General features: G+C 45.9%; 5 protein-coding genes across 5 annotated transcripts; all 5 read right to left on the bottom strand.

Annotated features, from left to right (window-relative positions):
* Nucleotides 1-9,420: 9,420 nt before the first annotated feature.
* LOC145338701 (putative G-protein coupled receptor 139) lies at nt 9,421-21,922 on the bottom strand. Its single transcript, XM_080183100.1, has 3 exons — nt 21,717-21,922; nt 14,179-14,363; nt 9,421-10,376 (listed from the first exon to the last, which is right to left on the bottom strand). The coding sequence occupies exons 1-3, from the start codon at nt 21,920-21,922 to the stop codon at nt 9,421-9,423; spliced, it is 1,347 nt and encodes a 448-aa protein (XP_080039226.1).
* A 24,392-nt stretch (nt 21,923-46,314) lies between these two features.
* On the bottom strand, nt 46,315-55,469 carry LOC145338700 (putative G-protein coupled receptor 139). Its single transcript, XM_080183099.1, has 2 exons — nt 55,310-55,469; nt 46,315-47,243 (listed from the first exon to the last, which is right to left on the bottom strand). The coding sequence occupies exons 1-2, from the start codon at nt 55,467-55,469 to the stop codon at nt 46,315-46,317; spliced, it is 1,089 nt and encodes a 362-aa protein (XP_080039225.1).
* Nucleotides 55,470-67,640: 12,171 nt separating this feature from the next.
* On the bottom strand, nt 67,641-78,320 carry LOC145338699 (putative G-protein coupled receptor 139). The gene is made up of 2 exons (XM_080183097.1): nt 78,119-78,320; nt 67,641-68,569 (listed from the first exon to the last, which is right to left on the bottom strand). Exons 1-2 carry the CDS (start codon nt 78,318-78,320, stop codon nt 67,641-67,643), a joined length of 1,131 nt encoding a protein of 376 aa, XP_080039223.1.
* A 12,935-nt stretch (nt 78,321-91,255) lies between these two features.
* LOC145338698 (putative G-protein coupled receptor 139) lies at nt 91,256-99,921 on the bottom strand. The gene is made up of 2 exons (XM_080183096.1): nt 99,741-99,921; nt 91,256-92,184 (listed from the first exon to the last, which is right to left on the bottom strand). Exons 1-2 carry the CDS (start codon nt 99,919-99,921, stop codon nt 91,256-91,258), a joined length of 1,110 nt encoding a protein of 369 aa, XP_080039222.1.
* Nucleotides 99,922-99,997: 76 nt separating this feature from the next.
* Nucleotides 99,998-117,122, bottom strand: LOC145338697 (putative G-protein coupled receptor 139). Its single transcript, XM_080183095.1, has 4 exons — nt 117,026-117,122; nt 112,467-112,583; nt 108,144-109,095; nt 99,998-100,193 (listed from the first exon to the last, which is right to left on the bottom strand). The coding sequence occupies exons 1-4, from the start codon at nt 117,120-117,122 to the stop codon at nt 99,998-100,000; spliced, it is 1,362 nt and encodes a 453-aa protein (XP_080039221.1).
* Between the last annotated feature and the right edge of the window lie 27,057 nt (nt 117,123-144,179).

Below are 144,179 nucleotides of genomic sequence, written 5' to 3'. Positions count from 1 at the left end.
GGGAATTTCAATATGCAGGTGGACTGGGAAAATCAGGCAGGTAGTGGATCACAAGAAAAGGAATGTGTGGAATGGATAAGAGATGATTTTTTGGAGCAGCTTGTGACAGAGCTGACTAAGAAACAAACAGTTCCTGATTTGGTGATGTGTAATGAGGCAGAATTGATAAGGGGATTTAAGATGAAGGAACCCTTAGTGAGCAGTGACTACAATACAATAGAATTTACCCTGCAGTTTGAGAAGAAGGAGCTTGGGGGGAGTGCTGCAGGAGGACTTCGGCAGGTTAGTAAAGTGGGCAAAGAGGTGACTGATGGAATATAATGTGGAAAAATGTGATGTTATGCACTTTGGAAGGAGGAATGGAGGCACAGACTATTTTCTAAATGGGGAAATAGGAAATCAGAAGCACAAAGGAATTTGGGATCTCTTGTTCAAGATTCTCTAAAGGTTAATGTGCAGGTTCAATCGGCAGTTTGGATGGCGATTGGAATGCTAGCATTCATGTCGAGAGGGCTAGAATACAAGAGTAGGGATGTACTTCTGAGACTGTATAAGGTTCTGGTCAGACCGTATTTGGAGTATTGTGTAAAGTTTTGGGCCCCGTATGTAGGGAAGGCTTTGCTGGCATTGGAAAGGGTCCAGAGGAGATTTACAACAATGATCGCCTGAATGAAGAGCTTGTCGTATGAGGAATGGGGGTTGAGAACTCTGGGACTGTACTTGTTGCAGTTTAGAAGGCTAAGGGGGGGATCTTATTGAAACTTATAGGGTACTGCGAGGCCTGGATAGAGTGGACAAAGAGACGATGTTTCCATGAGTAAGAAAGACCAGAACAAGAGGGCACACTTCCGTGTTGAGGGTAAAATCCTGGCATGGAAAGAGGGTGGGCTGACTGGCAGAATGCAGAGAGTGGCGATGAAGGGGTCTTTTTTCAGGATGGCAGCCAGTGATCAGTGGTGTGCCTGAGGGGTCGGTGCTGGGACCACAAATTTTCACAATAGACATGAATGATTTGGAACAAGGAAATGAAGGCACTGTTGCTAAGTTTGCAGATAATACAGAGATATGTAGACGGGCGTGTAGTATTCAGGAAGTGTGGGGGTGGGGGCGGTGGGGGAAGTGCTGCAGAAGGACTTGGACAGGTTAGGAGAGTGGGCAAAGAGGTGGCTGATGGAATGCAATGAGAAAAAGTGTGAGGTTATGCACTTTGGAACGAGGAAGAGAGGCATAGACTATTTTCTAAATGGGGAAATAGGAAATCAGAAGCACAATGGAATTTGGGAGCTCTTGTTCAAGATTCTCTAAAAGGTTAATGTGCAGGTTCAATCAGCAGTTAGGAAGGCAATTGGAATGCTAGCATTCATGTCAAGAGGGCTAGAATACAAGAGCAGGGATGTACCACTCAGACTGTATAAGGTTCTGGTCAGACCGCATTTGGAGTATTGTGAAAGGTTTTGGGTCCCGTGTGTAAGGAAGGATGTGTTGGCCTTGGGAAGGGCCCAGAGGAGATTTGCAACAATGATCCCTTGAATGAAGAGTCTGTCGTATGAGGAACGGGGATTGAGGGCTCTGGGACTGTACTCGCTGCAGTTTTGAAAGTTGAGGGGGGATCTTATTGAAACTTACAGGGTACAGCAAGGCCTGGATAGAGTGGACAAGGAGAGGATGTTTCCATTAGTAGGAGAGAATAGAACCAGAGAACACAACTCAGTTAAGTGCCAATGGTGTTGAGGGTAAGATCCGGGCATTGATATAGGGTTGGCTGACTGGTAGAATGCAGAGAGTGGCGATGAAGGGGTCTTTTTTCAGGATGGCAACCAGTGACCAGTGGTGTGCCACAGGGGTCGGTGCTGGGACCACAAATTTTCACGGTAGACGTTAATGATTTGGAACAATGAAATGAAGGCACTGTTGCCAAGTTTGCCGATGATACAAATACATGTAGAGGGACAGGGACTATTGAGAAAGTGGAAGGGTGTGGTGGTGGCTGCAGAAGGACTTGGACAAATTAAGAAAATGGACAAAGCGCTGAGACTAAGGGGGCGATCCATAGAACCATAGAAAATACAGCTCAGAAACAGGCCTTAAACCCTTATTGTCTGTGCCGAACCATTTTTTGCTTAGTCCCACTGACCTGCACTTGGACCATATCCCTCCACACCCCTCTCATCCATGTACTCGTCCAAGTTTTTCTTAAATGTTAAAAGTGACCCTGCATTTACCACTTTATCCGGCAGCTCATTCCACACTCCCATCAGTCTCTGCATGAAGAAGCCCCCCCACTCCCCACCCCCTTTAAGCTTTTCTCCTTTCACCCTTAACCCATGCCCTCTGGTTTTTTTTCTCCCCTAGCCTCAGTGGAAAATGCCTGCTTGCATTCACTCTATCTATACCCATCAAAATCTTAGACACCCCTACCAAATCTCCCCTTATTCTTCAACGCTCCAGGGAATAAAGTCCTAAGCTATTCAATCTTTCTCTGTAACTCAGCTTCTCAAGTCCCAGCAACATCCTTGTGAACCTTCTCTGCACTCTTTCAACCTTATTTACATCCTTCCTGTAACTAGGTGACCAAAACTGTACACAATACTCTAAATTCGGCCTCACCAATGCCTTATATATCCTTTAAAACAGAGATGAGGTGAAATTTATGCAGTTTGAGAGTGGTGAATCTGTGGAACTCTTTGCTGCAGAAGGCTGTGGAGGGCAGAGATAGATACGTTCTTGATAGGGGTTATGGGGTAAAGACAGGACAATGGGGATGAGAAAAGTATCAGCCATGATTGAATAGTGGAGCAGACTCGATGGGCCAAGTGGCCGAATTCTGCTCATCCGTTATGGACTCTTATGGTACAGGGTATAAGGGATACAGGTGCATGTATGGAGCATTAGGAATATGTTCACAGTGCAGGATTTGGGGTGGTGTTTTGAAGGCATTTTGTGGTGGTGAGGGATGGGTTGAGCTGTTTGTGGGAGGGAGTAGGGAGTGATCTCCTTGGTTTCAAATCTTCCCAGCTTTACGCAGAGCTGTCTTCCAAATATCATCAGGTGTACAGCCTCATTTGGTTCAGAACATCAGGTTCATACCCATACCAAAATCGCTCAATCAATATGTCCAAACAATTCCACAGGTTCAGGCCCACACAACGTTCAGGCTCTCACCAACTTCACAATCATAGAAACATTGAAATATAGGAAAAGTACGAACAGGCCATTCGGCCCTTTGAGCCTGCTCCGACATTCAGTTTGACTATGGCTGATCATCAAGTTCAAGATCCTGATCATCCCTTCCTCCCATATCCTGTGTTCACATTAGCCCCAAGACTATATGTAAAATTTCTTCCTGAAATCACTAAAGGTTTTGGCCTCAGCTATTTTTTTGTGTACTGAAGTCCAAAGATTACTTGGGTGTAGAAATTCCTCTGCATCCCTGTTCTAAAATGTTAATGCTTATCGTCAAAATATGAACCCTAGTCCTGAACTTCCTGAGCACCAGGAACATCCTCTCTGAATCTACCCTGTCTAAACCTGTTCTAGTACTATATATTTCACCATAATAAACTCTAATGAATAAAGCCCTAACCGACTTAGTCTCTGTTCAAATCACAGACTTGCCATCCCAGGAATCAGCCTGGTAAACATTTGCTGTTCTCCATAGATAGCAAGGACATCCTTCCTCAGCTAAGGACACCAAAACTCTACACAATACTCAAAGTGTGGCCTTAGCAATGCCCTGTACAATTGCAGTTACATGTCTCTATTCCTGTACTCAAATCTTCTCCCTATGAAGACCAGCATACCATTTGTCTTCTTTACTGTTCGTTGTACACGCGCTGTTACTTTCAGTTACTGATGCATATGGATACCAATGTCTCGCTGAGTATCCACCTCTCCCAGTTTACACCCATTCAAATAATAATCTGTCTTCCTATTGTTGCTGCCAAAGTGGATAACCTGAGATTTACCTACATTTTCCTGCAACTGTTTTGCAAATGCCTACACATTGAACCTGTTCAAATCACACCGAAGCATGTCTGCATGCTTCTCATAGCTCACCTTCGCCCACCTTTTATTATCTGCAAGTTTGGAGATAATCCATGTTGTTCCATTTTCAGAATAATTAATATAAAATGTGAACATTTGGGGTCTGTGCACACATTCCTGCAGAACCCCACTAGACACTGACTGCTAATCAGAAAAGGCCCATATATTGCCAAGTTTTTGCTTCATATCTGCTATGTAGCTTTCTATCCATCTCAAAACATTGCCTAAACCCCAATGCTTTGACTTTAAATGGCATCTGTTATGTGAGACCTTGTCGAAAGTCTTCTGAAAGTCTCAATAAACTACATCTATTAGTTACCCTACGAGTTACATCCTCCAAAAATTCCAATAGATTCTTCAACAAGATTTCCCTTCTGTAAATCCATGCTGACTTTGTCTGATTTTATCACTGCCTTCCAACCGCTGAGTTATAAAATCCTTGAGAAATCCTCGAGCTCCAACTTCCCTGTGCTGATGATAGGATATACTGATCCCAATAAAGCTATCACTTGATCAGGTGTCTGTAAAATGGTGACATGTAGATCAGTCACAGAGTAACAGCACAGAGCAGATCACTCACAGATTTAGACAACTACAATGTTAATATTCATTTTCCAGGAACACAATAGCTCCATGGGTCAGGCGGTATATTTTCTTCACCATTTGAAATTCCTGATACGTTTTCAGTGTTCTTTCACTCTGCAGGTAATCTCTGTGTTAACTCCATGGTGATACATTCCCAAAGATTTTCATATATACCCTGTGGTATCCCCTCTGGGATATTGACATTGCAAAATCGCACATCTTCGGATTTCTTCAAAACAGCAAACACGTGATGACATTGATTGAGGTTGTGGAATATATTTATCTTTGAGATTGAGTTGCTGCCATTCAAAGACGAGACAATGTTGATCACGTTAATTAATTTGTAATATTTGAGGTTATGTTACCCACCAAAGGTGCTGTCATCTAAAACACAACTCTCAAGGTTCCATGTTAGCTCAGTGTTATCTTTCACCTGGCTGTGAGCTTTCAATGATTCAATTCCAAATGTTAGAGTGTCTCTCCGGGCTGTTCCACTCTATCCTGGGATAGAGTTACCCTCTTGAATTCTTGAAATGCAGTGAATCCATTCAAGGCCTATCATAGTGACTCCAATTTCAGATTTAATCTGCAATAAATTCAAAAATGTGCACCAAAACCACTGAATCTATCCCCTCCAGCTCCATGTTTCCCAGGAGCCCAGATGTGATGTCCTGAACCGGGGCATCAGGCAGACAACACAGCCTTTGGCACTCTCAATGCTGGCCACTGAGAAAAGTGTCTATTCCCCTGATGATTCCCCATTTAGAACTAATTTCCCTTTCCTCCCCCCTCTTGAATGGCTCCCTGAACCACCATGTTATGGTTAGGTTGCTCATGCTCCTTGCAGTCCCTGCCCATGTCTGAACTAAGTTTAACAAACCCATTTGTTTAATCATTCGAAGGACATGGGTGTCCCTGGCTCGCCAGCATTTATTGGCTGCCCCGCGTTGACCTTGGAGAGCAATTGGGAGTTAAACACATTCCTGTGGTTCTGGAGCCACATGTAGGCCAGACCTGATAAGGATGACAGATTTTCTTCTCTAAACGAGAATGGTTTTACGATCAACAGTAGACTTTTGATTCCAAATATTTTTAATTGAATTCAAATTCCACCAGCTGCTATGACCGGATTCGAGCCTGGGTCTCCAGAATATTATCAATATCGAGAGCCCATCCTGGGCTAGGACATCAATAGGAATTACTCTGAAAATTCCCTCAGTGTTCCATCCAAAGACTTACTCACCAATCAGCTGCTTCTGATGGTCCCATGTCACTTTCTGAACAGTAATGTCTGGTTGACACCCACCTGCACTGGACCTGGTCGGAAGCGACCGGGCAGGAAATGGCACAAGACACAGCAATACCTCTTCACCCAGTTCCCTGAACTCCCAAACTTATCCCAACTCTCAGTTCTTCACTCCCTGCACTCTGTGGAGCTTCCTGAGTGGGCGGATTTCACAGGCCTCAGTTCGATAATTTATATTTGTGCATGTCCAACTCATGAACCAGTTTGAAGTCATTGCACCCTCCTCCCACCCCACCCCAGCTGTGAGTCACTGCCACAGACTGACCGCCTTGGAAGCCTTTTTTGGAGTTTCAATGCTGGGTGCGGTTCCTCCTGCTCAGTCTTGGAAGTGAGTGGAGTACAGCAGACTGGAGCTGACCTTTTCCACCATGAGCCTTGTGGCCCGAGTTCCCTTTAACAGGTGACAATGTGGTCTAGATGGCTAAACCCACTGTGTCCATTTCAAACACCGAGGTTCCCATTGGCGGAGATGGAGAGCAGGAGCCGCAGTGCCTGGAATTCTTTCCGAAGATCCCATTCTGCTGGGAATTGATTTTTCTTGCTTGGGGTTTCATGGCTTGTAGATAATTGAAGCATTCCCATAGGATGGTATCTCCAAAGCGGACTTGATAGGAAACTGGCCCTGTTCCGGACTCGACCGGTACCTCATAACCACGTGGATTCAATGTCACGATTCTTTACTAATAACCTATCAACTGCATTTAAGTGTCTATCCTGGCTGGTGGGATCAGCACTGGGTGTCTTGTCACCTTGCCAATCTCCCGCCCCTGGGAAGATCAGCTCAACCGTGGGTGGAGTCATCTTCCCATGTGCATCTTTGCTGGGGCTGTTCCTGTCATTGAAGGGACTGAGATTGTGGGAGGTGTAATTGAAAATGAATCCGGACACTTTGGTATACAAGGAGGTTGTGGGCTCATTTTTTTGAGCCTGCTTTTACTGTTTGTACCGCTTTTCTTGCCAGGCCATTGGGTGATGGGTAATATGACACTGTCCCAACATGTCAACTTCTGTTCAACTTCATCTAATGCAGAAATTCCTGAGTGATGAAGGGTGGAGCAATTTCAGAAAAAAAATACACCTGCGGGATCCCAGGTCAAAGAAGAGGCGTGAAGTTTCTCCACTCATGTCCTTGTGTTTGATTAACTCACCCTGTGTATGACCATCCATTTTGAAACATCATCTGCCATTGACATTGCCCCCATGTACAGACGGCATTGTCCATGTGCAGTCACATCTATGGATGTCCTGGCCATTCCCAAGTGTGAAGAGTAGTAAATGGTGATAGTTCTGCCCTTGTTGACATTGCCAATGCTGTCCCATGGGCAAATATCCTTATCCATACCTGGCCACCAGACATGGCAACTTGGAGGATCTTCAGTTTGCCACTCCTGGTTGGCCATAGTAAAGTTCAGCCAGGATGGGATGGCGAACCTGGCTCAGGATGACACTCTTGAAATCCACAGGAGTGTGCCATCTTCCACAGTCAGCTGCTCTCTGCCACTCCAATATGGGTGCAATTCAGGCTGTAATGGCCTTTTGGTTTCCCCCATCAGCACTAACTTCAATTCATTCAGGAATGGGTAATCTTACGTTCACAGCCATAATTATCAGCAGCCACTGGGAGAAAGTTGAAAAACTCCATGATTACCGTCTCTTACATTGTGGATACAACAAGTGTCTGTTAATCGTCACCAACTTGAGGCATCTGTCTTATTGGTTCGCCTCCTAGACGGTGCTCCAATCGATAATGATAGGCAGACAGTAATAAAGCCCACAGCTGGATATGGGCCGATGTCGTGGCCTGCACCACCATGCAGGTACTCCTGGAATGTCTTTGCCCAAACTATCATTGTAGACGAGGTGCAACAGTGGTTAGCACTGCTGCCTCATAACACCAGAGACCTGGGTTCAATTCCTGGCTTGGTCGTTGTCTGTAGGAAGTCTGTGCATTCTCGTTGTATCTGTATGACATTCTTCTGGTTGCTCTGCTTTCCTTCCATAGTCTGAAAGATGTGCTGGTTAGGCGTATTGGCCATGCTAAATTCTCTCCGTGTACCTGAACAGGCACCAGTCTGTGGCGACTAGCCATTTTCCGCAGTAGCTTCATTGCAATGTTAATGTAAGCCAACATTTGACACTTTATAAATGTTAAACTTCCCCTGAGAATGAATTGTTCAAAATCACTGGGAATCCTGATCTAGCTGTTAGTGAAAGTGAACGTGAATAAATTCATAGTCAGAAACAAGAATCATCCTGCCCGCTTTGAGTTTAACTCCTTGATCAGAAGGATTGGGTATCTATCCAGCTGTGAGAAACAGTTTACCGTTTGTTTAAAATTTCCCAGTACAAAGTATTTTTATTCATTCTTGGAACTTGGGTGTCACTGGCCAGCCAGCATTTATTGCCCATCTCTAGTTGTCCACGTTCAGAGGACAATTAAGTGTCAACCACTTGGAGTCACATTTAGTCCTGACCAAATAAGGGCAGCAGATTTCCTTCCCTGGGACATTGGTGAATTTTTCCAAAAATTGACGATGCTTTTATGGTCACCAGCTAATTCTGAATTCCAGATATTTTTATTAAAATTCCACCATCCCCCGTGATGGGATTCGAACCTGGGTGCCCAAAACATTAGCTGAGTTTCTCTAATACTAACATAGTGATAAATAGCCAGTCCATCACATCCACACCCTGAATATATAAACCCTGAGTTCTGGTAACATAGACAAATCATATAATATACACCTGTAGGGCTCCTGGATTGAGGCAGTTAATGCTGTCCAATCAGGGAGTTCATATTACAATAACTCCACCTGACTTATCATTAAATTCATTAAGTATGTCTCTCTGTCACTTTATGTTCCATTCTGTCTTTGTCTCTGTGTCTGTCTGCCTGTTTCTGTCTCTGTCACTCTCTCTCTCTCTCACAAACACTCTCTCTCTGTCTCCATCCCTCTCTAGGTTTCTCTCTGTTTCCTTCTATATCTCTGCCTCTCCTCTGTCTCTATCTTCTTCCTCTGCCTCTTCCGCAGCTTTTCAGTCGCACTCTCCTTCCGCTTCGCCTCAAACTTCCTTTCCCTCTCTGGGTCTGTCCCCCTTTACTTTTTTTTCTCTCTCTCTCTCCTGCTTATTCTCTACCTCGCTCTGTCTTTTGTTCTTGCTGTGTCTATTGTATTTATTCAGTCTCACTCGGAGCTCCCACTCTCTCTGTCTGTATCTCTGTTTCTCTCTGCCTCTATTTCCCTTTGCGTACTTTTCTGTGTCCCTTTCTCACTTAGTCTCCCTCTCCCTCTCTTTTTACATCCTCCCATCAGTTTTGCTCTGTTTCTCTTATTCTCTGTCCATTTCTCTCGCCATTTCCCCCTCCCTCTTCCCCTGTCTCTCTCACTCTTTGATAATCTCTCTCTGCCTCAGTCCTCTCTCTCTCTGTCTCTCTCTCTAACTATCTATCTATCTGTCACTGTTTCTGTCTCTGAGGCTGTTATTTACTGTTTGAATGTCCAACAGGAAGACTCAGGAGTCCTGTGGTTGTAGTTTCCTCGTGGGGAAATGAGTTGAAGAATTGCAGTAAGGAGATATTTCAGTAGATTTTTTAGCTGTTGTCTGAACTGAGTTTGTGTCACAGCATAAATGGCTGTATTTGTGCAGCAACTCAGGAGTTGCAGCATGAAGCCAAATTCCATAACAAAATCATCGAACCATACTAATCGGAAGCCCATATAAAACATCCGACTCCACACAGAATAAACCATTAATGTTGACCATAAGAGGATGAAATTTGCTGAAATAACAAACAGTAAAATGATGGATTTCACTCGACTCTCCATCTCTGGGTCTCTGGGATTCTCTCCACTGCTGTGAGCCCGGAGTCTCCTGCGGGCTCTGCTGCTCACTAAAATATGTCTGACGGTGAAAACGTTGAGCAGCAGAATCAGGATGAATGGGACAGTTGGGGTTAGAATGTAGTGGAGGAACTCGATTGTTCCCCAGACCGGAGAATCCAAAACATCCCATGAGACATAACAAAACCAGGGGGTGTTCCCGAGCAAGTATCTACTTAATAACATAAAATACCAGAAAATGTTCTTCAAACAGCTCAGTACTGTCACTGTTCCCAGAACCACAGCTGCTGATTTCTCAGTGCAATATTTACCTTTCAGTTTGGGGCAGCAAATGGCCACAAATCGATCAAAAGTGAAAGTGACGGTGAACCAGACAGAACAGTCAGTGGCTGCATAAAGCAGGACGGCGTGGATGTTACACAAGGGGATTGATTGCACAAAGTAAAACAGTTGCCAATAAACCATGGGGATGTGTCTCAACATCAGGTCAATGATAACAACCAGCAGATCCCCCACTGACATGGCCACCAGGTAACGAGTGACACATTTGGACAGACCACAGTTTCTCCTTGTCAGTATCACAATTGTGAGTATGTTCACTGTCAGGAAGGGAAATAAAGAATGAAATTAGATATGATTCAGGGGAAAAATTACCTTTTAGACTGAGGGTGGTTAAAATAATAAAAAGTACACGCACACACACAAAACCTCTTTTGTAAAATTCAGCACATCTTTTGCAGTGCGAGAGGAAAGTTGAATATCCGGAGGAAACCCACACAGACACGAGAAGGTCCAAACTCCACACAGAGAGTGACCTAAGCCAGGAATAGAACCCAGATCTCTGACACTGTGAGTCAGCAGTGCTCACACTTTGCCACCATGCTGCTCCATAGTAGCGGCACGATGGTGTATATTTTGGAGAGAGTTTTCCGAAGAGTCCACAACATTGATCAGCTACAAGTAAACAGCCCCTCTACCTTGTGGGAGATTTGGAGGGCACGAAAGCTGAGAAAATAAACCATGTCAGAAAATCCGCAGTGGAGTCCTGTAGATGGTAATCTGTCATCTCTGCAGATTAGTACCAAACAGTGCTGGCTCACCGTTTCCTCTGGCCAATACTAATAATTGGCAGAGGGAGATCCTGATGCCTCAACAGTTCTGACTCTATTGTACTTAACACAGAACTGTGCCCTGGAGAGGAGACCACAGCATTGTGTCCATCATTTGCACAACACAGGAAGAAACAGTAATTTCACACTCGATTGGCACAGAACACAAGTATCAGGGTTTGCTTTTAACAATGGGAGAAAGCTTCAGGGTTCAGGCAATAGCTACTGTCCATAGTACCCAGTAAGTTTGCTGCTATGCCACTATGGCCAACTGGGCCACTGAAGCTCAATGAGTCCTCTCTCAGTCGGAAAGTTGCGAATCTATGCAACAGGTAAGAAAAACTCAAACCAAGGCCAGTACCAAGGAAAAGCCAAGCAGGCTGCCTATTAAGTATTGTCTGGTGATTCTGACATTCAATATTATGAAATGTATCAAAAGGTTAGTCATGGCATGAATCAATTCCTGTCTCCCAAATTGCCTGGATCCAGGACAGTTCACCTACCTCCACAACAGATCCATGGACGCCATCTCCCGGGCCCTAGAGTGAACTCTGGAACACAGACTCATGTTTATTGTCTACAGTTCAGCCTGCAACACCATTATTCCTACAAAACTCTTGTCCAAAGTCTGTGACCTGATATTTGTTCTTGCCTCTGCAGTTTGATCCTGAACTTCCTGATGTGCAGACAGCAACAAATAAGGACGGCGAACAACATCTACTTCACAATCATCCTCAACAGCAGTGCCCCACAAGGCTGTGTCCTCGCCCCCTTACTATACTTTTTATATGTCGATGACTGGGTGGCCAAATTCCCCTTCCGCTCGATTTCTAAGTTTGTGGTGACATCATGGTCGTGGGTCAGATGTTAAATAACGATGAGATTGAGAACAGGGAAGAGATTGATAATCTGGTGAACTGGTGCGAACACAAAAATCTCTTCCTTAATGTCAGCAAAATAAAGGAGATAGTCATAGATGTCAGGAAGCAGAGTGCAGTGCATGTCTGTGTCTACATGTATGGGATGAAGTTGAAATTGTCGAGTGCATCAAGTTTTTATGGGTCCAGATCACCAACAACCCGTCCTGGTCCCTTCACAACAGCACAATAGTTAAGAAAGCCCACCAACGACTCTACTTTCTCACATGTCTAAGGATATTTGGCATGCCAGCTATGATCCTCACCAGTTTTTACAAATGCACCATGGAAAACATTCTTTCCGGTTGTATCAGTTTGCTTTGGCTCCTGTTCTGCCCAAGACCGCAAGAAATTACAAAGCTTTTTGAATGGAGCTCAGTCCATCACTCAAAAGACCCTCCCACCACTTGACAGTGTTTATGCTTCTTGCTGCATTGGAAAAGCAGCCAGCATAATTAGGGATCTCACACACCCCGAACATAAACTCATCCACCTTGTTCCGTTGGGAAAAAAAAGAAAACGTCTGAAGACATGTACCAACTGAATCATAGAGACTCTACAATGCAGAAGGAGGCCATTCGATCCATCGAGCCTGCACTGGCAACAATCCCACCCAGCCAGATCTTTGAATGGACCTACATCACATTAAGACGATCTTTTTCTTCACCCCTAACTATGATTGCAACATTACATTCTTCACTCTCTCCTGACTGTACGGTATGTTTTGTCTGTATAGCACACAAGAAAAAACACTTTGCAGTCTATAATAATGCGTGAAATTAATAGAACATAGAAAAAACCTACAGCAGAAACAGGGCCTTCGGCCCACAAGTTGTGCCGATCATGTCGCTATCTACTAGGTTTACCCTCAATCCTATTAAGACCCATGTGATCATCCCGAAGTCTCTTAAAAGACCCTAATGAATGTACCTCCACTGCCACCGATGGCAACCGATTCCGCTCACCCACCACCCTCTGAGTGAAAAACTTACTCCTGGCCCCTGACCTATCTCCTCTGTACCTGCTCCCCAGCACCTTAAACCTGTGTCCTCTTATGGCAACCATTTCAGCCCTGCGAAAAAGCCTCTGAGAGTCCTTCTGATCAATACCTCTCAACATCTTATACACCTCTATCAGGTCACCCCCTCATCCTTCGCCTCTCCAAGGAAAAACGACCAAGCTTCCTCAACCTATCCTCATTTGTTGCCTGGATTGGGAGGCATGCCTTATGAAGATAGGTTGAGGGAGCTGGGACCTTTCTCCCTGGAGAGACAAAGGTTGAGAGGTGACCTGATAGAGGTTTATAAGATGTTGAGAGGAATAGATAGGGTGGATTCTCAGAGGCTATTTCCCCGGGTTGAAATGGTCGCTACGAGAGGACACAGATTTAAGGTGCAGGGAAGCAAGTACAGAGGTGATGTTAGGGGTAAGTTTTTCACTCAGAGGGTGGTGAGTGAATGGAATCGGCTGCCGTCAGTGGTGGTAGAGGCGAACTCGCTGGGGTCTTTTAAAAGACTTCTGGATGAGTATATGGGATTTAATGGGATTGGGGGTTATAGATAGGTCTATGGATTGGTAGGTATTGATGTGATCGGCGCAACTTGTGGGCCGAAGGGCCTGTTTGTGCTGTAGTGTTCTATGTTCTATAAAACATGCCACCCAATCCAGGCAACATCCTTGCAAATCTCCTCTTCACCCTTTCAATAGCTTCCACATCCCTCCGAGAGAACTGAGCACAGTACTCCAAGTGGGGTGTGACCAGGTTCTTATAGAGCTGCAGCATTATCTCCCAACTCCGAAACTCAATCCCTCGATTAATGAAGGCCAGTACACCATATGCTTCCTTAACCACATCCTCTACCTGCAACGCCGATGTAAGAGTCCTATGGACCTGGACCCCAAGGTCTTTCTGTTCCTCTACACTGCTAAGAGTCTTACCCTTGATATTATACTCCTTCATCCCATTTGACCTGCCAAAATGGACCACTACACATTTATCTGGATTGAAGTCCATCTGCTACTTCTCCGCCCAGTGTTGCATCCTGTCTGTGTCATGCTGCAACTTCTGACATCCCTCCAAACTATCCACACCACCACCAACCTTTGTGTCGTCGGCAAACTTACCAACCCATCTCTCCACTTCCTCATCCAGGTCATTTATAAAAATCACAAAGATCAAGGGTCACAGAACAGATCCCTGGGGCCCTCCACTGGTGACTGAAATCCATGCAGAAAAAGACCCATCTACAACCACTCTCTGCCTTTTGTGGGCAAGCCAGTTCTAGATCCACAAGGCAATAAATCAACTCAAATCAAATTAAATCAGCCTTTCACACCTCAAGCCGGAACATCAGCACGATGTGTTCCAGCTTTACCAATGAACTTGTGCGGGTTGATGATGTACACACGACGGCTGTGATCGAGAACAAAGTTACAAGGCTCAATGTGGATATTGTGGAGCTGTGAGAATCTGGACTTGCTCAAAGTGAATCCTGTCCACAGAAACACCACACATTCTCGTAACAGGATAAATCCCAACAGGCAATATGTGAGAATGGAGCTGCTTTCAAAGAAAACAAAATAAAAGCTTCACTCGTGATGATGGAATTCCCTGGATTGAACCGGGGACCCTAACGCTGTGAGGCCGCAGTGATAACTACTGTGCCATACTGCCATCCTGCAAATTATACAATGAACAGTAGAGTGTCAGGAAATTCAGAGGATCAGAATGAATGTATATATGAGGATCCCTGAAGGTAGCAAGACAGGTAAATGACATGGTTAAGACAACATGTAGGATACTTGCCATTAGCAGCCACAACATAGAATTTCAAAAGCTGGGAGGTTACAGTGGAAATGTATAAAATGCTGGTTAGACCAAAGCAAGAGTACTTTGTGCAGCTCTGGTGATCACACCACAGGTAGGATGAAATTGCACTGGAGACGCTGAAGAGGCCCTTCACCAGGAAGCTGCCTGGTCTGCAGAGTTTCAGCTGTGAAGAGAGGCTGCTTAGGCTGTTTATTTTTTACCTTAGAGCAGAGACGGGTGGAGGGCGAGGGATGGAGTGGGTGGTGGTGGGCAGTGCTTTCATGGGGGGAACTGAGTGATATGTACAAAATTATATTGCACATCAGTAGGAAGAAAGTTTTTTTTCCCTATAGTAGAGGTGTCAATACCAGAGAAGCATGGATTTAAGGTAAAGGACAGATTTTTGTGTGGATTTGAGGAAAAATATTTCCATCCACAGGGTGCTGGGATCTGCAGGGCCTGAAAGGATGGTGGAAGCAGGAACAACCACAAAAGGCATTTAGATCAGCAATTCAAACACCAGAGCGTGCAAGGCTGAGGATTGAGTGTTCAAAAACGGGATTCAATTGTATAGGTGTTTGATAACCATTTCAGACATAATGCTGAAGGGACACATTTTGCTCTGTTAAAATGCGATGGCTGTTGGACCACCCTCAGCACTGGCCCCATCACTTGCAGCTCTCACAGTGCTGGCTGGAATACTGACCAGATCCCAAACCTATGTGGTTGCAAATGCGCAATTGCAGCCAGCAGTGAGCTGCCTGGTCTGAGAGACATCTGTCAGCTCTCTGAGGCTGCAGCTAACTTCAACACAGCAGCTGCTCCCAGATCGTCCAGGGCTGCAGCTCTTTGTGAGGAGCTCCAGTCTGATGTACCCACCCCCCCCCCCCCCCCCCCCCACCGACACACACACACATACACACACACACACACTCCAGTTGAATGCAAGGTGATAACAGGGCACCCCTTCCTATCCCACTGGACATGCAGAGAGGCAGCGAGGCCCTCCTACACTAATATACATGCAAAGTGGCAGAGAGTCCACCTCCCTAATCTATTGTGCATGCAGAGAGGCAGGGAGGCCTCATTCCCTCAGCCACTGTGCATGCAGAGAGGCAGCAATGTCCCCTGCCTACATCACTGTGCATGGAGAGAGGCAGCATGGTCCCCGCTCCCTATCCCACTGTGCATGCAGAGAGGCAGTGTGACCCCATCCCTACCGCACTGTGCATGCAGTGGAAGTGGCCCCCCATGCCTCACCACCAATTGCGTTCAGAGTGGCATTTGGCTGTCCTCCCTACTGGATCAGCCCGCTGCCCAATAACTAAGCTTCCTTCAGGTCCAGCCCTTCAGGCCTCACCCCTTCAGGTCGCACCCCTGCAAGCCATGGACCATAGGTCCCACCAAATTCAGACCCCGCTTCTCTAGACCCCACCATCTCATGCCCCAAACCCTGATATTGCCCTGTGGGCACTGCCCAAGGAGCACATATCTTTGCTGTCGACCTCTCCCGATGTCCTCAATGGCTTTGGTTCTACCAGCGAGGTCAGCACGACTCATCCTCGTACATGTGGGCCAGCTGTTTCCCTCACTGGACACAACCTCCCTTGGTGAGGCTACACAGGCAAGTGTACCACACAGTTAGGCTGTTGTTTTTAACCTTAGAGGAGAGATGGCTCGAGCGGGAGCAGGTGTAGTGATGGTAGTGGGGAGCGCTTTCAGGTGGGGGAACTGAGTTGTATGTACAAAATTATATTGCACATAGATAGGAAGAATCTTGTTTCCCTTTAGTAGGACTCTTAAATCGGCCTCGCAGGTGGAGGAGGTGGTCAAGAAGGCGTATGGTGTACTGGCCTTCATTAATCGAGGGATTGAGTTTAGGAGTCGGGAGGTAATGCTGGAACTTTATAAGACCCTTGTCAGGCCTCATTTGGAGTATTGTGTGCAGTTCTGGTCGCCTCACTATAGGAAAGATGTAGAAGCTATTGAAAGGGTGCAGAGGAGATTTACAAGGATGTTGCCTGGACTGGGAGGCATGCCTTATGAAGTTAGGTTGAGGGAGCTGGGACTCTTTTCCCTGGAGAGACGAAGGTTGAGAGGCGACCTGATAGAAGTTTACAAAATGTTGAGAGGAATAGATAGGGTGGACTCTCAGAGGCTATTTCCCCGGGTTGAAATGGTCGCTACGAGAGGACACAGATTTAAGGTGCGGGGAGGGAGGTTCAGAAGTGATGTTAGGGGTAAGTTTTTCACTGAGAGGGTGGTGAGTGAATGGAATCGGCTGCCGTCAGTGGTGGTGGAGGCGAACTCGCTGGGGTCTTTTAAAAGACTTCTGGATGAGTATATGGGGTTTAATGAGATTGAGGGTTATAGATAGGTCTGTAGGTTGGTAGGTGATGTGATCGGCGCAACTTGTGGGCCGAAGGGCCTGTTTGTGCTGTAGTGTTCTATGTTCTATGTTCTAGGTGTCAATAACCAGAGGGGCATGGATTTAAAGTAAAGGGCAGGTTTTTGTGTGGATTTGAGGAAAAATGTTCCCATCCAAAGGATGCTGGGATTTGCAGCTCATGGTCTGAGAGGATGGTAGAAGTGGGTACAACCACAAGAGATATTTAGATGCGCATTCCAAATGCCAGAGCATGCAAGGCTGTGGATCGAGTGCTGGAAAATGGGATTCAATTGGATAGGTGTTTCATGACCAGTTCAGATATAATGGGCCGAAGGGCCTCGTTTTGTGCTGGTAAACTGGCTGGCTGTTAGACCACACTAAGCAGTGGCTCCATCACATGCAGCTCTCACAGCGCTGGCTGGGATACTGACCATATAACAAACCTATATGGTTGCAAATGCAAAGTTGGAGCCAGCAGTGAGCTGCCTGATCTGAGAGAGATATCCATCAGCTCTCTGCTGCTGCAGCTAGCTTCAACACAGCAGAAGTTCCCAGATAGTGTGGCGGCCTGCACCTCTTTGTGATCAGCCACCGATTGATATACTACCCCACCACCCCCCCAGCCCACAAAAATTAAATGCAGCGTGGCAATAGGGCACCCCTCCCTATCCCACTGTGCATGCAGAGAGGCAGCGATACCCCCATCCCTAACCCACTGTGCATGTAGAGAGGCCCCTCCCTATCCCACTGTGCACGCAGAGAGGCAACGAGCCCCCTCCTCCCTATCCCACAGTGCATGCAGAGAGGTCCCTCCCTATCCCACTGTGCATGCAGAGAGGCAACGAGCCCCCTCCTCCCTATCTCACTGTGCATGCAGAGAGGCAGCGAGCACCCCCCGCCTTCCCTACCTCACCGTGCATACAGAGAGGCAGTGATGCCCCCTCCCTACTCTACTCTGGATGTAAAGTGGCAGATAGCCCCCCTCCCTATTCCACTGGGCATGCCGAGAAGCAGTGATACACCCATCCCTAACCCACTGTGCACACAGAGAGTCCCCACTCTATCCTACTGTGTATGCAGAGAGGAAGAGAGCAGCCTCCTCCCCCAACCCACTGTTCATGCACAGAGTTAGTGAGATCCCCTCCCCACCCCATGTGCAAGCAGAGTGGCAGTGGACCCCGTTCCCTACCGCCAGTCGCTTTCAGAGTGGCATTTGGCTGCCCTCCCTAATGCATCAGAATGCTCCCCAAGAGCCAAGCTTCCTTCAGGCCCCACCCCTTCAGGTCATGTCCTTGCATGCCATGGACCATAGGTCCTGCCAAATTCAGGCCCTGCTCCTGTAGACATAAGAATATAAGAAATAGGAGCAGAAGGAGGCCATCCAGCACTTCGATCCTGCCCCGCCATTCAGTAAGATCATGGCTGATCTGTCGTGTCTCAGTTCCACCTTCCCGCCCTCTCCCCGTAACCCTTAATCCCCTTGCCTATCAAGAACCTATCAACCCACGTCTTAAATATATTTAGCGAGGCAGCCTCCACCACTTCAACGGGCAGAGAATTCCAGAGATTCACCGCCCTTTGAGTGAAGAAGTTCCTCCTCAACTCCGTTCTAAACCGCCCCCCACTTTATCTTGAGGCTGTGCCCTCTAGTCCTACTGTCCTTTCTGAGCGGGAAGAGCCTCTCCACCTCTATCCTATCCATGCCATTCATCATCTTATACGTCTCAATGAGATCTCCCCTCATTCTTCTAAACTCTAACGAGTACAAGCCTAGTTTATTCAGCCTCTCCTCATATTTCAACCCCCTCAACTCCGGTATCAGCCTAGTAAACCTCCTCTGCACTCCCTCCAAGACCAAAATATGCTTCCATAAGTGTGGCGACCAAAACTGCAGACAGTACTCCAGCTGCAGCCTCACCAGTGCCCTGTACAGTTGCAGCAAGACCTCCCTACTTTTATATTCAATCCCCCTCTCTATGAAGGCCAGCATCCCATTTGCCTTCCTGACCACCTGCTGCACCTGCAGGCTGGGTTTTTGCGACTCATGCACAAGGACCTCGAGGTCCCTCTGCACCGTTGCATGCTGCAATTTTTTGCCATGTAAGTAATAGTCCTTCATGGAACATAGGACATAGAATACTTCCTACCACTATTCCTACCAAAGTGGACAACTTCACAGTTGCCAACATTAAATTCCATTTGCCAGTTCCTGGCCCATTCGCCCAGCCTATCTCGATCCTTCTGCAGACTTTCCACACCCTCCGCACAATTTGCTGTTCCACCAATCTTGGTGTCATCAGCAAATTTCGACACCATACACTCGGTTCCCTCCTCCAGATCATCTATATAAATGGTAAATAGCTGAGGCCCCAGCACCGACCCCGGGGCACTCCACTAGTCACCAAACGCCAATCCGAATAGCACCCATTGACCCCCACTCTCTGCTTCCTATTTGACAGCCAATCCCCTATCCATGCTAACACCCTACTCCCAACTCCATGCCCCCTGACCTTCTGTAATAACCTCTTGTACGGCACCTTATCAAACACCTTCTGAAAATCAAGAAAGACCACATCCACCGGCTCTCCTCTCTCCACCGCCCCAGACACATCCTCATAGAACTCCAATAAATTCGTCAGACACAACTTCCCCTTAACAAAACCGTGCTGCGTCTGCTCTACCAAACAATTCTCCTCAAGATGCCTCGCTATTTTCTCCTTGATCACGGATTCTAACATTTTACCTACAACAGACGTTAAACTAACCGGCCTATAATTCCCTGCCTTTTGCCTGCCGCCCTTCTTAAACAACAGCCATTTTCCAATCTTCCGGCACTTCCCCGGAATCCAGCGATGTTTAGAAAATAATCACCAAGGCATCCACTATCACCTCCGCCATTTCTTTCAGAACCCTTGGATGCATTCCATCCGGTCCTGGGGACTTGTCCACAATCAGTCCCTCCAGTCTTTCGAGCACTGCCTCTCTAGTAACAATAATGTCATTCAGGCCCTCCACTCCTACCATCTTTCCATCGCTAACACCCGGCAAATTATTCACATTCTCCTCCGTGAAGACCGAAACAAAAAAGTTATTCAAGGCCTCAGCCATTTCCCCATCCCCTACCACTAAGACCCCCCTCTCATCCTCTAAGGGTCCAACGTTCACCCTAGTCAGCCTCTTTCTTATAAAAACTCTTACTATCCTTTTTTATATTAAGCTCTCGCCCAGCTTCATAGTTTATCCTACCCTCCTTTATCAACTTCTTTGTCATTCTTTGTTGATATTTAAATCTCTCCCAATCCTCTTCTCGCCCACTACTCTTAGCTACTCTAAACACATCCGCTTTTAATTTAACACTTTCCTTCACCTCCTTCGTGATCCACGGCTGATTATCCACCAACTCATGGCCCACACCTTGATACTGCCCAATGGACATTGCCCAAGGGGCACATATCTTTGCTTTTGACCTTGCCCAGTGTCCTCAACGGCTTCAGTTCTACGGGCAAAGCCATCACGACTCATCGTCATACATGTAGGCCAGCTGTTTTCCTCACCAAACACAACTTTCCTCGGTGAGGCTACAAAGGAAAGTTTGCTGCACAGTTAGGCTGGGTTTTTTTAACCTCAGAGCAGAGTCGGCTGGAAGGGTAGTGGGTGTAGCGGGGGTTTGTAGGGAGCGCTTTCAGGTGGAGGGAAATGATGGTACGTACAAAATTATATTGCACATAGGTAGGAAGAAACTTGTTTCCCTTTTGTAGAGGTGTCAATAACCAGAGCGGTGTGGATTTAAGGTAAATAAAAGACTTTTGTGAGGATTGGAGAAAAAAAATGTTTCCATCCACAGGTGCTGGGATCTGCAACTCACGACTTGTAAGAATGGTAGAAGCTGGAACAATTGCAAGAGGCATTGAGATGTGCAATTCAAATCCCAGAGCATACAAGGCTGTGGATTGAGTGCTGACAAATGGGATTCGATTGGATAGGTGTTTGATGACCAGTTCAGACATAATGGGCCTAAGGGCCTCATTTTGTGCTGTTAAAACTCAATGGCTGTTAGATCACCCTCAGCAGTGGCCCATCACTTGCAGCTCTCACAGCGCTGGCTGGGATACCGACCACGTACCAAACCTATGTAGGTGCAAGTGCGCAGTGGCAGCCAGCAGTGAGCAGCCTGGTCTGAGAGAGATATCTATCAGCTCTCTGCTGCTGCAGCTAGCTTCAACACAGCAGCTGTTCGCAGATAGTCCAGGAGCCCGCAGATCTTTGTGAGCAGCCCCCGACTGATATACCAGCCCTCCAAATCCAATTGAATGCAGGCTGGCAACACGGCACAGCTCCGTACCCCACTGTGCGTGCAGAGAGGCGGCGAGGCCACCTTCCCTATTCCATTGTGCGTGCAGAAAAGCAGCGAGGCCCCCAACCTAACCTTCTGTGCATGCAAATTGGCAGAGTGGGCCCCTCCCTATTACACTGGGCATCCAGAGAGGCAGCGAGCCCCCCCTCCCTATCCACTGTGCATGCAGAGAGGCAGCGTGCCCCCCCCCCCCCGCAACATATTGTTCATGCAGTGAGGCAACAAGATCCCCTCCCTAACCACTGTGTATGCAGAGAGGTAGCAAGACCCCCTCCCCACCCTACTGTGCATGCAGAGTGGCAGTGGACCCCATCCCCTACCACCAGTCGCGTTCAGAGTGGCATTTGGCTGCCCTCTTTACAGGATCGTTCCGCTCCGCAAGGACCAAGCTGCCTTCAGGCCCCACCACTTCAGGGCGTGTCCCTGCAAGCTATGGACCATAGTTCCTGGCAAATTCAGGCCCTGTTCCTGTAGATCCCACCATCTCATGCGTGCCCAGTGGGCATTGCCCAAGGGGCACATATCTTTGCTCTCGATCTCTTCCACTGTCCTCAATGGCAAAGCCATCACGACTCATCCTCGTACGTGTGGGCCAGCTGTTTTCCTCACTGGACACAACCTCTCCCAGTGAGACTATATAGGCAAGTGTGCCGCACAATTCATCCTAGGCTTGCTAAATTTATTTAAACTTGTTTTAAATTTAAATAATTTATTCAGCCTCTTGCATGAAATGGGCAGGATACTGAATCCACGGCATATCCATTGCCAGTGAGGTCACAAGAGGCAAGAAATTGGGCGCAGACCTGAATTCTAGGCTGTCACTGCTCACCCCGCCATCATTCGGCAGGGAGTATTTGTAAAGCCGTCCCCCCTTCCATGTATGATTGTGTGTGAGTGTGTGTGTGTGTGTCACAGCAAAAGAGTACCGTATGAGTGTTCCATTCCTAAGCGTTGTTCTGGATGTTACAGCAACTTTGGTTACTCTTGAATTTGTGTGTGAGTGGGAGTAAGTGAATAATTCTCATTGCATTTATCATCAAATGTCTGTATTTACATATGGGTGAGTCGGTGTGTGTGTGTGTTTGTAATCCTGTTACGATCGGAGAGTTTGTGGTGGCACAGGGGACAGCAGTGTTGCCTCACAACACCAGAGGTCCTGGCTCAATTTCAGGCTTGGCTACTGTCTGTGCAGATTCTGCATGTTCTCCCTGTATCTGCATGGGTTTTCTCCGGGTGCTGTGGTTTCTTCCCACATTCTGAAAGTTGTGCTGGTTATGTGTATCGGCGATGCTAAATTCTCCCTCAGTGTACCTGAAAAGGTGTTGGAGTGTTGTGACTTGGATTTTTACATAACTTCAATGCAGTATTAAGGTAAGCCCACCTGGTACACTAATAAATACACTTCACACTTGACAAAACACATTCTCTCTTTGCGAAATCGTGCTCTGGACATATGATCATTAAACTGGATTCTGCAGCCTGCAGACTGGGTGGGAGATTAGCAGTGAACTGGTGTTTTATGTAGAGGGTAAAAAAGATTCTGTCTCAATATTTTTCTCACAAAGGAATAGCATTTCAGGTCACATTTCTGTGGAAAGTCACAGCACACAGAGGACACCCTAGCCCATAGGCCCTGAGACAACTGTCAGTGGCTGAAAGAAATAATAACTGGATACAGAGATTCAACAGAAACTAGAGCAGCAAACCGAGTACAGAAAATGACAAGAAAATCGATACGGTTTCAGAGACTTTCTAGAATTAGGAACCAAACACAGGGAATGGGATTTTACAGCCTCACCCTTCCCCAAGCCGCTAAATCCTATCCCTGTTCAACAGACCTTCCCATGTTCTATCCCTCGCCTGCTCCAATTCCCTTGGCAGTCGGCCTGATAAAATTCCAGCCAGAGACTTACCCGGAACAACAACAATTGCGAGGAGAGGATAGTAAAAATGTTGAATGGCGTAGACTAGATACCGAATCCAATCAGCTGTTGTCTTCAATGAATCATCTACAGTAAGCAGATAAATCAACTGGGAAAAACTCCTGTCCTTCGTCAGAAATTTCCAATCCGTTGTTCCCAGATTCTGATCCATTGTTGGAACATTCCAATTAATTTTTCCCAAATTCTGATCCATTGTTGGAACATTCCGGTTCATTGTACTCAGATTCTGATCTCTCCTCTCCCTCCCTCACTCTCCACAGCCGCTGATCTCTGTTAGTATCCGAGTTGTCACTCCTGCTGACTCAATGAGACAACACATTGAACGGAATTCCTTATTAATAGAAGAGGGAAAACCCTCCAGGCACACTGATTGGATCCATGGAGACTCACATCAATGACAGTCACTAAACAAACAGTTTCACTTAACCCCTTTCAATCCAAGAATTTTAAAATCCAAATTAGAAAATTTACAGCCTGGATGGTGTTTTGAGTGTCAGAAAGGTATGGAAAGTTAGGGCCCCGTATCGAAGGAAGGATGTGCTGGCCTAGGAGAAGGTTCAGAGGAGATTCACAAGAATGATCTAGGGAATGAAAGACCCGATGCATGGGGTGCATTTGAGGACTCTGGGTCTGTACTTGATGGAGTTTGGAAGGATTAGGAGAGGGATATCATTGAATCTTACAGAATAATGAAAAGCTGGATAGCGTGCACTTGGAGAAGATGTTTCTTTTAGTGGGAGAGACTCGGACACGATCGCATCTCAGAGGAAAGAGGCAGCCAATTAAAACAGTGATGTGGAAATGCCGGTGTTGGACTGGGATGGGCAAAGTAAGATGTCTCACAACATCAGGTGCCCACTCACCTGAGAAAGGAGCAGCGTTCCAAAAGCTCGTGATTCCAAATTACCCTGTGGGACTTTAATCGGCTGTTGTGAGACTTCTCACTTCAGAAATGTGATGAGAAGGAATTTATTACCCTGAATGCGTACCGACGACCTATATGTACATTTACCGTCTTCCGTTAATTCCATTGCCTGTGTGAGTGCCACTAATTCTGCCACGTGTGTGGACAGAGCTCCATCAATCCTATCTGACCTTACTGTTTCTAGTGTCTCCTTTACTACTGCCCACCCTGTCCGGGGTAATCCTTCCACATATTTGGGTGAACCGTTTACATAAAGGGTCTCCTCAGCTGTTGTTAAAGGTACATCCTTTATCCTACCTTCTTCTACGATCAAATCTACATCCCCACAATTGTGTGGCTCTCCTGTGTCCAAAATTCCTTCTGCTGGTTTATTTCATGTGTGCCTTATTATTATTATATTATTATTATTATTATTATGGGCTTGCTTGGAGGTAGAAGAACAGCTTCCCATTTAGCCCTTCTCATGAGACAGACCTTAATGTTCCCGTGTTCAGCATTTCTACAAAGGTGTGGAGCATTATATTCCCTGTCATTATTATTTGCTCACTAGCCTTTATGGCCAGGCGGCGCAGTCCAAGTGTCTATGCACATTGGCAGCCTGGTGAGCACTGGCCCTTCTGCGGTTGAAAAATAATCTATGTGTCTTCTTCTGTTGCCATGGTCCTGTGTTACCACTGCGGAATAGAACCCTCTCTCATTTCTACAGTGGATGTGGAAGTCCTTATCAGAATCTGGTAATCCTAGTCCAGGGACTGATATCATTTCTGTTTTTGGTTTGTTGAAAGCCCCTTCTTGCTCGGGTCCCCATTCTATGTGATATAAAGCTGGTTTTCTCCCCTTTGACTCGTCTTTGTATACGTTTGATTGGAAATTGGATTGGAATGCCCTGCCTGCTGCAGTTGTAAATGCGTCTAGTTTGGGGGCGTTTAAGAGATCTCTGGATAGGTTTATGGACGAAAAGGGATTGGTATAGGCTAGTGGGTCATTGTTTTTGTAACTGGTCGGCGCAACATCGTGGGCCGAAGGGCCTGTTCTGCGCTGTAATGTTCTATGTTCTATGTTCTATGTTCTGCCAATTTTGCGAATCCCGGGATAAAACTTCGGCTATAGTTTAACAGTCCTGGCACTTTTCTGACCCCTCTTATGTGTCATGTCGCGGCATTTGTTGTACTGCCTTATTTCGGTCTGTTTGCATTTCTTTAAACCCTTGGGATATAAGGTGTCCGAGGTACAGGACTTGTGTTTTCCTGATTTGTGCCGTTTTGGAACGTACCTTTAACCCTGCAGTTTTTAGTCTGTTTAATACTAGATATTGTGCTTCTTGATATCCTGATTGGATTCTGAAGCTATTAGGATATCTTCCACTCATTGTAGGATTGTGCTACCCTCTGGCAGTTCTACCCTGTTCAGGATGTCACTCGTTACTCGATGGACGATAGCGGGGCTGTTGTGGAATCCCTGTGGTAGGCGAGTCCAAGTGTACTCTTTGTCTTCCACTGGAAAGGTGAATTTTTTTCTTGGGATTCAGGATCCAAGGGTAGGGACCAGAATCCATTGGCTATATACAATACTATGAATATTTTGTGCTCCTGTGACAGTCCATTCAGGATTGTCGAGGGACTTGGTGCAATGGGGTGCAACTTGGATGTGACTTTATTGAGTCCAGTGTAATCTATTGTGAGCCTATAGCTTATGTCGGGTTTGCTGACCATCCAGGTCGGGGAGTTAGTCATGCTTGTGGTTTCTCTCAGAATTCCATTTTTCACTAACCCTTTAACTATCTCCAGTACAGCTTTCTCTACCACTGGTTTTATTGGGTATTGTCGGTGGGGCTTATGCTCTGGTCCAGGTACCTTTATTGGGTCCGTTTTAGTTAAGCCGTTATCTAGCTTTGTTTTAGCCCATACTCCAGGGACGGAAGTACAGATGGCTCCAAACCATCTTGTCACAAATTCCCAATTTCTAGTGGTGACTCTGGCCACTTTAATAGTTTTGAGGTGGCTTGTAGGTTTCCCTATTCTAGTTTTCCAACAGCCCTGTCCTGGTCAGATTAATTCTCCCTTTGCCCAGTCTATCAAAATCTCATATTGTTTCATTAAATCATTTTCCATTATTGTACCCTCATTATTTTTACACACATAAAACTTCATCAGTATATACAAATTATTTATTTCTACTAACGTGGTCTCGTTCAGATAGGTGGGTGTTTTGTTCACTCCTATCCTGGTTAGGTAATTCATTTTACTTGTAGTGGGTAAGGGTAGGTCGGTGACAGATATGGATGCTCCTGTATCCACCATTTCACATTGCCTGCCCCCTACTAATCCAGACGCATAAATCCTTCCTTTCTTCTTACCCTTGCGAATGGGGGCTGCAGACTTTCAATCTTGCTGACCTTGGAGGTTCCTTGGTTCCTGAGGTTCTGCTGTGGTCGTGGATTAGGTTGAGGTTCTTCCATGTTTATCCAAACACTCTGCTTCTGTGTGTCCATGTTATGAAAGTAGCTACAATGTTTCCCACTGCTCCCAAATCTGTTCCCTTTCTGTGGTACCCCACAATCCCTCGCAAAGTGCCCTTGTTGGCCACAATTCAGTTTGGACGTAGTTCTGTTCCCGTTACTGTAAGCGGCTTCTCTTTCTAGCCTTGTTCTTGTTTGGGATTTCTCCACTCCTCCTCTCAGTATGCCACTAGACCATTCTACCAATTCATGTTGGGACATAATCACTCCCATTTTTAAGATGGTTTGGTGAGCACTACTGAGTCCATCCTTAAAAGCCCAAATGAACTCTCGATCCGCACGATCTGGGTTTCCTTGACTTGAGCATTCCTGGTATATTTGCAAAAGCTGTTCCCTGTATTCAGAAGCTCCTTCCCCTATAGCTGCTTGGTTGTGGTAATTCTGCACGAGTTAGGAGGAACATTCTCTAAAACTGTCTGACTTTCTGCCTTAAACTGTGTGAACGGTGCCTGTTGGACATCAATTTCTGCTGTTAGGGCGACTACATGTTTCCGACGACCCCAGTATAATCCTGTGTTGGATGGGCGGCGGATCCACCCGCTACCTGCCTCCACTTATCCGCTGGACAGGCTACCCTGACCAGTTGGTGTATGTCTCTCAGGTGTAATTGGTGTCCTACCCAAATTGTATCTAATTCTTTCCAGAATTTAGTGTGTGTTTCTATATTGTAATTTACCCAGTGAAGCCCTTATCTGCTGCCTGTCACCTTGGATGAATTTGCTTTTGGCTGTGCGTCTGTTCCCCCTCGGGTTACTGACACTAAGTTATGTTCTAGCACTTCCCACTCCTCTGGGGGAGCGGTTGGTTCCTATCTTGTGGACTCATAAGGAGGTAGAGGAACAGTTTCCCTCGTCCATTGCTTCTCTTCTAACATTATTTTTGTTTCTCCAGATCCCTTATTCTGAATTCTAACTCTCTAATCTTTTCTTTATCTTCACCTCTTTTTCTCGCAGAGGCGACTACTTGCTCAATTAGTCCAGCTAACTGATGTACTAATAATGCCCCTGTCTTTTTTGTCTTGTTTCTTTCTTCCCCATCTATCCACTTTCTCTGCTGTTCTAAGGTCTGAAAAGCATCCCAGCCATCCTTTTTCATCCTCTTTATTAACATTTGCCTGTCTGTCATGTACACTTCAATAAGAGATCCTGCAGGTCCCCTCTTAACTTCTTTATCTGCCACCTCACAGACATCACAACCTCCCGGCCACCATTGCCACCTTGGGAACATGTTTTAGGCACTGTAGCCACAATTACCCCCTAGTAAATTGTGTTCTCTAACATAGGGACTTCACTACCACTGGCCACTATTACTACGCTAGCTCTGTGTTTCTCTACCACCTCAGGGTTTCAATTTCTTCTCACAGGCTTCCAGTATTACTGCCTCGGCAATGTCTTTCTCCACTGCAGTCCGGGCTCTAGGTCAGAGTTGATCATCTCTTTTTCTGCACCACTTTACAACATTGACTGTCCAGTACCCAACTGTACAAACTTTCATGCAAACAGGTGGCAACTCTGTGTTTGTTCACCACTAAAGAGTTTGATGTTAACAGACCTTTGCCACTTGTTCTTCACAATCCTAATTGCCCTTGGTGCCTCCACACCCACTTCAGGGTCCTGACCTTCACGTGGGGGATTTCTGCTCTGACCACCAGTCCAAGGCTGAATTTCTGAGGCAGGCACTTCCTTGTCCTCTAGCCGGTCAGCACGTGTAACGTTTACTTATCACTATATCTTATACAATCAATACTTAACACTATAAATACTCCTTAAATTAACCCCTTTTAAACTGTATTATTGACCTCGTCCGACTCCCACTGATTCAGTGTTCTCTACCCCGGCTTTTTCGATCGTGGCCAATCGATCGAACTTACCAGCGATGAGATCCTACCGAATACGCCAAGTATTGTGGAAAATTAGCACTTCTCAGTCAGACTTGGAGGTTTCAACATTGTAGTTTTATTTCGATCAAAGTTTCGGGAGAAAGCACTGGTACTCCACAGTACTTGGCAGCTACCTTCTCAACTGCACAATGGTAGTTGTTCATTTTTATACCTTTTGGACAGTAGGCAGTACGGGCATTACCTGTTAAGTCATTGTTACAAGTTGAGTAAACAGATACGGAGATTGATAGTTAACACATTGTTACAAGCAGACAGTTATGGACATGGACTGTTAACATATCATTGTTCATAGAATGGATACATTTATGTAGTCTATCAATGACTGGTTTCAATCTATACATTAAATGGCTGATCTTGTTGCATTTATGTATTTATGTCCCAATCTGTGGCTGACCTTATTATCCGACTTATTGTTCTGGGTCTGCTGTGATCTAACTTGCCTCAAGCTCTGACCAGCTTCCTGCAGTATTTCAGACACCACAGTCTTTAACGTTTTGTGCCGCAGTGCCTGTTCGTGGCCCTTCCCAGGTAAACATTTTGTGCGTCAGGCAACCAGTTTGTGTCCATCACTTTAATTCCACCATAACAGTACAGTCTGAGGCTCTAGATAGAACAATCTCTGCTTTATGTACAGTGCAATCTGAGGCTTCAGGCGGAAGTATTTCTCACTGCTTCATACAGTACAATCTGAGGCCTTAGATAGAACTATTTCTCAGTGTTATGTACAGTACAATCTGAGGCTTCAGATAGAACTATCTCTCAGTGTTATGTACAGAACAATCTGAGGCTTCAGATAGAACTATCTCTCAGTGTTATGTACAGAACTATCTGAGGCTTCAGATAGAACTATCTCTGCTTTATGTACAGTACAATCTGAGGCTTCAGACAGAACTCTCTCAGTGCTATGTGCAGTTCAATCTGAGCAAGAAACTTCACATCAAACTTTCTCAGCATCTTCTATTGTGAGGTTGTAAGGAGGCAAGAGTGGTTGGGGAATGTTTCAACTAATCTGCCAGAAGGATGGGAAACTATGTAAGGAGTCCGAGAAGGAGGAAGCAAGGACAAAATGTGGGGAGAATGTTCCAACTACACAAAAGAAACAGGAAACATGTTAAAAGGAAGGAGAACTCAATGGGAGTGTTAGAATTCAAAAAGGAGGTACAAAAACTAGCATAAGGCCACTTTATCTGAATGCACGCAGCAGTTGAAGGTAAATGAGTTGACAGCACAAATAATTGCGAACGAGTATGATTTCATGGCCATTTCATAGACACAGTTGCAGGATGGTCACGACTGGGAGTAAAATATCTAGGGGTATCAGACTGTTTGGAGGGACCGACAGAAAGGTAAAGGAGGTGGTGTAGTCCTGATATTTAAGGATAATATCAGGGTGGTAGTGAGAGTTGAAAATGATTCTATGGGGGAAAAAAAAGGCTGAATCCATTTTGGTGGAAATTAGAAATGATAAGAGAAAAACACTGACAGGGATAACGTATAGGCCATCAAATAATGACATCATTTTGGGGTGAGAAATAAACAAAGAAATAACTGATGCATGTAAAAATGGTACAGCAATTATCAGGAAGGATTTTAGCCTATATATCAATTGGTCAAACCAGGTTGTTCAAGGCAGCCTTTAAGAGGAGTTCATCGAATATATCTGTGGTAGCTTCCTTGAACAGTATATAATGGAACCACAAGGGAGCAAGCTATCCTCGATCTGGCCCTTTGTAATGAGACAGGTATAATTAATGGTCTTTCAGTTCGGGGTCCTCTTGGAAGAAGCGATCACAGTATGGATGAATTTAAAATACAGATGGAGCGTTGAGAAGGGAAAATCCAATCCCATTGTCTTGCGCTTAGACAGAGAAGACTATAAAGGGATGAGGGAGGTGTTGGCTAAGGTAAACTGGGAGCAAAAAAGTTCAAGGTGGGACAATTAAGGAACAATGGAGGATTTTCAAAGTGATATTCCACATTGCTCAGAAAGAGTTTATACCAGTGATAAGGATGGATTGTAGAAAAAGAGATAATCATCCATGGATATCTTAGGAAAAAAAGGAGGGTTTCAAATTGAAAGAAAGTTGCAAAGATTAGTGGAAACCCAGAGTATTCGGAAATCTTTAAAGGTCAACAGAAATCCACAACAAAAAAAGACTATAGAGAAAAATAAGATGGATTGTGAGAGTAAACTAGCTCAGACTATAAGAACAGACAGCAAAAGTTTCTACAAATATCTAAAACGAAAACGAGCGGTGAAAGTAAACGTTGGTCCTTTAGAGGGCGAGATGGGGGATGGAATAACTGGAAATGAGGAAATGCCTGAGTCATTGAACGTACTTTTTGTTGTTTTTCACAGTGGAAGACGCAAATAGCATGCCAAAAATCGATGACAGGAAGGCTATGAGAGGTGAGAACCAAGAAGCTATCATTATTCCGAAACAAGTAGCATTGGGTATGTCTATGGAGCTAAAGGTAGACAAGCCTCCTGGTCCTGATGGAATGCATCCCAGGGTACCAAAAGAAATGGGGGGAGTAATAGCAAATGAAATAGTGGTAATTTCCCATAATTCACCCGATTCTATAGTGATTCCTACAGATTGGAAAACAGCAAATGATTAAAAAAAAAGACAAAAGATGGGTAACTGTAGGCCAGTTAGCTTAACTTCTGGAGTAGGGAAAATGCTTGAATAAGAACATAAGAACATAAGAAATAGGAGCAGGAGTAGGCCAACTAGCCCTTCGAGCCTGCCCCGCCATTCAATAAGATCATGGCTAATCTGTCTTGGCTCAGTTCCACATTCCCGCCCTCTCCCCATAACCCTTAATCCCCTCTCTTATCAAAAACCCATCAACCAGCGTCTTAAAAATATTTAGCGAGGCAGCCTCCACCACTTCAACGGGCAGAGAATTCCAGAGATTCACCACCCCTTGAGTGAAGAAGTTCCTCCTCAACTCTGTTCTAAACCGCCTCCCCCTTTATCTTGAGGCTGTGTGCCCTAGTCCTACTATCCTTCCTGAGCGGGAAGAGTCTCTCCACCTCTATCCTATCCATCCCATTCATCATCTTATACGTCTCAATGAGATCTCCCCTCATTCTTCTAAACTCTAACGAGTACAAGCCTAATTTATTCAGCCTCTCCTCATAGCTCAACCCCCTCAACTCCGGCATCGGCCTAGTAAACCTCCTCTGCACTCCCTCCAAGGCCAAAATATCCTTGCGTAAGTACGGCGCCCAAAACTCCACACAGTACTCCAGCTGCGGCCTCACCAATGCCCTATACAGCCGCAGCAAGACCTCCCTACTTTTATAATCAATCCCCCTCGCGATGAAGGCCAGCATCCCATTCGCCTTCCTGACCACCTGCTGCACCTGCAAGCTGGGTTTTTGCGACTCATGCACAAGGACCCCGAGGTCCCTCTGCACCGTCGCCTGCTGCAGTTTTTCTCCACGTAAGTAATAATCCTTCCTACCATTATTCCTACCAAAGTGGACCACCTCGCACTTGCCAACGTTAAATTCCATTTGCCTTTTGCTGGCCCATTCACCCAGCCTATCTAGATCCTTCTGTAGACTCTCCCCACCCTCCGCACAGTTTGCCTTTCCACCAATTTTGGTGTCATCAGCAAATTTCGACACCCTACACTCGGTTCCCTCCTCCAGATCATCTATATAAATGGTAAATAGCTGAGGCCCCAGCACCGACCCCTGGGGCACTCCACTAGTCACCATCCGCCAATCCGAATAGCACCCATTGACCCCCACTCTCTGCCTCCTATTTGACAAACAGTCCTCTATCCACGCTAACACCCTACCCCCAACTCCATGCCCCCTTACCTTCTGCAATAACCTCTTGTAAGGTACCTTGTCAAACGCCTTCTGAAAATCAAGGAAGACCACATCCACCGGCTCTCCTCTATCCACCGCCCAAGACATATCCTCATAGAACTCCAGTAAATTTGTCAGACACGACTTCCCTTTAACAAAACCGTGCTGCGTCTGCTCTATCAAGCAGTTCCCCTCAAGATGCCTCGCTATTTCCTCCTTGATGACGGATTCTAACATTTTACCTACCATCTGTCATCAATGAAGAAATAGCGAGACTTCTGGATATAAATAGTTCCATTGCCAAGACGCAGCATGAGTTCCTGAAGGGCAGGTCATGTTTGACTAATTTGGTGGGATTCTTTGAGAACATTACATGTGCAATGGATAATGAGTAACCTGCAGATAACCTGTATCTGAGTTTCCAGAAGGGGGCATCTGACAATGTGTTGCCCCAATGACTGCTACATAAGATAAGGGTCCACGGTTTTATGGGTAATGTATTTGCACGGATAAACACTTGGTTTACTAACAGCAAGCAACGAGTGGGGGTAAATGGGTGTTTTCTAGTTTGTGATCAGCGACTAGTGATATGCCGCATGGATTAGTGTTGTGACCGCAATTGTTTACGAGTTAAATCGATGATTTGGAGTTGGGGACCAAGTGTAGTGTGTCAAAATTTGCAGATGACATTAAGATGGGTGGCAGAGTGAAGTGTGCAGAGGACGCTGAAAGTCTGCAAAGGGATATTGATTGTCTAAGTGAGTGGGCGAGGGTTTGACAGATGGAGTTGGTAATGTTGGTAAATGTGCGGTCATCCATTGTAGGAATAACAGCAGATTGGCCTATTATTTAAATGGTAACAAATTGCAGCATGCTGCTGTGCATCGGGAAATGGGTGTAATTTTACAGGAATCTCGTAGTTGGTTTGAAGGTGCAGCAGGTAATTAAGAAGGCAAATGGTTTTTAGTCCTTCATTGCTAGAGGAATGGAGTTTAAAAAACAGAGATGTTATGTTGCAGCTGTATAAGGTGCTGGTGAGGCCACAGCTGGAGTACTGTCTACAGTTTTTTTCTTCTTATTTGAGAAAGGATATACTGGGACTGGAAGGGGTGCAGAGGAGATTCACTAGGTTGATTCCGGAGTTGAGAGGATTAGCTTATGAGGAGAGACTGGGGATATATTCACTGGAATTCAGAAGAATGAGGAGAGATCATATAGAAACATATAAGATTGTGAAGGGAACAGGTAAGATAGAAGCAGGGAAGTTGTTTCCACTGGCTGGTGAAACTAGAATTAGGGGGCGTAATCTCAAAATAAGGGGGAGCAGATTTAGGCCTGAGTTGAGGAGGAGTGTCTTCACACAAAGGATTGTGAATCTGTGGAATTCTCTGCCCAGTGAAGCAGTTGAAGCTACCTCATTGAATGTATTCAAGGCAAGAATAGATACATTCTGCACAATAAAGCAATTAAGGGTTATGGTGAGCAGGCGGGTAAGTGGAGCTAAGTCCATGAAAAGATCACCATGATCTTAATGAATGGCGGATCAGGCTCTAGGGGCCAGGTGGTTTACCACTGCTCCGAGTTCTTATGTTCTTATATATTGGCACGGTCCCCAATGATAACTGTAGATTCAGACACATTCCCCAATAATCGCCATAAATACAGACATACACCACGATGATCACTGTAAATAATCGTACACTCCCTGATGATAAATGGCAATACTCACATTTTCCCCAAGTGTCACAGTTAGAACATAGAACATAGAACATAGAACATTACAGCGCAGAACAGGCCCTTCGGCCCACGATGTTGCGCCGACCAGTTAAAAAAAAAACAACAACAATGACCCACTAACCTAAACCAATCCCTTTTCGTCCATAAACCTGTCCACAGACCTCTTAAACGCCCCCAAACTAGGCGCATTTACAACTGCAGCAGGCAGGGCATTCCAATCCCTCACCACCCTCTGGGTAAAGAACCTACCCCTGACATCTGTCCTATAACTACCCCCCCTTAGTTTAAAGCCATGCCCCCTCGTGCTAGATTTTTCCATCAGAGGAAAAAGGCTATCACTATCCACCCTATCTAAACCTCTAATCATCTGATATGTTTCAATAAGATCCCCTCTTAGCCGCCTTCTTTCCAGCGAAAACAACCCCAAATCCCTCAGCCTCTCCTCATAGGATCTCCCCTCCATACCAGGCAACATCCTGGTAAACCTCCTCTGCACCCTCTCCAAAGCCTCCACATCCTTCCTGTAATGTGGGGACCAGAACTGCACACAATACTCCAAGTGCGGCCGCACCAGAGTTGTGTACAGTTGCAACATAACGCTACGACTCCTAAATTCAATCCCCCTACCAATAAACGCCAAGACACTGTATGCCTTCTTAACAACCTTATCTACTTGATTCCCAACTTTCAGGGATCTATGTACACATACACCTAGATCCCTCTGCTCCTCCACACTATTCAAAGTCTTCCCGTTAGCCCTATACTCAACACATCTGTTATTCCTACCAAAGTGAATTACCTCACATTTCTCTGCATTAAACTCCATCCGCCACCTCTCGGCCCAGCTCTGCAACCTGTCTAAGTCTTCCTGCAAACTATGACACCCTTCCTCACTATCTACCACACCTCCGACTTTGGTGTCATCAGCAAATTTACTGATCCACCCAACTATACCCTCATCCAGATCATTAATAAAAATCACAAACAGCAGTGGCCCCAACACAGATCCCTGAGGCACACCACTTGTAACCGAACTCCATGATGAATATTTACCGTCAACCACTACCCTCTGTCTCCTATCCGCTAGCCAATTCCTAATCCAGTTCCCTAGATCACCCCCAATCCCATACATCTGCATTTTGTGCAGAAGCCTACCATGGTGAACCTTATCAAACGCCTTACTAAAGTCCATATACACCACGTCCACTGCCTTACCCCCATCCACCTCTTTGGTCACTTTCTCAAAAAACTCAATAAGGTTAGTAAGGCACGACCTACCCGCCACAAAACCATGCTGACTATCTCCAATCAATTCATTACTCTCCAAATAACTATAAATCCTATCCCGAATAATTTTTTCTAAAACCTTGCCCACAACAGAAGTGAGACTCACCGGTCTATAATTCCCGGGGAAGTCTCTGTTCCCCTTCTTAAACAATGGGACAACATTCGCTAACCTCCAATCCTCCAGTACTATACTAGAGGCCAACGACGACCTGAAGATCAGAGCCAGAGGCTCTGCAATCACTTCTCTTGCCTCCCAGAGAATCCTGGGGTAAATCCCATCCGGTCCAGGGGACTTATCTATTTTCAGACCCTCCAGAATATCCAGCACATCCTCCTTATCAACTGTAACACTGTCAATTCTACTCCCCTGCAACCCAGTGTCCTCCTCAGCTATATCCATGTCCCCCTGCGTGAACACCGAAGAGAAATATTGGTTCAATGCCTCTCCAATCTCATCTGGTTCCACACATAACTTCCCTCTGCTGTCTATAACTGGCCCTAATCTTGCCCTAACCAACCTTCTGTTCTTGACATACCTATAGAACGCCTTAGGATTCTCCTTAACCCTATCAGCCAAAGTCTTCTCATGTCCTCTTTTAGCCCTTCTTAGCTCACTCTTCAACTCCCTCCTAGCCAATCTAAAGTTTTCTAGTGCACTACCCGAGCCCTCACGTCTCATCCGAACATAAGCCTCCTTTTCCCTTTTAACCAACGAATCAACTTTTTTGGTGCACCACGGTTCCCTAGCCCTACCAATTCCTCCTTGCCTGACAGGGACATACCTATCACGGACTCGCAGTAGCTGCTCCTTGAAAAAACTCCACATTTCGGACGTTCCCAGTCCCTGTAATCTCCTAGTCCCACATTTCGGACGTTCCCAGTCCCTGTAATCTCCTAGTCATGGATCAGGTCGGGGCTCTTCCATGTTCATCCCAACACAGTGCTTATTACAGTGTCTGCAATGTTTCCCACTGCTCCCAAATCTGTTTCCTTTCCATGGGACCCCACGATCCCGCGCAAAGTGCCCTTGTCGGCCACAATTGTAGGTATTCAGGTTGGAATTAGTTCTGTTCCCGTTACTGTAAGCGGGTTCTCTTTCTAGCCTTGTTCTTGTTTGGGATTTCTCTCTCCACCTCCTGGTATGCCACTAGACCATTCTACCAATTCATCGTAATCTTGGGACATAATCACTCCCATTTTTAGGATGGTTTGGTGAGCACTAGTGAATTCATCCTTAACAGCCTGGATGAATGCTCGATTCCCCACAACCTGGGTTTCTTTGCTCTGAGTTTTCCTGGTATGCTTGGAACAACTGTTCCCCGTATTCAGAAGCTCCTTCCCCTTTAGCTGCTTGGTTGTGGTACTTCTGCTCCAGTTAGTTAGGAGCATTCTCAAAAACTCTCTGAATTTCTGCCTTAAGCAGTGCGAATGGTGCCTGTTGGGCATCAATTTCTGCTTTTAGGGCGACTACATGTTTCCAATGTCCCCACTATAATTCTGGGCTTGAGGAGCAGCGGGTCCACCCGCCACCTGCCTCCACTTATCCGCTGGATAGGATGCCCTGATCAGTTTGTGTACGTCTCTCAGGTGTAATTGTTGTTCTACCCAAATTGTATCTAATTCTTCCCAGAATTTAGTGTTTGCGTTTCTAGGTTGTAATTTAAACTGGGTAGCCATGATCTGCTGCCTCTCACCTTGCATGAATGGTTTATAATTTGCTTTTAGCTGTGCATTTGCTCCCCCTCGGGTTACTGGCGCTAAGTTGTGTTCTAGCACTTTCCACTCCTCTGGAGAAGTGGTTTCTCCCTGTCGTGTGGACTCATAACGAGGTAGAGGAACAGTTTCCCCTCTCCATTGCTTGTCTTCTAACAGTTAGTTTTGTTTCTCCAGTTCCCTTACTCTAATTCTAAGGGAGACTCTGGGTTTTTGGAAGAGCTGCCAGAGGTCAGACTAGGGCTGGAAAAATGTGATGTTTCAATAAAGACATTTCGAACGCTACATGGATTTGATTGGCCTCGATGGAAATGGGCCAAACGTAGATAAATGGGACTAATTTAATGATAAAATCTGGCAGCATGGACAGATTAGGCCGAAGGACTGGTTTCTATGCTATAAACCTCTCTGACTAAGACTCTACTGACAGTCACCGCGTAGTACTCGCCAAAATGGGATACTATCGCCAAGGATTTGTCCAGAAACAGACACAAACCCCAAAGAACACTCTAAGTGGTGAGACAATCCACAAGCATCACTGTAAATAGTGACAAAATCCCCAGGGAACAAAAAGAGTGAAACAATCCCCAACCATCACTCCAAATAGTGACACAATCAACAGGGATCACGATAAATAGTGACACAAGCTCAAGGAGCACTGTAAATAATGATGCAAATCTCAAGAATAACACTAAATGGTGACACAATCCCCTGGGATCACACCAAGTAGGGACACAATCCCCAAGGATCACTCTAACTACTGACACAATGCCCATGGATCAATCTAAATAGTGACACAATCTACAAGCAATTGTTTAAATAGCGTTATAATCAGAAAGGATGACACTAAATAGTACCACAATTCCCAAGGGCCACTCTGGATAGTGGCACAACCCACTAGGATCACTCGACATAGTGACACATTCCTCTAGGATCACTCTGAAAAGTCACAATCCCCAAGGATCAGTCTGAATAGAACATGGAACATACAACAGGGAAAAGTACGAGCACACTGCAGGCCCTTCGGCCCTCAATGTTGTGCCCAGCTATGTCCAAACCCAAGATCAAGCTATCCCACTCCCGATCATTCTGGTGCTCTCCATGTGCCTATCCAATAACCGCTTGAAAACTCCTAAAGTGTCCGACTCCCCTATCACAGCAGGCAGTGCATTCCACACCCTGACCGCTCTCTGAGTAAAGAATCTACCTTGGACATCCCTCCTATATCTTCCATCATGAACATTATCGTATGCTCCTCAGTTACAGCTACATCCACCCGGGGAAATATTCTCTGCACGTTCACTCTATCTATCCCTCTCATATTCTTATAAACCTCTATTAATTTGCCTCTCATCCTCTTCTGCTCGAATGAGAAAAGCCCCAGCTCCCTCAACCTTTCCTCATAAGACCTACCCTCCAAACCAGACAGCATCCTGATACATCTCCTCTGCACTCTCTCTAATGCTTCCACATCCTTCCTGTAGTGAGGTAACCAGAACTGCACACAATATTCCAAATGCGATCTCACCAAGGTCCTGTATAGTTGCAGCATAACCCAGCAACTCTTAAACTCAAACCCCCAGTTAATAACCACTAACACACTATAAGCCTTCTTCACGTGTCTATCCACTTGAGTGGCAACCTTCAGAGATCTGTGGATATGAAACCCAAGATCGCTCTGCTCCTCCACATTCCTCAGAACCCTACCATTGACCCTATGATCTGCATTTAAGATTGTCCTACCGATGTGAATCACCTCGCACTTATCAGAATTAAACGCCATCTGTCACTTTTTGGCCCTGTTCTGCTTTCTATCGGTGTCTCTTTGCAGCCGAGAAGATCCCTCCACCTCATCCACTACTCCACCAATCAGCAAATTTCCTAACCCACCCTTCAACCCCCTCTTCCAAGGCATTGATAAAAATCACAAAAAGCAGAGGACCCAGCACTGATTCCTGTGGTACATCGCTGGTAACTGGCCTCCACCCGAAAATTTTCCCTCCACCACCACCCTCTGTCTTCTATGAAAAGTCAGTTACTTATTCAATCAGCCAATTTTCCTTCTGTCCGCATCTCCTTACTTTCTTCATGAGCCTACCATGGGGAACCTTATCAAACACCTTATTAAAATCCATGTATACGACATCAACTACTCTACTTCCATTAACTTACTGACCACCGAAGAAAGACTAAATGGCCTACAATTACCAAAATAATGACACAATCGCCAAGGATCACTCTAAATCAAGAACAGGGATGTACTTCTGAGACTGTATAAGGCTCTGGTCAGAGTGTATTTGGAGTATTGTGAAAAGTTTTGGTCCCGTATGTAGGGAAGGCTTTGCTGGCATTGGAAAGGATCCACCGGAGATTTACAGCAATGATCCCTTGAATGAAGAACCTGTTGTATGAGGAAAGGGGGTTGAGGACTCTGGGACTGTACTCGTTGTAGTTTAGAAGGCTGAGGGGGGATCTTAATGAAACTTATAGGGTACTGTGAGGCCTGGATAGAGTGGAGAAGGAGAGGATGTTTCCATTAGTAAGAACAAGAGGGCACACCTCTGTTCAATGCCAATAGTGTTGAGTTTAAAATCCTGGCATGGAAAGAGGGTGGGCTGACTGGCAGAATGCAGAGAGCAGGGATGAAGGGTTTTTTTTTTCAGGAAGGCAGCCAGTGACCAGTGGTGTGCCTCAGGGGTTGGTGCTGGGACCACAAATTTTCACAATACACATTAACGATTTGGAACAAGTAAATGAAGGTACTGTTGCAAAGTTTGCAGATGAGACACAGATATGTAGACGGGAATGTAGTATTGAGGAAGCGTGGGGTTCGCGGGGGGGGCAGTGGGGGAAGTGCTGCAGAAGGACTTGGACAGGTTAGGAGAGTGGGCAAAGAGGTGGCCGATGGAATGCAATGAGGAAAAGTGTGAGGTTATGCACTTTGGAAGGAGGAATGGAGGCATCGACTATTTTTAAATGGGGAAATGCTTAGGCAATTTGGAAGGTCATTGGAATGCTAGCATTCATGCTGAGAGGGCTGGAATACAAGAGCAGGGAGATGTACTTCTGAAACTGTATAAGGCTATGGTCAGACTGCATTTGGAGTATTGTGAAAGGTTTTGGGTCCCGTGTGTAAGGAAGGATGTGCTGGCCTTGGAAAGGGTCCAGAGGAGATTTACAACAATGATCCCTTGAATGAAGAGTCTGTCGTATGAGGAACGGGGGTTGAGGACTCTGGGACTGTACTCGTTGCAGTTTTGAAAGCTGAGGGGGGATCTTATTGAAACTTACAGGGTACAGCAAGGCCTGGATAGAGTGGACAAGGAGAGGATGTTTCCATTCGTAGGAGAGAATAGAACCAGAGAGCACAACTCAGTTAAGTGCCAATGGTGTTGAGGGTAAGATCCGGGCATGGATAGAGGGTTTGCTGACTGGTAGAATGCAGAGAGTGGGGATGAAGGGATCTTTTTTCAGGATGGCAGCCAGTGACCAGTGGTGTGCCTCAGGGGTCGGTGCTGGGACCACAAATTTTCACAATAGACATTAACGATTTGAAACAACTAAATGAAGGCACTGTTCCCAAGTTTGCAGGTGATACAAATACATGTAGAGGGACAGGGATTGTTGTTCTGCATCATCAGGCCTTTGGGTTCCTCCAATCGGCCAAGTGTGTATCGCTGATGCCTTGTTGCCTTTGTTCATTGATTGTCTTCATTCTGATACCCACCTTGACAAGGAGGGAATGAGTGTTATTATTCTTCATACCTGGTGGCACTCCTGACTATCAGAGGCAGCCCAGTCTCGTGTAGCATCATGTTTGACATGCCAGAAAAACAATGTTGGTCAAGTGGTGAGCTGCCCAACAGGAAGAATTCCCTTGCTGGGTGGACTGTTTGAATGTATTCAGCTAGATTTTATTGAATTGCTGTGTGTACATTGCTATAAGTATTGTGTGGTGATTGTTGATGTATTTAGTGGATGGGGACAGGATTTCCCAATGACAACAGCAAGGCCTTGATGGTAGTAACATTGTTATTAACTGAAGTAATACCAAGGTTTGGGATGTCTCAACAAATTAGTTCAGATAATGCTCCCCCCCTCCCACTTTGTCGGAACAGTCAATAAGGAATTGTGTGATGTGTTACCCATCCAACAACAATTCCACTGAGCCAACCACCCCCAGGCAGCAGGAATAGTGCAAAGAGCTAATGGAACTCTTAAAGTTAAATTGATTAAGTTGATGTCTGAAGCTGGCCGTAACTGGTTAAAGATTTTGCCCCTAGCTCTGTACCACACGAGAATAAGGCCCCACTCTACTACTGGACTTTCTGCGGCAGAGATCATTTACGGCCGACCAGTAGAACACCCTGGGATGCAAATACAAGCCCACCCACCCAGATAGATTTACACATTATGGCTGATGAAATGCAGAAGTATTTCTGACAGCGAACATCACCCATAAAGTTTCTTCATTCACAGCTACAGTGCGCTTTTGGTTCAACTCCACAGGCACCGGATCAAGATTCTTACCCACAGGACTACTTCCCTGGACCGCAGATAGGAGACTTTGTGCGGATTTGAGATTGAGATCGCCTCACTCCTTGGACCAAGGTGGAAAGGACCATTTCAAGAGCTTCTCCAAACTCCGATGGCAGGTAAAGTTAAAGGACAGAATTGCTGATTGCAAGTGGTGAACCCCCACAGCTACATGATTCATCATGAAGTTGTATTTCCTAACACTTGGCCTCCAGGCCCTTTTTCCCACCCTCAGAATGAGTACAGAAGAGGAGTTTGAAGGATGGACTGACTCATTAATAATTTCACTCTAACACCTTTTTGTACATGTCTTACGACTTGCTGTAAAATGTAAGTGGGCGTTGGGTCCACTCATACACACCACCAGATGCTCAAGGAAGGATTCCTCTGTTCTCTATTCCTCTCAGCCTCCAGGAAATGATGAAATGAATTTTGCATCAAACGAGACTGAAAACGGAATGGGGGCTGTGTTCAAGCCTACAGACTTCACAAAACTTAACAGATAGGACGTTCCTCTGTGGATGCCTTCGGGCAAAAATATCACTCAACTTACTCAGGTGTAGTATAATGAATTCTTTTCAGAACCATTACCAACCCAACTATGATCGATCAGATTCCCCACCCAACTTTATTGTTAAAAAATTCAACAAAGAGGATTTATCAGCCTGATAAGAAATGGAACCATGCCCGTTGGCCACAACTACTGCATTCAGCAGTTTAATATTACCTATCCCAGTCAGAGAAAAAAACGTTTCTTATTCCACTACACAAACTGGGATGTTCATCCAGAACTTCTTCCTCTTATCAAAAGAATGTGAAGGTTGGGGCTGGGAAGGGAGAAAAATTACATGCCCCAATGACAGCAATTCCCCAGACAATCCCAGCCCATTAGACGAAATGGTAGTGTATAATGGCACCTATTTTGTCTGTGGAGATAACACCTATCCTTGGCTTCCCTGGGACTGGTCCGGAGCTTGCTATCTAGGGTATGTGAACCCCTATGTCCGACATTATGACTCGCTGCATCTCCACCCCAAGATGGATCTGTTGAGATCTAAACAGTTCATCACTGAAACTCAATGGTTTTTGACGGTTGCCTTTCCTTCCTATGGGACAGCAAAGGCAGCAAAGCAGCTGATCAATATGGCATCAGCTCTTGAGAAAATAGCTGATGATACTGCGGATGGAATAGAGAATGTGACCACTGCAATCTCTGAAGTTTCAGCTGAAGTCGTAGCTTTACGGACACTGGCACTCCAAAATCGAATGGCTTTAGATTATTTATTGGCAGCAACAGGAGGCACCAGCACCCTAATAGGCTCTGTGTGCTATACATACATTCCATCCTCCGACAATATCACTGATTTAGCTGAGCACATTAAAAAGATGGCTGACAAAGTTAGGGCTGAGGGGCAACTCTTTAAGAGCGACAATCCTCCTGGCTGGTGGCCTTTTGGTAACTTCTTTGGAGACTGGGGAGGGACGCTGATGCACCTGAGAGTTATTATCATGGCAGTTTGCTTACTGCTAGGATTACTGAAGGGTGTCTGCCAATGCTTAGCATATCACAGAGCACAAGTTCCCCTGTAAAGAGGCTAGTGTTATCATGGAATGATAAAAAGAGGGAATGAGATGTTAAGGGATTTACATCCCATGAATCTCCTATGATCTTGGCCACTTGTAAAGAGAAAGGTTTTGCAAGCTGAGATCCTGCAAAATTGCAAACACAGCCGGATGCTTTAAGATAAAGTGAAAGGTCTCCATGAGCTTAAAGCTGTGATGAACTGCATCTTGTTTAAAACAATCTGTGCTGATATCAGTACATATTCCTATTCTGAACTGCCACCCTGGCCTTGTAAATAACAAAAGCCTTGCTGTATTAAATCAGTCGAGACTGGACTTGGCTGAATGCTGTCCTTGTTTGAAGGAGATAACATTCACTTCATGGGCAAAAAAAGTCCCAAGATATATGAGAACGCTTGCTATTCTCACACTGGAGCAATGGTGCATGTACAGTTTCGATGGCAACTGGGGTGGGGAGGGGAGGGTTTCACATATTTTTACAAACAAGCTGTATTTGTACTTTTGCTGTTGCTAAGTACATATTCTGGGTGAGGTTATATTGTGTGTATGTGACTAATTGCTGTAAAAAGAGTATAAGGGGGAGATTCCCCCCTCCCCCCGGCTGTTCGAGGTAGTATTGCTCGGCTACGCTCAGAACATGCATAGTAAAGCGATCCTCCGAAAAAGCTTGTACATGTTTGGAAATGAAGGACTGGGTTTTCTTATACAGATCAGTGACTTGCTCTGGCATCAAGTGCGTCAGTATCACTGAAAAACAAACCTGACATATCCAGCTGTGAGAAACAGTTTACCGTTTGTTTAAAATTTCCCAGTACAAAGCATTTTTATTCATTCTTGGGACTTGGGTGTTGCTTGCTGGCCAGCACTTATTGCCCATTCCTAGTTGCCCATGTTCAGAGGATAATTAAGCGTCAACCACTTGGAATCATATTCAGTCCTGACCAAATAAGGACGACAGATTTCCTTCCCTGGGACACTGGTGAACCCGATGTGTTTTTTCCAAAAATCGACAATGTTTTTATGGTCACCAACTGATTCTGAATTCCAGATATGTTTATTCAACTTCCACCATCTCCCATGACGGGATTCGATCCCGGGTGCCCAGAACATTAGCTGAGTTTCTGTAATTCTAACATAATGATAAAACCACAAATCCATCACACCCACACGCTGAGTGTACATACCCTGAGTTCCAGTAACATAGACAAACCATATAATAGACATCTGCAGGGCTCTTGGACTGGACAGCATTAACTGCCTCAATCAGGGAGCTCATATTCCAATAACTCCACCTGATTGTTATCATTAAATTCATTAAGTATGTCTCTCTGTCACTATGTGTTTCTCTCTCTCTGTCTCTTCTGTCCTTCTCTGTCTTTGTCTCTGTCTGTCTGCCTGTCTGCCTGTCTCTCTCTGTCTCCATCCCTCTCTAGGTTTTTCTCTGTTGCCTTCTGTCTCTCTCCGTCTCACCTCTGTCTCTCTCTCTCTACCCTCTTCCTCTGCCAATTCTGCGGCTTCTCAGTCTCACTCTCCTCTCCCGCATTGTCTCAATCTCCCTTTCCTAGTCCGTCTCTGTCTCCCTTTACTGCTTTGTCTTTCTCTTTCTCTCTTTCCCTGTCTCCTTCTCATTCTCTCTCTCTACCTCACTCTGTCTTTTGTTCTTGCTGTGTCTATCGTATTTGTTCAGTCTCACTCTTTCCTATTCACTCCCGCTCTCTGTATCTCCGTTTCACTCTACCTCTGACTAATTCCCTCTACCTACCTTTCTGTCTCCCTTTCTCACTTACTCTCCTCTCCCTCTCTTCTTACACCCTCCCATCTGTCTTGCTCTGTTTCTCTTTCTCATTCCCTGTCCATCTCTCTCGCCATTTTCCCCTCCCTCTTCCCCTGTCTCTCTCGCTCTTTGAGAATCTCTCTCTGCTTCAGTCCTCTCTCTCTCTCCCCCTCTCTCTCTCTCTCTCAGCCTCTCTTTTTTTTCCTGTGTCTGTTAAAAACTCTTTCAATCTCTGCCACTTTCCATGTCTTTGTGCCTTTTCCTCCCTCTGACAATCTCTTTCTCTCTATCACTGAATTGGAGATGCTGGCGTTGGACTGGGGTAAACACAGTAAAAAGTCTCACAACACCAGGTTAAAGTCCAACCAGTTTATTTAATGGTAAACCCACAAGCTTTAAGAAACACTGTCCCTTTGTCAGGTGTGTGGAATTTTCTGATCAGTGAAGGGCATATAGAGGCACACACAGTTTACAGAATACTGATTAGAATGCGAGTCTTTACAGCTAATCTGCTATTCAAGTCTTAAAGATGAAGACAATGTGAGTGAAGATAACATTACGCATCGGTTAAAGAGATGTATAATTGTTTCCAGATAGGACTGTGCAGAGTCACTGAGCGGAGAGTGATAGCCAAGTTCTGTACACATGAGGATGGCCTCAACCGGGATCTTGGGTTCATGTCACATTATCTGTAACCCCCATGACTTGCCTGAAATTGCAACATCTCACTTACTGTCCTGTCTGGAAGCAATACACATCTCTTTAACCTGTGCCTAATGTTATCTTCACTCACATTGTATGTATCTTGAAGACTTGAACAGCAGATTAACTGTAAAGCCTCGTATTCTAATCAGTATTCTGTAAACTGTGTGCGCCTCTATATGCCCTTCTCTGATCAGAATCTTCCACACACCTGATGAAGGAACAGTGTTTCTGAAAACTTGTGGGTTTACTATCAAATAAACTGGTTGGACTTTAACCTGGTGTTGTGACACTTTTTACTCTCTGTGTCACACTCATTGTTGCTATCACTGCCCTCTCTCTGTCTCTCACTGTCTCTGATACTGTCTCTGTTCCTGTCCCTCTCTCTCTCTCTGACACACACACACACACACAGACACACACACACACACTCTCTCTCTCTCTATCTGTTGCACTTCCTGTCTCTGAGAGGCTGTTTGCTAATTACAGTTTGAATTTCCAATAGAAAGAGTCAGGGGGCCTTGTGATTGTAGTTTCCTAGTGGAGAAATGAGTTGAAGAATTGCAGTAAGGGGATATTTCAATAGATTTTTTAGCTGCTGTCTGAACTGAGTTTGTGTCACAGCATAAATGGCAGTGTTTGTACAGCAACTCAGGAGTTGCATCATGAAGCCCAATTCCATAACAAAATTATCTAACCATACCGACTGGAAGCCCAAATAAAACATCCGAGTCCACATAGAATAAAACATTAATATCGACAATAAAAGGATGAAATTGGCTGAGATAACAAACAGTAAAATGATGGATTTCACTCGACTCTCCATCTCTGGGTCTCTGGGATTCTCTCCACTGCTGTGAGCCCGGAGTCTCCTGCGGGCTCTGCTGCTAACTAATATGTGTCTGACAGTGAAAACATTGAGCAGCACAATCAGGATGAATGGGACAGTCGGTGTTAGAATGTGGTGGAGGAACTCGATTGTTCCCCAGACCGGAGAATCCAAAACATACGTTGAGACATAACAAAACCAGGGGGCGTTCCCCAGCAAATATCCATTTAATAACATAAAATACCAGAAAATGTTCTTTAAGCAGCTCACCACTGTCACTATTCCCAGAACCACAGCTGCCGATTTCTCAGTGCAATATTTACCTTTCAGTTTGGGGCAGCAAATGGCCACAAATCGATCAAAGGTGAAAGTGACGGTGAACCAGACAGAACAGTCAGTGGCTGCATAGAGCAGAACGGCGTGGATGTTACACAAGGGGATTGATTTCACAAAATAAAACTGTTCCCAATAAACCATGGGAATGTGTCTCAATATCAGGTCGAAGATAATGACCAGCAGATCCCCAACTGACATGGCCACCAGGTAACGAGTGACACATTTAGACAGACCACAGTTTCTGCGCAACAGTATCACAATTGTGATTATGTTCACTGTCAGGAAGGAAAATAAAGAACAAAATTAGATATGATTCACATTTCGACTGAGGATGCTTAAAAAATGTACACACACAGAAGAATTAAATCTCTTTTTGATAAATCCAGCACATCCTTTGCAGTGTGACAGGAAAGTTGAACATCCGAGGGAAACCCACACAGACACGGGGAGAAGATCCAAACTCCACACAGAGAGTGACCTAAGCCAGGAATGGAACCCAGATCTCTGACGCTGTGAGCCAGCAGTGCTCACACTGTGCCACCATGCTGTTCCATGGCAGTGACACAATGGTGTTTATTTTGGAGAGAGTTTTCTGGAAAGCCCGCAACATTGACCTTCAATCAGCTACAAGTAAACCACCCCTCTACCTTGTGGGAGATTTGGAGGGTATGAAAGCTGAGGGGGTAAACCATGTCAGAAAATCCACAGTGGAGTCCTGTAGGTGGTAATCTGTCATCCCTCAGACAGCTTACTGACAACCACTGCAGCAGAGCTGGTACCAAACCGTGCTGGCTCACCCTTACTCTGGCCAATACTAATAGTTGGCAGAGGGAGATCCTGATGCCTCAACAGTTCTGACTCTATTATATTTACACAGAAGTGTACCCTGGAGAGGATTCCACAGCCCTGTGGCCACGATTCACACAACACAGAACACAAATATCAGGCTTTTCTTTTAACAATGGGAGAAAGCTTCAGGGTTCTGTGAATAGCTACCGTCCATAGTACCCAGTAGGTTTGCTGCTGTCACACGATGGCCAACTGGGCCACTGAAGCTCAATGAGTCCTCTCTCAGTGGGAAAGTTGCTAATCTATCCACCAGGTAAGAAAATCTCAAATCAAGGCGGGTACCGGGAAAAGCCAAGCAGGCTGCCTTATTAAGTATTGTCTGGAGATTCTGACATTCAAGATTATAGAATGTATCAAAAGGTTAGTCATGGCATGAATCATTCCTGTCTCCCAAATCGCCTGGATCCACGACAGTTCAGCTACCTCCACAACAGATCCATGGATGCCATCTCCTGGACCCGAGAGTGAACCCTGGAACACAGACTCATATTTATTGTCTACAGTTCAGCCTGCAACACCATTATTCCTGCACAACTCTTGTCCAAAGTCTGTGACCTGATATTTGGTTCCTGCCTCTGCAGTTTCAACCTCAACTTCCTGACGTACAGACAGCAATAAATAAGGACATCAACAACACCTCCTCCACAAACATCCTCAACAGCAGTGCCCCACAAGGCTGTGTCCTTGCCCCCTTACTATACGCCAATGACTGGGTGGCCAAATTCCCCTTCCACTCGATTTCTAAGTTTGTGATGACAGCACGGTAGTGGGTCAGATGATAAACAACGCTGAGATCGAGAACAGGGAAGAGAAAGAGAATCTGTGAACTGGTGTGACTCCAAAAATCTCTTCCTTAATGTCAACAAAATAAAGGAGATTGTCATCGATTTCAGGAAGCAGAGTGCAGTGCATGTCTGTGTCTACATGTATGGGATGAAGTTGAAATTGTTGACAGCATCAAGTTTTTATGGGTCCAGATCACCAACAACCCGTCCTGGTCCCTTCATGACAACACAATAGTTAAGAAAGCCCACCAACGCCTCTATTTTCTCACCTGTCTAAGGATATTTGCCATGTCAGCTAAGATTCTCACCAATTTTTACAAACGCACCATGGAAAACATTCTTTCTGGTTGTATCAGTTTGCTATGGCTCCTGCTCTGCCCAAGACCGCAAGAAATTACAAAGCTTTTTGAATGGAGCTCAGTCCATCACTCAAAAGACCCTCCCACCAATTGACAGTGTTTATGCTTCTCGCTGCATTGGAAAACCAGCCAGCATAATTCAGGATCTCGCACACCCCAGACATAAACTCATCCACCTTGTTCCGTTGGAAAAAAAAAGAAAACGTCTGAGGACATGTACCAACTGAATCATAGAGACTCTACAATGCAGAAGGAGGCCATTCGATCCATCGAGTCTGCACTGGCAACAATCTCAGCCAGCCAGATCTTTGAATGGACCTACATCACATTAAGATGATCTTTCTCTTCACCCCTAACTATGATTGCAATATTACATTCTTCACTCTCTCCTTCTCTATGTATGGTATGTTTTGTCTGTATAGCACACAAGAAAAAACACTTTTCACTCCATAATAACACATGTGAAAATAATAAAACATAGAAAAAAACTGCAGCACAAACAGGCCCTTCGGCCCACAAGTTGTGCCGATCATATCGTTACCTACTAGGCTTACCTATAACCCTCAATCCTATTAAGACCCATGTACTCATCCAGAAGTCTTAAAAGACCCTAATGATTTTGCCTCCACTTCCACCAACGCAGCTGATTCCACTCACCCGCCACCCTCTGAGTAAAAAATTTACCCCTGACATCTCCTCTGTAGCTGCTCCCCAGCACCTTAAACCTGTGTCCTCTCATAGTGACCATTTCAGCCCTGGGAAATAGCCTCCGAGAATCCACCCGATCAATACCTCTCAACATCTTATACACCTCTATCAGGTCACCCCTCATCCTTTGTCTCTCCAAGGAGAAAAGACCGAGCTCCCTCAACCTATCCTCGTAAGGCATGCTACCCAATCCAGGCAACATCCTTGTAAATCTCCCCTGCGCCCTTTCAATAGCTTCCACATCCCTCCTGTAATGAAGTGACCAGAACTGAGCACAGTACTCCAAGTTGGGTCTGACCAGGTTCTTAGAAAGCTGCAGCATTATCTTTCGACTCCTAAACTCAATCCCTCGATTAATGAAGGCCAGCACACCATATGCCTTCTTAACTACATCCTCTACCTGCGAGGCCGATTTAAGAATCCTCTGGACCCAGACCCCAAGGTCTTTCTGATCCTCTACACTGCTTAGAGTCTTACCCTTGATATTATACTCCTTCATCCCATTTGACCTGCCAAAATGGACCACTATGCATTTATTCACGTTGAAGTCCATCTGCCACATCTCTGCGCAGTCTTGCATTCTATCTATGTCACGCTGCAACTTCTGACATCCCTCCAAACTATCCACAACACCACCAACCTTCGTATCGTCGGCAAACTTACCAACCCATCTCTCCACTTCCTCATCGAGGTCATTTATAAAAATCACAAAGATCAAGGGTCCCAGAACAGATCCCTGGGGCACTCCACTGGTGACTGACTTCCATGCAGAAAAAGACCTATCTACAACAACTCCCTGCCTCCTGCAGGCAAGCCAGTTCTGGATCCACAAGGCAATAAATCAAATTAAATCAGCCTTTCACACCTCAAGCCGGAACATCAGCACGATGTGTTCCAGCTTTACCAATGAACTTGTGCGGGTTGATGATGTACACACGACGGCTGTGATCGAGAACAAAGTTACAAGGCTCAATGTGGATATTGTGGAGCTGCGAGAATCTGGACTTGCTCAAAGTGAATCCTGTCCACAGAAACACCAGACATTCTCGTAACAGGATAAATCCCAACAGGCAATATGTGAGAATGGAGCTGCTTTCAAAGAAAACAAAATAAAAGCTTCACTCGTGATGATGGAATTCCCTGGATTGAACCGGGGACCCTAACGCTGTGAGGCCGCAGTGATAACTACTGTGCCATACTGCCATCCTGTAAATTATACAATGAACAGTAGAGTGTCAGGAAATTCAGAGGATCAGAATGAATGTATATATGAGGATCCCTGAAGGTAGCACAACAGGTAAATGACATGGTTAAGACAACATGTAGGATACTTGCCATTAGCAGCCACAGCATAGAATTCCAAAAGCTGGGAGGTTATTGTGGAAATGTATAAAATGCTGGTTAGACCAAAGCAAGAGTACTGTGTGCAGCTCTGGTGATCACACTAGGCTGTTTTTTTTACCTTAGAGCAGAGACGGGTGGAGGGCGAGGGGTGTAGTGGGTGGTGGTGGGCAGTGCTTTCATGTGGGGAACTGAGTGATATGTACAAAATTATATTGCACATCGGTAGGAAGAAAGTTTTTTTTCCTATAGTAGAGGTGTCAATACCAGAGAAGCATGGATTTAAGGTAAAGGACAGATTTTTGTGTGGATTTGAGGGAAATTGTTCCCATCCACAGGGTGCTGGGATCTGCAGGGCCTGAAAGGATGGTAGAAGCAGGAACAACCACAAAAGGCATTTAGATCAGCAATTCAAACACCAGAGCGTGCAAGGCTTTGGATTGAGTGTTCGAAAATGGGATTCAATTGTATAGGTGTTTGATAACCATTTCAGACATAATGCTGAAGGGACACATTTTGCGCTGTTAAAATGCGACGGCTGTTGGACCACCCTCAGCATTGGCCCCATCACTTGCAGCTCTCACAGTGCTGGCTGGAATACTGACCAGATCCCAAACCTATGTGGTTGCAAACTCACAATTGCAGCCAGCAGTGAGCTGCCTGGTCTGAGGGACATCTGTTCAACACAGCAGCTGCTCCCAGATAGTCCACTGGCCCGCAGCTCTTTGTGAGCAGCCCCTGACTGATAATCTCCGCCACACCACAGACCCCCCCCACAACCGCCACCCCCCCCCCCCCCCCACACACACAGAAAAACACACACACCAATTGAAAGGGTGGCAACTGGACACCCACTCCGTACCTCATTGTGAATGTGGAGAGGCAGCGAGGCCCCCTCCCTATCCCACTGTACATGCAGAGAGGCAGCAAAGCCCTCCTACCCTCATATACATGCAAAGTGGCAGAGTGTCCACCTCCCTAATCTACTGGGAGACAGGGAGGCCTCATTCCATCACCCACTGTGCATGCAGAGAGGCAGCGAGGTCTCCTGCCTACAGCACTGTGCATGCAGAGAAGCAGTGTGGTCCCCGCTCCCTATCCCACTGTGCATGCAGAGAGGCAGTGTGAGCCCATCCCTACCGCACTGTGCATGCAGTGGAAGTGGCCCCCATCCCTCACCACCAATTCCTTTCAGAGTAGCATTTGACCACCCTCCCTATTGGATCAGCTCTCTCCCCAAGGACCAAGCTGCCTTCAGGTCCAGCCCCTTCAGTCCCCACCCTTTCAGGTTGCGCCCCTGGAAGCCATGGACCATAGGTCCCACCAAATTCAGGTCCCGCGTCTCTAGACCGCACTGTCTCATGCCCCAAAACCTGATATTGCCAAGGAGCACATATCTTTGTTGTCGACCTCTCCCGCTGTCCTCAATGGCTTTGGTTCTACCAACTCATCCTCATATGTGTTTCCCTCACTGGACACAACCTCCCTCGGTGAGGCTACACAGGCAAGTGTACCACACAGTTAGGCTGTTGTTTTTAACCTTAGAGGAGAGATGGCTGGAGGGGGAGCAGGTGTAGTGATGGTAGTGGGGAGCGCTTTCAGGTGGGGGAACTGAGTTGTATGTACAAAATTATATTGCACATAGATAGGAAGAAACTTGTTTCCCTTTAGTAGAGGTGTCAATAACCAGAGGGACGTGGATTTAAAGTAAAGGGCAGATTTTTGTGTGGATTTGAGGAAAAATGTTTCCATCCAAAGGATGCTGGGATTTGCAGCTCATGGTCTGAGAGGATGGTAGAAGCGGGTACAACCACAAGAGACATTTAGTCCAGCAATTCAATGCCGGAGCATGCAAGGCTGTGGATCGAGTGCTGGAAAATGGGATTCAATTGGATAGGTGTTTCATGACCAGTTCAGATATAATGGGCCGAAGGGCCTCATTATGTGCTGGTAAAACTCGATGGCTGTTACAGCACCCTGAGCAGTGACCCCATCACTTGCAGCTCTCACAGTGCTGGCTGGGATACTGACCACGTACAACACCTTTGTGGTCGCAAATGCACAGTTGCAGCCAGCAGTGAGCTGTCTGGTCTGAGAGAGACATCTATCAGCCCTCTGCTGCTGCAGCTAGCTTCAACACAGCAGCTGCCCCAGATAGTCCGGGGGCTGCACCTCTCCGTGATCAGCCACCGATTGATATACCACATCACCCCCCCACCCCCACCGACAACAATTAAATGCAGCGCGGCAGTAGGGCAGCCCTCTAGATATCACTGTGCATGCAGGGAGACAATGAGCCTCCCCCTTCCCGATCCCATTGTTCATGCAGAGAGGCAGTGACACCCCCTCCCTACTCTACTCTGTATGCAAAATGGCAGATAGCCCCCCCTCCCTATTCCACTGGGCAGAGAGGCAGCGATACCCCCATCCCTAACCCACTGTGCATGCATTGAGGCAGAGAGGCCCCTCTCTGTCCCACTGTGTATGAGAGAGGAAGAGAGCAGCCTCCCCTCCACCCCAACCCACTGTTCATGAATAGATCCCCTCCCTATCCCACTGTGCATGCAGAGAGGCAGCGAGACCCCCTCCCTACCCCACTGTGGAAGCAGAGAGGCAGCGAGACCCCTCCCTACCCCACTGTGCAAGCAGAGAGGCAGTGGACCCCTTCCCCTATGACCAGTCGCATTCAGAGTGGCATTTGGCTGCCCGCCCTAATGGATCAGACTGCTCCCCAAGAGCCAAGCTTCCTTCAGGCTCCACCCCTTCAGGTCATGCCCCTGCACACCATGGACCATAGGTCCCACCAAATTCAGGCCCCGTTCCTGTAGATCCCACCACCTCATGGCCCACACCTTGATACTGCCCAGTGGGCATTGCCCAAGGGGCACGTATCTTTGCTGTCGACCTCTCCCGCTGTCCTCAATGGCTTCAACTCTACCGGCAAAGCCATCACGACTCATCCTCGTACGTGTGGGCCAGCTGTTTTCCTCACCGGACACAACCTCTCCCGGTGAGGCTTTAAAGGCAAGTGTGCCGCACAATTTACCCCAGGCTCACTAAATTTATTTAAACTTGTTTTAAATTAAATTTAAATAATTTATTCAGCCTCTTGCCTGAAATGGACAGGATACTGAATCCACGGCATATCCATTGCCAGTGAGGTCACAAGAGGCAAGAAATTGGGCGCAGACCTGAATTCTAGGCTGTCACTGCTCACCCCACCATCATTGGGCAGGGAGTATTTGTAAACCCGCCCCCCCTCCCATATGTGTGTGTGTGTGTGTGTGTGTGTGTGTCACAGCAAGAGAGTACCGTATGAGTGTTCCATTCCTAAGCGTTGTTCTGGATGTTACAGCAACTTTGGTTACTCTTGAATTTGTGTGTGAGTGGGAGTAAGTGAATAATTCTGATTGCATTTATCATCAAATGCCTGTATTTACATATGGGTGAGTCGGTGTGCTTGTGTGTTTGTAATCCTGTTACTATCAGAGAGTTTGTGGTGGCACAGGGGACAGCATTGTTGCCTCACAGCACCAGAGGTCCTGGCTCAATTTCAGGCTTGGCTACTGTCTGTGCAGATTCTGCATGTTCTCCCTGTATCTGCATGGGTTTTCTCCAGGTGCTGTGGTTTCTTCCAATATTCTGAAAGTTGTGCTGGTTATGTGTATCGGCGATGCTAAATTCTCCCTCAGTGTACCTGAAAAGATGTTGGAGTGTTGTGACTGTGGGATTTTTACATAGCTTCAATGCAGTATTAAGGTAAGCTCACTTGGTACACTAATAAATACACTTCACACTTGACAAAATACATTCTCTCTGTGCGAAACCGTGCTCAACATATGATCATTAAACTGGATTCTGCAGCCTGCAGACTGGGTGGGAGATTAGCAGTGAATTGGTGTTATATGTAAAGGGTAAAAAAGATTCTGTCTGAATACTCTTCTCATGAAGGAACAGCGTTTGAGGTCACATTTCTGTGGAAAGTCAGAGCACACAGAGGACTCCCTAGCCCATAGGCCCTGAAACAACTGTCAGTGGCTGAAAGAAATAATAACTGGACACAGAGACTCAACAGGAACTAGAGCAGCAAACCGAGAACAGAAAATGACAAGAAAATCGACACGGTTTCAGAGACTTTCTAGAATTAGGAACCAAACACAGGGGACGGGACTTTACAGCCTCACTCTTCCCCAAGCGGCAAAATCCTATCCGTGTTCAACAGACCTTCCCATGTTCTGCCCCTCGCCTGCTCCGATTCCCGTGGCAGTCGGGCCGTTAAAATTCCAGCCAGAGACTTACCCGGAACACCAACAATCGCCAGGAGGGGATAGTAAAAATGTTGAATGGCATAGAGTAGGTACCGAATCCGATCAGCTGTTGTTATCCACGAACCATCTACAGTAACCAGATAAATCAACTGGGAAAAACTCCTGTCCTTGGTCGGAAATTTCCAATCCATTGTTCCCAGATTCTGATCCATTGTTGGAACATTCCAATCCATTGTTCCCAGATTCTGATCCATCATTGGAACATTCCAATCCATTGTTCCCAGATTCTGATCCATTGTTGGAAGATTCCAATCCATTGTTCCCAGATTCTGATCCATCGTTGGAACATTCCAATCCATTGTTCCCAGATTCTGATCCATTGTTGGAAGATTCCAATCCATTGTGCTCAGATTATGATCGTTCCTCCCCCTCCCTCTGTCTCCACAGCCGCTGATCTCTGTTAGTGTCCGAGTTGTCTCTCCTGCTGACTCAATGAGACAACACATTGAACAGAATCCCTTATTAATAGAAGAGGGGAAATCCCTCCAGGTACACTAATTGGATCCATGGAGACTCACATCAATGACAGTCACTAAACAAACAGTTTCACTTAACCCTTTTCAATCCAAGACTATTTTTTAATCCAAATTAGAAAATTTACAGCCGAGATGGGGTTTTGAGTGCCAGGGAGGTATGGAAAGTTAGGGCCCCGTATCAAAGGAAGGATGTACTAGCCTTGGAGAAGGTCCAGAGGAGATTCACAAGAATGATCCAGGGAATGTAAGACTCGACACATGGGGCACATTTGAGGACTCTGGGTCTGTACTTGATGGAGTTTGGAAGGATTAGGAGAGGGATATCATTGAATCTTACAGAATAATGAAAGGCTGGATAGCGTCCACTTGGAGAAGATGTTTCTTTTTATGGGAGAGACTCGGACATGAAGGCACATCTCAGAGGAAAGAGGCAGCCCAATTAAACAGTGATGTGGAAATGTTGGTGTTGGACTGGGATGGGCAAAGTAAGATGTCTCACAACATCAGGTGCCCACTCACCTGAGGAAGGAGCAGCGTTCCAAAAGCTGATGATTACAAATCACCCTGCGGGGCTTTAACTGGCTTTTGTGAGACTTCTTACTTTAGAAATGTGATGAGAAGGAATTTATTACCCTGAATGCGTACCACGACCTGTATGTATGTTCACCGTCTTCTGTTAATTCCAGTACCTGTGTGAGTGCCACTAATTCTGCCACGTGTGTGGACAGAGCTCCATCAATCCTATCTGACCTTACTGTTTCTAATGTTTCCTTTACTACTGCCCACCCTGTCCGGGTTAATCCTTCCACATATTTGGGTGAACCGTTTACATAAAGGGTCTCCTCAGCTGTTGTTAAAGGTACATCCTTTATCCTACCTTCTTCTACGATCAAATCTACATCCCCACAATTGTGTGGCTCTCCTGTGTCCAAAATCCCTTCTGCTGGGTTATTTCATGTGTCCCATATTATTATTATTATTATTATTATTATTGTTATTATTATGGGCTTGCTTGGAGGTAGGAGAACAGCTTCCCATTTAGCCCTTCTCATGAGATGGACCTTAATTTTCTTGTGTTCAGCATTTCTACAAAGGTGTGTTTGTTGTGAAGCATTATATTCCCTGTCATTATTATTGGCTCACTCGCCTTTAAGGCCCAGGCAGCGCAATACAAGATGTCTATGCACATTGGCAGCCCAGAGAGTACTGGCCCTTGTGCGGTTGAATAATAACCTATGTGACTCCTTCTGTCGCCATGGTCCTGTGTTACCACTGCGGAATAGAACCCTCCCTCATTTCTACAGTGGATGTGGAAGTCCTTATTAGAATCTGGTTATCCTAGTCCAGGGACTGATATCATTTATGTTTTTGGTTTGTTGGAAGCCTCTTCCTATTCAGGTCCCCATTCTATGTGATTTAAAGCTGGTTTCCTCCCTTTGACTGGTCTTTGTATACGTTCTGCCAATTTTGCGAATCCCGGGATAAAACTTCGGTTATAGTTCAACAGTCCTGGCACTTTTCCGACCCCTCTTACGGGGACAAGTTGTGGCATGTGTTGTACTGCCTTATTTCGGTCTGTTTGCATTTCTTTAAACCCTTGGGATATAAGGTGTCCGAGGTACAGGACTTGTATGTTCCTGATTTGTGCCTTTTTTGGGGCGTACCTTTAATCCTGCAGTTTTTAGTTTGTTTAATACTAGATATCATGTTTCTTGATGTCCTGACTTGGATTCTGATGCTATTAAGAAATCGTCTACATGTTGTAGGATCGTGCTACCCTCTGGCAGTTATACCCTGATGTGGGTATGCCGGCGTTGGACTGGCGTAAACACAGTAAAAAGTCTGACAACACCAGGTTTTAGTCCAACCTATTTATTTGATAATATACTCACAAGCTTTCGAGGGGACTGCCTCTTCGTCAGGTGAATGGAGAGTTCTGGCCTCAGACAGAGCATATAAAGCACAGACAGTTTAGAGATTACTGATTAGAATGCGAATCCTTACACCTAACCTGCTGTTCAAGACCTGAAGTGGCTGACAATGTGAGTGGAAGGAGCGCTGATCACAGGTTACAGAGATGTGTATTGTCTCCAGACAGTACAGTAAGTGAGGTTTTGCAAACCCAGGCAAGTCACGGGGGTTATTGATAGCCAAGTTCCGCACACATGAGGACGGTCTCAACAGGGATCTTGGGTTCATGTCGCACTATCTGTAACCCCCGTGACTTGCCTGGGTTTGCAAAACCTCACTTACTGTACTGTCTGGAGACAATACACATCTCTTTAAACTGTGATCAGTGCTCCTTCCACTCACATTATCAGCCACTTCAGGTCTTGAACAGCAGGTTAGGTGTAAGGATTCGCATTTTAATCAGTAATCTCTAAACTGTCTGTGCTTTATATGCTCTGTCTGAGGCCAGAACTCTCCATTCACCTGACGAAGAGGCAGTCCCCTCGAAAGCTTGTGAGTATATTATCAAATAAATCGGTTGGACTAAAACCTGGTGTTGTCAGACTTTTTACTGAGTTACACCCTGTTCAGGATAGAACATAGAACATAGAACATAGAACATTACAGCGCAGAACAGGCCCTTCGGCCCACGGTGTTGCGCCGACCAGCTTTTAAAAAAAACAACACTAACCCACTAATCTAAACCAATCCCATTTCGTCCATAAACCTATCCACAGATCTCTTAAACACCCCCAAACTAGGCGCATTTACAACTGCAGCTGGCAGGGCATTCCAGTCCCTCACCACCCTCTGGGTAAAGAACCTACCCCTGACATCCGTCCTATAACTACCCCCCCTTAATTTAAAGCCGTGCCCCCTCGTGCTAGCTTTCTCCATCCTAGGAAAAAGGCTATCACTATCCACCCTGTCTAAACCTCTAATCATCTTATATGTTTCAATAAGGTCCCCTCTTAGCCGCCTTCTTTCCAGCGAAAACAACCCCAAATCACTCATTACTCATGTAACTCATGTCACTCATTACTCGATGGAAGATAGCGGGGCTGTTGTAGAATCCCTGTGGTAGGCGAGTCCAAGTATATTGTTTGTCTCCCACTGTAAAGGCAAATTTTTTCTTGGGATTTGGAATCCAAGGGTAGGAACCAGAATCCGTTCACTATAGCGGGTACTGTGAATGTTTTGTGCTTCTGTGACAGTCCATTCAGGATTGTCGAGGGGTTTGCTACAATGGGGTGCAACTTGGATGTGACTTTATTGAGTCCAGTGTAATCTATTGTGAGCCTGTAGCTTATGTCGGGTTTGCTGACCATCCAGGTCGGGGAGTTAGCCATGCTCGTGCTTTCTCTCAGAATTCCATTTTTCACTAACCCTTTAACTATCTCCAGTACAGCTTTCTCTGCCACTGGTTTTATTGGGTATTGTTGGTGGGGCTTATGCTCTGGTCCAGGTACCTTTATTGGGTCCGTTTTAGTTAAGCCGTTATCCAGCTTTGTTTTAGCCCATACTCCGGGGATGGAAGTACAGATGGCTCCAAACTATCCTGTCTCTAATTCCCAACTTCTGGTGGTGACTCTGGCCACCTTAATAGTTTCAAGGTGGCTTTTGGGTTTCCCTATTCTAGTTTTCCAACAGCCTTGTCCTGGCCAGATTAATTCTCCCTTTGCCCAGTCTACCAAAATCTCATATTGTTTCATTAAATCATTTCCCGTTATTGTATTTTTATTGTTATTTTAAACACATAAAACCTCATCGGTATATACAAATTACTTATTTCTACTAACATTGGTCTCGCTCAGGTAGATGGGTGTTTTGTTCACTCCTATCCTGGTTAGGTAATTCATTTTACTTGTAGTGGGTAAGGGTAGGTCGGAGAGAGATATGGATGCTCCTGTGTCCACCAGCATTTCACATTGCCTGCCCCCGACTAATCCAGACGCATAAATCCTTCCTTCCTTCTTACCCTTGTGAATGGGGTCTGCAGACTGTCAATCTTGCTGACCTCGGAGATTCCTTGTTTCCTGCAGTTCTGCTGTGGTCATGGATCAGGTCGGTGTTCTTCCATGTTCATCCCAACACAGTGCTTATTACAGTGTCTGCAATGTTTCCCACTGCTCCCAAATCTGTTTCCTTTCCGTGGGACCCCACGATCACTGCAAAGTGCTCTTGTCGGCCACAATTGTAGGTATTCAGGTTGGACTTAGTTCTGTTCCCGTTACTGTAAGCAGGTTCTCTTTCTAGCCTTGTTCTTGTTTGGGATTTCTCTCTCCACCTCCTGGTATGCCACTTGACCATTCTACCAATTCATCGTAACCTTGGGACATAAACACTCCCATTTTTAGGATGGTTTGGTGAGCACTAGTGAATTCATCCTTAACAGCCTGGATGAATGCTCGCTTCCCCACAACCTGGGTTCCTTTGCTTCGAGTTTTCCTGGTATGCTTGGAACAACTATTCCCCGTATTCAGAAGCTCCTTCCCCTTTAGCTGCTTGATTGTGATAGCTCTGCTCCAGTTAGTAGGAGCATTCTGAAAAGCTCTCTGAATTTCTGCCTTTAACTTGGGGAACGGTGCCTGTTGGGCATCAATTTCTGCTTTTAGGGCGACTGCATGTTTCCAACGTCCCCACTATAATTCTGGGCTGGAGGAGCGGAGGATCCACCCGCCACCTGCCTCCACTTATCCGCTGGATAGGCTACCCTGACTAGTTGGTGTACGTCTCTCAGGTGTAATTGGTGTCCTACCCAAATTGTATCTAATTCTTCCCAGAATTTAGTGTTTGCGTTTCTAGGTTATAATTAACCCATGATCTGCTGCCTCTCAACTTGCATGAATGATTTATCATTTGCTTTTAGCTGTGCATCTGCTCCCCCTCGGGTTACTGGCGCTAAGTTGTGTTCTAGCACTTCCCACTCCTCTGGAGGAGAGGTTGGTCCCTGTCGTGTGGACTCATAAAGAAGTAGAGGAATAGTTTCCCTTCGCCATTGCTTCTCTTCCAGCACTTAGTTTCGTTTCTCCAGTTCCCTTACTCTGAATTCTAAGGGAGACTCTAGGTTTTTGGAAGAGCTGGCAGAGGTCAGACTAGGGCTGGAAAAATGTGATGTTTCAATAAAAACATTTCAAACGTCACATGGATTTGATTGGCCTCGATGGAAATGGGACATACGTAGGTAATTGGGACTAATTTAATGATAAAATCTGGCAGCATGGACAGATTAGGCTGAAGGACCAGTTTCCATGCTATAAACCTCTCTGACTAAGACTCTACTGACAATCACCGCGTAGTACTCGCCAAAATGGGATACTATCTCCAAGGATTAGTCCAGAAACAGACACAAACCCCAAAGAACACTCTAAGTAGTGAGACAATCCACAAGCATCACTGTAAATAGTGACAAAATCCCCAGGGAACAAAAAGAGTGAAACAATCCCCAACCATCACTCCAAATAGTGACACAATCAACAGGGATCACGATAAATAGTGACAAAATGCCCAGGGAACACACTAAATAGTGACACAAGCTCAAGGAGCACTGTAAATAGTGATACAAATCCCAAGAATAACACTAAATTGCTTTGGCAATTTGGAAGGTCATTGGAATGCTAGCATTCATGCTGAGAGGGCTGGAATACAAGAGCAGGGAGATGTACTTCTGAGACTGTATAAGGCTATGGTCAGACTGCATTTGGAGTATTGTGAAAGGTTTTGGGTCCCGTGTGTAAGGAAGGATGTGCTGGCCTTGGAAAAGGTCCAGAGGAGATTTACAACAATGATCCCTTGAATGAAGAGCCTGTCGTATGAGGAACAGGGATTGAGGACTCTGGGACTGTACTCGTTGCAGTTTTGAAAGCTGAGGGGGGATCTTATTGAAACTTACAGGTTACAGCGAGGTCTGGAGAGAGTGGACAAGGAGAGGATGTTTCCACTAGTAGGAGAGAATAGAACCAGAGAATAGAATAGAACAACTCAGTTAAGTGCCAATGGTGTTGAGGGTAAGATCCGGGCATGGATAGAGGGTTTGCTGACTGGTAGGATGCAGAGAGTGGGGATGAAGGGATCTTTTTTCAGGATGGCAGCCAGTGACCAGTGGTGTGCCTCAGGGGTTGGTGCTGGGACCACAAATTTTCACAATATACATTAACGATTTGAAACAACTAAATGAAGGTACTGTTCCCAAGTTTGCAGGTGATACAAATACATGTAGAGGGACAGGGACTGTTGTTCTGCATCATCAGGCCTTTGGGTTCCTCCAATCGGCCAAGTGTGTATCGCTGATGCCTTGTTGCCTTTGTTCATTGATTGTCTTCATTCTGATACCCACCTTGACAAGGAGGGAATGAGTGTTATTATTCTTCATACCTGGTGGCACTCCTGACTATCAGAGACAGCCCAGTCTCGTATAGCATCATGTTTGACATGCCAGAAAAACAATGTTGGTCAAGGGGTGAGCTGCCCAACAGGAAGAATTCCCTTGCTGGGTGGACTGTTTGAATGTATTCAGCTAGATTTTATTGAATTGCTGTGTGTACATTGCTATAAGTATTGTGTGGTGATTGTTGATCTATTTAGTAGATGGAAACAGGAGTCCCCAATGACAACAGCAAGGCCTTGATGGTAGTAACATTGTTATTAACTGAAGTAATACCAAGGTTTGGGATGTCTCAACAAATTAGTTCAGATAATGCTCCCCGCCTCCCACTTTGTTGGAACAGTCAATAAGGAATTGTGTGATGTGTTACCCATCCAACAACAATTCCACTGAGCCAACCACCCCCAGGCAGCAGGAATAGTGCAAAGAGCTAATGGAACTCTTAAAGTTAAATTGATTAAGTTGATGTCTGAAGCTGGCCTTAACTGGTGAAAGATTTTGCCCCGAGCTCTGTACCACACGAGAATAAGGCCCCACTCTACTACTGGACTTTCTGCGGCAGAGATCATTTACGGCCAACCCAGTAGAACACCCTGGGATGCAAATACAAGCCCACCCACCCAGATAGATTTACACATTATGGGTGATGAAATGCAGAAGTATTTCTGACAGCGAACATCACCCATAAAGTTTCTTCATTCACAGCTACAGTGCGCTTTTGGTTCAACTCCACAGGCACCGGATCAAGATTCTTACCCACAGGACTACTTCCCTGGACCACAGATAGGAGACTTTGTGCTGATTTGAGTTTGGGATCGCCCCACTCCTTGGACCAAGGTGGAAAGGATCGTTTCAAGAGCTTCTCCAAACTCCGATGGCAGTTAAAGTTAAAGGACAGAATTGCTGATTGCAAGTGGTGAACCCCCACAGCTACATGATTCATCATGCAGGTGTATTTCCTAACACTTGGCCTCCAGGCCCTTTTTCCCACCCTTCGAATGAGTACAGAAGAGGAGTTTGAAGGATGGACTGACTAATTAATAATTTCACTCTAACACCTTTTTGTACATGTCTTACGACTTGCTGTAAAATGTAAGTGGGCGTTGGGTCCACTCATACACACCACCAGATGCTCAAGGAAGGATTCCTCTGTTCTCTATTCCTCTCAGCCTCCAGGAAATGATGAAATGAATTTTGCATCAAACGAGACTGAAAACGGAATGGGGGCTGTGTTCAAGCCTACAGACTTCACAAAACTTAACAGCTAGGACGTTCCTCTGTGGATGCCTTCGGGCAAAAATATCACTCAACTTACTCAGGTGTAGTATAATGAATTCTTTTAAGAACCATTACCAACCCAACTATGATCGATCAGATTCCCCACCCAACTTTATTGTTAAAAAATTCAACAAAGAGGATTTATCTGCCTGATAAGAAATGGAACCATGCCCGTTGGCCATAGCTACTGCATTCAGCAGTTTAATATTACCTATCCCAGTCGGAGAAAAAAACGTTTCTTATTCCACTACACAAACTAGGATGTTCATCCAGAACTTCTTCCTCTTATCAAAGGAATGTGAAGGTTGGGGCTGGGAAGGGAGAAAAATTACATGCCCCACTTCCCCAGACAATCCCAGCCCATGAGACGATATGGTAGTGTATAATGGCACCTATTTTGTCTGTGGAGATAACACCTATCCTTGGCTTCCCTGGGACTGGTCCGGAGCTTGCTATCTAGGGTATGTGAACCCCTATGTCTGACATTATGACTCGCTGCATCTCCACCCCAAGATGGATCTGTTGAGATCTAAACAGTCCATCACTGAAACTCAATGGTTTTTGACGGTAGCCTTTCCTTCCTATGGGACAGCAAAGGCAGAAAAGCAGCTGATCAATATGGCATCAGCTCTTGAGAAAATAGCTAATGATACTGCGGATGGAATAGAGAATGTGAGCACTGCATTCTCTGAAGTTTCAGCTGAAGTCGTAGCTTTACGGACACTGGCACTCCAAAATCGAATGGCTTTAGGTTGTTTATTGGCAGCAACAGGAGGCACCAGCACCCTAATAGGCTCTGTGTGCTATACATACATTCCATCCTCCGACAATATCACTGATTTAGCTGAGCACATTAAAAAGATGGCTGACAAAGTTAGGGCTGAGGGGCAACTCTTTAAGAGCGACAATCCTCCTGGCTGGTGGCCTTTTGGTAACTTCTTTGGAGACTGGGGAGGGACGCTGATGCACCTGAGAGTTATTATCATGGCAGTTTGCTTACTGCTAGGATTACTGAAGGGTGTCTGCCAATGCTTAGCATATCACAGAGCACAAGTTCCCCTGTAAAGAGGCTAGTGTTATCATGGAATGATAAAAAGAGGGAATGAGATGTTAAGGGATTTACATCCCATGAGTCTCCTATGATCTTGGCCACTTGTAAAGAGAAAGGTTTTGCAAGCTGAGATCCTGCAAAATTGCAAACACAACCGGTTGCTTTAAGATAAAGTGAAAGGTCTCCATGAGCTTAAAGCTGTGATGAACTGCATCTTGTTTAAAACAATCTGTGCTGATATCAGTATATATTCCTATTCTGAACTGTCACCCTGGCCTTGTAAATAACAAAAGCCTTGCTGTATTAAATCAGTCGAGACTGGACTTGGCTGAATGCTGTCCTTGTTTGAAGGAGATAACATTCACTTCATGGGCAAAAAAAAGTCCCAAGATATATGAGAACGCTTGCTATTCTCACACTGGAGCAATGGTGCATGTACAGTTTCGATGGCAACTGGGGTGGGGAGGGAGGGTTTGACATATTTTTACAAACAAGCTGTATTTGTACTTTTGCAGTTGCTAAGCACACATTCTGGGTGAAGTTATATTGTGTGTATGTGACTAATTGCTGTAAAAAGAGTATAAAGGGGGAGATTCCCCCTCCCCCCAGCTGTTCAAAGTAGTATTGCTCGGCTACGCTCAGAACATGCATAGTAAAGCGATCCTCCAAAAAAGCTTGTACGTGCTTGGAAATGAAGGACTGGGTTTTCTTATACAGATCAGTGACTTGCTCTGGCATCAAGTCCGTCAGTATCACTGAAAAACAAACCTGACATATCCAGCTGTGAGAAACAGTTTACTGTTTGTTTAAAATTTCCCAGTACAAAGCATTTTTATTCATTCTTGGGACTTGGGTGTTGCTGGCTGGCCAGCATTTATTGTCCATCCCTAGTTGCCCATGTTCAGATGATAATTAAGCGTCAACCACTTGGAGTCATATTCAGTCCTGACCAAATAAGAACAAAGAACAAAGAACAACCCAGCACGGGAAACAGGCCCTTCGGCCCAACAAGCCCGCGCCGCCGCATCACCCTACACCTATTCTACCCTGCGTATCTACAAATAGAACCCCTGACTTAGCCAGATTCAGTGGAGAATAGTGTCAATTTGGTAAAACCCAATCAGCCTAACAGCACATCTTTGGGTGACAGATTTCCTTCCCTGGGACACTGGTGAACCCGATGTGTTTTTTTCCAAAAATCGACAATGTTTTTATGGTCATCATCTGATTCTGAATTCCAGATATGTTTATTCAACTTCCACCATCTCCCATGATGGGATTCGATCCCGTGTGCCCAGAACATTTGCTGAGTTTCTGTAATTCTAACATAATGATAAAACCACAGATCCATCACATCCACACCCTGAGTGTACATACCCTGAGTTACGGTAACATAGACAAACCATATAATATACATCTGCAGGGCTCCCGGATTGGAGAGCATTAACTGCCTCAATCAGGGAGCTCATATTCCAATAACTCCACCTGATTGTTATCATTAAATTCATTAAGTATATCTCTCTGTCACTATGTGTTTCTCTCTCTCTGTCTCTTCTGTCCTTCTCTGTCTTTGTCTCTGTCTGTCTGCCTGTCTGTCTGTCTCTCTCTGTCTCCATCCCTCTCTAGGTTTTTCTCTGTTGCCTTCTGTCTCTCTCTGTCTCACCTCTGTCTCTCTCTCTCTACCCTCTTCCTCTGCCAATTCTGCGGCTTCTCAGTCTCACTCTCCTCTCCCGCATTGTCTCAATCTCCCTTTCCTAGTCCGTCTCTGCCTCCCTTTACTGCTTTGTCTTTCTCTTTCTCTCTTTCCCTGTCTCCTTCTCATTCTCTCTCTCTACCTCACTCTGTCTTTTGTTCTTGCTGTGTCTATCGTATTTGTTCAGTCTCACTCTTTCCTATTCACTCCCGCTCTCTGTATCTCCGTTTCACTCTACCTCTGACTAATTCCCTCTACCTACCTTTCTGTCTCCCTTTCTCACTTACTCTCCTCTCCCTCTCTTATTACACCCTCCCATCTGTCTTGCTCTGTTTCTCTTTCTCATTCCCTGTCCATTTCTCTCGCCATTTTCCCCTCCCTCTTCCCCTGTCTCTCTCGCTCTTTGAGAATCTCTCTCTGCTTCAGTCCTCTCTCTCTCTCCCCCTCTCTCTCTCTCTCGGCCTCTCTTTTTTTTCCCGTGTCTGTTAAAAACTCTTTCAATCTCTGCCACTTTCCATGTCTTTGTGCCTTTTCCTCCCTCTGACAATCTCTGTCTCTCTATCACTGAATTGGAGATGCTGGCGTTGGACTGGGGTAAACACAGTAAAAAGTCTCACAACACCAGGTTAAAGTCCAACCAGTTTATTTAATAGTAAACCCACAAGCTTTAAGAAACACTGTCCCTTTGTCAGGTGTGTGGAATTTTCTGATCAGCGAAGGGCATATAGAGGCACACACAGTTGACAGAATACTGATTAGAATGCGAGTCTTTACAGCTAATCTGCTATTCAAGTCTTAAAGATGAAGAGAATGTGAGTGACGATAACATTAGGCATAGGTTAAAGAGATGTATATTGTTTCCAGACAGGACTGTGCAGAGTCACTGAGCGGAGAGTGATAGCCAAGTTCTGTACACATGAGGATGGCCTCAACCGGGATCTTGGGTTCATGTCACATTATCTGTAACCCCCATGACTTGCCTGAAATTGAAACATCTCACTTACTGTCCTGTCTGGAAGCAATACACATCTCTTTAACCTGTGCCTAATGTTATCTTCACTCACATTGTATGTATCTTGAAGACTTGAATAGCAGATTAGCTGTAAAGCCTCATACGCTAATCAGTATTCTGTAAACTGTGTGCGCCTCTATATGCCCTTCTCTGATCGGAATCTTCCACACACCTGATGAAGGAACAGTGTTTCTGAAAACTTGTGGGTTTACTATCAAATAAACTGGTTGGACTTTAACCTGGTGTTGTGACACATTTTACTCTCTGTATCACTCTCATTGTTGCTATCACTGCCCTCTCTCTGTCTCTCACTGTCTCTGATACTGTCTCTGTTTCTGTCCCTCTCTCTCTCTCTGACACACACACACACACACACACTCTCTCTCTCTCTATCTGTTGCACTTCCTGTCTCTGAGAGGCTGTTTGCTAATTACAGTTTGAATTTCCAATAGAAAGAGTCAGGGGGCCTTGTGATTGTAGTTTCCTAGCGGAGAAATGAGTTGAAGAATTGCAGTAAGGGGATATTTCAGTAGATTTTTTAGCTGCTGTCTGAACTGAGTTTGTGTCACAGCATAAATGGCAGTGTTTGTACAGCAACTCAGGAGTTGCATCATGAAGCCCAATTCCATAACAAAATTATCTAACCATACCGACTGGAAGCCCAAATAAAACATCCGACTCCACATAGAATAAAACATTAATATCGACCATAAAAGGATGAAATTGGCTGAGATAACAAACAGTAAAATGATGGATTTCACTCGACTCTCCATCTCTGGGTCTCTGGGATTCTCTCCACTGCTGTGAGTGCGGAGTCTCCTGCGGGCTCTGCTGCTAACTAATATGTGTCTGACAGTGAAAACATTGAGCAGCACAATCAGGATGAATGGGACAGTCGGTGTTAGAATGTGGTGGAGGAACTCGATTGTTCCCCAGACTGAAGAATCCAAAACATCCCCTGAGACATCACAAAACCAGGGGGCATTCCCCAGCAAATATCCATTTAATAACATAAAGTACCAGAAAATGTTCTTTAAACAGCTCACCACTGTCACTGTTCCCAGAACCACAGTCGCCGATTTCTCAGTGCAATATTTACTTTTCAGTTTGGGGCAGCAAATGGCCACAAATCGATCAAAGGTGAAAGTGACGGTGAACCAGACAGAACAGTCAGTGGCTGCATAAAGCAGGACAGCGTGGATGTTACACAAGGGGATTGATTGCACAAAATAAAACTGTTCCCAATAAACCATGGGAATGTGTCTCAATATCAGGTCGAAGATAATGACCAGCAGATCCCCCACTGACATGGCCACCAGGTAACGATTGACACATTTGGACAGGCCACAGTTTCTGCGCGTCAGTATCACAACTGTGATTATGTTCACTGTCAGAAAGGAAAATAAAGAACAAAATTAGATATGATTCAGGGGAAGAAGTTATCATTTAGACTGAAGATGCTTAAAAGATGTACACACACAGAAGAATTAAATCTCTTTTTGGCAAATCCAGCACATCCTTTGCAGTGTGACAGGAAAGTTGAACATCCGGGGGAAACCCACACAGACACGGGGAGAAGGTTCAAACTCCGCACAGAGAGTGACCTAAGCCAGGAATGGAACCCAGATCTCTGACGCTGTGAGCCAGCAGTGCTCACACTTTGCCATCATGCTTCTCCATGGTAGTGACACAATGGTGTATATTTTGCAGAGAGTTTTCCGGAAAGCCCGCAACATTGACCTTCAATCAGCTACAAGTAAACCACCCCTCTACCTTGTGGGAGATTTGGAGGGTACGAAAGCTGAGGGGGTAAACCATGTCAGAAAATCCACAGTGGAGTCCTGTAGGTGGTAATCTGTTGTCTCTCAGACAGGTTACTGACAACCACTGCAACAGAGCTGGTACTAAACCGTGCTGGCTCACCCTTTCCTCTGGCCAATACTAATAGTTGGCAGAGGGAGATCCTGATGCCTCAACAGTTCTGACTCTGTTATACTTAACACAGAACTGTGCCCTGGAGAGGAGACCACAGCATTGTGTCCATCATTTGCACAACACAGGAATAAACAGTAATATCACACTCAATTGGTACAGAACACAAGTATCAGGGTTTGCTTTTAACAATGGGAGAAAGCTTCAGGGTTCTGTGAATAGCTACTGTGCGTAGTACCCAGTAAGTTTGCTGCTGTCCCCCTATGGCCAACTGGGCCACTGAAGCTCAATGAGTCCTCTCTCAGTAGGAAAGTTGCGAATCAATCCACCAGGTAAGAAAAACTCAAACCAAGGCAGGTACCGGGAAAAGCCAAGCAGGCTGCCTTGTTAAATATTGTTCAGTAACTCTGACATTCAATATTACAGAATGTGTCAAATGGATAGTCATGGCATGAATCAATTCCTGTCTCCCAAATTGCCTGGATCCACGACAGTTCACCTACCTCCACAACAGATCCATGGACGCTATCTCCTGGGCCCGAGAGTGAACCCTGGAGCACAGACTCATGTTTATTGTCTACAGTTCAGCCTGCAACACCATTATTCCTACAAAACTCTTGTCCAAAGCCTGTGACCTGATATTTGATTCCTGCCTCTGCAGTTTGATCCTGAACTTCCTGACGTGCAGACAGCAACAAATAAGGACATCAACAACTCCTCCTCCACAATCATCCTCAACAGCAGTGCCCCACAAGGCTGTGTCCTCGCCCCCTCACTATACGCCAATGACTGGGTGGCCAAATTCCCCTTCCACTCGATTTCTAAGTTTGTGATGACATCATGGTCGTGGGTCAGATGTTAAACAACGATGAGATCGAGAACAGGGAAGAGAAAGAGAACCTGTGAACTGGTGTGACTTCAAAAATCTCTTCCTTAATGTCAACAAAATAAAGGAGTTAGTAATCGATTTCAGGAAGCAGAGTGCAGTGCATGTCTGTGTCTACATGTATGGGATGAAGTTGAAATTGTTGAGAGCATCAAGTTTTTATGGGTTGAGATCACCAACAACCCGTCCTGGTCCCTTCACGACAACACAATAGTTAAGAAAGCCCACCAACGCCTCTACTTTCTCACACGTGTAAAGATATTTGGCATGCCAGCTATGATTCTCACCAATTTTTACAAATGCACCATGGAAAACATTCTTTCTGGTTGTATCAGTTTGCTATGGCTCCTGCTCTGCCCAAGACCGCAAGAAATTACAAAGCTTTTTGAATGGAGCCCAGTCCATCACTCAAAAGACCCTCCTACCAGTTGACAGTGTTTATGCTTCTCGCTGCATTGAAAAGCAGCCAGCATAATTAAGGATCCCGCACACCCTGGACATAAACTCATCCACCTTGTTCCTTTGGAATAAAAAGAAAACGTCTGAGGACATGCACCAACTGAATCATAGAGACTCTACAATGCAGAAGGAGGCCATTCGATCCATCGAGTCTGCACTGGCAACAATCTCAGCCAGCCAGATGTTTGAATGGACCTACATCACATTAAGATGATCTTTTTCTTCACCCCGAACTATGATTGCAATATTACATTCTTCACTCTCTCCTTTTCTATGTACGATATGCTTTGTCTGTATAGCACACAAGGAAAAACACTTTTCACTCCATAATAATACATGTGAAAATAATAGACCATAGAAAAAAACTGCAGCACAAACAGGCCCTTCGGCCCACAAGTTGTGCCGATCATATCGTTACCTACTAGGCTTACCTATAACCCTTAATCCTATTAAGACAAATGTGATCATCCAGAAGTCTCAAAAGACCCTAATGAATTTGCCTCCACCACCACCGACGGCAGCCGATTCCACTCACCCACCACCCTCTGAGTAAAAAATTTACCCTGACATCTCCTCTGTACCTACTCCCCAGCACCTTAGACTTGTGTCCTCTCATAGCGACCATTTCAGCCCTGGGAAATAGCCTCCGAGAATCCACCCGATCAATACCTCTCAACATCTTATTCACCTCTATCAGGTCACCCCTCATCCTTCGTCTCTCCATGGAGAAAAGACCGAGCTCCCTCAACCTATCCTCATAAGGCATGCTACCCAATCCAGGCAACATCCTTGTAAATCTCCTCTGCACCCTTTCAATAGCTTCCACATCCCTCCTGTAATGAAGCGACCAGAACTGAGCAGAACTGACCCCACCAAGTTGGGTCTGACCAGGTTCTTATAAAGCTGCAGCATTATCTCCCGACTCCTAAACTCAGTCCCTCGATTAATGAAGGCCAGTACACCATATGCCTCCTTAACCACATCCTCTACCTGCAAGGTCGATTTAAGAATCCTATGGACCCGGACCCCAAGGTCTTTCTGACCCTCTACACTGCTAAGGGTCTTACCCTTGATATTATACTTTTTCATCCCATTTGACCTGCCCAAATGTAGCACTACACATTTATCCAGGTTGAAGTCCATCTGCCACTTCTCCGCGCAGCCTTGCATCCTATCTATGTCACGCTGCAACTTCTGATATCCCTCCAAACTATCCACAACACCACCAACCTTTGTGTCATCGGCAAACTTACCAACCCATCTCTCCACTTCCTCATCCAGGTCATTTATAAAAATCACAAACATTAAGGGTCACAGAACAGATCCCTGGGGCACTCCACTGGTGACTGACTTCCATGCGGAAAAAGACCCATCTACAACCACTCCCAGCCTCCTGCGGGCAAGCCAGTCTTGGATCCACAAGGCAATAAATCAAATTAAATCAGCCTTTCACACCTCAAGCCAGAACATCAGCACGATGTGTTCCAGCTTTACCAATGAACTTGTGCGGGTTGATGATGTACACACGACGGCTGTGATCGAGAACAAAGTTACAAGGCTCAATGTGGATATTGTGGAGCTGCGAGAATCTGGACTTGCTCAAAGTGAATCCTGTCCACAGAAACACCACACATTCTCGTAACAGGATAAATCCCAACAGGCAATATGTGAGAATGGAGCTGCTTTCAAAGAAAACAAAATAAAAGCTTCACTCGTGATGATGGAATTCCCTGGATTGAACCGGGGACCCTAATGCTGTGAGGCCGCAGTGATAACTACTGTGCCATACTGCCATCCTGCAAATTATACAATGAACAGTAGAGTGTCAGGAAATTCAGAGGATCAGAATGAATGTATATATGAGGATCCCTGAAGGTAGCAAGACAGGTAAATGACATGGTTAAGACAACATGTAGGATACTTGTCATTAGCAGCCACAACATAGAATTCCAAAAGCTGGGAGGTTACAGTGGAAATGTATAAAATGCTGGTTAGACCAAAGCAAGAGTACTGTGTGCAGCTCTGGTGATCACACTAGGCTTTTTTTTTACCTTAGAGCAGAGACAGCTGGAGGGCGAGGGGTGTAGTGGGTGGTGGTGGGCAGTGCTTTCATGGGGGGAACTGAGTGATATGTACAAAATTATATTGCACATCGGCAGGAAGAAAGTTTTTTTTCCCTATAGTAGAGGTGTCAATACCAGAGAAGCATGGATTTAAGGTAAAGGACAGATTTTTGTGTGGATTTGAGGAAAAATATTTCCATCCACAGGGTGCTGGGATCTGCAGGGCCTGAAAGGATGGTGGAAGCAGGAACAACCACAAAAGGCATTTAGATCAGCAATTCAAACACCAGAATGTGCAAGGCTGTGGATCGAGTGTTCGAAAACGGGATTCAATTGTATAGGTGTTTGATAACCATTTCAGGCATAATGCTGAAGGGACACATTTTGCACTGTTAAAATGCGACGGCTGTTGGACCACCCTCATCATTGGCCCCATCACTTGCAGCTCTCACAGTGCGAGCTGGAATACCGACCAGATCCCAAACCTATGTGGTTGCAAATGCGCAATTGCAGCCAGCAGTGAGCTGCCTGGTCTGAGAAACATCTGTTCAACACAGCAGCTGCTCCCAAATAGTCCACTGGCCCGCAGCTCTTTGTGAGCAGCCCCTGACTGATAATCTCCGCCAAACCGCACCCCCCCCACCCCCTCCCCCCCCCCCCACACACACACACACACACACACACAAACACACACACACCATTTGAAAGGGTGGCAACTGGACACCCACTCCGTACCTCATTGTGAATGCGGAGAGACAGTGAGGCTCCCTCCCTATCCCACTGTACATGCAGAGAGGCAGCAAAGCCCTCCTACCCAAATATACATGCGAAGTGGCAGAGTGTCCACCTCCCTAATCTACTGGGAGACAGGGAGGCCTCATTCCCTCACCCACTGTGCATGCAGAGAGGCAGCAATGTCCCCTGCCTACACCACTGTGCATGGAGAGAGGCAGCGTGGTCCCCGCTCCCTGTCCCACTGTGCATGCAGAGAGGCAGTGTGACCCCATCCCTACCGCACTGTGCATGCAGTGGAAGTGGCCCCCATCCCTCACCACCAATTCCTTTCAGAGTAGCATTTGACCACCCTCCCTATTGGATCAGCTCTCTCCCCAAGGACCAAGCTGCCTTCAGGTCCAGCCCCTTCAGTCCCCACCCTTTCAGGTCGCGCCCCTGGAAGCCATGGACAATAGGTCCCACCAAATTCAGGCCCTGCTTCCCTAGACCGCACTGTCTTATGCCCCAAACCCTCATATTGCCCAGTGGGCATTTCCCAAGGAGCACATATCTTTACTGCTGACCGCTCCCGATGTCCTCAATCGCTTTGGTTCTACCAGCGAGGTCAACACGACTCATCCTCATATGTGTTTCCCTCACCGGACACAACCTCCCTCGGTGAGGCTACACAGGCAAGTGTACCACACAGTTAGGCTGTTGTTTTTAACCTTAGAGGAGAGATGGCTGGAGGGGGAGCAGGTGTAGTGATGGTAGTGGGGAGCGCTTTCAGGTGGGGGAACTGAGTTGTATGTACAAAATTATATTGCACATAGATAGGAAGAAACTTGTTTCCCTTTAGTAGAGGTGTCAGTAACCAGAGGGACGTGGATTTAAAGTAAAGGGCAGATTTTTGTGTGGATTTGAGGAAAAATGTTTCCATCCAAAGGATGTTGGGATCTGCAGCTCATGGCCTGAGAGGGTGGTAGAAGCGGGTACAACCACAAGAGACATTTAGTCCAGCAATTCAATGCCGGAGCATGCAAGGCTGTGGATCGATTGCTGGAAAATGAGATTCAATTGGATAGGTGTTTCATGACCAGTTCAGATATAATGGGCCGAAGGGCCTCATTATGTGCTGGTAAAACTCGATGGCTGTTACACCACCCTGAGCAGTGGCCCCATCACTTGCAGCTCTCAGTGCTGGCTGGGATACTGATCACGTACAACACCTTTGTGGTCACAAATGCACAGTTGCAGCCAGCAGTGAGCTGTCTGGTCTGAGAGAGACATCTATCAGCCCTCTGCTGCTGCAGCTAGCTTCAACACAGCAGCTGCCCCAGATAGTCCGGGGGCTGCACCTCTTTGTGATCAGCCACTGATTGATATACCACCGCACCCCCCACAACAATTAAATGCAGCGCGGCAGTAGGGCACCCCTCCAGATATCACTGTGCATGCAGGGAGACAATGAGCCTCCCCACTTCCCTATCCCATTGTGCATGCGGAGAGGCAGCGATAACCCCTCCCTACTCTACTCTGTATGCAAAGTGGCAGATAGCCCCCCTCCCTATTCCACTGGGCAGAGAGGCAGCGATACCCCCATCCCTAACCCACTGTGCATGCATAGAGGCAGAGAGGCCCCTCTCTGTCCCACTGTGTATGAGAGAGGAAGAGAGCAGCCTCCCCTCCACCCCAACCCACTGTTCATGAATAGAGTTAGCGAGATCCCCTCCCTATCCCACTGTGCATGCAGAGAGGCAGCGAGACCCCCCTCCCTATCCCATTGTGCATGCAGAGAGGCAGCGAGACCCCCCTCCCTGTCCCATTGTGCATGCAGAGAGGCAGCGAGACCCCCTCCCTATCCCATTGTGCATGCAGAGATGCAGCGAGACCCCTCCCCTCCCCACTGTGCATGCAGAGAGGCAGCGAGACCCCTCCCCACCCCACTGTGCAAGCAGAGTGGCAGTAGACCCCTTCCCCTATGACCAGTCACGTTCAGAGTGGCATTTGGCTGCCCTCCCTAATGGATCAGACTGCTCCCCAAGAGCCAAGCTTCCTTCAGGCTCCACCCCTTCAGGTCGCACCCCTGCACACCATGGACCATAGGTCCCACCAAATTCAGGCCCCGTTCCTGTAGATCCCGCCACCTCATGGCCCACACCTTGATACTGCCCAGTGGGCATTGCCCAAGGGGCACGTATCTTTGCTGTCGACCTTGCCTGGCATTCTCAATGGCTTCAGTTGTACCGAAGAAGCCATCACGACTAGCCATCACAGGACCCTAGTCCGGGAGCCCGCAGATCTTTGTGAGCAGCCCCCTGACTGATATACCACCCCCCAAATCCAATTGAATGCAGGCTGGCAACACGGCGCACCTCCCTACCCCATTGTGTATGTAGAAAAGCAGCGAGGCCCCCAACCTAACCTTCTGTGCATGCAAATTGGCAGAGTGGGCCCCTCCCTATTACACTGGGCATCCAGAGAGGCAGCGAGCCCCCTTCCCTATTCCATTGTGCTTGCAGAGAGGCAGCATGCCACACCCCCCGCACTTACATACTGTGTATGAAAAGAGGCAATGAGGTCCCCTCCCTATCCTATTGTGCATGTAGAGAGGCAGTGTGCCCCCCCTCCCCCACTTACATACTGTGTATGCAGAGAGGCAATGAGATCCCCTCCCTTCCCCACTGTGCATGCAGAGACACAGCGAAGCCCCCCTCTCTACCCTACTGTGCATGCAGAGAGGCAGCGAGACCCCATCCCCCACCACCAATCGCACTCAGAGTGGCATTTGGCCGCCCTCCTTACAGGATTGTCCCGCTCCTCAAGGGCCAAGCTGCCTTCAGGTCTGCTCCTGCAGGCCCCACCACTTCAGGTCACGTCCCTGCAAGCCATGGACCATAGTTCCTGCCAAATTCAGGCCCCGTTCCTGTAGATCCCACCACCTCATGCTCCACACCTTGATACTGCCCAGTGGGCATTGCCCAAGGGGCACATATCTTTGCTGTCGACCTCTCCCGCTGTCCTCAATGGCTTCAACTCGACCGGCAAAGCCATCACGACTCATCCTCGTACGTGTGGGCCAGCTGTTTTCCTCACCGGACACAACCTCTCCCGGTGAGGCTTTAAAGGCAAGTGTGCCGCACAATTTACCCCAGGCTCACTAAATTTATTTAAACTTGTTTTAAATTAAATTTAAATAATTTATTCAGCCTCTTGCCTGAAATGGGCAGGATACTGAATCCACGGCATATCCATTGCCAGTGAGGTCACAAGAGGCAAGAAATCGGGCACAGACCTGAATTCTAGGCTGTCACTGCTCACCCCACCATCATTGGGCAGGGAGTATTTGTAAACCCGTCCCCCCTCCCGTGTGTGTGTGTGAGATAGCAAGAGAGTACCGTATGAATGTTCCATTCCTAAACGTTGTTCTGGATGTTACAAAACTTTGAGTTTGTGTGTGAGTGGGAGTAAGTGAATAATTCTCATTGCATTTATCATCAAATGTCTGTATTTACATATGGGCGAGTAGGTGTGCTTGTGTGTTTGTAATCCTGTTACTATCGGAGAGTTTGTGGTGGCACAGGGGACAGCATTCTTGCCCCACAGCACCAGAGGTCCTGGCTCAATTCCAGGCTTGGCTACTGTCTGTGCAGATTCTGCATGTTCTCCCTGTATCTTCTTGGGTTTTCTCCAGGTGCTGTGGTTTCTTCCCACATTCTGAAAGTTGTGCTGGTTATGTGTATCGGCAATGCTAAATTCTCCCTCAGTGTACCTGAAAAGGTGTTGGAGTGTTGTGACTGTTGGATTTTTACATAACTTCAATGCAGTATTAAGGTAAGCTGAATTGGTACACTAATAAATACACTTCACACTTGACAAAATATGTCCTCGTTGTGCGCAACCGTGCTCTGGACATATGATCATTAAACTGGATTCTGCAGCCTGCAGACTGGGTTGGAGATTAGCAGTGAATTGGTGTTCCATATATGGAAAGGGTAAAAAATATTCTGTCTCAATACTCTTCTCATGAAGGAACAGCGTTTGAGGTCACATTTCTGTGGAAAGTCACAGCACACAGAGGACACCCTAGCCCATTGGCCCTGAGACAATTGTCAGCGGCACTTGGAGTATTGCGCACAGTTCTGGTCGCTGCATTATAAGAAAGATGTGGAGGCATTGGAAAGGGTGCAGAGGAGGTTTACCAGGATGTTGCCTGGTATGGTGGGAAGGTCTTATGAGGAAAGGCTGAGGGACTTGAGGTTATTTTCATTAGAGAGAAGAAGGTTACGAGGTGACCTAATTGAGGCATACAGGGTCATCAAGGGATTGGATAGGGGAAACAGTGAGAGCCTTTTACCTTGGATGGTGATGGCTCACACAAGGGGACATAGCTTTAAATTAAGGGGTGGTAATTATAGGACAGATGTCAGAGGTAGGTTCTTTACTCAGAGGGTAGTAAGGTCGTGGAATGCCCTGCCTGCAGCAGTTTAAGGGTATTCAAATGGTCAGTGGATAGGCATATGGATAACATTGGAATAGTTTAGGTTCGAGGGTCATTAGATTGGTTCCACTGGTCGACGCAACATCGAGGGCCGAAGGGCCTGTACTGCGCTGTAATGTTCTATGTTCTATAGTAACTGGATACAGAGATTCAACAGAAACTAGAGCAGCAAACCGAGAACAGAAAATGACAAGAAAATTGATCCGGTTCAAGAGACTTTCTAGAATTCGAAACCAAACACAGGGGACGGGACTTTACAGCCTCACTCTTCCCCAAGCTGAAAAATCCTATCTGTGTTCAACAGACCTTCCCATGTTCTGCCCCTCGCCTGCTCTGATTCCCGTGGCGGTCGGGCCGTTACAATTCCAGCCAGAGACTTACCCAGAACACCAACAATCGCTAGGAGGGGATAGTAAAAATGTTGAATGGCGTAGAGTAGATACCGAATCCGATCAGCTGTTGTTATCCACGAACCATCTACAGTAACCAGATAAATCAACTGGGAAAAACTCCTGTCCTTGGTCGGAAATTTCCAATCCATTGTTCCCAGATTCTGATCCATTGTTGGAAGATTCCAATCCATTGTTCCCAGAATCTGATCTGTCCTCCCCCTCCCTCTCTCTCCACAGCCACTGATCTCTGTTAATTGTCCGAGTTGTCTCTCCTGCTGACTCAATGAGACAACACATTGAACAGAATCCCTTATTAATAGAAGAGGGAAAACCCTCCAGGCACACTAATTGGATCCATGGAGACTCACATCAATTACAGTCACTAAACAAACAGTTTCACCTAACCCCTTTCAATCCAAGACTTTTTTTTTAATCCAAATTAGAAAATTTACAGCCTCAATGGGGTTTTGAGTGCCAGGGAGGTATGGAAAGTTAGGGCCCCGTATCGAAGGAAGGATGTGCTGGCCTTGGAGATGTTCCAGAGGAGATTCACAAGAATGATCCAGGGAACGTAAGACTCGACACATGGGGCACATTTGAGGACTCTGGGTCTGTACTCGATGGAGTTTGGAAGGATTAGGAGAGGGATATCATTGAATCTTACAGAATATTGAAAGGCTGGATAGCGTCCACTTGGAGAAGATGTTGCTTTTAGTGGGAGAGACTCGGACACAATCACATCTCAGAAGAAAGAGGCAGCCAATTAAAACAGTGATGTGGAAATGCTGGTGTTGGACTGGGATGGGCAAAGTAAGATGTCTCACAACATCAGGTGCCCACTCACCTGAGGAAGGAGCAGCGTTCCAAAAGCTGATGATTACAAATCACTCTGCGGGGCTTTAACCTGCTGTTGTGAGACTTCTTACTTTAGAAATGTGATGAGAAGGAATTTATTACCCTGAAAGCGTACCGATGATCTATATGTACGTTTACCGTCTTCCGTTAATTCCATTGCCTGTGTGAGTGCCACTAATTCTGCCATGTGTGTGGACAGAGCTCCATCAATCCTATCTGACCTTACTGTTTCTAATGTCTCCTTTACTACTGCCCACCCTGTCCGGGGTAATCCTTCCACATATTTGGGTGAACCGTTTACATAAAGGGTCTCCTCAGCTGTTGTTAAAGGTACATCCTTTATCCTACCTTCTTCTACGATCAAATCTACATCCCCACAATTGTGTGGCTCTCCTGTGTCCAAAATCCCTTCTGCTGGGTTATTTCGTGTGTCCCTTATTATTATTATTATTGTTATTATTATGGGTTTGCTTGGAGGTAGGAGAACAGCTTCCCATTTAGCCCTTCTCATGAGATGGACCTTAATTTTCTTGTGTTCAGCATTTCTACAAAGGTGTGTTTGGTGTGAAGCATTATATTCCCTGTCATTATTATTGGCTCACTCGCCTGTAAGGCCCAGGCAGCGCAATACAAGATGTCCATGCACATTGGCAGCCCAGAGAGTACTGGCCCTTGTGCGGTTGAATAATAACCTATGTGACTCCTTCTGTCGCCATGGTCCTGTGTTACCACTGCGGAATAGAACCCTCTCTCATTTCTACAGTGGATGTGGAAGTCCTTATTAGAATCTGGTTATCCTAGTCCAGGGACTGATATCATTTATGTTTTTGGTTTGTTGGAAGCCTCTTCCTACTCGGGTCCCCATTCTATGTGATTTAAAGCTGGTTTCCTCCCTTTGACTGGTCTTTGTATATGTTCTGCCAATTTTGCGAATCCCGGGATAAAACTTCGGCTATAGTTTAACAGTCCTGGCACTTTTCTGACCCCTCTTACGGGGACAAGTTGTGGCATTTGATTTACTGCCTTATTTCGGTCTGTCTGCATTTCTTTAAACCCTTGGGATATAAGGTGTCCGAGGTACAGGACTTGTATGTTCCTGATTTGTGCCTTTTTTGGGGCACCTTTAACCTTTAACCCTGCAGTTTTTAGTCTGTTTAATACTAGATATCATGTTTCTTGATGTCCTGACTGGATTCTGATGCTATTAAGAAATCGTCTACATGTTGTAGGATCGTGCTACCCTCTGGCAGTTATACCCTGATGTGGGTATGCCGGCGTTGGACTGGCGTAAACACAGTAAAAAGTCTGACAACGCCAGGTTTTAGTCCAACCTATTTATTTGATAATATACTCACAAGCTTTCGAGGGGACTGCCTCTTCGTCAGGTGAATGGAGAGTTCTGGCCTCAGACAGAGCATATAAAGCACAGACAGTTTAGAGATTACTGATTAGAATGCGAATCTTTACACCTAACCTGCTGTTCAAGACCTGAAGTGGCTGACAATGTGAGTGGAAGGAGCGCTGATCACAGGTTACAGAGATGTGTATTGTCTCCAGACAGTACAGTAAGTGAGGTTTTGCAAACCCAGGCAAGTCACGGGGGTTATTGATAGCCAAGTTCCGCACACATGAGGACAGTCTCAACAGGGATCTTGGGTTCATGTCGCACTATCTGTAACCCCCGTGACTTGCCTGGGTTTGCAAAACCTCACTTACTGTACTGTCTGGAGACAATACACATCTCTTTAAACTGTGATCAGCGCTCCTTCCACTCACATTATCAGCCACTTCAGGTCTTGAACAGCAGGTTAGGTGTAAGGATTCGCATTTTAATCAGTAATCTCTAAACTGTCTGTGCTTTATATGCTCTGTCTGAGGCCAGAACTCTCCATTCACCTGACGAAGAGGCAGTCCCCTCGAAAGCTTGTGAGTATATTATCAAATAAATCGGTTGGACTAAAACCTGGTGTTGTCAGACTTTTTACTGAGTTACATCCTGTTCAGGATAGAACATAGAACATAGAACATAGAACATTACAGCGCAGAACAGGCCCTTCGGCCCACGATGTTGCGCCGACCAGCTTTTAAAAAAAACAACACTAACCCACTAATCTAAACCAATCCCATTTCGTCCATAAACCTATCCACAGATCTCTTAAACGCCCCCAAACTAGGCGCATTTACAACTGCAGCTGGCAGGGCATTCCAGTCCCTCACCACCCTCTGGGTAAAGAACCTACCCCTGACATCAGTCCTATAACTACCCCCCCTTAATTTAAAGCCGTGCCCCCTCGTGCTAGCTTTCTCCATCCTAGGAAAAAGGCTATCACTATCCACCCTGTCTAAACCTCTAATCATCTTATATGTTTCAATAAGGTCCCCTCTTAGCCGCCTTCTTTCCAGCGAAAACAACCCCAAATCACTCATTACTCATGTAACTCATGTCACTCATTACTCGATGGAAGATAGCGGGGCTGTTGTAGAATCCCTGTGGTAGGCGAGTCCAAGTATATTGTTTGTCTCCCACTGTAAAGGCAAATTTTTTCTTGGGATTTGGAATCCAAGGGTAGGGACCAGAATCAGTTCACTATAGCGGGTACTGTGAATATTTTGTGCTTCTGTGACAGTCCATTCAGGATTGTCGAGGGGTTTGCTACAATGGGGTGCAACTTGGATGTGACTTTATTGAGTCCAGTGTAATCTATTGTGAGCCGATAGCTTATGTCAGGTTTGCTGACCATCCAGGTCGGGGAGTTAGTCATGCTCGTGCTTTCTCTCAGAATTCCATTTTTCACTAACCCTTTAACTATCTCCAGTACAGCTTTCTCTGCCACTGGTTTTATTGGGTATTGTTGGTGGGGCTTATGCTCTGGTCCAGGTACCTTTATTGGGTCCGTTTTAGTTAAGCCGGTATCGAGCTTTGTTTTAGCCCATACTCCAGGGATGGAAGTACAGATGGCTCCAAACTATCCTGTCTCTAATTCCCAACTTCTGGTGGTGACTGTGGCCACCTTAATAGTTTCAAGGTGGCTTTTGGGTTTCCCTATTCTAGTTTTCCAACAGCCTTGTCCTGGCCAGATTAATTCTCCCTTTGCCCAGTCTACCAATATCTCATATTGTTTCATGAAATCATTTCCCGTTATTGTATTTTTATTGTTATTTTAAACACATAAAACCTCATCGGTATATACAAATTACTTATTTCTACTAACATTGGTCTCGCTCAGGTAGATGGGTGTTTTGTTCACTCCTATCCTGGTTAGGTAATTCATTTTACTTGTAGTGGGTAAGGGTAGGTCGGAGAGAGATATGGATGCTCCTGTGTCCACCAGCATTTCACATTGCCTGCCCCCGACTAATCCAGACACATAAATCCTTCCTTCCTTCTTACCCTTGTGAATGGGGTCTGCAGACTGTCAATCTTGCTGACCTCGGAGATTCCTTGTTTCCTGCAGTTCTGCTGTGGTCATGGATCAGGTCGGTGTTCTTCCATGTTCATCCCAACACAGTGCTTATTACAGTGTCTGCAATGTTTCCCACTGCTCCCAAATCTGTTTCCTTTCCGTGGGACCCCACGATCACTCGCAAAGTGCCCTTGTCGGCCACAATTGTAGGTATTCAGGTTGGACTTAGTTCTGTTCCCGTTACTGTAAGCGGGTTCTCTTTCTAGCCTTGTTCTTGTTTGGGATTTCTCTCTCCACCTCCTGGTATGCCACTAGTCCATTCTACCAATTCATCGTAACCTTGGGACATAATCACTCCCATTTTTAGGATAGTTTGGTGAGCACTAGTGAATTCATCCTTAACAGCCTGGATGAATGCTCGATTCCCCACAACCTGGGTTTCTTTGCTCCGAGTTTTCCTGGTATGCTTGGAACAACTGTTCCCCGTATTCAGAAGCTCCTTCCCCTTTAGCTGCTTGATTGTGGTAGTTCTGCTCCAGTTAGTAGGAGCATTCTCAAAAACTCTCTGAATTTCTGCCTTTAACTTGGGGAACGGTGCCTGTTGGACATCAATTTCTGCTTTTAGGGCGACTACATGTTTCCAACGTCCCCACTATAATTCTGGGCTGGAGGAGCAGCGGATCCACCCGCCACCTGCCTCCACTTATCCGCTGGACAGGCTGCCCTGACTAGTTGGTGTACGTCTCTCAGGTGTAATTGGTGTCCTACCCAAATTGTATCTAATTCTTCCCAGAATTTAGTGTTTGCGTTTCTAGGTTATAATTTACCCTGGGTAGACATGATCTGCTGCCTCTCAACTTGCATGAATGATTTATCATTTGCTTTTAGCTGTGCATCTGTTTCCCCTCGGGTTACTGGCGTTAAGTTGTGTTCTAGCACTTCCCACTCCTCTGGAGGAGCAGTTGGTCCCTGTCGTGTGGACTCATAAAGAAGTAGAGGAACAGTTTCCCTTCGCCATTGCTTCTCTTCCAGCACTTAGTTTTGTTTCTCCAGTTCCCTTACTCTGAATTCTAAGGGAGACTCTGGGTTTTTGGAAGAGCTGGCAGAGGTCAGACTAGGGCTGGAAAAATGTGATGTTTCAATAAAAACATTTCGAACGTCACATGGATTTGATTGGCCTCGATGGAAATGGGACAAACGTAGGTAATTGGGACTAATTTAATGATAAAATCTGGCAGCATGGACAGATTAGGCCGAAGGACCGGTTTCCATGCTATAAACCTCTCTGACTAAGACTCTACTGACAGTCACCGCGTAGTACTCGCCAAAATGGGATACTATCTCCAAGGATTAGTCCAGAAACAGACACAAACCCCAAAGAACACTCTAAGTAGTGAGACAATCCACAAGCATCACTGTAAATAGTGACAAAATCCCCAGGGAACAAAAAGAGTGAAACAATCCCCAACCATCACTCCAAATAGTGACACAATCAACAGGGATCATGATAAATAGTGACACAATACCCAGGGATCACACTAAACAGTGACACAAGCTCAAGGAGCACTGTAAATAGTGATAAAATTCCAAGAATAACACTAAATTGCTTTGGCAATTTGGAAGGTCATTGGAATGCTAGCATTCATGCTGAGAGGGTTGGAATACAAGAGCAGGGATGTACTTCTGAGACTGTATAAGGCTATGGTCAGACCGCATTTGGAGTATTGTGAAAGGTTTTGGGTCCCGTGTGTAAGGAAGGATGTGCTGGCCTTGGAAAAGGTCCAGAGGAGATTTACAACAATGATCCCTTGAATGAAGAGCCTGCCGTATGAGGAACAGGGATTGAGGACTCTGGGACTGTACTCGTTGCAGTTTTGAAAGCTGAGGGGGGATCTTATTGAAACTTACAGGTTACAGCGAGGTCTGGAGAGAGTGGACAAGGAGAGGATGTTTCCACTAGTAGGAGAGAATAGAACCAGAGAATAGAGTAGAACAACTCAGTTAAGTGCCAGTGGTGTTGAGGGTAAGATCTGGGCATGGATAGAGGGTTTGCTGACTGGTAGAATGCAGAGAGTGGGGATGAAGGGATCTTTTTTCAGGATGGCAGCCAGTGACCAGTGGTGTGCCTCAGGGGTCGGCGCTGGGACCACAAATTTTCACAATATACATTAACGATTTGAAACAACTAAATGAAGGCACTGTTCCCAAGTTTGCAGGTGACACAAATACATGTAGAGGGAGAGGGACTGTTGTTCTGCATCATCAGGCCTTTGGGTTCCTCCAATTGGCCAAGTGTGTATCGCTGATGCCTTGTTGCCTTTGTTCATTGATTGTCTTCATTCTGATACCCACCTTGACAAGGAGGGAATGAGTGTTATTATTCTTCATACCTGGTGGCACTCCTGACTATCAGAGACAGCCCAGTCTCGTGTAGCATCATGTTTGACATGCCAGAAAAACAATGTTGGTCAAGGGGTGAGCTGCCCAACAGGAAGAATTCCCTTGCTGGGTGGACTGTTTGAATGTATTCAGCTAGATTTTATTGAATTGCTGTGTGTACATTGCTATAAGTATTGTGTGGTGATTGTTGATGTATTTACTGGATGGACACAGGATTTCCCAATGACAACAGCAAGGCCTTGATGGTAGTAACATTGTTATTAACTGAAGTAATACCAAGGTTTGGGATGTCTCAACAAATTAGTTCAGATAATGCTCCCCGCCTCCCACTTTGTTGGAACAGTCAATAAGGAATTGTGTGATGTGTTACCCATCCAACAACAATTCCACTGAGCAAACCACCCCCAGGCAGCAGGAATAGTGCAAAGAGCTAATGGAACTCTTAAAGTTAAATTGATTAAGTTGATGTCTGAAGCCGGCCTTAACTGGTGAAAGATTTTGCCCCGAGCTCTGTACCACACGAGAATAAGGCCCCACTCTCAGAGGACATGGAGTTGGGGGTAGGGTGTTAGCGTGGATAGAGGATTGGTTGTCAAATAGGAGGCAGAGAGTGGGGGTCAATGGGTGCTATTCGGATTGGCGGTTGGTGACTAGTGGAGTGCCCCAGGGGTCGGTGCTGGGGCCTCAGCTATTTACCATTTATATAGATTATCTGGAGGAGGGAACCGAGTGTAGGGTGTCGAAATTTGCTGATGACACCAAGATTGGGGGAAAGGCAAATTGTGCGGAGGGTGTGGAGAGTCTACAGAAGGATCTAGATAGGCTGGGCGAATGGGCCAGGAAATGGCAAATGGAATTTAATGTTGGCAAGTGTGAGGTGGTCCACTTTGGTAGGAAGAATGGTAGGAAGGACTATTACTTATGTGGCGAAAAACTGCAGCAGGCGACGGTGCAGAGGGACCTCGGGGTCCTTGTGCATGAGTCGCAAAAACCCAGCCTGCAGGTGCAGCAGGTGGTCAGGAAGGCGAATGGGATGCTGGCCTTCATAGCGAGGGGGATTGAATATAAAAGTAGGGAGGTCTTGCTGCAGCTGTATAGGGCATTGGTGAGGCCGCAGCTGGAGTACTGTGTGCAGTTTTGGGCGCCGCACCTGCGCAAGGATATTTTGGCCTTGGAGGGAGTGCAGAGGAGGTTTACTAGGCTGATACCGGAGTTGAGGGGGTTGAGCTATGAGGAGAGGCTGAATAAACTAGGCTTGTACTCGTTAGAGTTTAGAAGAATGAGGGGAGATCTCATTGAGACGTATAAGATGATGAATGGGATGGATAGGATAGAGGTGGAGAGACTCTTCCCGCTCAGAAAGGACAGTAGGACTAGGGGGCACAGCCTCAAGATAAAGGGGGGGCGGTTTAGAACGGAGTTGAGGAGGAACTACTTCACTCAAAGGGTGGTGAATCTCTGGAATTCTCTGCCCGTTGAAGTGGTGGAGGCTGCCTCGCTGAATATTTTTAAGAAGCGGGTTGATGGGTTTTTGATAAGAGAGGGGATTAAGGGTTATGGGGAGAGGGCGGGAAAGTGGAACTGAGCCACGACAGATCAGCCATGATCTTATTGAATGGCGGGGCAGGCTCGAAGGGCCAGATGGCCTACTCCTGCTCCTATTTCTTATGTTCTTATGTTCTTATGTTCTCTACTACTGGACTTTCTGCGGCAGAGATCATTTACGGCCGACCCAGTAGAACACCCTGGGATGTAAATACAAGCCCACCCACCCAGATAGATTTACACGTTATGGCTGATGAAATGCAGAAGTACATCCGACAGCTAACATCACCCATAAAGTTTCTTCATTCACAGCTACAGTGCGCTTTTGGTTCAACTCCACAGGCACCGGATCAAGATTCTTACCCACAGGACTACTTCCCTGGACCACAGATAGGAGACTTTGTGCTGATTTGAGATTGAGATCGCCCCACTCCTTGGACCAAGGTGGAAAGGACCATTTCAAGAGCTTGTCCAAACTCCGATGGCAGTTAAAGTTAAAGGACAGAATTGCTGATTGCAAGTGGTGAACCCCCACAGCTACATGATTCATCATGAAGGTGTATTTCCTAACACTTGGCCTCCAGGCCCTTTTTCCCACCCTCAGAATGAGTACAGAAGAGGAGTTTGAAGGATGGACTGACTAATTAATAATTTCACTCTAACACCTTTTTGTACATGTCTTACGACTTGCTGTAAAATGCAAGTGGGCGTTGGGTCCACTCATACACACCACCAGATGCTCAAGGAAGGATTCCTCTGTTCTCTATTCCTCTCAGCCTCCAGGAAATGATGAAATGAATTTTGCATCAAACAAGACTGAAAACGGAATGGGGGCTATGTTCAAGCCTACAGACTTCACAAAACTTAACAGATAGGACGTTCCTCTGTGGATGCCTTCGGGCAAAAATATCACTCAACTTACTCAGGTGTAGTATAATGAATTCTTTTAAGAACCATTACCAACCCAACTATGATCGATCAGATTCCCCACCCAACTTTATTGTTAAAAAATTCAACAAAGAGGATTTATCTGCCTGATAAGAAATGGAACCATGCCCGTTGGCCATAACTGCTGCATTCAGCAGTTTAATATTACCTATCCCAGTCGGAGAAAAAAACGTTTCTTATTCCACTACACAAACTGGGATGTTCATCCAGAACTTCTTCCTCTCATCAAAGGAATGTGAAGGTTGGGGCTGGGAAGGGAGAAAAATTACATGCCCCAATGACAACAATTCCCCAGACAATCCCAGCCCATTAGACGATATGGTAGTGTATAATGGCACCTATTTTGTCTGTGGAGATAACACCTATCCTTGGCTTCCCTGGGACTGGTCCGGAGCTTGCTATCTAGGGTATGTGAACCCCTATGTCCGACATTATGACTCGCTGCATCTCCACCCCAAGATGGATCTGTTGAGATCTAAACAGTCCATCACTGAAACTCAATGGCTTTTGACGGTTGCCTTTCCTTCCTATGGGACAGCAAAGGCAGAAAAGCAGCTGATCAATATGGCATCAGCTCTTGAGAAAATAGCTAATGATACTGCGGATGGAATAGAGAATGTGAGCACTGCAATCTCTGAAGTTTCAGCTGAAGTCATAGCTTTACGGACACTGCACTCCAAAATCGAATGGCTTTAGATTATTTATTGGCAGCAACAGGAGGCACCAGCACCCTAATAGGCTCTGTGTGCTATACATACATTCCATCCTCCGACAATATCACTGATTTAGCTGAGCACATTAAAAAGATGGCTGACAAAGTTAGGGCTGAGGGGCAACTCTTTAAGAGCGACAATCCTCCTGGCTGGTGGCCTTTTGGTAACCTCTTTGGAGACTGGGGAGGGACGCTGATGCTCCTGAGAGTTATTATCATGGCAGTTTGCTTACTGCTAGGATTACTGAAGGGTGTCTGCCAATGCTTAGCATATCACAGAGCACAAGTTCCCCTGTAAAGAGGCTAGTGTTATCATGGAATGATAAAAAGAGGGAATGAGATGTTAAGGGATTTACATCCCATGAGTCTCCTATGATCTTGGCCACGTGTAAAGAGAAAGGTTTTGCAAGCTGAGATCCTGCAAAATTGCAAACACAGCCGGATGCTTTAAGATAAAGTGAAAGGTCTCCATGAGCTTAAAGCTGTGATGAACTGCATCTTGTTTAAAACAATCTGTGCTGATATCAGTACATATTCCTATTCTGAACTGTCACCCTGGCCTTGTAAATAACAAAAGCCTTGCTGTATTAAATCAGTCTAGACTGGACTTGGCTGAATGCTGTCCTTGTTTGAAGGAGATAACATTCACTTCATGGGCAAAAAAAAGTCCCAAGATATATGAGAACGCTTGCTATTCTCACACTGGAGCAATGGTGCATGTACAGTTTCGATGGCAACTGGGATGGGGAGGGAGGGTTTCACATATTTTCTCTAACAAGCTGTATTTGTACTTTTGCTGTTGCTAAGCACATATTCTGTGTGAAGTTATATTGTGTGTATGTGACTAATTGCTGTAAAAAGAGTATAAGGGGGAGATTCCCCCCTCCCCCCGGCTGTTCGAGGTAGTATTGCTCGGCTAAGCTCAGAACACGCATAGTAAAGCGATCCTCCAAAAAAGCTTGTACATGCTTGAAAATGAAGGACTGGGTTTTCTTATACAGATCAGTGACTTGCTCTGGCATCAAGTCCGTCAGTATCACTGAAAAACAAACCTGACATATCCAGCTGTGAGAAACAGTTTACCGTTTGTTTAAAATTTCCCAGTACAAAGCATTTTTATTCATTCTTGGGACTTGGGTGTTGCTGGCTGGCCAGCATTTATTGCCCATCCCTAGTTGCCCATGTTCAGATGATAATTAAGCATCAACCACTTGGAGTCATATTTAGTCCTGACCAAATAAGGACGACAGATTTCCTTCCCTGGGACACTGGTGAACCCAATGTGTTTTTTTCCAAAAATCAACAATGTTTTTAGGGTCACCAACTGATTCTGAATTCCAGATATGTTTATTCAACTTCCACCATCTCCCATGACGGGATTCGATCCCGGGTGCCCAGAACATTTGCTGAGTTTCTGTAATTCTAACATAATGATAAAACCACAAATCCATCACACCCACACCCTGAGTGTACACACCCTGAGTTCCAGTAACATAAACAAACCATACAATATACATCTGCAGGGCTCCCGGATTGGAGAGCATTAACTGCCTCAATCAGGGAGTTCACATTACAATAACTCCACCTGATTGTTATCGTTAAATTCATTAAGTATGTCTGTCTGTCACTATGTGCTTCTCTCTCTCTGTCTCTCCTACGCTTCTCTGTCTGTGTCTCTGTCTGTCTGTCTGTTCATCTGTCTGTCTGTCTCTCCATCTGTCTCCATCCCTCTATAGGTTTTTCTCTGTCGCCTTCTGTCTCTCTCTGTCTCACTTCTGTCTCCCTCTCTCTACCCTCTTCCTCTGCCAATTTTGTGGCTTCTCAGTCTCACTCCCCTTCTCCCGCTTTATCTCAGTCTCCCTTTCCCATTCCGTCTCTGTCTCCCTTTACTGCTTTGTCTCTCTCTTTCTTTCTCTCTCACTGTCTCCCTCTCATTCTCTCGCTCTGTCTTTTGTTCTTGCTGTGTCTATTGTATTTGTTCAGTCTCACTCTTTCCTATTCACTCCCGCTCTCTGTCTCTGTATCTCTGTTTCTCTCTGCCTCTGACTAATTCCCCCTGCCTACTTTTCTGTCTCCCTTTCTCACTTACTCTCCTCTCCCTCTCTTATTACATCCTCCCATCTGTCTTGCTCTGTTTCTCTTTCTCATTCCCTGTGCATCTCTCTCGCCATTTTCCCCTCCCTCTTCCCCTGTCTCTCTCGCTCTTTGAGAATCTCTCTCTGCCTCAGTCCTCTCTCTCTGCCTCCCTCTCTGTCTCTCTCTCTCTCGGCCTCTCTTTTCTTTCCTGTGTTGGTTAAAAACTCTTTCAATCTCTGCCGCTTTCCATGTCTTTGTGCCCTTTCCTCCCTCTGACAATCTCTGTCTGTCTATCACTGAATTGGAGATGCTGGCGTTGGACTGGGGTAAACACAGTAAAAAGTCTCACAACATCAGGTTAAAATCCAACCAGTTTATCTAATAGTAAAATACAATCTTTAAGAAACACTGTCCCCTTGTCAGGTGTGTGGAAGTTTCTGATCAGAGAAGGGCATATAGAGGCACACACAGTTTACGAATACTGATTAGAATGCGAGTCTTTATAGCTCATCTGCTATTCAAGTTTTAAAGATGAAGGCAATGTGAGTGAAGATAACGTTCGGCATAGGTTAAAGAGATGTATATTGTTTCCAGATAGGACTGTGCAGAGTCGCTGAGCAGAGAGTGATAGCCAAGTTCTGAACACATGAGGATGGCCTCAACCGGGACCTTGGGTTAATGTCACATTATCTGTAACCCCCATGACTTGTCTGAAATTGCAACATCTCACTTACTGTCCTGTCTGGAAGCAATACACATCTCTTTAACCTGTGCCTAATGTTATCTTCACTCACATTGTCTGTATCTTTAAGACTTGAACAGCAGATTAACTGTAAAGACTTGTATTCTAATCAGTATTCTGTAAACTGTGTGCGACTCTATATGCCCTTCTCTGATCGGAACCTTCCACACACCTGATGAAGGAACAGTGTTTCTGAAAGCTTGTGCGTTTCCTATCAAATCAACTGGTTGGACTTTAACCTAGTGTTGTGATACTTCTTACTCTCTGTATCACTCTCATTGTTGCTATCACTGCCCTCTCTCTGTCTCTCTCTGTCACTTATTCTGTCTCTGTCTCTGTCCCTCTCTCTCTCTCTGACACACACACACACACTCTCTATCTGTTGCTTTTTCTGTCTCTGTGAGGCTGTTTGCTATTTACAGTTTGAATGTCCAATAGGAAGAGTCATGGGGTCTTGTGATTGTAGTTTCCTCGCAGAGAAATGAGTTGAAGAATTGCAGTAAGGGGATATTTCAATAGATTTTTTAGCTGCTGTCTGAACTGAGTTTGCGTCACAGCATAAATGGCAGTGTTTGTACAGCAACTCAGGAGTTGCATCATGAAGCCCAATTCCATGACAAAATAATCTAACCATACCGACCGGAAGCCCAAATAAAACATCCGACTCCACATAGAATAAAACATTAATATCGACCATAAAAGGATGAAATTGGCTGAGATAACAAACAGTAAAATGATGGATTTCACTCGACTCTCCATCTCTGGGTCTCTGGGATTCTCCCCACTGCTGTGAGTGCGGAGTCTCCTGCGGGCTCTGCTGCTAACTAATATGTGTCTGACAGTGAAAACATTGAGCAGCACAATCAGGATGAATGGGACAGTCGGTGTTAGAATGTGGTGGAGGAACTCGATTGTTCCCCAGACTGAAGAATCCAAAACATCCCTTGAGACATCACAGAACCAGGGGGCGTTCCCCAGCAAATATCCATTTAATAACATAAAGTACCAGAAAATGTTCTTTAAACAGCTCACCACTGTCACTGTTCCCAGAACCACAGTCGCCGATTTCTCAGTGCAATATTTACTTTTCAGCTTGGGACAGCAAATGGCCACAAATCGATCAAAGGTGAAAGTGACGGTGAACCAGACAGAACAGTCAGTGGCTGCATAGAGCAGGACGGCGTGGATGTTACACAAGGGGATTGATCGCACAAAATAAAACTGTTCCCAATAAACCATGGGAATGTGTCTCAATATCAGGTCGAAGATAATGACCAGCAGATCCCCAACTGACATGGCCACCAGGTAACGATTGACACATTTCGACAGACCACAGTTTCTGCGCATCAGTATCACAACTGTGATTATATTCACTGTCAGAAAGGAAAATAAAGAACGAAATTAGATATGATTCAGGGGAAAAAGTTATCATTTAGACTGAGGATGCTTAAAAAATGTACACACACAGAAGAATTAAGTCTCTTTTTGGAAAATCCAGCACATCCTTTGCAGTGTGACAGGAAAGTTGAACATCCGGAGGAAACCCACACAGACACGGGGAGAAGATCCAAACTCCACACAGACAGTGACCTAAGCCAGGAATGGAACCCAGATGGGTCTTTTGCTGAATGGAGGTCAGTCACCAGTGGAGTGCCCCAGGGATCTGTTCTAGGACCCTTGCTGTTTGTCATTTTCATAAATGACCTGGATGAGGAAGTGGAGGGATGGGTAAGTAAGTTCGCTGATGACACGAAGGTCGGTGGTGTTGTGGATGGTCTGGAAGGATGTCAAAAGTTGCAGCAGGACATAAATAGGATGCAGGATTGGGCGAAGAAGTGGTAGATGGACTTTAACGCGGATAAATGTGTAGTCGTCCATTTTGGCAGAACCAACAGGATGAAAGAGTACACTATCAAGGGCAGGAGTCTTAGTAGTGTTGAAGAGCAGACGGGTCTTGGGGTCCGGGTCCACAGGACTCTTAAATCAGCCTCGCAGGTGGAGGAGGTGGTCAAGAAGGTGTACTGGCCTTCATTAATCGAGGGATTGAGTTTAGGAGTTGGGAGGTAATGCTGCAACTTTATAAGACCCTTGTCAGGCCTCATTTGGAGTACTGTGCGCAGTTCTGGTCGCCTCACTATAGGAAAGACGTAGAAGCTATTGAAAGGGTACAGAGGAGATTTACAAGGATGTTGCCTGGACTGGGAATCATGCCTTATGAAGATAGATTGAGGGAGCTGGGTCTCTTTTCCCTGGAGAGACGAAGGTTGAGAGGCGACCTGATAGAGGTTTATAAAATGTTGAGAGGAATAGATAGGGTGGATTCTCAGAGGCTATTTCCCCGGGTTGAAATGGTCGCTACGAGAGGACACAGATTGAAGGTGCGGGGAAGGAAAGTACAGAAGTGATGTTAGGGGTAAGTTTTTCACTCAGAGGGTGGTGAGTGAATGGAATCGGCTGCCATCAGTGGTGGTGGAGGCGAACTCGCTGGGGTCTTTTAAAAGACTTCTGGATGAGTATATGGGATTTAATGGGATTGGGGGTTATAGATAGGTCTATAGATTGGTAGGTGTTCATGTGATCGGTGCAACTCGTGGGCCGAAGGGCCTGTTTGTGCTGTAGTGTTCTATGTTCTATGTTCTATCTCTGATGCTGTGAGCCAGCAGTGTTCACACTGTGCCATCATGCTGCTCCATGGCAGTGACACAATGGTGTATATTTTGGAGTGAGTTTTCCGAGAGCCCACAACATTGACCTTCAATCAGCTACAAGTAAACAGCCCCTCTACCTTGTGGGAGATTTGGAGGGTATGAAAGCCGAAGGGGTAAACCATGTCAGAAAATCTGCAGTGGAGTCCTGTAGGTGGTAATCTGTCGTCCCTCAGACAGTTTACTGACAACCACTGCAGCAGAGCTGGTACTAAACAGTGCTGGCTCACCGTTTCCTCTGGCCAATACTAATAGTTGGCAGAGGGAGATCCTGATGCATCAACAGTTCTGACTCTATTGTACTTAACACAGAACTGTGCCCTGGAGAGGAGACCACAGCATTGTGTCCATCATTTGCACAACACAGGAAGAAACAGTAATCTCACACTCGATTGGCACAGAACACAAGTATCAGGGTTTGCTTTTAACAATGGGAGAAAGCTTCAGGGTTCAGGCAATAGCGACCATCCATAGTACCCAGTAAGTTTGCTGCTATCCCACTGTGGCCAACTGGTCCAGTGAAGCTCAGTGAATTCTCTCTCAGTCGGAAAGTTGCTAATCTATGCAAAAGGTAAGAAAATCTCAAACCAAGGCGGGTACCAAGGAAAAGCCAAGAAGGCTGCCTTATTTAATATTGTTCAGTAACTCTGACATTCAATATTATGGAATGTATCAAAAGGTTCGTCATGGCGTGAATCAATTCCTGTTTCCCAAATTGCCTGGATCTACGACAGTTCACCTACCTCCACAACAGATCCATGGACACCATCTCCTGGGCCCGAGAGTGAACTCTGGAACACAGACTCGTGTTTATTGTCTACAGTTCAGCCTGCAACACCATTATTCCTACAAAACTCTTGTCCAAAGACCGTGACTCGATGTTTGGTTCCTGTCTCTGCCATTTTATCCTTCACTTCCTGACGCACAGATAACAATAAATAAGGACAGTCAACAATACCTCCTCTACAATCATCCTCAACAACAGTGCCCCAGAATTCTGTGTCCTTGCCCCCTTACTCCTTTCTCCTTATGCTCCTTATATGCCGATGACTGTGTGGCCAAATTCCCCTCTAACTCAACTTTTACTTTTGCTGATGACACCACAGTAACGGGTCAGATCTCAAACCACGATGAGATCGAGAAAAGGGAAGAGATTGGAAATCTGGTGAACTGGTGCGACCACAAGAATCTCTTCCTTAATGTCAACAAAGCAAAGGAGCTAGTCATCGATTTCGGGAAGTAGAGTGGAGTACATGTCTCTGTGTACACGTATGGGATGAAGTTAAAATGGTCGAGACCATCAAGTTGTTATGAGTCCAGATCACCAACAATCTGTCCCGTCCCCTCCATGAATAATTTGCCGGGTGTTAGCGATGGAAAGGTGGTAGGACTGGAGGGTCTTAATGACATTACTGTTACTAGAGAGGCGGTGCTCGACAGACTGGAGGGGCTGATTGTGGACAAGTCCCCAGGACCGGATGGAATGCACCCGAGGGTTCTAAAAGAAATGGCGGAGGTGATAGTGGATGCCTTGGTGGTTATTTTCCAGACGTCGCTGGATTCCAGGGAAGTGCTGGATGATTGGAAAACGGCTAATGTTACGCCGTTGTTTAAGAAGGGTGCCAGGCAAAAGGCGGGGAATTATAGGCCGGTTAATTTAACATCTGTGGTAGGTAAAATGTTAGAATCCGTCATTAAGGAGGAAATTGCGAGGCATCTTGAAGGGAATTGCTTGATAGAGCAGACGCAGCACGGTTTCATTAAAGGGAAGTCGTGTCTGACAAATTTACTGGAGTTCTATGAGGATGTGTCTAGGGCGGTAGATAGAGGAGAGCCGGTGGATGTGGTCTTTCTAGATTTTCAGAAGGCGTTTGACAAAGTACCTCACAATAGGTTATTGCAGAAGGTCGAGGGACATGGAGTTGGGGGTAGGGTGTTAGCGTGGATAGAGGACTGGTTGTCAAATAGGAGGCAGAGAGTGGGGGTCAACGGGTGCTATTCGGATTGGCGGATGGTGACTAGTGGAGTGCCCCAGGGGTCAGTGCTGGGGCCTCAGCTTTTTACCATTTATATAGATGATCTGGAGGAGGGAACCGAGTGTAGGGTGTCAAAATTTGCTGATGACACCAAGATTGGGGGAACGGCAAATTGTGCGGAGGGTGTGGAGAGTCTGCAGAAGGATCTAGATAGGCTGGGCGAATGGGCCAGGAAATGGCAAATGGAATTTAATGTTGGCAAGTGTGAGGTGGTCCACTTTGGTAGGAAGAATGGAAGGAAGGACTATTACTTACAGGGTGAAAAACTGCAGCATGCGACGGTGCAGAGGGACCTCGGGGTCCTTGTGCATGAGTCGCAAAACCCCAGCTTGCAGGTGCAGCAGGTGGTCAGGAAGGCGAATGGGATGCTGGCCTTCATAGCGAGCGGGATTGAATATAAAAGTAGGGAGGTCTTGCTGCAGCTGTATAGGGCATTGGTGAGGCCGCAGCTGGAGTACTATGTGCAGTTTTGGGCGCCGCACCTGCGCAAAGATATTTTGGCCTTGGCGGGAGTGCAGAGGAGGTTTACTAGGCTGATACCGGAGTTGAGGGGGTTGAGCTATGAGGAGAGGCTGAATAAACTGGGCTTGTACTCGTTAGAGTTTAGAAGAATGAGGGGAGATCTCATTGAGACGTATAAGATGATGAATGGGATGGATAGGATAGAGGTGGAGAGACTCTTCCCGCTCAAAAAAGACAGTAGGACTAGAGGGCACAGCCTCAAGATAAAAGGGGGGCGGTTTAGAACGGAGTTGAGGAGGAACTTCTTCACTCAAAGGGTGGTGAATCTCTGGAATTCTCTGCCCGTTGAAGTGGTGGAGGCTGCCTCGCTAAATATTTTTAAGATGTGGGTTGATGGGTTTTTGATAAGAGAGGGGATTGAGGGTTATGGGGAGAGGGCGGGAAAGTGGAACTGAGCAGCGACAGATCAGCCATGATCTTATTGAATGGCGGGGCAGGCTCGAAGGGCTAGATGGCCTACTCCTGCTCCTATTTCTTATGTTCTTATGATGACTCAATAGTTAAGAGAGCCCACCACGCCTCTGCTTTCTCAGACGTCTAAGGATATTTGGCATGTCAGCTATGACTCTCACCAACTTTTACAGATGCGCCATTGAAAACATTCTTTCTGCTTGTATCACAGTTTGGTATGGCTCCTGCTCTGCCCAAGACCGCATGAAATTACCAAGCTTCTTGAATGAATCCCAGTCCATCAGTCAAACCAATCTCCCACCAATTGACATTGTTTACACTTCCCGCTGCCTCGGATAAGCAGCCAACATAATTAAGGACCCCATGCACCCCGGTCATAAACTCGTCTGCCTTGTGCTGTTGGGAAAAAAAAACAAAAACAAAACGTCTGAGGACATAAACCAACTGAGTCATGGAATCTTAGAGACCCTACAATGCAGAAGGAGGCCATTCAATCCATCGAGTCTGCACTGGCAACAATCCCAGCCAGCCAGATGTTTGAATGGACCTACATCACATTAATAAGAACATAAGAACAGAAGAAATAGGAGTAGGAGTAGGCCATCTAGCCCTTCGAGCCTGCCTCGCCATTCAATAAGATCATGGCTGTTCTGTCGTGGCTCAGTTCCACATTCCCACCCTCTCCCCATAACCCTTAATCCCCTTGCCTATCAAAAACCCATCAACCCGCGTCTTAAAAATATTTAGCGAGGTAGCCTCCACCACTTCAACGGGCAGAGAATTCCAGAGATTCACCACCCTTTGAGTGAAGAAATTCCTCCTCAACTCCGTTCTGAACCGCCCCCCCCTTTATCTTGAGGCTGTGCCCCCTAGTCCTACTGTCCTTTCTGAGCGGGAAGAGCCTCTCCACCTCTATCCTATCCATCCCATTCATCATCTTATATGTCTCAATGAGATCTCCCCTCATTCTTCTAAACTCTAACGAGTACAAGCCTAGTTTATTCAGCCTCTCCTCATAGCTCAACCCCCTCAACTCCGGTATCAGCCTAGTAAACCTCCTCTGCACTCCCTCCAAGGCCAAAATATCCTTGCGGAAGTGCAGCGACCAAAACTGCACATAGTACTCCAGCTGCGGCCTCACCAATGCCCTATACAGCTGCAGCAAGACCTCCCTACTTTTATATTCAATCCCCCTCGCTATGAAGGCCAGCATCCCATTCGCCTTCCTGACCACCTGCTGCACCTGCAGGCTGGGTTTTTGCGACTCATGCACAAGGACCCCGAGGTCCCTCTGCACCGTCGCCTGCTGCAGTTTTTCGCCACGTAAGTAATAGTCCTTCCTACCATTATTCCTACCAAAGTGGACAACGTCACATTTGCCAACATTAAATTCCATTTGCCAGTTCCTGGCCCATTCGCCCAGCCTATCTAGATCCTTCTGCAGACTCTCCACACCCTCTGCGCAATTTGCCGTTCCACCAATCTTGGTGTCATCAGCAAATTTTGACACCTTACACTTGGTTCCCTCCTCCAGATCATCTATATAAATGGTAAATAGCTGAGGCCCCAGCACCGACCCCTGGGGCACTCCACTAGTCACCATCCGCCAATCCGAATAGCACCCATTGACCCCCACTCTCTGCCTCCTATTTGACAGCCAATCCTCTATCCACGCTAACACCCTACCCTCAGCTCCATGCCCCCTGACCTTCTGTAATAACCTCTTGTGAGGCACCTTGTCAAACGCCTTCTGAAAATCAAGAAAGACCACATCCATCGGCTCTCCTCTCTCCACCGCCCTAGACACATCCTCAGAGAACTCCAATAAATTCGTCAGACACGACTTCCCCTTAACGAAACCGTGCTGCGTCTGCTCTATCAATCATTCAGATGATTTTTTTTTCACTCTAACTATGATTGCAACATTACATTCTTCATTCTCTCCTTCTCTATGTACGGTATGCTTTGTCTGCGTAGGATTCAAGCAACAACACTTTTCACTCCATTATAAAACATGTGAAAATAATAAATCAATCCAAATCAAATCAGTCCTTCACACCTCAGGCCGGAACGTCAGCTCAATGTGTGCTGTTCTTACCAATGATCTTATGCAGGTTAATGATGTACACAGGACTGCTGTGATTGAGAATGAAGTTACAAGGCTCAATGTGGATATTGGGGAGCTGTGAGAATCTGGAGTTGCTCAAAGTGAGTCGTTTCCACAGAAACACCACAGGTTCTTGTAACAGGAGAAATCCAAACAGACAATATGTGAGAATGCAGCTGTTTTCAAAAAAATCAAAAGCATCATTCGCAATGATGGAATTCCTGAGATTGAACCGGGGTCCTTAACGCTGTGAGGCAGCAGTGATAACTACTTTGCCACACTGCCATCCTGCAAATTGCACAATGAACCCGAGAGTGTCAGGAAATTCAGAGGATCAGAATGAACTTGGGCTGTAAATATGAGGATCCCTGAAGGCAGCAAGAAAGGCCCCAGCTCAATTCCAGGCTTGGCTACTGTCTGTGCAGATTCTGCACATTCTCCCTGTATCTGCATGGGTTTTCTCCAGGTGCTGTGGTTGCTTCCCACACTCTGAAAGTTGTGCTGGTTATGTACATTGGCGATGCTAACTTCTCTCTCAGTGTACCTGAAAAGGTGTTGGAGTGCTGTGACTGTGGGATTTTCACATAACTTCAATGCAGTATTAAGGTAAGCCTACTTGGTACACTAATAAATACACTTCACACTTGACAAAATACGTTCTCTCTGTGCGAAATTGTGCTCTGGACATATGATCATTAAACTGGATTCTGCAGCCTGCAGACTGGGTGGGAGATTAGCAGTGAACTGGTGTTGTATGTAGAGGGTAAGAAGGATTCTGTCTCAATACTTTTCTCACCAAGGAACAGCGTTTGAGGTCACATTTCTGTGGAAGGTCACAGCCCATAGAAGACATCCTGGCCCATAGGCCCTGAGACAATTGTCAGTGGCTGAAATAATTAATAACTGGATACAGAGATTCAACAGAAATAAGAGCAACAAACTGAGAACAGTAAACTACAGGAAAATCAATACAGTTAAACAGCCTTTCTAGAATTAGGAACCAAACACAGGGGACGGGACTTTACAGCCTCACTCTTCCCCAAGCTGCAAAATGCTACCCACGTTCAACAGACCTTCCCATGCTCTGCCCCTCGCCTGCTCCGATTGCCGTGGCGGTCGGGCCTTTACAATTCCAGCCAGAGACTTACCCGGAACACCAACAATCGCCAGGAGGGGATAGTAAAAATGTTGAATAGCGTACAGTAGATACCGAATCCGATCAGCTATTTTTATCCATGAATGTTGTGCAGTAACCAGATTGATCAACTGGGAAAAACTCCTGTCGTTGGTCGGAAGTTTCCAATCCGCTGTTCCCAGATTCTGATCCATTGTTGGAACATTCCAATCCATTGTTCCCATGTTCTGATCCATTGTTGGAACATTCCAATCCATGGTTCCCAGATTCTTATACATTGTTGGAATATTCCAATCCATTGTTTGCAGATTCTGATCCGTTGTTGGAACATTCCGGTTCATCGTACTCAGATTCTGATCCATTGTTGGAAGATTCCAATTGATTATTCCCAGATTCTGATCTCTCCTTTCCACAGCCACTGATCTCTTTTTGTGTCTGAGTTGTCGCTCCCGCTGATTCAATGAGACTACACATTGAACGGAATTCCTTATTAATAGAAGAGGGAAAACCCTCCAGGCACACTAATTGGATCCATGGAGGCTCACATCATTGACAGTCACTAAACAAACAGCTTCACTTAACCCCTTTCAATCCAAGACTTTTCTAAAAACAAAATCCAAATTAGAAAATTTATAGCCTAGATGGGGTTTTGAGGGTCAGGGAGGTATGGAAAGTTTGGGTCCCATATCAAAGGAAGGATGTGCTGGCCTTGGAGACAGTCTAGAGGAGATTTACAAGAATGATCTAGGGAATGAAAGACTCAACACACGGGGCACATCTGAGGACTCTGGGTCTGTACTCAATGGAGTTTGGGAGGATGAGGAGAAAGATATCATTGAATCTTATGTTGGATAGAGTGCACTTGGAGAAGATGTTCCCATTAGTAGGGGAGACTAGGACATGAAGGCACACCTCAGAGGAAAAGGACGGCCAATTAAAACAGTGATGTGGAAATGCTGGTGTTGGACTGTGGTGGGCAAAGTAAGATGTCTCACAACATCAGGTGCCCACTCACCTGAGGAAGGAACAGCGTTCCAAAAGCTCGTGATTCCAAATAACCCTGTGGGACTTTAACTGGCTGTTGTGAGACTTCTTACTTTAGAAATGTGAGGAGGAGGAATTTATTCCCCCGAATGCGTACCCACTATCTGCATAGATGTTTCCTGTTTTGCCATCTGATAATTCCAGTGCCTGTGTGAGTGCCACTCATTCTGCCACTTGTGCGGATAGAGCTTACTATTTCTAATGTCTCCCTGAGTACTGCCCATCCCTGTCCAGGGGTGATCCTTCCACACATTTACAAAAAGGGTCTCCTCAGCTGTTAAAGGTGCATCCTTTATCCTACCTTCTTCTACGTTCATATCTACATCCCCACAATTGTGAGGCTCTGCTGTGTCCAAAATCCCTTCTGCTGGGTTATTTCATGTGCCCCTTATTGTTATTATTATTATGGGTTTTCTTGGAGGGAGGAGAACAGCTTCCCATTTAGCCCTTCTCATGAGATGGACCTTAATGTTCCCGTGTTCAGCATTTCTACAAAGGTGTGTTTGTTGTGAAGCATTATATTCCCTGTCATTATTATTGGCTCGCTCACCTTTATGGCCCAGGTGGCACAATCCAAGATGTCTATGCACCTTGGCAGCCCAGGGAGCACTGGCCCTTCTGTGGTTGAACAATAACCTATGTGTCTCCTTCTGTCGCCATGGTCCTGTGTTACCACTGCGGAATAGAACCCTCCCTCATTTCTACAGTGGATGTGGAAGTCCTTATTAGAATCTGGTAATCCTAGTCCAGGGACTGATATCATTTCTGTTTTTGGTTTGTTGAAAACCTCTTCCTACTCGGGTCCCCATTCTATGTGATTTAAAGCTGGTTTCCCCCCTTTGAGTCGTCTTTGTATACGTTCAGCCAATTGTGCGAATCCCAGGATAAATATTTGGCTGTTGTTCAGCAGTCCTAGCACTTTTCTGAACCCTATTACAGTGACGGGTCGCGGCATTTGTTGTACTGCCTTATTTCGGTCTGTTTGCATTTCTTTAAACCCTTGGGATATAAGGTGTCCGAGGTACAGGACTTGTGTTTTCCCCCTTTGTGTCTGTTTGGAGCATGCATTTAGCCCTGCGGTTTTTTTGTTTGTTTAATACTAGATATCGTGCATCTTGATGTCCTGACTTGGATTCTGAAGCTATTAGGATATCGTCTACATATTGTATTATCGTGCTACCCTCTGGCAGTTCTACCCTGTTCAGGATGTCACTCATTACTCGATGGAAGATAATGGGGCTGTTGTGGAATCCCTGTGGTAGGCAAGTCCAAGTGTACTTTGTCTCCCACTGTAAAGGTGAATTTGTCTTGGGATTCGGGATCCAAGGGTAGGGACCAGAATCCGTTCACTATATCGGGTACTGTGAATATTTTGTGCTCCTGTGACAGTCCATTCAGGATTGTCGAGGGACTTGGTGCAATGGGGTGCAACTTGGATGTGACTTTATTGAGTCCAGTGTAATCTGTTGTGAGCCTATAGCTTATGTCGGGTTTGCTGACCATCCAGGTCGGGGAGTTAGCCATGCTCGTGCTTTCTCTCGGAATTCCATTTTTCACTAACCCTTTAACTATCTCCAGTACAGCTTTCTCTGCCACTGGTTTTATTGGGTATTGTCGGTGAGGTTTATGCTCTGGTCCGGGTACCTTTATTGGGTCCGTTTTAGTTAAGCCGTTATCCAGCTTTGTTTTAGCCCATACTCCGTGGATGGAAGTACAGACGGCTCCAAACTATCCTGTCTCTAATTCCCAATTTCTGGTGGTTTCTGTGGCCACCTTAATAGTTTCAACTTGACTTGTAGGTTTCCCTATTCTAGTTTTCCAACAGCCCTGTCCTGGTCAGATCAATTCTCCCTTTGCCCAGTCTATCAAAATCTCATATTGTTTCATTGAATCATTTCCCGTTATTGTACCCTCGTTATTTTTACACACATAAAACTTCATCGGTATATACTAAATCCATGGATTTTAGTAAGGCGTTCGATAAGGTTCACCATGGTAGGCTTCTGCAGAAAATGCAGATGTATGGGATTGTGGGTAATCTAGGAAGTTGGATCAGGAATTGGCTATCAGATAGGAGACAGAGGGTGGTGGTGGATGGTAAATATTCATCATGGAGTGCAGTTACGAGTGGTGTGCCTCAGGGATCTGTTTTGGGGCCACTGTTGTTTGTAATTTTTATTAATGATCTGGATGAGGGTATAGTTGGGTGGATTAGTAAATTTGCTGATGACACCAAAGTTGGAGGTGTGGTAGATTGTGAGGAAGGGTGTCATAGTCTGCAGGGAGACTTAGATAGGTTGCAGAGCTGGGCCGAGAGGTGGCGGATGGAATTTAATGCGGAGAAGTGTGAGGTAATTCACTTTGGTAGGAGCAACAGATGTGTCGAGTATAGGGCTAACGGGAGGACTTTGAATAGTGTGGATGAACAGAGGGATCTAGGTGTGTGTGTACATAGATCCCTGAAAGTTGGGAATCAAGTAGATAAGGTTGTCAAGAAGGCGTACGGTGTCTTGGCGTTTATTGGTAGGGGGATTGAATTTAGGAGTCGCAGTGTAATGTTGCAACTGTACACTACTCTAGTGCGGCCGCACTTGGAGTACTGTGTGCAGTTCTGGTCCCCGCATTACAAGAAGGATGTGGAGGCGTTGGAGAGGGTGCAGAGGAGGTTTACTAGGATGTTGCCTGGTATGGTGGGGAGGTCCTATGAGGAGAGACTGAGGGATCTAGGGTTGTTTTCGTTGGGAAGAAGGCGGCTAAGAGGGGATCTTATTGAAACATATAAGATGATTAGGGGTTTAGATAGGGTGGATAGTGATAGCCTTTTTCCTCGGATGGAGAAAGCTAGCACGAGGGGGCATGACTTTAAATTAAGGGGGGGTAGCTACAGGACGGATGTCAGGGGTAGGTTCTTTACCCAGCGGGTGGTGAGGGATTGGAATGCCCTGCCTGCTGCAGTTGTAGATGCGTCTAGTTTGGGGGCGTTTAAGAGATCTCTGGATAGGTTTATGGACGAAAAGGGATTGGTATAGGCTAGTGGGTCATTGTTTTTGTAACTGGTCGGCGCAACATCGTGGGCCGAAGGGCCTGTTCTGCGCTGTAATGTTCTATGTTCTATGTTCTATACAAATTATTTATTTCTACTAACATGGTCTCGCTCAGGTAGATGGGTGTTTTGTTCACTCCTATCCTGGTTAGGTAATTCATTTTACTTGTAGTGGGTAAGGGTAGGTCGGAGACAGATATGGATGCTCCTGTGTCCACCAGCATTTCACATTGCCTGCCCCCTACTAATCCAGACACATAAATCCTTCCTTCCTTCTTACCCTTGTGAATGGGGGCTGCAGACCATCAAGCTCGGAGATTCCATGGTTCCTGCGGTTCTGCTGTGGTCATGGATCAGGTCGGGGCTCTTCCATGTTTATCCCAACACAGTGCTTATTACAGTGTCTGCAATGTTTCCCACTGTTCCCAAATCTGTCTCCTTTCCGTGGGACCCCACGATCACTCGCAAAGTGTCCTTGTCGGCCACAATTCTAGCAATTCAGTTTGGACTTAGTTCCATTCCCGTGTAAGCGGCTTCTCTTTCTAGCCTTGTTCTTGTTTGGGATTTCTCCTCTCCGCCTCCCAGTATGTCACCAGACCATTCTACCAATTCATCATAACCTTGGGACATAATCACTCCCATTTTTAGGATGGTTTGGTGAGCACTAGGAGGCCATCCTTAAAAGCCTGGATGAATGCTCGATTCCCCGCAACCTGGGTTTCTTTGCCCTGAGCATTCCTGGTATACTTGGAACAAATGTTCCCCGTATTCAAAAGCTCCTTCCCCTTTAGCTGCTTGGTTGTGGTAATTCTGCTCCAGTTAGTAGGAACATTCTTTAAAACTCTCTGCATTTCTGCCTTAAACTGTGTGAACGGTGCCTGTTGGACATCAATTTCTGCTTTTAGGGCGACTACATGTTTCCAACGTCCCCACTATAATCCTGTGTTGGATGGGCGGCGGATCCACCCGCTACCTGCCTCCACTTATCCGCTGGATAGGATGCCCTGATCAGTTTGTGTACGTCTCTCAGGTGTAATTGGTGTCCTACCCAAATTGTATCTAATTCTTCCCAGAATTTAGTGTTTGCGTTTCTAGGTTGTAACTTACCCAGTGAAGCCCTTATCTGCTGCCTGTCACCTTGGATGAACTTGCTTTTAGCTGTGCGTCTGTTCCCCCTCGGGTTACTGACACTAATTTGTGTTCTAGCGCTTCCCACTCCTCTGGAGGAGCGGTTGGTTCCTATCTTGTGGACTCATAAGGAGGTAGAGGAACAGTTTCCCCTCGTCCATTGCTTCTCTTCTAACATTATTTTTGTTTCTCCAGTTCCCTGACTCTGAATTCTAACTCTCTAATTCTCTCTTTATCTTCACTCCACTTTTTAGTCGAGGCGACTACTTGGTCAATTAGTCCAGCTAAATGATATATTAATAATACCCCTGTTTTTTTTGTCTTGTTTCTTTCTTCCCCATCTATCCACTTTCTCTGCTGTTCTAAGGTCTGAAAAGCATCCCAGCCATCCTTTTTCATCCTCTTTATTAACATTTGCCTGTCTGTCATGTACACTTCAATAAGAGATCCTGCAGGTCCCCTCTTAACTTCTTTATCTGCCACCTCACAGACATCACAACCTCCCGGCCACCATTGCCACCTTGGGAACATGTTTTAGGCACTGTAGCCACAATTACCCCCTAGTAAATTGTGTTCTCTAACATAGGGACTTCACTACCACTGGCCACTATTACTACGCTAGCTCTGTGTTTCTCTACCACCTCAGGGTTTCAATTTATTCTCACAGGCTTCCAGTATTACTGCCTCGGCAATGTCTTTCTCCGCTGCAGTCCGAGCTCTAGGTCAGAGTTGATCATCTCTTTTTCTGCACCACTTTACAACATTGGCTGTCCAGTACCCAACTATACAAACTTTCATGTAAACAGGTGGCAACTCTGTGTTTGTTCACCACTAAAGAGTTTGATGTTAACAGACCTTTTCCACTTGTGCTTCACAATCCTAATTGCCCTTGGTGCCTTTACACCCACTTCAGGGTCCTGACCTTCACCTGGGGGATTTCTGCTCTGACCACCAGTCCAAGGCTGCATTTCTGAGGCAGGCACTTCCTTGTCCTCTAGCCGGTCAGCACGAGTAACAGTTACTTATCACTATATCTTATACAATCAATACTTATCACTATAAATATCCCTTAATTTAACCCCCTTTAAACTGTATTATTGACCTTGTCCAAATCCCACTGATTCAGTGTTCTCCACCCCAGCTTTTTTGATCGTGGCCAATCGATCAAACTTACCGGCAGCGAGATCCTACTGAATACACCAATTGTTGTGGGAAAGTTAGCACTTCGGATTCAGACTTGAGCTTTCAACAATATTTTTATTTCAATCAAAGCTTTGGGAGAAAGCACTGGTACTCCACAGTACTTGGCAGCTACCTTCTCAACTGCACAGTGGTCGTTGATCATTTTTATACCTTTTGCACAATCGGCAGTATGGGCATTACCTGTTAACTCATCGTTACAAGTTGAATAAACAGATACAGGCATCGATAGCTAACACATAGTTACAAGCAGACAGGTACGAACATGGACAGTTAACGTATTGTTACAAGCAGACAGGTACAGTGTAACAGTGGTTAGCACTGCTGCCTCATAACACCAGAGACCGGGGTTCAATTCCTGGCTTGGCCATTGTCTGTGGGAAGTCTGCGCGTTCTCATTGTATCTTTATGAGTTTCCTCTGGTTGCTCTGCTTTCCTCTCACAGTCTGAAAGATGTTCTGGTTAGGCGTATTGGCCATGCTAAATTCTCTCTGTGTACCCAAACAGGTACCAGTCTTTGGCGACTAGCCATTTTTTGCAGTAGCTTCATTGCAATGTTAATGTAAGCCTACATTTGACACTTTGTAAATGTTAAACTTCCTCTGATGAACTGTTGAATATCACTGGGAATCCTCATCTAGCTGTTAGTGAAAGTGAATGTGAATAAATTCATAGTCAGAAACAAGAATCCTCCTGCCAGCTTTGAGTTTAACTCCTTGATCAGAAGGATTGGGTATCTATCCAGCTGTGAGAAACAGTTTACCGTTTGTTTAAAATTTCCCAGTACAAAGTATTTTTATTCATTCTTGGAACTTGGGTGTCACTGGCTGGCCAGCATTTATTGCCCATCTCTAGTTGCCCATATTCAGAGGACAATTAAGCGTCAACCACTTGGAGTCACATTTAGTCCTGACCAAATAAGGGCAACAGATTTCCTTCCCTGGGACACTGGTGAACCAGATGTGTTTTCCCAAAAATTGACGATGCTTTTATGGTCACCAGCTAATTCTGAATTCCAGATATTTTTATTCAAATTCCACCATCCCCCGTGATGGGATTCGAACCCGGGTGCCCAGAACATTAGCTGAGTTTCTCTAATACTAACATAGTGATAAAACGACAAGTCCATCACATCCACACACTGAGTGTACAAACCCTGAGCTCAGGTAACAAAGACACACCATATAGTAGACATCTGCAGGGCTCCTGGATTGGACAGCATTAACTGCCTCAATCAGGGAGCTCATATTACAATAACTCCACATGACTGTTATCGTTAAATTCATTATGTCTCTGTGTCACTTTATGTGCTTCTCTCTGTCTCTTTATATTCTTCTCTGTCTTTGTCTCTGTCTCTCTCTGTCTGTCTCTCTGTGTCTGTCTCTGTCTGTCTGTCTGTCTCTGTCTGTCTCTCTCTCTCTGTCTCTGTCTCCATCCCCCTCTAGTTTCTCTCTGTCTCCTTCTATCTCTCTGTCTTTCCTCTGTCTCCCTCTCTCTACCCTCTTCCTCTGCCTCTTCCACGGCTTTTCAGTCTCACTCTCCTTCTCCCGCTTCACCTCAAACTTCCTTTCCCTCTCCGTGTCTATCCCCCTTTAATGCTCTCTCTCTCTCTCCCCCCTTCTTACTTTCTACCTCGCTCTGTCTTTTGATCTTGCTGTGTCTATTGTATTTGTTCAGTCTCACTCAGAGAGTTCCCATTTTCTGCCTCTGTATTTCTGTTTCTCTCTACCTCTGACTATTTCCCTCTGCCTACTTTTCTGACTCCCTTTCTGACTTAGCCTCCCTATCCCTCTCTTATTACAGCCTCCCATCTGTCTTGCTCTGTTTCTGTTTCTCATTGTCTGTCCATTTCTCTCGCCATTTCCTCCTCCCTCTTCCCCTGTCTCTCTCACTCTTTGATAATCTCTCTTTGCCTCAGTCCTCTCTCTCTCTCTCTGTCTCTCTCTCTCTCTCTATCTACCTGTCGCTCTTTCTGTGTCTATGAGGCTGTTCGTTACTTACAGTTTGAATGTCGAATAGGAAGTCTCAGGCGTCTTGTGGTTGTAGTTTCCTCGTGGGGAAATGAGTTGTAGAAGTGCAGTAAGGGGATATTTCAGTAGATTTTTTAGCTGTTGCCTGAACTGAGTTTGTGTCACAGCATAAATGGCAGTATTTGTGCAGCAACTCAGGAGTTGCAGCATGAAGCCCAATTCCATGACAAAATAACCTAACCGTACCCACCGGAAGCCCAAATAAAACATCCGACTCCACATAGAATAAACCATTAATGTTGACCATAATAGGATGAAATTTGCTGAGATAACAAACAGTAAAATGATGGATTTCACTCGACTCTCCATCTCTGGGTCTCTGGGATTCTCTCCACTGCTGTGAGTCCGGAGTCTCCTGCGGGCTCTGCTGCTAACTAATATGTGTCTGACAGTGAAAACATTGAGCAGCACAATCAGGATGAATGGGACAGTTGGGGTTAGAATGTGGTGGATGAACTCGATTGTTCCCCAGACTGAAGAATCCAAAACATCCCTTGAGACATAACAAAACCAGGGGGCATTCCCCAGCAAGTATCTATTTAATAACATAAAATACCAGAAAATGTTCTTTAAACAGCTCACCACTGTCACTGTTCCCAGAACCACAGCTGCTGATTTCTCAGTGCAATATTTACTTTTCAGCTTGGGGCAGCAAATGGCCACAAATCGATCAAAGGTGAAAGTGACGGTGAACCAGACAGAACAGTCAGTGGCTGCATAAAGCAGGACGGCGTGGATGTTACACAAGGGGATTGATTGCACAAAGTAAAACTGTTCCCAATAAACCATGGGAATGTGTCTCAACATCAGGTCGAGGATAATGACCAGCAGATCCCCCACTGACATGGCCACCAGGTAACGATTGACACATTTAGACAGGCCACAGTTTCTGCGCGTCAGTGTCACAATTGTGATTATGTTCACTGTCAGGAAGGGAAATAAAGAATGAGATTAGATATGATTCAGGGAAAAAGTTAGCTTTTAGACTGAGGACAGTTAAAATAATAAAAAAAAGTACACACACACACACACACACACACACACACGCACAAAATCTCTTTTATAAAATTCAGCACATCTTTTGCAGTGCGAGAGGAAAGTTGAATATCCAGAGGAAACAGACACGAGAAGGTCCAAACTCCACACAGAGAGTGACCTAAGCCAGGAATAGAACCCAGATCTCTGACACCGTGAGTCAGCGGTGTTCACACTTTGCCACCATGCTGCTCCATGGTAGCGGCACAATGGTGTATATTTTGGAGAGAGTTTTCCGGAGAGTCCACAACATTGATCAGCTACAAGTAAACAGCCCCTCTACCTTGTGGGAGATTTGGAGGGTACGAAAGCTGAGGAAATAAACCATGTCAGAAAATCCACAGTGGAGTCCTGTAGATGGTAATCTGTCATCTCTGCAGATTAGTACCAAACAGTGCTGGCTCACCGTTTCCTCTGGCCAATACTAATAGTTGGCAGAGGGAGATCCTGATGCCTCAACAGTTCTAACTCTATTATACTTAACACAGAACTGTGCCCTGGAGAGGAGACCACAGCATTGTGTCCATCATTTGCACAACACAGGAAGAAACAGTAATCTCACACTCGATTGGCACAGAACACAAGTATCAGGGTTTGCTTTTAACAATGGGAGAAAGCTTCAGTGTTCAGGCAGTAGCTACTGTCCGTAGTACCCAGTAAGTTTGCTGCTGTCCCACTATGGCCAACTGGGCCAATGAAGCTCAATGAGTCCTCTCTCAGTAGGAAAGTTGCTAATCTATGCAACAGGTAAGAAAAACTCAAACCAAGGCCGCTACCAAGGAAAAGCCAAACAGGCTGCCTTATTAAGTATTGTCTGGTGATTCTGACATTCAATATTATGGAATGTATCAAATGGTTAGTCATGGCATGAATCAGTTCCTGTCTCCCAAATTGCCTGGATCCAGGACAGTTCTGCTACCTCCACAACAGATCCATGGACGCCATCTCCCGGGCCCTAGAGTGAACTCTGGAACACAGACTCATATTTATTGTCTACAGTTCAGCCTACAACACCGTTATTCCTACAAAACTCTTGTCCAAAGTCTGTGACCTGATATTTGATTCCTGCCTCTGCAGTTTGATCCTGAACTTCCTGACGTGCAGACAGCAACAAATAAGGACATCAACAACATCTACTTCACAATCATCCTCAACAGCTGTGCCCCACAAGGCTGTGTAAAAAATTAAAAACTATACTTTTTATATGTCGATGACTGGGTGGCCAAATTCCCCTTCCACTCGATTTCTAAGTTTGTGGTGACATCATGGTTGTGGGTCAGATGTTAAATAACGATGAGATTGAGAACAGGGAAGAGATTGATAATCTGGTGAACTGGTGCGAACACAAAAATCTCTTCCTTAATGTCAACAAAATAAAGGAGATAGTCATCGATTTCAGGAAGCAGAGTGCAGTGCATGTCTGTGTCTACATGTATGGGATGAAGTTGAAATTGTTGACAGCATCAAGTTTTTATGGGTCCAGATCACCAACAACCCGTCCTGGTCCCTTCACAACAGCACAATAGTTAAGAAAGCCCACCAACGACTCTACTTTCTCACATGTCTAAGGATATTTGGCATGCCAGCTATGATTCTCACCAGTTTTTACAAATGCACCATGGAAAACATTCTTTCTGGTTGTATCAGTTTGCTACGGCTCCTGCTCTGCCCAAGACCGCAAGAAATTACAAAGCTTTTTGAATGGAGCCCAGTCCATCACTCAAAAGACCCTCCCACCAGTTGACAGTGTTTATGCTTCTCGCTGCATTGAAAAGCAGCCAGCATAATTAAGGATCTCACACACCCCGGACATAAACTCATCCACCTTGTTCCGTTGGAAAAAAAAGAAAACGTCTGAAGACATGTACCAACTGAATCATAGAGACTCTACAATGCAGAAGGAGGCCATTCGATCCATCGAGTCTGCACTGGCAACAATCCCAGCCAGCCAGATCTTTGAATGGACCTACATCACATTAAGATGATCTTTTTCTTCACCCCTAACTATGATTGCAACATTACATTCTTCACTCTCTCCTTCTCTATGTACGGTATGTTTTGTCTGTATAGCACACAAGAAAAAACACTTTTCACTCTATAATAATACATGTGAAATTAATAGAACATAGAAAAAACTACAGCAGAAACAGGTCCTTCGGCCCACAAGTTGTGCCGATCATATAGCTACCTACTAGGCTTACCTATAACCCTCAATCCTATTAAGACCCATGTACTCATCCAGAAGTGTCTTAAAAGACCCTATTGAATTTGCCTCCACCACCACCAATGGCAGCCGATTCCACTCACCCACCACCCTCTGAGTGAAAAACTTATCCCTGATCTCTCCTCTGTACCTACTCCCCAGCACCTTAAACCTGTGTCCTCTCGTGGCAACCGTTTCAGCCCTGGGAAATAGCCTCTGAGAATCCACCCGATCAATGCCTCTCAACATCTTATTCACCTCTATCAGGTCACCTCTCGTCCTTCGTATCTCCGAGGAGAAAAGACCGAGCTCCCTCAACCTATCCTCATAAAACATGCCACCCAATCCAGGCAATGTCCTTGTAAATCTCCTCTTCACCCTTTCAATAGCTTCCACATCCCTCCTAGAGAACTGAGCACAGTACTCCAAGTGGGGTGTGACCAGGTTCTTATAAAGCTGCAGCATTATCTCCCGACTCCAAAACTCAATCCCTCGATTAATGAAGGCCAGTACACCATTTGCCTTCTTAATCACATCCTCTACCTGCAAGGCCGATTTAAGAGTCCTCTTGTCCCGGACCCCAAGGTCCTTCTGATCCTTTACACTGCTAAGAGTCTTACCCTTGATATTATACTCCTTCATCCCATTTGACCTGCCAAAATGGACCACTATACATTTATCCGTGTTGAAGTCCATCTGCCACATCTCTGCCCAGTCTTGCATCCTATCTATGTCACGCTGCAACTTCTGACATCCCTCCAAACTATCCACAACACCACCAACCTTCGTATCGTTGGCAAACTTACCAACCCATCTCTCCACTTCCTCATCCAGGTCATTTATAAAAATCACAAAGATCAAGGGTCACAGAACAGATCCCTGGGGCACTCCACTGGTGACTGAAATCCATGCAGAAAAGACCCATCTACAACAACTCCCTGCCTTTTGCAGGCAAGCCAGTTCTGGATCCACAAGGCAATAAATCAACTCAAATCAAATTAAATCAGCCTTTCACACCTCAAGCCGGAACATCAGCACGATGTGTTCTAGCTTTACCAATGAACTTGTGCGGGTTGATGATGTACACACGACGGCTGTGATCAAGAACAAAGTTACAAGGCTCAATGTGGATATTGTGGAGCTGCGAGAATCTGGACTTGCTCAAAGTGAATCCTGTCCACAGAAACACCACACATTCTCGTAACAGGATAAATCCCAACAGGCAACATGTGAGAATGGAGCTGCTTTCAAAGAAAACAAAATAAAAGCTTCACTCGTGATGATGGAATTCCCTGGATTGAACCGGGGACCCTAACGCTGTGAGGCCGCAGTGATAACTACTGTGCCATACTGCCATCCTGCAAATTATACAATGAACAGTAGAGTGTCAGGAAATTCAGAGGATCAGAATGAATGTATATATGAGGATCCCTGAAGGTAGCAAGGCAGGTATATGACGTGGTTAAGACAAGATGTGAGGAACTTGAAGTATTGATTCACTGTTAAGATACCTATAAAATATGATACCTATAAAAATACTTGTGGAACCCTAGATAGTGATAATCAATGTTGCACGTAGGTATAGCATTTATTGATAACTTAAAAACTCGAAAGAAAGAAACTGATTCCTCTAAGCCAATAATTGCATAATTGAGCTTATCTTTTTCTATCCTTTCATGGGGTGTGGATATCACTGGAAAGGCCAGTATTTATCCATCCTTGAACATTAATGACCTGCTAGGCCATTTCATGGAGCAGTTAAGGGTCCACCAGGGCCTGAGGTTACATGTAGGTCAGACTGAATAAGCATGGCAGATTTCCATTGAGCCAGAGAAAGGTCGCAGTGCAGAAAGAGGCCCTTCAGTCTGTTTTTTAGTATCTGGTTAACCACAGTGGGAGGGAAACCAAGGTTAAGGAAAAAGGCAGGCAATGTCAGAAGCACTATTTTCAAAGGTGACATCTGGTGATGTGACTGAGCTGGAGAAACTGGGAGAATGGGATGGAGTTCTTGGGGAGTGGAATATGAGTCAAGGCAGCTGTGGGAATCAGTTCCTTTTTATTATTCCATTCATAACCCTCAATACAAACACCCCATCCCCCACTCATACCTGGCCACCTGTCATTAGTTCTTAAAGTTGTTACTTTTTGATGCAGTTTCTAAAGCTCTAACACATGCTCGCTCCTTCCAGCTCTGAGAAAGAGTCAGTGCCTCCAAACGTTAACTCCATTTCTCCCCTGGTAGGTGCTGGCAGACCTGTTTTCCAGTCCTCTGTTCTTGTACCTTTTAAATAAGTTGAGCGTTTCAACCAACTTAGGCAGTGAATTACAGACACCCACCGTCCTCTGGGTGAAAAGGTTTTACCCAATGCCCCCTCTAATTTTTTACCGATCTCCTTAAATCTGATGCCCCCTGAACCAGGGTTCAGGGTAAGCACATTCCTCTTAGAGTGAAGGGCAAGACTGGTAGAAGTAGGGAACCCTGGATATTGAGACTCTCTTCAAGAAGGAGGAGGAGGCACATGACAAGCATAGGCAGCTGGGATCAAGTGGATCCCTTGAAGAGTGTAGAGGATGTAGAAGTAGAGTTGAGAGAGAAATCAGGAGGGTAAAAGGGGACACGAGGTTTTGGCAGATAAGGCAAAGAAGAATCCAAAGAGCTTCTACAAATAATAAAGGGCAAAAGAGTAACTAGAGAGAGAGTAGGGCCTCTTAAGGATCAACACGGTCATCTATGTGTGGATTCACAAGAGACAGGTGAGATCCTAAATGAATATTTGTCATCAGCATTTACTGTTGAGAAGAGTACGGTAGCAGTATGGGCGGCATGGTAGCACAGTGATTAGCACTGTTGCTTCACAGCTCCAGGGTCCTGGGTTCGATTCTCGGCTCAGGTCACTGTCTGTGTGGAGTTTGCACATTCTCCTCGTGTCTGTGTGGGCTTCCTCCAGGTACTGTGGTTTCCTCCCACAGTCCAAAGATGTGCGGGTTAGGTTAATTGACCATGCTAAGAAATTGCCCCTTAATGTCTAAGGATGCGTAGGTGAGAGGGATTAGTGGATATAATATGTAGGCATAATAGGTAGGGCCTGGGTGGGATTGTGTTTGGTGCAGACTCGATGGGCTGAAGGGCCTCTTTCTGCACTGTAGGGTTCTATGATACTTGTCATTAGCAGCCACAGCATGGAATTTCAAAAGCTGGGAGGTTACAGTGGAAATGTATAAAATGCTGGTTAGACCAAAGCAAGAGTACTGTGTGCAGCTCTGGTGATCACACCACAGGTAGGATGAAATTGCACTGGAGACGCTGAAGAGGCCCTTCACCAGGAAGCTGCCTGGTCTGCAGAGTTTCAGCTGTGAAGAGAGGCTGCTTAGGCTGTTTTTTTTTTACCTTAGAGCAGAGACGGGTGGAGGGCGAGGGGTGGAGTGGGTGGTGGTGGGCAGTGCTTTCATGGGGGGAACTGAGTGATATGTACAAAATTATATTGCACATCGGTAGGAAGAAAGTTTTTTTTCCTATAGTAGAGGTGTCAATACCAGAGAAGCATGGATTTAAGGGAAAGGACAGATTTTTGTGTGGATTTGAGGAAAAATGTTCCCATCCACAGGGTGCTGGGATCTGCAGGGCCTGAAAGGATGGTGGAAGCAGGAACAACCACAAAAGGCATTTAGATCAGCAATTCAAACGCCAGAGCGTGCAAGGCTGTGGATCGAATGTTCAAAAACGGGATTCAATTGTATAGGTGTTTGATAACCATTTCAGACATAATGCTGAAGGGACACATTTTGCACTGTTAAAATGCGACGGCTGTTGGACCACCCTCAGCATTGGCCCCATCACTTGCAGCTCTCACAGTGCTGGCTGGAATACTGACCAGATCCCAAATAGGAGGCAGAGAGTGGGGGTCAACGGGTGCTATTCGGATTGGCGGTTGGTGACTAGTGGAGTGCCCCAGGGGTCGGTGCTGGGGCCTCAGCTATTTACCATTTATATAGATGATCTGGAGGAGGGAACCGAGTGTATGGTGTCGAAATTCGCTGATGACACCAAGATTGGTGGAACGGCAAATTGCGCAGAGGGTGTGGAGAGTCTGCAGAAGGATCTAGATAGGCTGGGCGAATGGGCCAGGAACTGGCAAATGGAATTTAATGTTGGCAAGTGCGAGGTGGTCCACTTTGGCAGGTATAATGGTAGGAAGGACTATTACTTATGTGGCGAAAAACTGCAGCAGGCGGTGCAGAGGGACCTCGGGGTCCTTGCGCATGAGTCGCAAAAACCCAGCCTGCAGGTGCAGCAGGTGGTCAGAAAGGCGAATGGGATGCTGGCCTTCATAGCGAGGGGGATTGAATATAAAAGTAGGGAGGTCTTGCTGCAACTGTACAGGGCACTGGTGAGGCCGCAGCTGGAGTACTGTGTGCAGTTTTGGGCGCCGTACTTACGCAAAGATATTTTGGCCTTGGAGGGAGTGCAGAGGAGGTTTACTAGGCTGATACCGGAGTTGAGGGGGTTGAGCTATGAGGAGAGGCTGAATAAACTGGGCTTGTACTCGTTAGAGTTGAGAAGAATGAGGGGAGATCTCATTGAGACGTATAAGATGATGAATGGGATGAATAGGATAGAGGTGGAGAGGCTCTTCCCGCTCAGAAAGGACAGTAGGACTAGGGGGCACAGACTCAAGATAAAGGGGGGGCAGTTTAGAACGGAGTTGAGGAGGAACTTCTTCACTCTAAGGATGGTGAATCTCTGGAATTCTCTGCCCGTTGAAGTGGTGGAGGCTGCCTCGCTAAATATTTTTAAGACGCGGGTTGATGGGTTTTTGATAAGAGAGGGGATTAAGGGTTATGGGGAGAGGGCGGGAATGTGGAACTGAGCCATGACAGATCAGCCATGATCTTATTGAATGGCGGGGCAGGCTTGAAGGGCTAGATGGCCTACTCCTGCTCCTATTTCTTATGTTCTTGTGATCTCAAACTTACATGGTTGTAAATGCGCAATTGCAGCCAGCAGTGAGCTGCCTGGTCTGAGAGACATCTGTCAGCTCTCTGAGGCTGCAGCTAACTTCAACACAGCAGCTGCTCCCAGATAGTCCGGGGGCTGCAGCTCTTTGTGATCAGTTCCCGTCTTATATACACCCCACCCCCCCCAACATACACACACCAACTGAATGCAGGGTGACAACAGGGCACCCCTCCCTAAACCATTGTACATGCAGAGACACAGCGAGGCCCTCCTACCTGAATATGCCTGCAAAGTGGCAGAGAGTCCACCTCCCTAAATTACTGGGCATGCAGAGAGGCACTGAGGCCCCCTCCCTATCCCACTGTGCATGGAGAGAGGCAGCGTGACCCATCCTTACCACACTGTGCATGCAGAGTGGAAGTGGCCCCCATTCCCCAACACCAATCGCATTCAGTGTGCAACTTGGCCGTCCGCCCTCCCAGATCAGCCCGCTCCCCAAAGGACCAAGTGGCCTTCAGGTCCAGCCCCTTCAGGCCCCACCCCTTCAGGCCTCACCCCTTCAGGTCGCACCCCTGCAAGCCATGGACCATAGGTCCCACCAAATTCAGGCCCCGCTTCTCTAGACCCCACCATCTCATGCCCCAAACCCTGATATTACCCTGTGGGCATTGCCCAAGGAGCACATATCTTTGTTGTCGACCTCTCCCGATGTCCTCAATGGCTTTGGTTCTACCAGCGAGGTCAACACGACTCATCCTCGTATGTGTCTCCCTCACCGGACACAACCTCTCTCGGTGAGGCTACAAAGGCAAGTGTACCGCACAATTCACCCCAGGCTCGCTAAACTCATTTAAACTTGTTTTTAAGTTTAATTTAAATAATTTATTCAGCCACTTGCCTGAAATGGGCAGGATACTGAATCCACGGCATATCCATTGCCAGTGAGGTCACAAGTGGCAAGAAATTGGGCGCAGACCTGAATTCTAGGCTGTCACTGCTCACCCCACCATCATTGGGCAGGGTGTATTTGTAAACCCATCTTCCCTTCCATGTGCGTGTGTGTGTGTGTGTGTGTGTGTGTGTGTCACAGCAAGAGAGTACCGTATGAGTGTTCCATTCCTAAGCGTTGTTCTGGATGTTACAGCAACTTTGGTTACTCTTGAATTTGTGTGTGAGTGGGAGTAAGTGAATAATTCTCATTGCATTTATCATCAAATGTCTGTATTTACATATGGGCGAGTAGGTGTGCTTGTGTGTTTGTAATCCTGTTACTATCGGAGAGTTTGTGGTGGCACAGGGGACAGCATTCTTGCCTCACAACACCAGAGGTCCTGGCTCAATTTCAGGCTTGGCTACTGTCTGTGCAGATTCTGCATATTCTCCCTGTATATAGAACATAGAACATAGAACATAGAACATAGAACATTACAGCGCAGAACAGGCCCTTCGGCCCACGATGTTGCGCCGACCAGTTACAAAAACAATGACCCACTAGCCTATACCAATCCCTTTTCGTCCATAAACCTATCCAGAGATCTCTTAAACGCCCCCAAACTAGACGCATCTACAACTGCAGCAGGCAGGGCATTCCAATCCCTCACCACCCGCTGGGTAAAGAACCTACCCCTGACATCCGTCCTGTAGCTACCCCCCCTTAATTTAAAGTCATGCCCCCTCGTGCTAGCTTTCTCCATCCGAGGAAAAAGGCTATCACTATCCACCCTATCTAAACCTCTAATCATCTTATATGTTTCAATAAGATCCCCTCTTAGCCGCCTTCTTCCCAACGAAAACAACCCTAGATCCCTCAGTCTCTCCTCATAGGACCTCCCCACCATACCAGGCAACATCCTAGTAAACCTCCTCTGCACCCTCTCCAACGCCTCCACATCCTTCTTGTAATGCGGGGACCAGAACTGCACACAGTACTCCAAGTGCGGCCGCACTAGAGTAGTGTACAGTTGCAACATTACACTGCGACTCCTAAATTCAATCCCCCTACCAATAAACGCCAAGACACCGTACGCCTTCTTGACAACCTTATCTACTTGATTCCCAACTTTCAGGGATCTATGTACACACACACCTAGATCCCTCTGTTCATCCACACTATTCAAAGTCCTCCCGTTAGCCCTATACTCGACACATCTGTTGCTCCTACCAAAGTGAATTACCTCACACTTCTCCGCATTAAATTCCATCCGCCACCTCTCGGCCCAGCTCTGCAACCTATCTAAGTCTCCCTGCAGACTATGACACCCTTCCTCACAATCTACCACACCTCCAACTTTGGTGTCATCAGCAAATTTACTAATCCACCCAACTATACCCTCATCCAGATCATTAATAAAAATTACAAACAACAGTGGCCCCAAAACAGATCCCTGAGGCACACCACTCGTAACTGCACTCCATGATGAATATTTACCATCCACCACCACCCTCTGTCTCCTATCTGATAGCCAATTCCTGATCCAACTTCCTAGATTACCCACAATCCCATACATCTGCATTTTCTGCAGAAGCCTACCATGGTGAACCTTATCGAACGCCTTACTAAAATCCATGTATACCACGTCAACTGCCTTACCCCCATCCACCTCTTTGGTCACCTTCTCAAAAAACTCAATAAGGTTAGTAAGGCACGACCTACCTGCTACAAAACCATGCTGACTATTTCTAATATCTAATATTTTATAATAATTTCTAATATCTGCTTGGGTTTTCTCCGGGTGCTGTGGTTTCTTCCCACATTCTGAAAGTTGTGCTGGTTATGTGTATCGGCGATGCTAAATTCTCCCTCAGTGTACCTGAAAAGGTGTTGGAGTGTTGTGACTTGGATTTTTACATAACTTGGATGAGGAAGTGGAGGGATGGGTAAGTAAGTTCGCTGATGACACGAAGGTCGGTGGTGTTGTGGATGATCTGGAAGGATGGCAAAAGTTGCAGCAGGACATAGATAGGATGCAGGACTGGGCGGAGAAGTGGCAGATGGACTTCAACGCGGATAAATGTGTTGTCGTCCATTTTGGCAGAACCAACGGGATGAACGAGTACACTATTAAGGGCAGAAGTCTGAGTAGTGTTGAGGAGCAGAAGGATCTTGGGGTCCGGGTCCACAGGACTCTTAAATCGGCCTCGCAGGTGGAGGAGGTGGTCAAGAAGGCGTATGGTGTACTGGCCTTCATTAATCGAGGGATTGAGTTTAGGAGTCGGGAGGTAATGCTGGAACTTTATAAGACCCTTGTCAGGCCTCATTTGGAGTATTGTGCGCAGTTCTGGTCGCCTCACTATAGGAAAGATGTAGAAGCTATTGAAAGGGTGCAGAGGAGATTTACAAGGATGTTGCCTGGACTGGGAGGCATGCCTTATGAAGTTAGGTTGAGGGAGCTGGGACTCTTTTCCCTGGAGAGACGAAGGTTGAGAGGCGACCTGATAGAAGTTTACAAAATGTTGAGAGGGATAGATAGGGTGGACTCTCAGAGGCTATTTCCCCGGTTTGAAATGGTTGCTACGAGAGGACACAGATTTAAGGTGCGGGGAGGGAGGTTCAGAAGTGATGTTAGGGGTAAGTTTTTCACTCAGAGGGTGGTGAGTGAATGGAATCGGCTGCCGTCAGTGGTGGTGGAGGCGAACTCGCTGGGGTCTTTTAAAAGACTTCTGGATGAGTATATGGGGTTTAATGAGATTGAGGGTTATAGATAGGTCTGTAGGTTGGTAGGTGATGTGGTCGGCGCAACTTGTGGGCCGAAGGGCCTGTTTGTGCTGTAGTGTTCTATGTTCTATGTTCTATGTTCTATGTTCTATATTCTATGTTCTATGTTCAATGCAGTATTAAGGTAAGCCTACTTGGTGCGCTAATAAATACACTTCACACTTGACAAAACACATTCTCTCTGTGCGAAATCGTGCTCTGGACATATGATCATTAAACTGGATTCTGCAGCCTGCAGACTGGGTGGGAGATTAGCAGTGAATTGGTGTTCTATGTAAAGGGTAAAAAAGATTCTGTCTGAATACTCTTCTCATGAAGGAACAGTGTTTGAGGTCACATTTCTGTGGAAAGTCAGAGCACACAGAGGACACCCTAGCCCATAGGCCCTGAGACAACTGCCAGCAGCTGAAAGAAATAATATCTGGATACAGAGATTCAACAGAAACTAGAGGAGCAAACGGAGAACAGAAAATGACAAGAAAATCTACAGTTGAAGAGACTTCCTAGAATTAGGAACCAAACACAGGGGGACGGGATTTTACAGCTTCACCCTTCCCCAAGCTGCAAAATCCTATCCGTTCAACAGACCTTCCCATGTTCTGCCCCTCGCCTGCTCCAATTCCCATGGTGGTCAGGCCGTTAAAATTCCAGCCAGAGACTTACCCGGAACACCAACAATCGCCAGGAGGGGATAGTAAAAATGTTGAATGGCGTAGAGTAGATACCGAATCCGATCAGCTGTTTTTATCCACGAATGTTGTGCAGTAACCAGATTGATCAACTGGGAAAAACTCCTGTCGTTGGTCGGAAATTTCCAATCCGCTGTTCCCAGATTCTGATCCATTGTTGGAACATTCCAATCCATTGTTCCGATGTTCTGATCCATTGTTGGAACATTCCGTTTCATTGTTCCAATATTCTGGTCCATTGTTGGAATATTGCAACCGATTATTCCCAGATTCTGATCGCTCCTCTCCCTTCCTCTCTCTCCACAGCCGCTGATCTCTGTTAGTGTCCGAGTTGTCACTCCCACTGACTCAATGAGACAACACATTGAACGGCATTCCTTATTAATAGAAGAGGGAAAACCCTCCAGGTACACTAATTGGATCCGTGGAGGCTCACATCAATGACAGTCACTAAACAAACAGCTTCACTTAACCCCTTTCAATCCAAGACTTTTTTTTAATCCAAATTAGAAAATTTACAGCCTAGATGGGGTTTTGAGGGTCAGGGAGGTATGGAAAGTTAGGGCCCCGTATCGAAGGAAGGATGTGCTGGCCTTGGAGAGGTTCCAGAGGAGATTTACAAGAATGATCTAGGGAATGTAAGACTCAACACATGGGGCACATCTGAGGACTCTGGGTCTGTACTCAATGGAGTTTGGAAAGATTAGGAGAGGGATATCATTGAATCTTATGTTGGATAGAGTGCACTTGGAGAAGATGTTCCCATTAGTAGGGGAGACTAGGACACGAGGGCACAGTCTCAGAGGAAAAGGACGGCCAAATAGAACAGTGATGTGGAAATGCTGGCGTTGGACTGGGATGGGCAAAGTAAGATGTCTCACAACATCAGGTGCCCACTCACCTGAGGAAGGAGCAGCGTTCCAAAAGCTTGTGATTCCAAATTACCCTGTGGGACTTTAACTGGCTGTTGTGAGACTTCTTACTTTAGAAATGTGATGAGGAGGAATTTATTCCCCCGAATGCGTACCCACTATCTGCATATATGTTTCCTGTTTTGCCATCTGATAATTCCAGTGCCTGTGTGAGTGCCACTCATTCTGCCACTTGTGCGGATAGAGCTTACTATTTCTAATGTCTCCCTTAGTACTGCCCATCCCTGTCCAGGGGTGATCCTTCCACACATTTACATAAAGGGTCTCCTCAGCTGTTAAAGGTGCATCCTTTATCCTACCTTCTTCTACGTTCATATCTACATCCCTGCAATTGTGTGGCTCTCCTGTGTCCAAAATCCCTTCTGCTGGGTTATTTCATGTGTCCCTTGTTGTTGTTGTTAGTATTATTATTATTATTATTATAGGTTTGCTTGGAGGTAGGAGAACAGCTTCCCATTTAGCCCTTCTCATGAGACAGACCTTAATTTTCCCGTGTTCAGCATTTCTACAAAGGTGTGTTTGTTGTGAAGCATTATATTCCCTGTCATTATTATTGGCTCACTCGCCTTTATGGCCAGGTGGCACAATCCATGTGTCTATGCACATTGGCAGTCTGGTGAGCACTGGCCCTTCTGCGGTTGAAAAATAATCTATGTGTCTTCTTCTGTCGCCATGGTCCTGTGTTACCACTGCGGAATAGAACCCTTTCTCATTTCTACAGTGGATGTGGAAGTCCTTATTAGAATCTGGTTATCCCAGTCCAGGGACTGATATCATTTCTGTTTTTGGTTTGTTGAAAGCCCCTTCCTGCTCGGGTCCCCATTCTATGTGATATAAAGCTGGTTCTCCCCCTTTCGACTCGTCTTTGTATATGTTCTGCCAATTTTGCGAATCCCGGGATAAAACTTCGGCTACCGTTTAACAATCCGAGCACTTTTCTGACCCCTCTTACGGTGACGGGTTACGGCATTTGATTTACTGCCTTATTTCGGTCTGTCTGCATTTCTTTAAACCCTTGGGTGTCTGAGGTACAGGACTTGTGTTTTACCGATTTTTGCTTTTTTTGGTGCGTACATTTAACTCTGCGGTCTTTTAGTTCATTTAACACTAGACAAAGTGCTTCTTGATGTCCTGACTTGGATTCTGAAGCTATTCAGATATTGTCTACGTATTGTAGGATTGTGCGACCCTCTGGCAGTTATACCCTGTTCAGGATGTCACTCGTTACTTGATAGATCATAGAACATTACAGCGCAGAACAGGCCCTTCGGCCCACGATGTTGCGCCGACCAGTTAAAAAACAATGACCCTCTAACCTAAACCAAACCCTTTCCATCCATAAACCTATCTACGGATCTCGTAAACGCCCCCAAACTAGGCACATTTACAACTGCAGGAGGCAGGGCATTCCAATCCCTCGCCACCCTCTGGGTAAAGAACCTACCCCTGACATCCGTCCTATAACTACCACCCCTTAATTTAAAGCTATGCCCCCTCATGCTAGCTTTCTCCATCCGAGGAAAAAGGCTATCACTGTCCACCCTATCCAAACCTCTGATCATCTTATATGTTTCAATAAGATCCCCTCTTAGCCGCCTTCTTTCTAATGAAAACAACCTCAAATCCCTCAGTCTCTCCTCATAGGACCTCCCCTCCATACCAGGCAACATCCTGGTAAACCTCCTCTGCACCCTCTCCAAAGCCTCCACATCCTTCCTATAATGTGGGGACCAGAACTGCACACAATATCTCCATGTGCGGACGCACCAGAGTTTTGTACAGTTGCAACATGATGCTGCGGCTCTTAAATTCAATCCCCCTACCAATAAACGCCAAGACACCGTATGCCTTCCTAACAACCCTATCTACTTGATTCCCAACTTTCAGGGATCTATGTACACATACACCTAGATCCATCTGTTCATCCACACTATTCAGAGTCCTACCGTTAGCCCTATACTCTACACATCCATTATTCCTGCCAAAGTGAATTACCTCACACTTTTCCGCATTAAACTCCATCCTCCACCTCTCGGCCCAGCTCTGCAACTTGACCAAGTCTCCCTGTAGACTAAGACACCCTTCCTCACTATCTACCACACCTCCGACTTTGGTGTCATCAGCAAATTTACTCATCCAAAGATGGAAGATAGCGGGTCTGTTGTGGAATCCCTGAGGTAGGCGAGCCCAAGTGTACTCTTTGTCTCCCACTGGAAAGGTGAATTTTTTTCTTGGGATTCGGGATCCAAGGGTAGGGACCAGAATCCGTTCACTATATTGGATACTATGAATATTTTGTGGTTCTGTGACAGTCCGTTCAGGATTGTCGAGGGGTTTTCTACAATGGGGTGCAACTTGGATGTGACGTTATTGAGTCCAGTGTAATCTATTGTGAGCCTATAGCTTATGTCGGGTTTGCTGACCATCCAGGTTGGGGAGTTAGTCATGCTCGTGCTTTCTCTCGGAATTCCATTTCTCACTAACCCTTTAACTATCTCCAGTACAGCTTTCTCTGCCACTGGTTATATTGGGTATTGTTGGTGGGACTTATGCTCTGGTCCAGGTACCTTTATCAGGTCCATTTTAGTTAAGCCGTTATCTAGCTTTGTTTTAGCCCATACTCCAGGGACGGAAGTACAGATGGCTCCAAACCATCTTGTCACAAATTCCCAATTTCTGGTGGTGACTCTGGCCACCTTAATAGTTTTGAGGTGACTTGTGGGTTTCCCTATTCTAGTTTTGCAACAGCCCTGTCCTGGCCGGATTAATTCTCCCTTTCCACAGTCTATCAAAATCTCATTTTATTTCATTAAATAATTTCCAGTTGTTTTACCTTTGTTATTTTTACACACATAAAACCTCATCGGTACATACAAATTATTTATTTCTACTAACGTGGTCTCATTCAGATAGGTGGGTGTTTTGTTCACTCCTATCCTGGTTAGGTAATTCATTTTACTTGTAGTGGGTAAGGGTAGGTCGGAGACAGATGTGGATGCTCCTGTATCCACCAGCATTTCACATTGCCTGCCCCCTACTAATCCAGACACATAAATCCTTCCTTCCTTCTGACCCTTGTGAATGGGGGCTGCAGACTTTCAATCTTGCTGACCTCGGAGGTTTCTTGTTTCCTGAGGTTCTGCTGTGGTCATGGATTAGGTTGAGGTTCTTCCATGTTTATCCAAACAGTCTGCTTCTGTGTGTCCATGTTATGAAAGTAGCTACAATGTTTCCCACTGCTCCCAAATCTATTTCTTTTCTGTGGTACCCCACGATCCCTCGCAAAGTGCCCTTGTTGGCCACAATTGTAGCTATTCAGTTTGGACTTAGTTCTGTTCCCGTTACTGTAAGCGGCTTCTCTTTCTAGCCTTGTTCTTGTTTGGGATTTCTCCACTCCACCTCCCAGGATGGCACTAGACCATTCTACCAATTCATCTTGGGACATAATCACTCCCATTTTTAGGATGGTTTGGTGAGCACTAGTGATTCCATCCTTAAAAGCCTGGATGAATGCTCAATCCCCATGACCTGGGTTTCTTTGCTCTGATTTTCCTGGTATGCTTGGAACAACTGTTCCCCGTATTCAGAAGCTCCTTCCCCTTTAGCTGCTTGGTTGTGGTAGTTCTGCTCCAGTTAGTAGGAACATTCTCTGAAACTCTCTGAATTTCTGCCTTAAACTGTGTGAACGGTGCCTGTTAGACATCAATTTCTGCTGTTAGGGCGACTACATGTTTCCAACGACCCCACTATAATTCTGTGTTGGATGGGCGGCGGATCCACCCACTACCCGCTATGTTCTATGTTCTATGTTCTATGTTCTAACCCAAGATCCCTGTTGAGACCGTCCTCATGTGTGCGGAACTTGGCTATCAGTCTCTGTTCAGTGACTCTGCGCTGTCGTGTGTCGTGAAGGCCGCCTTGGAGAATGCTTACGCGAAGGTCAGAGGCCAAATGCCCATGACCGCTGAAGTGTTCGCCAACAGGAAGTCTTGCCTGGTGATTGTCGAGCGATGTTCATTCATCTGTTGTCATAGCGTCTGCATGGTCTCCCCAATTTACCATGCTTCGGGACATCCTTTCCTGCAGTTTAAACAGTTTAATAGTTTAAACCCTCCGCAACCACTCTTGCCTCCTTACAACCTCACAATAGAACATGCCTTTCAAAAAAAATCTTTGGCAAGAGCCATGTGGTAAGGCTGTTTCATAAGATGTAATCTTATTGGATTCATGGCAAGGTCACCAACTGGATACAATACTGCCTTAATGTCAGTAGACAGAGGGTCGTTGTACAGGTTTGTTTATAAAACTGGAGGCCTGTGACCAGCAGTGTGCCTGAGGGATTAGCACTGGGTTCACTGTTATTTCACATTTACATTAATGAGTTGGATGAGAAGTGGGACACATGGTTAGCAGATAACACCAAGATCGGTGCCATAGTGGACAATGAAGAGGGTTACCTGCTATTGCAACAGAATCTTGATCAATTGGAGAAGTGGGCTGACGAATGGCAGCAAAAGTTTAAGTTATATAAATACAGAGCTAAACACATTTTGGTAGGTAGAACAAAAGAATGACTTACTCAGTCAATTGTAGGGTGATGGAGAGAGTTATATGAAACAGAACTTTTTTTAAAAAGAAAGTTTTTTAACTGGTCGGCGCAACATCGTGGGCCGAAGGGCCTGTTCTGCGCTGTAATGTTCTATGTTCTATATAGAACTCGAGGGGTACAGGTTCATAGCTCCTTAAAAGTGGAGTCCTAAGTGTGTGGAGCAGGCATTCAACAGCTTGGTTTCATTGGTCTGAACATTGAATACAGGAATTGGGACGTCTAGTTCAAGTTGTACAAAACTTTCCTTACGCTATACTTGGAATACTGTCTACAGTTCTGGTCACCTTATGATAGAAATGATATTATTAAACTAGAAAGAGCGCTGAAAAAAGATTTACCAGGAGGCTAGCGGGACTTGATGATTTGAGTTGAAGGAGAGGCTGGGTAGACTTGACTTTTTTTCCCTAGAACGTAGGACACTTAAAGGTGATCTTATCGAGGTCCATTAAATAATGAGAGGAATAGTTGAGCTAAAGAGATTTTCCGAGGATTTGAAAACTACATGGCATAGGTTTAAGATGAAAGAGTAGCGATACAGCCTAATCCAGATAGATTTTTTTTTCACTGGGGTTTGTGGAAGAGCTGCCAGAGGTAGGACTAGGCCTGGAAAAATGTGATGTTTCAAAATAAAATCGAATGTCACATGGATTTGATTGGCATAGATGGACAAGGGCCAAACGTAGGCAATTGGGACTAATTTAATGACAAAATCTGGCAGCATCGACAGATTAGACAGACATGGACAGTGGACAGATGAGGCCGAAGGACCAGTGTGAATGCTGTAAACCTCTCTAACTAAGATTCGACTGACAATCACCACATGGCCCTCACCAAAATGGGATACTATCGCCAAGAATTAGTCCAGAAACAGACACAATCCCCAAGGAAAACTCTAAATAGTGCGACAATCCACAAGCATCACTATAAATAGTTACAAAATCCCCAAGGAACAAAAAAAAAAGTGGAACAATCCCCAACCATCACTCTAAATAGTGACACAATCAACAGGGATCACGATAAATAGTGACACAATACCCAGGGATCATACTAAATACTGACACAGTACACAAGGGTCTTTCTAAATAGTGACACAATCCCCAAGGATCACTCTAAATAGGGATACAATCCCCAAGAATCACTCTAAATACTGACACAATCCCCAAGGATCACTCTAAATACTGACACAATCCCCAAGTATCACTGTAAATAGTGGCACAACCCACAAGCAATTGTTTAAATAGCGTTATAATCCCAAAGGATCACAGCAAGTAGTCCTGCAATTCCCATTAGTAAGTGACACACACCGCAACGATCACTCTTGATCATTGTGGATCACTCTTGATCTTGATCCGAAGGACCACTCTGAATAGTGACACAATCCCCTAGGATCACTCTAAAAAGTCACAATCCCCAAGAATCACTCTAAATAGAACATGGAACATACAACAGAGAAAAGTACAGCACACTGCAGGCCCTTCGGCCCTCGACGTTGTGCCCAGCTATATCCAAACCCAAGGTCAAGCTATCCCACTCCCGATCATTCTGGTGTGCTTCATGTTCATATCCAATAACCGATAACAACCGCTTGAAAGTTCCTAAGAAGTGTCCGACTCCCCTATCACAGCAGGCAGTGCATTCCACACCCTGACCGCTCTCTGAGTAAAGAACCTACCTTGGACATCCCTCCTATATCTTCCATCATGACCATTATCGTATGCTCCTCGGTAACAGCTACATCCACCCGGGGAAATAGTCTCTGCACGTTCACTCTATCTATCCCCCTCATATTCTTATAAACCTCTATTAAGTTGCTCCTCCTCCTCTGCTCTAAAGAGAAAAGCCCCAGCTCCCTCAACCTTTCCTCATAAGACCTACCCTCCAAGCCAGGCAGCATCCTGGTAAATCTCCTCTGCACTCTCTCCAATGCTTCCACATCCTTCTTATAGGGAAGTAACCAGGAACTGCACACAATATTCCAAATGTGGTCTCACCAAGGTCGCGTTTAGTTGCAGCATAACCCCGTGACTCTTAAACTCAAACCCCTAGTTAATAACCATGAACACACTATAAGCCTTCTTCACAACTCTATCCACTTGAGTGGCAATCTTCAGAGATCTGTGGATATGAAGCCCAAGATCTCTCTGGTCCTCCACATTCCTCAGAACCCTGCTGTTGACCCTTAAAACTGCATTAAAGATTGTCCTACCAATACGAATCACCTCGCACTCAGAGTTAAACACCATCTGTCACTTTTTGGCCCTGTTCTGCATTCTATCGGTGTCTCTTTGCAGCTGAGAAGATCCCTCCACCTCATCCATTACTCCACCAATCTTGGTGTCATCAGCAAATTTACTAACCCACCCTTCAACCCCCTCTTCCAAGTCATTGATAAAAATAACAAATGTGAGTGGACCCTGCACTGATCCCTGTGGTACATCGCTGGTAACTGGCCTCCACTGGAAAAAAATTCCCTCCACCACCACCCTCTGTCTTCTATGAGATAGCCAGTTACTTATCCAATTGGCCAATTTTCCTTCTGCCCACACCTCCTTACTTTCTCCATGAGCCTACCATGGCGAACCTTATCAAACGCCTTACTAAAATCCGTGTATACGACATCAGCTGTTCTACCTTCATCTGCAAACTTAGTTACCTCCTCAAAGAATTCAATCAAATTTTGAGGCAAGACTTGCCCCTCACAAATCTGGGCTGACTATCCCAGATAAAGCTGCAAACTTCAAAATGGTCATAAACCCTATCAATCAGGGCAATTTCCATTAACTTGCCGACAACTGAGGAAAGACTAAATGGCCTATAATTAACCAAACAGGGACACAATCCCCAAAATTACGCTAAATAGTGATGCAGTCACCAAGGATCACTCTAAATAGTAATGCAATCCCCAAGGATCACTAAACATTGACACAATTCCCAAGGATCACTCTAAATAGTTGCACAATCCCTGAAGATTACTCTAAGTAATGACACAATCCTCAAGAGTCACTCTAAATAGTGATACAATCCGCAAGGGACAATCGGAATAGTGACACAATCCCCAAAGATCACTCCAAATAGTAACTCAATCACAAAGCATCACTCCAAATAGTGGCAGAAATTCCATTGTACACACTAAATAGTGACGCAATCCCCAAGGTTCAGTCTAATAATTGATACAATCTCCAAGGACCACCCTAAATATTAATACATTCCTCAAGGATCAATCTAAATAGTGAATCAATCCCCAAGGATCATTCCAAATAGTAACAGTCCCCAACGATCACTCTATGCAGCATCTGCATTTCCGCCTGAATCACACAACATCCACAATGGGATCTGGATCACCTTTCCGTTCCAGAGTGACAATCCTGAAAGTCTCTCTCAAACAGCTCTGTAGCTGTATGAACATTGCACGGACAGCTGCAGTAATGGGGCTTAACATCACTTTTTCAAAGACGATAGCGAATAGAGAATAAAATTGCTGCCCCAGACAACATTGCTGCGTCCCACAAACATGGTAAAAAGTCTCACTTATACAAAGACAACTGAATGGAAGTATTACCCAGAAAGTTCTCCTGAAACAGTTAACTGAACTGCAAAGCAGCAAGCAATCATTACCCAACTCCATTGCTGGATCTTATTCAGAATCATTAAATGTTGAGGTGATATGGGCTGAAATTGGAAATAGGAAAGGAGAGATCACATTGGTTGGAGTTTTCCATAGGACCCGAAATAGTGATTGAGATGTGGAGGAAGAATTTGCAAAGCAGATTATGGACAGGTATGGGGGGGTCACAGGGTAGTCGTCAGGGATGACTTTAACTTTCCAAATGTTGATTGGAATCTTAATAGGTCGAATAGTCCGGATGGGGCAGTTTTTGTACAGTGTGGACAAGAGGGTTTCCTGACACAATATGTGGAAATGCCGACAAGAGGTGGGGCCACATTGGATTGGTACTGGGTAATGAACCAGGCCAAATATTAGATTTGTTTGTGGGGGAGCACTTTGGAGATAGTGACCACAATTCAATGTCTTTTATTATTGCATTGGAGCGGGATAGGGTCATACAGCAGGGCAAGGTTTATTATTGGGGGAGGGGTAATTGTGATGCGATTAGGCAAGAATTAGGGAGCATAAGATGGGAATAAAAACTGTCAGGGAAAGGCACACATGAAAAGTAGAACTTGTTCAAGGAATAAATACTGCGTGCCCCGATAGATAAGTCCCTGTCAGGCAGGGAGGAATTGGCCAAGTGAGGGAACCACGGTTCACAAAGGAGGTTGAATGTCTTGTCAAGAGAGGAAAAAAGCGTATGCAAGGATGAGAAAACAAGCTTCAGTTGGATTGCTTGTGAGTTACAAGGTAACAAGGAGTGAGCTAAAAGAAAGGGCTAAGGAGAGCTCGGAGGGATGATGAGAAGTCCCTGGCAAGTCGGATCAAGGAAAACATAAGAACATAAGAACATAAGAAATAGGAGCAGGAGTAGGCCATCCAGCCCTTCGAGCCTGCCCCGCCATTCAATAAGATCATGGCTGATCTGTCGCTGCTCAGTTCCACTTTCCCGCCCTCTCCCCATAACCCTTAATCCCCTCTCTCATCAAAAACCCATCAACCCGCGTCTTAAAAATATTTAGCGAGGCAGCCTCCACCACTTCAACGGGCAGAGAATTCCAGAGATTCACCACCCTTTGAGTGAAGAAGTTCCTCCTCAACTCCGTTCTAAACTGCCCCCCCCCCCCTTTATCTTGAGGCTATGCCCCGTAGTCCTACTGTCCTTTCTGAGCAGGAAGAGTCTCTCCACCTCTATCCTATCCATCCCATTCATCATCTTATACGTCTCAATGAGATCTCCCCTCATTCTTCTAAACTCTAATGAGTACAAGCCTAATCTATTCAGCCTCTCCTCATAGCTCAACCCCCTCAACTCCGGCATCAGCCTAGTAAACCTCCTCTGCACTCCCTCCAAGGCTAAAATATCCTTGCGTAAGTACGGCGCCCAAAACTGCACACAGTACTCCAGCTGCGGCCTCACCAATGCCCTATACAGCCGCAGCAAGACCTCCCTACTTTTATATTCAATCCCCCTCGCGATGAAGGCCAGTATCCCATTCGCCTTCCTGACCACCTGCTGCACCTGCAAGCTGGGTTTTTGCAACTCATGCACAAGGACCCCGAGGTCCCTCTGCACCGTCGCCTGCTGCAGTTTTTCTCCAAGTAAGTAATGATCCTTCCTACCATTATTCCTACCAAAGTGGACCACCTCGTACTTGCCAACATTAAATTCCATTTGCCATTTCCTGGCCCATTCGCCCAGCCTATCTAGATCCTTCTGCAGACTCTCCACACCCTCTGCACAATTTGCCTTTCCACCAATTTTGGTGTCATCAGCAAATTTCGACACCCTACACTCGGTTCCCTCCTCCAGATCATCTATATAAATGGTAAATAGCTGAGGCCCCAGCACCGACCCCTGGGGCACTCCACTAGTCACCATCCGCCAATCCGAATAGCATCCATTGACCCCCACTCTCTGCCTCCTATTTGACAACCAGTCCTCTATCCACGCTAACACCCTACCCCCAACTCCATGCCCCCTGACCTTCTGTAATAACCTCTTGTGAGGTACCTTGTCAAACGCCTTCTGAAAATCCAGAAAGACCACATCCACCGGCTCTCCTCTATCCACCGCCCTAGACACATCCTCATAGAACTCCAGTAAATTTGTCAGACACGACTTCCCTTTAAGGAAACCGTGCTGCGTCTGCTCTATCAAGCAGTTCCCCTCAAGATGCCTCGCAATTTCCTCCTTGATGACGGATTCTAACATTTTACCTACAACAGACGTTAAACTAATAGGCCTATAATTCCCCGCCTTTTGCCTGGCACCCTTCTTAAACAACGGCGTAACATTAGCCATTTTCCAATCTTCCGGCACTTCCCCGGAATCGAGCGACGTCTGGAAAATAACCACCAAGGCATCCACTATCACCTCCGCCATTTTTTTCAGGACCCTCGGATGCATTCCATCCGGTCCTGGGGACTTGTCCACAATCAGCCCCTCCAGTCTGTCGAGCACCACCTCTCTAGTAACAGTAATGTCATCAAGACCCTCCAGTCCTACGACCTTTCCATCTCTAACATTCCTACCACTATCCGCACCTTCCAATCTAACTCCATTCAATGCATCTCCCGATAAAGGGAGTGAAAAGACAAGAATTGCCTCCACTCGGGGCCACATAGTTGCATTTTCCTCTCTCTAGGAAATGGTGGATATTCAGCTATTAACACACTGGGGACAGGGAATGCTGATGGCTTTTGTAGATGTGCTGTGTATAACAGATAGCGGGAGAATGTGGGAAAGTGGAGATGAAGTGGAGGGTTAGACATCAACGTGTTGGATGCCCTAGTATGGCCTCGTCTGCTCCAGTTTCTCACATACTTGGTGAACACGCATTAAACATAAACATGGGAAATGGAGCTGTGAGGAAGAAAACCAGAACGCAAGAAATGCGAGCAGGAGTAGACTATTCGGCCCATCGAGCCTGTTCTATTCAATCTGCTTCTGGTAGTAATTGGACTTTGACTCCATTCTCCCACCCTCACATCATATCACTGACTAAACAGAAACCTGTCTACACCAACATTAAACCTATCAAATGATTAAACATTCACAACTCCTTTGTGTACGCAGTCCTCAGATTAATTTCCATTGAGCTGAGAGGTAAAGGACTTGAGGGACAGGGATTTCGCTGTGGTAAATTTTGAGGAGTTACTGGTGGAGTTACTGGGGTTTGACACATTTATCACAGTTGTAATGGTGTAAATAAAGGGTGACAAATATTTGAATCAGTGTGTCTAACTATCAGTGAAGGTTACAGCACAGAGAGAGGCCTAGCATCCAAACACTACTGTGCTGGCTCAGGAGAATTATTCCAACTAACCTTACTCGCTTTCTCAAAAGCATCGGGCAGCATTTCTTTCCCTCCAAATATTAAGCTAACGGTCCGTGATCATTGTAACCCGGATAGAGAAAAAAAAACAGACAAATCCAATGCGGCCACTGACTGGCCCATCAGTGTAACCTCGATCATAAGTGTAAAATGATGGAAGGGACAATTGGCCGTGCTATCAAGTGGCACATCCTCAGCTTGCATCTTCACAATGGCCCAAGTTCAGGATAAGTTTGAGACAGAGATCCTGTCCTCTATTTTCAGCATGGTCAAAACAGCTGAAATATAGAGCTTCCTTAACATCAATGTAACATTGGACCAAGTCTGGTATGGAGGGATTCATTGAGTTATTGCGAATCTGGGGAAAACCCTTCAGGTTGGAGTCAAACTTTGCATTAAATAAGATAGCATCACTTCAGGAACTCCCCAGTATAGTCTCCCTCATCAGCGATCCTCAGCTGATTCATCAGTGTTGCAACTGTCGCCAAGGACCTTAAAATAACATCCTTGGATTGAGAGGGTAAGTGTGGAAGTGAGGGGGGAACGTTGAGATGAGAAGGGTAGATTACAGGTGAGGGGGGAGGGTGAATGTGAGAAGGGGAGTGTAGATACAGGAGTGCTGATGTGTGCCGGGGTGTGTTGAGTTAAGAGGGGGAGTTTTGTGAGAGAAGGGAAGTGTTGAGGGGGAGAGGTAAAGTTAATTTATTAGTCACATATAAGGCTAACATTGACACTGCAATTAAGTTAGATTTCACCTAGTTGCCACACTCCAGCAAATGTGCAGGTCAAGTCACCTAAACAGCACGTCTCTCAGACTTTGTGAGGACACTGGAGCACCAGCTGGAAACCTACGCAGACACAGGGTGTGGGGGGGTGGGGGTGTGGTGGTGAGTGGAGGGGATCACAGACAGTGACCCAAGTCCGGAATTGAACCGGGGTACCTGGCAGTGTGAGGCAGCAGTGCTAACTCTGCCACCTTTGGGAGAGTGCTGGGGGTGTGGGGGGGTTGGTTGTTGAAAGGATAGGAAGAGGAAGAGGTTTGGGGTGAGAGGGGACATATCGAGTTGAGGGTGCACATTGTAGTCCTGAGAATGTGGAGTGTTGAGTTCAGAGGGATGAGAATGTTTTGGTGAGAGGAGGAGTGTTTGCATGTGATGTGGACGACACAGAGTTATATCACCATAGACTTCTACCAGACACTCCCGTGATATTGCAGCAAGATTTAATTGCAAAGTTTGTCTATTTCCTCACTATCAGATACAAAGGGAATGGACAAGGGAGAGAGCTATGAAATGCAGAGAAATTCTCAGCTGCTGAATGCCCTCTGTAACTGAAATGCTGGCTATACAGAGATGCAGTGTCAGGTTAATGTCACCCATGCTATCCCTATAAACTGCATAACCAGGCATCCTTGTGCCTGGTAAAGAACAGGTTCAATTCAGAGTATTAAACATGATCCCATAATTCACCTTCAGACTAGCTCGCCCACAAGATTGCGCCCATCAAACACTTACAAGGGTAAGTTCCCTCTACATTGTCCACCAACTACAATGAGTGCAGAGGTAGCACAGGCTGAGAAACACAGATATTATCCTTCAGCACAGTCCAAACACTAAACTCTAGTGCAGGTGTAGTAAAGTCTCTCCGAATCTCCCTGAGTGGGCAGTGTGTACACTCCACCCCCTGAGTCTCTGACATCTTTAAATCTCTGTCTCTCCATTGAAATATTCGTGTGGGATAACTATCCATTTCCCCAGTCGCTATTTCCATTTTGTGTGTGTTCCAGATCACTTTAAAAACTGCCTTACCCCCCTGTTGGCCGTGTTCCTTTAATTCCCAAAACCGGACTTTGACAAAAGGCCCTCAAATCCTTGCAACCAGTCGCCGTAACACAGGGCTTGGAAAAAGAGAATCTTTCACGGATTTCACTGAGGTTTGGCCATATCTTTCTTTATACAAGATGATGCAACAGCGAGCTCTGAATGGAATGATTAGAATGGACAGCCCACAACAATACTTTTCACTCTATCTCGGTACATGTGACAAGGATAAATCAAATCAATGACCACTTTTCCAGCACATGTTCAGAAGTGAAGGTGTTCGCTGATACCTGTACAATCTTCAGCATCGTTTGTGAATCATTGGATGGTGAAACAAATGCAGGAAGACCTGACCAGTTTCCAGTGGCTTCAGAAACGGAATCAGTGCGAGGAAATCAACAAAGATTAAAACTCACCTCAACCAACAGATGGCTGGTTTTCCTGTCTGGACACTGAAACCTCTGAATCTCAATCTGTATGTACTACCTCAGCCGCCGGTGCACTCTCCGTTAATCTTGAAAGTCCGAGGTACGGTTTTTCAGAGTTCTGTCCATCGCCACCATCTGTGCCAAATGAAGCAGCGGCGTTTATCTGCCTGGCTGTTTGCAGAGCGATCATCATCTTCATCCTGTAGCAGGTTTGTCCTGGAAACAAATAAATGTCGACTTTCAGCACAGCGGACAGCAGGCAAGGAGCCAGCCCTATTGAAAATGGACGATGAAAACATACCAACACAGCTATGATTCAGGACAAGAACAAGTTTAAACAGAGACACACAGAAGATAGGAGCAGGAGGAGGCGTTTTGGCTCTTCCAGCCTGCTCCGCCATTCATTTCGATCATGGCTGTTCATCCAACTCAATAGTCCAAATTCTGTTTTGTGTTTATTCAGCTGGATTTAGAGAAAAGTTAACTTAATTTCTGTTGTAAGAATTGTTTCTTTTAGCTTGCAAATGTTCTTAGTAACACTAAGTTTGAAACTCCAAACAAGTCCGTGTCCTTTGTCTCATAGCAGCATCTGGGTAAATACATCTTTTCAAACTAGTCGAAAATCTGTATGTGAGTTGCTACTGACAATGCATGTTTTCAGATTTTGAACAAGTCTGGATTTTGAGTCGGCTGAAGACAGCTCTTGCCCCATTCTTTAAACAGGAATGATATCACATCACAAACAAAATAACAGAGAAAGCTGGACCTTCAAAAACAAGTCAAACCAAATCGGCCTTTATAGTAACACAGAAAGCAGTTCTATTCCAGGATCAGTCGCTGTGCGAATAAAAATAAATGCAAAAGGATGTCAGGTGGTTAAGTGGGTGTCTATGGACTGGTGAAAAGCGGTTTCAGTGGAATGAATAAACACGCACAAGATTGGAAGGCAGTTGATGGGATAGGCCAAGGCTTCACCAACACCTGAGTGACAAAACACTCCGATGAACAAGTCTTCACAAAATATCCATAATCCTCCATAACAAGAATTACATGTGCAAATGGAATGTATTCTTATTAACTGTCCTTTGGTACAATGGCAAACACATTCCTGAATGACAGGTTACTCACCTGAATAATGGACAACTTGAAATTCCACCGACTGTTTATAATAATGCTAATCATATCCGATGGGTTTAGCTGATTTTAATGATGAATTCAATAATTCTGCGTTTGAGAACTCCCTGCAAATGGAATATCAGAAAACGAGCATAACACATATTTCTGGGATACACTGTGCTGTGTTGGCGCTTTGAGAATGTCACATACAAGCTCCAGCCAAAGTGTATCTATAAAAACTCAGTGACAAATGAGTTGGTCTGGAAATACAAAAGGTTCATATGCTTGAACCTGACGCTCTGAGGTTCTGGTTTGTGACAATGTCCATCCAGCAATTTTCTCTGCGGGGATATATGACATTTCTGTAACGGTTTCAGACGGAGGGAAGAGTTACTTTTAGGAAGCTGATTTATGTCCCTCCTGGAGATACAAACGTATTAAAAAAAAATTATTAATTCAGCAAAGGACCTATAAACTGACTGCTCAGACAATACAATGGGAAACAAATGTTATTCAAACTGCCTGGGGGACTGGTCTCCAAGGAATTGGAAAGTGTCACAAACAACAGATGGAGCAAGTTAGCATCAGGTTGTGTAACCACAGAGGAGACACAACCCAGAGTGAAAATGTCCCTTTGTCAGCAATGTTAAAACTGCAATTATAAAGTGTATAATTTAGGAGCCCGTGTGGGAGACAGACATTGGGGCAGGGAGCTTCAAACACTGTTCATAAATTCACCGAGATATGAAAAAAATAATTAAACGCTCACCTCACTCAAGACAAGCGTTGAACATTCTGCCATTCCGGTCTCTCCACTGAATTTTCTGAGTCTCAGTCTGCTTGCTGTACCTCAGCCGCTAGCACACTCTCCTTTAACTTGGAAGGTACAAACAATCCGAGAACTTCTGACCCGATTTTCCTGATTGTTGTCTGTTAAGCAGAGACGTTTACCTGTGTGTCTGTTGCTGGGAAAACAGGTCCCACATCCTGGAGCAGAATGGTCCTGGAAACAAACAGCGGTGTTTATCTGTGTGTCTGTTTTCAGGGGAAGCAGGTCCCACATCCTGGAGCAGAATGGTCCTGGAAACAAACAGCGGCGATTTTAAGTGGAGAGCAGGTGAGGATACGCCCCTATTGACAAAGGGAGTTGAAGTCACTCTTCTTATACTAGCATTCAAATGAAGAGCAGGAAATATTTATTTTGACACTGAAATGTTTAAACATTACGTTTTGAATACACTTGTTTAAAATTTATTAAATTAAATTCTAATGCGAACAACTAAAATCCATCAAGTTATCATTGGAACATCCTATCATTGCCATTGGTTGAAAATGTAACGAATGTTCACTGGTAATATGTTTTTTTTTAAATACCTGAATTAGTTTGGAATATACTCAATGCTTAGCGTCTCCCTCACCCCCATCCTCAACGCTCCCATCTTTCTCTGGAAACAGAAACCACCAGGTTTCTGCATTGAGGGTGTAACACCTTCTCATCATCATTGTAAATAGTCTTATTCTTTGATGTTACCTCAAGTTTTGATCGGCGCCCCTCCAAAAGGTGAAACATTACCTGAGAAATTTCCCTGTTCGATAGGAAAGTAATGTTTTATTTCGTTTGTCGAAAATTTATTTGGTTACAGAAACAAGGTGACGACATTAAATATCAGCACAGGTTCGAGGGTTGGACAATGCATTCTGTTCTGACATTCCCATTGATTTATTTCTTCATCCTACATGAAAACTGTGTTTGGATTGTCAACAGGTTTGGATATGGTGTCAGGTGAAAGCAATTTCTTGTCCCTTCTTCATGCAGTTACCCTATACCTGGAGGAAATATAAATGGAATGTGTTCCCTTATCAAAAAAAACATTATTTGATCCTTAACAAAAGCCTCTGATGCAAATGCCCAATCTATTCCATCTCTCTGTTCCCAGTAACTCGCATAGCTTCATTCAGCACATAAACAGTCCCTATCATATGTATGCTGACCATGCCGCACCTGCGCAAGGATATTTTGGCCTTGGAGGGAGTGCAGAGGAGGTTTACTAGGCTGATACCGGAGTTGAGGGGGTTGAGTTATGAGGAGAGGCTGAATAAACTAGGCTTGTACTCGTTAGAGTTCAGAAGAATGAGGGGAGATCTCATTGAGACGTATGATGAATGGGATGGATAGGATAGAGGTGGAAAGACTCTTCCCGCTCAAAAAAGACAGTAGGACTAGGGGGCACAGCCTCAAGATAAAGGGGGGGCGGTTCAGAACGGAGTTGAGGAGGAACTTCTTCACTCAAAGGGTGGTGAATCTCTGGAATTCTCTGCCCGTTGAAGTGGTGGAGGCTGCCTCGCTAAATATTTTTAAGAAGCGGGTTGATGGGTTTTTGATAAGAGAAGGGATTAAGGGTTATGGGGAGAGGGCGGGAAAGTGGAACTGAGCCACGACAGATCAGCCATGATCTTATTGAATGGCGGGGCAGGCTCGAAGGGCCAGATGGCCTACTTCTGCTCCTATTTCTTATGTTCTTATGTTCTTATGAATTACTAATCTGCAATAATCTCATTTACTAGCACTCGATCTGAATTGGATTATGCCTTGACTCGTAAAGTGCTAGTCCAGGCAGCACATTCGATATTTGCACCATCCTCTGTGTGAAATAAAATTTCCTCAAATCCCCTGTTAACCACTTTCCCTTCACTATGGGTGCCAGAGACACATAAAGCAAAAGTTTACTTATTAGTCAGTAGTGAGGCTTGCATTAATACTGCAATTAAACTACTGTGAAATCCCCCCGAGTCCCCACTCTCCGGCTCCTGTTTGGGTCAATGCACTAAACCAGCACGTCTTTCTGACTGTGGGAGAAAACCCAGGCAGTCACGGGGACAACATGCTAACTCCACACATACAGTGATAAACACCAGGAATCGAACTGGGTCCATGATGCTGTGAAACAGCAGTGCTGCCAATCTGCCATTGGGGGAAATTCTAACCATATATCGTGTTTACGTATCTGATAACTTTGGTTCCATCACTTTCTCTCTCAGCCTCCATGCCTCCAGTGAAAGCAAACCCCGATTAGCCTATCCCTCTATAATCGCTGGAATGTTCCTTCCCAGACAACTTCTTGCTGAATCTCACTCTGCACCTTCTCCAGTGCAATCATTCCGTCCAAGAGTGTGGCGAACAAACTTTGCACAATATTCCATCTGTGGATTAACTAATGACCCAAGATGGGCCTCGAGCGCGCTGCTGCTATAGTCTATGTCCTGGATACTGAAGGCAAGCATAGGGCAGCACGGTAGCACCGTGGTTAGCACTGCTGCTTCACAGCTCCAGGGGTCCTGGGTTCGATTCCTGCCTCTGTCTGTGTGGAGTTTGCACATTCTCCTTGTGTCTGCGTGGGTCTCCTCCGGGCTTTCTCCCACAGTCCAAAGATGTACGGGTTAGATTGATTGGCCGTGCTAAGAAATTGTCCCTTAGTGTCCAGGGTTAGAGGGATTAGTGGGTATAATATGTAGGGATGTGAGGGTAGGGCCTGGGTGGGATTGTGGTCAGTGCAGACTCGATGGGCTGAAGGGCCTCTTTCTGCACTGTAGGGTTCTATGGTATTCAGTATATATTGTTAACTAACATATCTAGCAGGACTGGGCTCCGTCAGGGATCAATGGACTTGCACCCCAGGTTCCCTTTAATCCTCAGTATTCCCTGCTGCCATTCTTGAATAAAGATTTCACATCAGCTACTACCTCACGGTCACTTGGCAAGTGATCTGTGTCTGGCGAAGATTTACATATCTCCTGCAATCTCCTCCCGTGACTGCCACAGAAAACTGAGATACATTGCATCAGGCCCTGGGGGTTCCTGCACCAATATTCCCGCGAACAATTCCAATCTCTCTTTCTCATTGATCTTGAAGTGCTCTTGAACCTACTGTTCCAAATGTAATCCCCAGATACGTAATGTGTCCCCTCTGTGTACAAGGATGGAAGAAAAATTAGGCCTCAACCATGTCCTCTGACTCCTCACACAGATGTTCCTTTGTACTCCAACGGGGCCCATTTGTTGCCATGGTCATATTTTTGAACGTAACACGCTGAGAAAATGTCTTGTGGTTTCCCTTAATGTGGTCAGCAAGTCATACATTGTGGCCACTCTTACCCCTCTTACTTGTTCTCTTTCCAGCAGTTTGCTGAGGCACTCCCTCATCTTTAGTGTTCTGTCCCTATCACCTACTTATTTTCCTATCTTTTATGAAACCCTCCTTCACTTCCACGGTTCCCTTGACTTACCAAGGTTGCCCTTCACTCCTAAAGAAACAAGTCGGGCCCTGCATTCTCAGTCTGGCACATTCAATAGTTTTCCAAATTCCAAATATAGATTGACCCGTAAGTAACTGATCCCAGTCGACGATTGCTGGAAACTGTCTTGTGATATTGAAATTGGCTTTCCCCCAGTTCAAGTACTTGTTAACGGGACTAATCTTAATAATTTCCATATAATTAGAACTTACAGACTTATGGCCATTCTTCCAAAAATGCCCGTCCACTTACACTTTGACAAATTGTCTTGGCTCATTCCCTATGATTATGTCTGGGACAGCAATTGCCCCAATAGGACTATCTACCGAATGGCCCCAAAATGCACCAGACTGCAAAATGCAAAATGCACCCAGAGACACAGAGACTCTTCGGCACACAGACACAGGGACACAGAGAGACACAGAGACTCTGAGACACCTAGACTATGAGACTCTGTGACACAGAGAACCAGGGACACAGAGACCCAGAGACACAGAGACAATGAGACACTGAGATTGGGAGACTAAACTCTTTGAGAGACTCTTTTAAACACTTCTAAAAGATAACTGGAGTTGAATGGATTATTGTCGAAATGAGCCTGATGAGGTGTGTAGTTTTATAATATCATTTATGGAATTTTAAATTATCAGCCTGACCCCGAGTTCAGCTCCCGAACCCTGAGCCCTGACCCCGGGTTCAGCCACCGAGCCCTGAGCCCTGACCCCGAGTTCAGCTCCTGAACCCTGAGCCCTGACCCCGAGTTCAGCTCCCGAACCCTGAACCCTGACCCCGAGTTCAGCTCCCGAACCCTGAGCCCTGACCCCGAGTTCAGCTCCGGAACCCTGAGCCCTGACCCCGAGTTCAGCTCCCGAACCCTGAGCCCTGACCCCGAGTTCAGCTCCGGAACCCTGAGCCCTGACCCTGAGTTCAGCTCCCGAACCCTGAACCCTGACCCCGAGTTCAGCTCCCGAACCCTGAACCCTGAGCCCGAGTTCAGCTCCCGAACCCTGAGCCCTGACCCCGGGTTCAGCCACCAAGCCCTGAGCCCTGACCCCGAGTTCAGCTCCCGAACCCTGAGCCCTGACCCCGAGTTCAGCTCCCGAACCCTGAGCCCTGAACCCCAGTTCAACTCCCAAACCCTGACCCTGACCCTGAGTTCAGCTCCCGACCCCTGAGCTGTGACCCCGAGTTCAGCTCCCAAACCCTGACCCTGAACCCAGACCCCAAGTTCAGCTCCCGAACCCTGACCCTGACCCGAGTTCAGCTCCCGAACCCTGAACCCTGACCCTGAGTTCAGCTCCTGAACCCTGAGCCCTGACCCTGAGTTCAGCTCCTGAACCCTGAGCCCTGACCCCGAGTTCAGCTCCCGAACCCTGACCCTGAGCCCGAGTTCAGCTCCTGAACCCTGAGCCCTGACCCCGAGTTCAGCTCCCGAACCCTGACCCTACATAAGAACATAAGAACATAAGAAATAGGAGCAGGAGTAGGCCATCTAGCCCTTCGAGCCTGCCCCGCCAGTCAATAAGATCATGGCTGATCTGTCGTGGCTCAGTTCCACATTCCCGCCCTCTCCCCATAACCCTTAATCCCCTCTCTTATCAAAAACCTATCTACCCGCGTCTTAAAAATATTCAGCGAGGTAGCCTCCACCACTTCAACGAGCAGGGAATTCCAGAGATTCACCACCCTTTGAGTGAAGAAGTTCCTCCTGAACTCCATTCTAAACTGCTCCCCCCCCCATTATCTTGAGGCTGTGCCCTCTAGTCCTACTGTCCTTTCTGAGCGGGAAGAGCCTCTCCACCTCTATCCTATCCATCCCATTCATCATCTTATACGTCTCAATGAGATCTCCCCTCATTCTTCTAAACTCTAACGAGTACAAGCCTAGTTTATTCAGCCTCTCCTCATAGTTCAACCCCCTCAACTCCGGTATCAGCCTAGTAAACCTCCTCTGCACTCCCTCCAAGGCCAAAATATCCTTGTGTAAGTGCGGCGACCAAAACTGCACACAGTACTCCAGCTGCGGCCTCACCAGTGCCCTGTACAGTTGCAGCAAGACCTCCCTACTTTTATATTCAATCCCCCTCGCTATGAAGGCCAGCATCCCATTTGCCTTCCTGACCACCTGCTGCACCTGCAGGCTGGGTTTTTGCGACTCATGCACAAGGACCCCGAGGTCCCACTGCACCGTCGCCTGCTGCAGTTTTTCGCCATGTAAGTAGTAGTCCTTCCTACCATTGTTCCTACCAAAGTGGACAACTTCACACTTGCCAAAATTAAATTCCATTTGCCAGTTCCTGGCCCATTCGCCCAGCCTATCTAGATCCTTCTGCAGACTTTCCATGCCCTCTGCACAATTTGCCGTTCCGCCAATCTTGGTGTCATCAGCAAATTTCGACACCCTACACTCGGTTCCCTCCTCCAGATCATCTATATAAATGGTAAATAGCTGAGGCCCCAGCACCGACCCCTGGGGCACTCCACTAGTCACCAAATGCCAATCCGAATAGCACCCGTTGACCCCCACTCTCTGCCTCCTATTTGACAGCCAATCCCCTATCCTCACTAAAACCCTACCCCCAACTCCATGCCCCCTCACCTTCTGCAATAACCTCTTGTGCGGCACCTTATCAAACGCCTTCTGAAAATCAAGAAACACCACATCTACCTGTTTTCCTCTATCCACCGCACTAGACACATCCTCATAGAATTCCTGACCCCGAGTTCAGCTCCCGAACCCTGACCCTGAACCCAGACCCCGAGTTCAGCTCCCGAACCCTGCCCCTGACCCCAAGCTCAGCTCCCGAACCCAGACCCCGAGTTCAGCTCCCGAACCCTGCCCCTGACCCCAAGCTCAGCTCCCGAACCCTGACCCTGAACCCAGACCCCGAGTTCAGCTCCTGAACCCTGACCCTGACCCTGACCCTGAGTTCAGCTCCCTAACTCCCCAGCCTCACTCCCCAACCCCAATCCCCAGCCATACTCCCCAGCTCATTTCCTCACTTCCCAACACTACTCCTCAGCTTTACTCCCCAGCCCCAATCACTAGCCCCACTCCCTAGCCCCTGCCAGCGTCAATTCACAAACATATCCCCTGGTGTTTAAAATATAGATGAAAAACACATGGGAACAAGAACACCTGACTGTTTGCGAAATACTACAACTCGGGATTCTCGGGAGCTCTGCAAGATAATGATGCCCAGAGATACCTGCTATCATTCTCTGATGCTGGGAAATTCACCAAAGATTCGGAGATAAATTC

Source organism: Carcharhinus amblyrhynchos, unplaced genomic scaffold (genome assembly GCF_965287045.1).
Source record: "Carcharhinus amblyrhynchos unplaced genomic scaffold, sCarAmb.v2.hapA chromosome_142, whole genome shotgun sequence".
Taxonomy (NCBI): Eukaryota; Metazoa; Chordata; class Chondrichthyes; order Carcharhiniformes; family Carcharhinidae; genus Carcharhinus; species Carcharhinus amblyrhynchos.
This window is presented reverse-complemented; position numbering and strand designations above follow the sequence as displayed.

Coding starts and splice junctions, on each gene's coding strand:
- LOC145338701 (XM_080183100.1), bottom strand. CDS start 21,922: ATGGCTTTGCCATTGAGGACAGTGGAAGAGATCGAGAGCAAAGATATG. Junction 14,364..21,716: donor TTGCGGAGCGGAACGATCCT/GTAAAGAGGGCA, acceptor CTTTGAAAGCAG/CTCCATTCTCACATATTGCC. Junction 10,377..14,178: donor CAACCCGCACAAGTTCATTG/GTAAAGCTGGAA, acceptor CCTTCCTGACAG/TGAACATACTCACAATTGTG.
- LOC145338700 (XM_080183099.1), bottom strand. CDS start 55,469: ATGGATTGGAAATTTCCGACCAAGGACAGGAGTTTTTCCCAGTTGATT. Junction 47,244..55,309: donor GGCGATTGTTGGTGTTCCGG/GTAAGTCTCTGG, acceptor CCTTCCTGACAG/TGAACATAATCACAATTGTG.
- LOC145338699 (XM_080183097.1), bottom strand. CDS start 78,320: ATGGATTGGAATCTTCCAACAATGGATCAGAATCTGGGAACAATGGAT. Junction 68,570..78,118: donor AGCGATTGTTGGTGTTCTGG/GTAAGTCTCTGG, acceptor CCTTTCTGACAG/TGAACATAATCACAGTTGTG.
- LOC145338698 (XM_080183096.1), bottom strand. CDS start 99,921: ATGGATCAGAATCTGGGAACAGCGGATTGGAAACTTCCGACCAACGAC. Junction 92,185..99,740: donor GGCGATTGTTGGTGTTCCGG/GTAAGTCTCTGG, acceptor CCTTTCTGACAG/TGAATATAATCACAGTTGTG.
- LOC145338697 (XM_080183095.1), bottom strand. CDS start 117,122: ATGAGTCGTGTTGACCTCGCTGGTAGAACCAAAGCCATTGAGGACATC. Junction 112,584..117,025: donor CCTTGGGCAATGCCCACAGG/GTAATATCAGGG, acceptor TTCTGTGGACAG/GATTCACTTTGAGCAAGTCC. Junction 109,096..112,466: donor CAACCCGCACAAGTTCATTG/GTAAAGCTAGAA, acceptor CCTTCCTGACAG/TGAACATAATCACAATTGTG.